Genomic DNA, 144,179 nt, shown 5'->3' with positions numbered 1-144,179 from the left:
TATTTTACCTATATGAAATGTCATGTTATGTTTAACCATTGTTCTCTTTACTTTTGCATTTAAAAGATTTTGTATTGTAATTGCAGGAATGCTTGCTCTAAGAGTAAACGTGAGTGTTCCTAGGTAACATTTTCCTTGGTGTAACTTGTTTCTCATGATGCATTTATAGATGTGTTTTCTCTCTCTCTCTGTCAGTACATTAATTGAGATACAGAGAATATTATGACAGCTGTATGATTATCTGGATTCTGTATTTTGTACTTTATGTCTCTATTCTGCGGTTTCTTTGAAGTTGCATCTTCTCATTAAACTGCCATTGTATTCTGCCTCCAATTCCATGTCTCATATGTCTGTTTTCTTCATTTTTGGAGCAAGCGTTCCTAGGCACCCCGGCTCAAATTAAGGTGCCCCTTTTGTCCCTGACTCACTCTCCTGCTCAGTTCTGTGGTGGCTCCCGGGGATCTGGGGACCGCCCCTAGCTTCCTTGACCCGTAATAGATCTTCCCTCCAACAGCCTCTCTTGCAAGTCCTGTATTGTTGGTTTGTTGCCCCTGCCCCCCTTTCCACTGCCCTCCATAGTCTGTTGTGCTTCCACGGCCCTTCCTGCCTGCTCAGTGTGGTTAAATTGTTGCCTTTGCACCCTCCTACCACCTGCCTTCAATTTTCAGAGTCCGTGCCCCTGGCCTCTGCCTCTCAACAGTATCCTAATGAACAACTAGATTGCTAACATTCTATATTTATTACAAAAGTGTGGAACGCCTGACATCATCTTGATGTAATCAAAACTGTAATACCTAGAGCATTTCCTTTAGAAATTACATATATGAGAGGGTCTTATTGGCATCAAAATTATGGTTAGTGCTCTAAAAGACTAAAATAAGGACATATTTTCTGAGTTTTCAAATAGCGACAAAGCACTTTTAAATTATTTGTTATCTTTATGTTTTTTTATCCAGTTGACCACTTGATTAAATGTTGCACTTAGGGGAGAGGATGTGGTGTTACTTCCAGAACTGCAGACTTTGCAACTGGGGAACCAGGTTGAAGTTTCTGCTTCAGCTCGACATTCTGTGATTCTGGTCAAATCACTTAGTCTCCCCATGTCTACAACCAAAATGAATTTGTTCTTGTGTGATGTAACCAATGCTCATGTAAAGCACTCCAATACCTGACAAGTCTGCACTATATAACACTGCAAAAACACAAAATAATAAGTGTTTTGCACACTTCTGTCATTGGGCTATATTTGGGCTACATCTGGGTGATTTTGTGCTACATTTGGGCTCTTTTGTCTCCGGTGGCCATCTTGGGAGATTTATTTGTTATGAAGTTTCCTAATTTCCTCATGTACTGCAGTCTCCTCAGTAGGAAATGCTTTCAGTTTTTTACTTTGATTCCATCATGAAGGTATTCAGATATGTCACACATTTGCCATAAATTCTGAATGTTAGCACTCTAGTTGCTCATTAGATCACTGTAGTAAAACTACTGTTCACCATGGAAGTCTGCTCCTGGTATTAAAAGTGCATGTTTCAGTCTGCATGTCAGAATTTTTTAATGAAATAGAAGAGGATTTGAGAAGTCACTCAAAATGTGCCCTCATTTTCTTTCTTCAGCATTAATCATAATTTCTATGGCAAAATGAACCTCCTCATTGTGTTCCTTTTTAAATTAAATGTTTTAAGTGTTACCAGTTTATTCCAATCAAGATGGCTTCAGGTGTGCCTTACTTTTGTCATAATGAAGACAGTAAGCGCTCTAGTTGTTTTTAAGAACATTCTGGGACATTCTGTTATTGGGCTATACTTGGGCTACATCTGGGTGATATTTGGGCTACATTTGGGCTCTTTTGTCTCTGGTGGCCATCTTGGGAGACTTATTTGTTATGAAGTTTCCTAATTTCCTCATTTACTGCAGTCTCCTCAGTAGGAAATACTTTCAGTTTTTTACTTTGATTCCATCAAGAAGGCATTCAGATGTGTCACACATTTGCCATAAATTCAGAATGTTAGCACTCTTTTTGCTCATTAGATCACTGTAGTAAAGCTACTGCTCACCAGGGAAAACTGCTGCTGGTATTGAAAGTGCATGTTTCAGTCTGCATGTCAGAATTTTTTAATGAAATAGAAGAGGATTTGAGAAGTCACTCAAAATGTGCCCTAATTTTTCTTTCTGCAGCACTAATCATACTTTTTATGGAAAAATGAACCCCCTCATTTTGTTCCTTTTTAAATTAAATGTTTTAAGAGTTACCACTTTAATCCAAGCAAGATGGCTTCAGGTGTGCCATACGTTTATCATAAGTAGGACTGTTAGCGCTCTAGTAGTTCTTTGGAACACTCTGGGAAGCTGCAGTAGAACACAAAGGAATCAACTGACAGTCTCTGCCCTTGTTGGATGTACATGTTTTACTGAGAATGTCAGTCTTCATTCTCACATGACTGAGAAAGATAATGTGAATTTACAGAAAATAAGCTCTCAGTTTAGCCTATAGATCACCTTCCAAACCTCTGTGGTAAAAGCATGAGAAAATATTTTTCTCTCAATCATGATATCCCAGCAGAAGGCTTTTTCACATGGTGAAATCACCTTAGAACATACCACAATTCCTAAAATGAGTATGGTACCATCAACAAATGATTTATAATGTAACTAAAGTCTTAAAACCTTCTATTAACTGCAATGCTTTTTAATGAGATGCTATCATGTATATTGGTCCCAAGATGGCTGCCAACACTTCTTGGATGAAGTGCTGACAGCCAATCAGATCTCAGGATGAGATGTGTGGTTAGGCTCCGCCCACATATATATATGCTTTTAAATGCTATTTTCTCAGGAAATACTGAACAGATTTACACCAGACCTGCAAAAGGCACTTCCTTGACCTTATGGCTACCTCTCTGCCAACTTTCAAGTAATTCTGTTGAGCCGTTCGGGCTGTAGCTGTGTCTAAAGGTCCTATGGAAAAATGCATGGGGAAAACGCGTTTTGGGACCCCCCTTTTTTCTCGGCCCCTGCTTGACGAATCCCCCCGAGACTTTCAGGGTAGGAGCGGAGCGTAGCGCCCCACCTATTTTGAAAATTTCGCGAGGATTCGTCGACCGGCGCCAAAGTTATTCCAAATAGAATGTTGCGGATTTCCTATGGAAACAGGGTCCTAACTATAACTACCTACTGGCGACCGCCAGTAGGTAATATATATATATATATATATATATATATATATATATATATATATATATATATATATATATATATAGAGTAATAGGCCAAGGGCCTCACCTTAGTAACATATCCATGTCCTTTTATAAAAAGGACCAAACTTTGGAGTAGAGCCAATCAGCTATCACCACCCTCTGGAACCTTCCTGGAAGGAGCTCTAGTACCTCAGATTTTCGTAAGCACAGTAGTTGTATCACTGAGAGACCCAAGAGAGTACTTCCAGGGGAGGTGGGTGGGTTGCATGTGAATCTATGAAAGATACCAATACTGGATAACTGCAGTTACAGGTAACGCATTCCTTATCCAGTATTAGGGTATCTTTCATAGATTCACATGCCTGAATCAGAGTAGTAAGCAATGATAAGCACATTTCAAATGGTACAGCATATATGAATTCACCAGATAACATATCAACGTGAAAATAGAAAGTATCAAAAAGCAATGAAATAGCATAGTAAGAAACACAATAGAGAAATGTGCGTATAGAAGAAAGGATGGTGGGATGAAAGGAAGGGCTCACCTCTAATGAAATAGGTGACGGAGCACCGCTTGTCCCACTGCAGCGTCTTTCATGAGTTCCGTATCCAGGCAGTAATGCTTGGTAAATGTATGCGGCGTCTTCCATGTTGCCGCTCTGCAAATGTCTTCAATTGGCACACCTGCAAAAAGTGCCATTGAGGTAGAAATTGCCCTTGTGGAATGGGCTCGAACTTTGGAATGCAGGGGATGCGCCGCTTGCTCATGACAAAAAGTAATAGCTGCGGAGATCCAGCAAGAGATACTTTGTTTAGTGAGTGGGAGACCTTTCCTAGGTCGACTGTAAGCCACAAAGAGTTGGTTGGATTTGCGGAAAGTCTTTGTCTTGTCAATGTAGAATTTTAGGCAGAGTTTAAGATCCAGAGAATGCAGGGTCATTTCTGCCACTGTTTGAGGATTTGGAAAAAAGGATCGTAACACTATAGGCTCGTTGAGATGGAAGTTGGACGGGACCTTTGGTATAAATTTCGGATTCGTGCGTAGTATATAACCCTGTCGTGTTTGAATTGAAGGAAAGGGTCTTGAATTGAGAAAGCATGAAGTTCACTCACTCGCCTTGCCAAAGTAAGGGCTAGAAGGAGCGCTGTTTTCCAGGAAAGATACTGAAGATCAGCTCTGTGTATCGGCTCAAAAGGGTGTTTCATAAGCTGAGCCAGAACTGTGTTGAGTTGCCATGAAGGAGGTAAAGTCTTTACAGGAGGGAATGTCCGAAACAGGCCTTTAAGAAATTGTTTAATCAACCTATTAGACCACAGAGAAGGGCCTGCAAAGGATCTCCTGAAACGCGATATTGCTGCCAGATGGACTTTAATGGAGGCATGAGCGAGACCAGAGTTCGCCAGATGGAGAAGGTAAGGCAGTATTTGCTCCAGAGAGGATGAAAGAGGGTGTATGTTGTTCGACTTGCACCAGATACAGTACCTCTTCCATTTTAAGGAATATGTTTGGTTAGTACCGTCTGCCCGAGCCAGAATTGCTCTACAGTCCGGCGGTATGTCTAGACCCTGGAACTCTCTGAACTCAGGAGCCAAGCTCTGTGAACCAGTATTGGTGTGGCCAAGCTGGAGCTACCAGGATGAGCGTGCAAGGTTCCGCTTTAATTTTTCTGAGAACCCTGGGAATCAGGGGAAGTGGTGGAAAAACGTATGCAAAGACGTTGCACCAAGCGATCGTAAATGCATTCCCTAGAGATCCCTTCTCGAGATGCCAGCGTGCAAAGTGTTGGCATTCTGCTTGGTAGCGAATAGGTCCAGAAGAGGGGTGCCCCATTGAGAGAATATGCGGTTGAGAGTCCGCTGATTCAATTACCATTCGTGACATGCTGTCTGTTATCTGCTCAAAGAGTCGGCCAGAACGTTGTGTGTTCCTGGAACGTACTCTGCCCAAAGAGAAATGTTGTGATGGAGCAACCAGTTCAAATTTTTTGCGACTCGTGAGAAAGTGTTAGAGAACGAGTCCCTCCCTGCTTATTTAAATAGTGCTTTGTCGTGGTATTGTCGGTCCGCACAAGCACTAGTGAATTTCTGATCCGTGGTAGGAATGCCCGAAGAGCGAGATAAACCGCCCGTAGCTCCAGGAGATTTATGTGGAGTTTTCTTTCAGAAAGAGACCATTTCCCGCTGATCTGGAGTTCTTGGAGGAAAGCTCTCCAACCTTCCAGGGACGCATCTGTTGTGATGGTATGTGGAGAAGCAGGAAGCAAGAAAGGCAAGCCTTGAGAAAGGTTCTGAGGGCAAATCCACCACCGTAGAGCCTTGATCATCTGAGGGGTCACCCGGATGACACGGTCGAATGATCCTGTACATTGGACCCATTGAGCTGATAGCGCCTCTTGAAGAGGGCACATGTGAAGGAGACAGTGTGGAACTAGTAGAATGCAGGAAGACTTCATCCTGAGCAGGGATTTGAAAAGGCACACTGTAAGAGACTTTTTGGATCGTATGCGAATCGCCAAGGAAAGAAGCTTGTCTCTTCGCTCTTGTGAGGGAAACGCTTTCTTCTGGGTCGTGTCGAGAGTAGCACCCAGGAAAGTTATACGCTGGGAAGGCCGGAGGACGGACTTGTCCTGATTGCGAGTGACCCCAAGTGATTGAAAAGCCGTAGACAGGCGTCGGAAGACCTGGACGTGCCTTCTAGAAGGTGCTTTGACGAGCCAGTCGTCCAGATATGGAAAGACCTGATGGTGGTGTTGTCTGAGATATGCGGCAACCAGAGAAAGGCATTTTGTAAAAATGCATGAAGCGGATTTGAGTCCGAACGGTAGGACACGGAATTGGTAAGGTCTGTCCGCTACTGCGAATCTCAGAACTTTCTTGTGATTCCAATGGATAGGGATGTGAAAATAGGCATCCTGAAGGTCTAAAGACACCATGTAGTCGTCCACATTGAGAAGTTGCAGTACTTCCTGGATGGTAACCATACGAAACAACTGCTTTTTAAAGAATTTTTTGAGACCTCAAGTCTAAAATTGGTCTCCATTTCTTCTCCTTTTTGCTTACCAGGAAAAAACGGGAGTAAAATCCCTTCCCCCTTTGACGAAAAGGAACTCTTTCTATAGCTCCCTTCTGGAGCATAAGTGAAAGTTCCAGGAGTAGAGCACGTAAATGTTTGTGAAGCATAGGTCGGGGAGGTGTTTGGAGAGGAATTTGAATGAACTCTAGTGAATGTCCAAATTGAACTAGTTGTAGAACCCAACGGTCCGTTGTTATTGGTCTCCAATTTTGTAGGAAGTAGGAAATTCTTCCTCCAATCTTTGAGGGCGGAGAGGAGATGGAGACCGGCGGTAGTGTAAAGTCATTGTTGCCGAGCAGCGTCTTTCTGTCGACCTCCTTAGCCATGGAAGGAGGACTTCGTGTAGGTTGATTGGTGCGGTTGACGTTGCTGATATTGTGGCCGATATTGCTGACTGGTAGAATAGGAAGATCGGTGTTGGTAATCACCTCTTGCAGATGTTGGTCCTCTTCCTCTTGAGCCCCGAAAAGGTGGGTTCTTGAATTGAAGGGTACCCAAAGGCCTAGCTGTGTCGGTATCCTTTTTTTATACCCTGAAGAGCTTCATCAATGTGTTTTCCGAAAAGAAGCTGACCATCATAGGGAATGTCCAAAACTTTTGTTTGCACTTCCGGTCGGAAGAAGGCGCCTTCAACCAACCAACCCTGGCGCCGTAGTACAGCTGCGCCAGCCAGTTGGCGAAATCCAGTAGAGGCGATATCCATCGCACAGTCTATTATCTTGGATGCAGAACGTTCGCCCTCCAGCATGATCTTTTTTGCTTCTTCCTCGGAGTCATCTGGCAAGGCCGCAAGATATGGAGCAATACCTGCCCACATCTGCCTGTTATAGCGTCCTAACAGCGGACATTGACGAGAAACGTTTTCCGATATTATCAAGCAGTCTACCCCCTTTATCCGGAGAAGCGGTCAGCAGAGCGGAAGGATTTTTCGATTTCCGCTGAGCAGCTTGTGTGATGACTGAGTCTGGTTTGGGATGTCCGGTTAGGCAAGCTGGAGCAGTATCTGGAGTTCTGCATTTTTTATCCAGACGAGGCAACACTGGGGGAACCGAGGAAGGGTTTTGCATTATTTTAACACCCTGATCCCATATATAATCTATAATAGGGATAGATCTGACTGATTTTTTAAAGGGCTCTTTAAAATCATAGAGGAAGCAATTCTGCTGGTGTGAAGGCATAGGTATTTGGAAACGCTGCGCCGCTCTTTCCACTATGTTGTGAAATCCCCCAATGTCCTCAGGAGGCGAGTCAGCTTGAGCGGGCACGGGTGAAGCTGGACAGGGGAGTACATAATCGTCCCACTCATCACGAGTAGATTGGGAATCTTGAAGTTCCCCTTCCTCAAGTGGATCCTCCTCCTCGTCTGTAGAAAGCAGAGGTGGTGAAGTGACAGGCCCAGACTGCAAATTTAAAGGTGGAGGCCGCGGTCTTGGCGGTGGAGACACAGCTGGAGGCGGAGACGTTGCAGAGGTGGGAAATCTCTGCTTATAGTCCGTAATGAGGAATTGCAGATCAGAAACTAAAGATGCAGGCAGACAAACCATGGGAGGTGGAGGCGGATGGTATTCTTCAGGATAAACTGCCTGATCCTCCTGTACTTGATCCTCATAGTCTGAACTGTCCTGATACTTGACGTGAAGTTGAGATGGGCTTGTCGCCGTCCGAAACATACTGCCATCAGAATCTTCTTCCTCCAAAAGGTGTGCTGGAGGCAAAAGCTGGACCCTACTAGGGGAAGTCAGGGCCGGCGTCAACGTACGTTTTGTGATCATCAGATGTACGTACGTACGTTTTAGATTGGAATCCGCTGTCGACGTGGCCGTTGACGGTGAAGCGTCGACGGGCACCATGGTAGACGGAGTTCACGTCGACAGAGCAGTCATAGACGGTGCCGTCGTCAACGGAGTCTTCGTCGATGATGAAGTGGATGTCGACGGGATAGTCTTCGTCGACAGTGTCGATCGCAGCGTCGACGGTAGATTGGATGTCGACGATGACTTCTTTATCTTAAGCGTCGACGAGACAGACCTACCGGCCGTCTGCGATAGAGTCGTCGTCGATAATGAAGAAGACGCGACAGAAGTTGAAACAGTCGAAGAGGTCACACACAAGGCTGTAGATGGAGATTTCCATGTCGTCGAGGCCACCGTCGACGAGGCCGTCGTCGACGGGGTGGTAGAAGGCTTTTTGAAGGTGTGAAGAACCTCCTGAGGAGAAACCTTCGCTGAAAGAGCCTTGGGATGTACCTTTGAAGACTTTTTATGCACCTTCTTTTGAGGTGGCTGCGATGAAGGGCCTGGAGAAGCCACCCTTTTCTGAGAGAACTAAGACATGGAAGAGCCCTCACTTTCCTCAGAAGACAGTACTTGTTCTTGGTCTTTAATCCTCTGCAGCCAAATTAAGAGTCATCCCTCATGATCTTTGAGGGTCTGGGAGGAAAAGGTACGACATACCCTAAAGTCCTTTGAGGAGTGATCCGGATAAAGGCAGTAGAGACAATCCTTGTGTTGTTCATCCACATGAAGTCTCTTTTTTCCACAGGAAGCACAAGACCTAAAAAGGCCTTTCTTTGGAGTATCTGCAATGAAGAACTGGAGAACTTCACCCCGAAGATGGAAATTTGAAGTAAGAAGCACTGGAAATCCAAAAATAAGGAAAGCAGAGCTCAGAGGAGACTCCCTTAGCACAACGTGCGGTATAAAATCTGAGGGACTAGAACTCCTTCCAGGAAGGTTCCAGAGGGTGGTGATAGCTGATTGGCTCTACTCCAAAGTTTGGTCCTTTTTACAAAAGGACATGGATATGTTACTAAGGTGAGGCCCTTGGCCTATTACTCTATATGTCTCATGAGACATTACTTTATTTATGTACCGGGGACTCCCATCCCGACTACTGGGAATGATTCAGGCATGTGAATCTATGAAAGATACTCTAATACTGGATAATTATCGGTTTGATGTAAGGTCACAGAATGATGAAGTGGTTTTGTAAAGTGTGAATTCCCAAAAGTGTGTCTTGATGCTGACCAATAGTAGAGGGGAAACCTGTGAAAAGAACTGAAAAATTATGTAGGGAAGAAGTTGTTCCTCAAAACTTTATTAATAGCTTGGAAATTATATTGCTTACGAAAGGAGAAAGATCAAATGCCAATGATTGGGACCCAAGTGGGAGAAGGTGTGTCTACCGCACCTGGAGTGAGGAATATTAGGAACTACAAACTGATGAAGAGTGGAGCAATTGAGTAGGTTGTAAGGACAACTTCTGCCTTGCAGATAACAAAGGCCAGTGGCATGATGACGGAGGCAGCGCGTTTGGTACCCAATGCAATCTGATCAGCAGAAGAGAGACCAGCGAGTGACAGGGCAAGCTGAATATGATAGAAAAGGACAGGTGAGTGGTATAATAAGCGTCTCGTTCCACAGGGAATCCCTGCACTGAAAGACTACATATATTCTCTTTCCAGCTATTACTAGATACAGATAAATGCATTCCACAAAAAAGGCATAGTTGCTGATCCATGAAAACATGCAATCATCTTGCCTTCAACTGAAGAAACCACTTAGCAATTCCTTAGAACTGGCAAATGGGGACATAAATACAATAATTCATTGAATCAAAAAATTCTGATACAACAACTCTGTTTTAGACCAGGCATGGAAATGGAAAGCAGAACTGCAGACAATTGGTTCCAACTCACCATTAATTGTCATCCTACTTGACCAGTCATTAACTTATGACACATTGGACCTTCTTTAATTCGGAGACCTATGACACACGGGATATGCAAAGGGGTAAGAGGACCTGGCCTGGCAGTTCGTACTCGACTGTTCCTAATGGAGTAGGGACAAAACTGATTTGCATATGGCTGGGTTCAAACTGAGGTGTCATGGTGGGCAAAAGAACTGGTCAGAATACTACCCGAGCGATTGCCAGTGGTTACACTTATTGCAAGCTTCCTCTCACCATCTTTTGTGTGTTTGAGGTATCTAACATCAACACCGGTTTCAACCACATTATTTTCATGATGTAGGAGTGCCACCTTTAACTTAACAGCACGAAAATTCAAGTAACTAATCACACTACCAGGGTTATCTGTGAGAAATCTTGGAGTATGGCTCGACAGTAAGCTCCCTTGAAATTCCCTGCATTCGTCAAATTATGATGCCAAAAAGGCTTCTTTATCTCTCCCAGGTAAGGAACCAGATCATACTTAGCAGGACACTTCTCTTGTTCCGTCAGAAATAAGTTAAAAAAAACTACAGAGGAAGCACAATTGAGCACCCAAATTCTTCTTCAACCTGAAAAGAAAAAGAATGCATCATATGAACCCATGCCCTCAACATACTATACGGAGACTGCGGCTAAGTGAAATAAGTCAAACTATTATGTACAGTTTTCAGAACACTCAGATCATTTCGCCCAAAACACTTACAGAAGCCGAAGTCATACTACACACCCAGTCGCAACCTCCGATCAAATAATGCAAATTCCTTAGAAAAACATGTGGAAGGAGGACAATCTCAGTTCTCATCCTTTGCAGACAAAACTGCACATTGGGGAAGCATAGCAAGATGGAATTTCATAAGACCAAATGCTAGTGTTGGAAAGGGACGAGCCAGTGCGATACAAACAAGGATACACCACTAATCTAGCAACAGAACCAAACACAAGCCAAGACTTGCAGGCCCACTGTCCACGTAGGTTTGTGTTCCTGCTTTATACTCTGATCTCCGCATCCAAGTAAACAGTAATAAATATTAGTATTCTAAGCATCCCTAGTCATCCTTCCATAAGAGGGATAATTATGCATATGGTTTATTTTATAAATTACTTAGTAAGAATATTTATACAGCTCACAACTAAAATGGTCTTTCCTGCAGGCGTTGATCAAGGCTGTGACAACACGCACCCATTATCAAGGCTTTTCCATCCCACAGTTTAGCTCCCGAAGGAACACTGCAGAAGATATTGTGTTTTGAAGATTAGCAGAACGGATGGGAAGACATATCCTTAAACTTAATGGTGAAAAAACTGAGGTGCTGCTTTTTGGAATACATACCTCGATATGGAATAACGTGGGATGGCCAAATTCCCTTGGCACCTTGCCTGTCCCATCTGATGAAGATAAAAATCTTGGTGATCCTGGATACCAAACATTTTCTTAATGGACAGGCCAATTGCATGGTGGCAACGTGCTTCTGGCTAAAAAGGTTAAAGAAAATCTATCCCTTCATTCCGATCTAGGCGTGTAAGAAGGTTCTGGTGTTGGCTATGTCCAGAGTCGACTATTGTAACGCTCTTTATTTTGACTCCAACAGCACGATTCAAGCAAAATTGCAAGAAAAGCACAGAATGCTCTTGCTAGGGTTATTCTTGATATTCCTAAGAGTCAGCCTGCTTCTGTGGGGCTGCTTGAGTTTCACTGGCTTCCCATCAGAAAGCGTAAATAAATTTAAGACTATTTGCATGACCCATAAGGCTCTTTACCAAGTAAGCCCGGCTGGGTTAAGGGAGATATTACATTAGTATACTCCTGGTGGATATTTGCAATCAGCCCACCATAATCAGGTCACCCTAACCATAGTCCGACTAAGTGTTTTTTTTTTTTTTGGAGGGTTGGAGGGGGTGGGCAGGGGCACAGCTTTTTCCGTTGCTGCTGCTAGACTGTGAAACTCACTCCCCCAGTATCTGACTTCAATCAAGAGGCATCTGCCTTTCAGAAATGCACAGATGACCTGGCTTTACACAGCCTAGGTAGTCCCTTTTCCTAGGGCCCTTGACCTGTGGGTTTCACAGCTAGGCTGCTGACTATAGCGCCTTGACGCCTATGGGCATTTGCTGTGCTTTATAAATTAAAATCAAATAAAGAGTTAAGGGGACCACAGGGGTATCCCACAATAACTCACATGGACAGTAGTTCCTGGACAGGTCATGCCTACATTAACAGGATAGACAGATATTTGAAGTCAATCGTCTCTTTACAATAGTTAACGAAGGACCCGCCATGCTTTCAGTTTTAACTTAATTTTTTTCCAACTTCATGTTCAGACAGGATTCCTGTGCACTACCATAAACTGGGAGTTAGGCTCGTAAAAAAAAGGAACCCAAGAAGAAAATACTGCACAACCTTATTTGGAACCAGGAACGGCTACAGCAGCACGGTGTTGTAAAGTCTAAACAAGGAGATACTAACGACAAAAGAACAGTTCAATTTTTGTGCTTTGCAATCCAAAAGCCCATACCCTTAATGCTACCGGAGCAACGCAGTTGATTCACACAACGGGGCTCAACATTACTAATTAATGATTTTACATTGCCAGTGAATTGATGGTTAACCATAATTCAAAATCAACTACTGGGCACAGCACTTTGGCCAATGTGAAATTACAATCAATGGTCCCCCCGCCCCCCCAGGGTTTTATATAGCACAAACTAGACCCGAGACATCGGGTATCAGAGCGCTTTACAAGAGCACCAGTTTCGTTACAGATGGACACATTAATTTTTAGGTCTCGGCTTTTCGAAAGCAGCGCGCATGCGCTGCTCTCGGCATCCGAGAGCTTCTTGGAATCAATACGGATTCCGAAGCTCGGAGGTGAAGCCCCGCCTATCTTTTTAATTGGCTGGCGTAAGCTTCCATGCAGAACGCTGGCTTTTGATTGTAAAGGAGGCTTCTTAGTCCCTCCTTGTTGCCACCTGGTCTCCTTTTGGCCACGCCCACCGGGATTTGATCTTTTACTGGCGGCGTGACACTCTCCCCTTCATTACTCCCTACGCACTTTTTTCTTCGCATTCGGCTTAGACAAACTCAACCGCGTGTTTACTTTCACATTGCGCTTTCACTTAAAGTGAAAGCGTGATGAGAAAATAAACACGCGGCTGCCTTTGCGGTACCGCGCTTGTTTTACTTGCTAAATAATGGCGGAGCAAGACTTATCCCACGCGACTCATCCAACTCTTTATTTACATAATAAATATTGACACCGCAACGAGGACAGCTTCGCCGAGTGCAACGTCTTCAACGAGCCGAGCCCGCCGGAGGGCTTCGCCGACCCCTCCACCATCAGGATCTGACACTAGTCTAGACAATCGTCTGTAGTATGCCAACCCAACTGCCCACTGCCAGGCATTTCCGTCCCTGCATGGCTTAATGCTAGCGCCTACTAGTGGGTGCGCTTGACTGCCGGCTTTGCCTGCCCTGGAATGGGGATCTCTGAAGTGACCGTGTCAAGTGACTGACAGACTGACTGCCTGTCAGCGCACATGTGAATGCCCACATTGAAGGCTAGCTCCTCTGTGACTTGTAAATTATTGATCGGCACTGTACAGAGGCCTTGCTCGCCCTCGCAGTGTGGTGAAGGTGAGGGTACGGACGGTGTACGGTTACACTTCCTGTGTAACCGGTTTGTCTTCATTTGTCAAGATGTCTCAGCAGGGTGGAGTAGAGGCTGAGCTGCCAGCAGCCATGAGGCTGACGTGAAAGTGGCCTCACTTCAGGTGAACTCGGCGCACTCGCGAGCTCTCACTTTGATCCGTGCACATCCCGGGCAGGGGCAGCCCTGCTGTGCCAGGAGCCTGATCTCCCGATGAGGACGTGAGGGCGGGGAGGGGAGGGGCAGGGGTGCAGCCCGCGATGTCAGCTGGTGTCAGCAGGGGGAGGGCCGAGCAGGGAGGCCGCAGCTGCACCTAGGTGTCTGCTGAACCACTCAGAGGAGGCACAAAGCGCCGGAAGTGCACGGGGCATGCGCTGCTTTTATTTTATTTCACTTTCCAGACTTATCTTATTTGTATGGATTTAAAGGAATGGAAGCGGACGCCGTCTGGACACGCGTAAACAGGTAAGCGGGCGTTGGCCGGCGTTGTGGGAGGTAGGAGGGAGCTAGCACTGTTATGGCTGTGACAGGCAGGCATGGAGCGAGCAAAGTTTTAAAGCGCTGCTGTAGAAGTGCAGAGCACTCACAGCCGATGGGCACTTCCACCACTCCCATTGTGCGGTGTCTGGGGCCACTTACTAACATCGCGCCGTGAAGCATATCTTCTAGACGTGTTTGAGTGGTGTTATCCTAGAATGCACCGATCACACTGACTTGCTTGGGGGCTCTTAATCATTTAGCGCATGCCCGTTCTGTAACATGTGAAGGACACACCAGTTGTGTGTAGACGTTCTGCGCGCCCGAATGAGTGTTTTATTTCCCTTTCTTTTTAACACCTTCAGTAAAATACCTCGGAGAAGATTTACATTCAGGGTAAGATTGCTGCCGAGACCATAGGCACTTGCAGGCAGTGTGACTTGCTCTGTAGGCCACCCGGAATAAGTAGGACTGCGTACTTGGAGGGGCCTTACACAAATTAGCTCTGCACAAAACGTGCCAAATCCATTTTCGCTATTTAGCTGCTAGTGGGCTACGGAAAGGGACAAACAGATTGTGCTCCACCTGTTTTTTTGCCCACTTCTGAAAATGCCATCATAGATAGTGAAACTAGTTTGCTCCTTATTCTGTATTCGTGTGAATTTTCTGTATTTAACAAGCCAGTGGTTTAGCACGTTTTTTGTACTAGTCCTAAATTTCTGGGATCATGTGACCAGATTGATTGTACTGCAAATCACATAGCTGAATGTTTAAGACTGAGTTAGAGAGCCGCGACCCACACTGGAGACCATCGATTCGCTAGCCTCCTGCCCTTACCCAGTGTTTAGCCAGAAGGCACCTCTCCCAGAGCGCCAGGCTCGTGGTTAGAGAATGTCAGTCGCATTTGTTAAATCACAGGCCGTTCACTATCATGTGGTGCAAAACCGTGTTAGCTGCACCCTTGACAGATCTGTCAGAGGGGAGTAAAGTTTACGCTTTGCAGTGAGCAGTGGGTCGTAAGCTCCCTCAACAGTAACGAGTAACATCCCGACAGAAGTAAATGGGTTGTCCTGAGAGTGCACATACCTAACCGCCCGCCGGGGGGCAGAAGTGCTCAGGTGTGGGAGAAGTTGCATGTAAATTGACACTTGGAAGGGCTCTTATGCGGGTTGCGTGGCTCTGTGTGGCTGCCTGGAATCAGTTTGGCACCCAAATGCATGTTTTTTAAAATCTACGGTGTTATGTTAAGCGCATTTGTGTAGCGCATTCCCATCATTTGTATGATCACGAAGCGCTTTCAGATCCTGGTTGCCTTTTACGATTCTGGGATCCTCGTTGACCAGAGTCGAGGTGGTCTGTTGACATTGTATTTGGCTTTTATTTTACAGTTTAAAGAGGAGTCGTATCGGATAGCAGCTGGCAAGGATGGAGCAGACGAAGGGATTGCCTGGTGATGGATTATATTAGATCACACTCAGCGGGATCCGGTTATAGATCTCTGTGGAGCGCTATGTCAATGCACAGTTGCCCATTGCACAGCCTCAGGTGGCTCTTCCCAGGTTTTTTACCCTTCTAGCAGCTTTGGAGCAAGTATAGGCGTATGTGAGCACAGTAGGTTTGGTTTCTTGATTGGTTGATTAATCAGATGAATTAGATGTGGGAAAGAGAGCAAGGGCTGAGCGTTTTTCTTGGGAGCCTGCTGTCCACGGCATCACATGCCAGGGTCGTCGAATACAGAGGCTACCTAGCTTTAATTCCACCTCATACCTCTTTCTTCCATCATTTCTCCTCTCTTTCTGTGTCAGGTCCTTTTTAGGTCTCGGCGGGCGTTTGCAGCGTGCATGCGCTGCTCTCAGCATTCAAGAGCTTCTTGGAATCAATACAGATTCTGAAGCTCGGAGGCGGAGTTGAAGCCCCGCCCGTCTTTTTAATTGGGTAGCGTCATTTACATGCAAAACGCTGGCTTCTGATTGTAAAGGAGGTTTCTTAGTCCCTCCTTGTTGCCGCGTTATCTCCTTTTGGTCCCGCCCACCGGGATTGGTGTGATGTCGGGACACTGACGCGATACGCTGGGGCGTACGCGTCAGGTCACGTGTGCATGTACAATAAAAGATAGGCACGCACGTACGCCAGAACGGCTGCGGCGGCGGACCAAGAAACACACCGTTGTCCCCGTGTCTCATTGTCAGGGGAGGCCTTGAGCCCGCGTTGCATAGCGCCCAGCGCTCACGGCCTGATACACCCCCAACGACACAACATAAACTGGCGACGAGGGTGGGCGTGCCCTCGCCGACGTGCTGGGAGCAGGAGTGGCGGCCGCGAGTGTCCCTTATCTCGCGGTGCTCGTGCCCTTGCGCAGCGTCGATCGCCTCCGTTGCGACCCCGGTGAGGAGCTAGAACTCGTCAGCGCTTCGTGCCCTGAGCGCGCCCACAAGCGCGGAGGTGGGGCTGCCTGCGCACACCACGTGGTCTGGGCCTGACTGCGAATCGGAGCGTTCCCATGTGCTCATTGACTGGAGCTTTGCTGCCACATGCACCGCAAATGCGGCCCTGATCTCTGGAGGCACGTGGGGGAGCGAAGAGCACCTGTCCAGCCGAGAGGCCTGTGAGTACAATCTACAAAGCGCCTGAGGCCCCGGGGGGACTACACTGTAGAAAGAGAAGGGAGGGGGAGCTCCTTGCCACCCCTCTACAATACCTCATCTGTTGTCCTAGGGAGGAGAGTGCTACGGGGAGAAACAAGCCCACATCACCATCAGGTCTCGCCTAGCGGAGGCAACACGTGGGCGCGCCATGACAAACATACCACCAATCGAACCTTTCACGGTAGAGGGGTCACCGTCGGCAGTGGCGGCTAGATGGAAAGATTGGGAGGACAGACTACGTATATTGTTTGAGGCCACCAAAGTCCAAAGGGACCAAAAACGAGCAATGATCATCCACCTAGGGGGTAAGGACATTCACAATATTGTCAAGACGCTCGCAGAAAATACCCCCAAAACTCACACCACTCTGATAGCCGCGTTAAATGAACACTTTGAACCGATGGCGAACCGCGACTATGAGCGATTCATATTCCGACAAGCACGCCAACTCCCAGAGGAGTCGCTGGACAAGTTCCACGCCCGCCTCAAGAACTTACCAACCACATGTGGTTTCCGAGACGAAATGGAAGAAATCAGAGGGCAAATAATCCAGGGGTGCGCTTCAGCCACGCTGCGAGAGCGGATACTAGAGGAATCTGGCAAACCATTGGCGGAAACACTAACAATGGGTCGGACCAAAGAACTGTCGAAAGCGCGCGCTGCGCACATGGAAGCTGCTCTTCAAGTGCCAGTGAAAGTTGAACCAGTCAACGTGGTGTCGGCAAGACCCAAGCAGAAATGGAGCAAAAAAGGGGCGGGGGCCACCGCCCCGGAACAACCTAAGGCATGCGGATACTGCGGGGGCCTACCACATGCCGCGGCGGAATGTCCGGCGCGAGGGAAGAGGTGCTCGGGGTGCGGTCGTTTCAATCACTTTGAAAAGGTATGTCGGTCGAAAAAGTACCGCAAGCCCCGCCGTAAACGCGGTTGACGAAAGAGAGCCGACGACCAGCGACATGGATGACGATGATGAGGAGAGAGTGGTGCACAAAATCCCCATGATAGGCACCGCGACGCGCAAAGCACGACGTCTTCCACAATGCAACGTCCGGGTCGGGTCGCAAGAGATCACCGCGTTTGTGGACACCGGAGCCAGTATCAACATCATGGCCGCCACACTGTACGGCACTATGCATCCGAAGCCAGTTCTAAACCAGTCGACGATAACGGTATTTGCATATGGTCAAGAGGCACCATTGAAAGTGCGAGGACATTTTAAGACAGTCATCTCTCACAGAACACGGTCGATCACGTCAAACATCTACGTCACGGAGGATGGCCAGGGCATGCTTTTGGGATGCTGGGCAGCGGAGGACCTAGGAGTAGCGACTTTCGCGTTCGCGGTGCACCAAGAATCCATGCACCACATCCTGGAGGAGTTTGAAGAGGTGTTCCAAGGGATAGGCAAGTTTCGCGGAAAGGAGATCCACCTTCACATAGACCCCACGGTCCAGCCGGTAGCCTTACGACACCGGCGGATAGCGTTCCACCTCAGGCCGTTGGTCGAGGAAGAGCTGAAGAAGCTTGAAGCGGCCGGAATAAATCGAGAAAGTGTCAGGACCCACCCCGTGGGTGTCTCCCATAGTGGTGGCGAGGAAGCCTAAACAACCAGGCGCCGTCAGGATATGTGTTGATATGCGACTCCCCAACGTCGCAATTAAGAGGGAGCGCCACATCACTCCCACCATCGACGATCTCATTGGGGAGATGGCGGGCGCCAGATTGTTCTCGAAACTGGATCTTCGATCGGGGTACCACCAGCTGGTACTAGACGAAGCCTCCCGAAATATTACAACCTTCGACACATGTAGGACTCCGGCGATACACAAGATTAAGCTTCGGAGTGTTGAGTGCCGCCGAGGTATTTCAAAACGTAATGCAGGAACTCATCGCTGGGATCCCGGGGGCAATCAATGTCAGTGATGACATTATGGTCCATGCGAAGACAGTCCAAGAACACAATGAGCGGCTACTTCAAGTACTGCGGCGGGTTCGAGAGGCCGGCCTCACGTTGCAGCGAGAAAAATGTGAGTTCCTGTGTAACAAGCTACAATTCTTTGGGTACACTTTCTCTGCGGAGGGAGTAAACCCCGATCCCGAGAAAGTGAAGGACATCAAAGAAGCGACCGCTCCCACGAACATTACCGAGGTTCGAAACTTCCTAGGAATGGTCAATTACTGTGGCAGATTCATACAGGACTTGGCCAATCTGACAGCCCCCCTGAGAGAACTGACAAAAGAGTCCACTCCGTGGACGTGGGGCAGCGAGCAAGCTTGGGCCTTCGAAACGATCAAGGAGGCGCTCTCAGAAGCGATGACACTCGCGTTCTTTGACCCTGCCAAGCTTACCTTGATCGCTGTGGATGCGGTTCCGGTAGGACTAGGCGCTGTTCTCCTACAACGGAAGACGCTTCAAGATGAATGGGCTCCGGTGGCATTCGCAAGCCGGTCGCTCACAGAGACGGAGCAAAGGTACTCCCAGATAGAGAAAGAGGCCATTGCAATTCACTGGGGCTGTCACCATTTTCATCTATACGTATATGGAAAACCATTCGTGGTAGCAACCGACCACAAGCCCTTGGTCTCACTGTTCCCGGGGACCTCTACAAAACCACCACCAAGAATTGAGAAGTGGATGCTTCAATTACAAAACTACAATTGCAAGATTGAATACCAACCTGGGGCACGGAACCCGGCGGATGACCTCTCACGCCATCCTCGGAAGGCCACTCCCCAAGAGATGGAAGAAGCCGCTGATACCGAGGAGTACGTGAGATGCGTCACTGCTCGGTCTTGTCCCATACCGGTTTCCATGGCCAGCCTCCAACAAGCCACCAGCCAGGACGAGTGTCTGCAGAGGGCCAAGCAAGCCGTCCAGAACAACAACTGGAACCGAGCAAAGGAAGAGTGGAGAAGCCTGACACCCCTGGCCCAATGGATAATGGACATCTTATACCATGTAAGGGACGAGCTGACGGAGGATAACACTGGGTGCCTGCTGAGGGGGCATAGGCTTGTAATTCCGACATCGCTGACTCAGAGGATGGTAGACTTAGCCCATGTAGGCCATCAAGGCATGGTAAAGACCAAGTCGAGACTGCGCACCAAAGTCTGGTTCCCACTTATGGATGACCTTGTAGAAGCTACTGTTCATGCCTGCCACCCATGTCAAATTACTGGGGAAGCACCCAGGCCAGCTCCCATCGTCATGGAGCCTCGGCCGCGAAGTCCGTGGTCCCAAATAAGTATTGATTTTGGCAGCCTGCCGGATGGGCGCCACACCCTAGTGGCAATTGACGATCACTCGAAATATCCGGAGGTGGAGATACTGTCGGCACTCAGCGCCAGTGAAGTGATTCCCAAGCTAGAAGAAAAAATCATGGCCACCCATGGACTAGTGCGGGAGGTCAGGATGGACAATGAGTCCCCTTTCCAAAGCCAGGAGTTCGCCACGTACCTGCAAATTTTGGGCATCCGTCATCGGCGAATCACGCCCCGCTGGGCTCAAGCGAACGGGGAAGTAGAACAGCTCATGAGGACCCTCAATAAGGTAATCCGCATAGCTCACGACAAGTCAGTCAGTCAGTGGAGCTGGCCATCTTCACCTTCCTTCGAAGCTATCGCCAGACGCCTCACTTTTATGGTTAAAATCCTTGAAATTGTCTTGGAAGAGAACTTCGAGTTTGATGGGCAGCTATACCAACAAGTGCAAGGTGTTAGCATGGGGGCAGCATGCGCACCGAGCATTGCCTGCCTATACATGGGTAACTTTGAGAAACTTAACATCTTTAATGAGGTCGCGCCATTCTTTGAGAATGTGCGACACTGGTCGCGGTACATCGATGATGTCTTTTTTATTTGGGCCGGCGACCAAGACTCCTTAGAGGAATATATTGAATGGCTGAATGCGGCTGATTGCAACATCAAGTTCACTGCCCATTTCAGCACTATGAGACTCGAGTTTCTAGATGTCTGGGTGGAACACCATGATTCCAAACTGGCGGTGTCTCTTTACACCAAACCAACTGCCAGAAACACCCTCTTGCATTTTGAAAGCTTCCACCCTAGGAGCCAGAAAGATGGGATTCCTTTCAGTCAGTTTCTGCGTCTTCGCAGAAACTGTACTTCCATCAAGGACTATCTCGCCAATGCTGAAAGCATGAAACAAAAGTTCATTGACAGAGGGTATCCTCCTAGACTAGTCAGGAACGCCATGAAACGAGCTCGTTTCTACAACCGAGAATCAATGTTCCAGAATAAAAACCAAGAACCTATGGACAAACTTGTTTGTGTTATCAAACATTCCACATTTAACAACAAGATCAGACAGATCGTCAATTCTGAGTGGCATCTCCTGAACCTGGGCGAACAACCAGCAGCCATGCCCAAACCGGTTTTTGCTTTCCGCAGGAACAAGAACCTTAGAAACCATCTGATTAGAGCTAAGATCCCTAGTCAGGGAACATGGCTACAACGGTCGATTGAGGGAACCACCCCTGTAAGAGGAAACCACAAGTGTGGCACTTGCCATGCCTGTGCTAATGCCATTGTTGGCACCTCTTTTTGTGCAAATGGTTTCACTGCTGCCCTTAAAGAAATTACCAACTGCAGAACATCGAATTGTGTCTATGCGATCCAGTGTCCCTGCCCATTGACTTATGTCGGCAAAACCTCGAGAGAGGTTAGAGTACGCATTGGTGAGCACAAGTCTAGCATCAGACGTCTCAAGCATGCTGCCCCTTTAGTAGGACATTGGGCGGAGAAGAATCACATTGAGGAAGACCTACGGTGGACAATACTGGAGAAAGTACAAGCCCAAAAGGGCACGAATCCAGACAACCTGCGTAAAAAGCGCGAAGTTTTTTGGATTTTTGTTCTTGATACTAAGAACAGAGGGCTTAATGAATCCCTTCCATGGGAAAATGCCATCATATAAGAGCTTTTTGTGTCTTTTTGTGTCTATTTGGCCTGCCTGTATATTTGAACCTCACAGCCTATCTTTTTGATGCGCTTATCTCTCACCATATATATATTTTTCTCTTATTCATATTCTGTTTTATGTTCATTTATTCTCCTTTCAAATATTTTTTGAGTGTTCCTTTTCGTCGTTTTATTCATTCATATTATGTCCCCTGGTTCTCTTCCGCTAGCTCCCTTTCTTGGCTTACCTTCTTGGTATCTGGCATTTGTACGTGGCCTCTTGGATTCCATTATATTTTCTTCTCATCCTTATTTCTGATTCGACATACATACGCCTTTCAGGACGACCTTTTTTGGCCCTTTGTTTATTGGATCCAAGCGTTTTTTACACCTCAGTTTTTATTTTTATTTTCATTAGAGAACATTGTTTTCTTGGATGGCGCCTCGGCTGTTATGTTGTTCTCTCTTTATTTCGTGTATCTGTTCACCAATTACTGCCCCCTCCCCTTTTTCTGTTATAGTTTGCCTACAGCCTCTCCTATTGGTTTATTTATTTATTCCGACGCATTCGGTTGGTCGAAACTTGTTCTGCCTCGCAAGTCGATTGGCAGATCAGCAGGGAGGTTTTGACTCGGAGAACTTAAATATCCGCTCTCCAATAGGATCTTTTCTTGTGCGATCATCCCCGCGAAAAGTTTTTTCCGCTTTGACCGCCTTTATTCAGAACGCTGACATCGGACCTATCATCTAGGTAAACCTTGAGAGATCGCTTGTGCAACGCTTTTGTATTTACTTTACTTTCGATATCTCGCTGGTTGTGTGCTGTCGTTTTGGGCGATATTTTATTATTATCTCTCCATTCCCTTTTCTTTCTACTTTTCTATGTTTCAGCGTTCCGAGCATCTTGGCATTTCTATTTTGAAAATATCTCAGTGAATCCGTTTGCATTTGGCCGTTGCAGTGTGCTCTACGAAAGGTCCTTTGGACCCAGGTGAGCTGATCTCTCTTCATTGGGTATCACCCTGTTTGATAGCGGCTTCTAATTGGAATTCTTGCAGTTTTTGATTGCTCAGTCCGTTGACTGAATACTCGGCTATGTTTTCTAATCCTGTACTGACATTACATCTCACAATGGTGCACGTAGCCTTAACGCTTTCTTTCCTTGTAGGTCCTTGATTTCTTAGGCTCCATATGAACCACCTTTGGAGTTCTTTCAGCCATGTGAACCACCTTTGGAGTTCTTTCAGCCAAAGTGTACTTGTAACAAACACGGGAGTAATTTGGCCGGATCTTTTTCTACCTAACGAATGAACGTCTTTGCCGCTGCACAGTCGACTGTCTTGGAACTTAGGTAAACTCCTTTGATAGATTCTCTACCTACCTTCTCTTCTACTAGTATACCTATGAGATGATTTTGAGCCGTTAACTCTTGAACGGAATTTTGGAACCGCCTTTTGCTGACTTTGAATAGATGTCCCTCGTTATTTTTAATTTTTATTTTTTGTTTTGCTTTTATTCTTTCCTCATCTTTTTTGCATTTGATTATAGTTTTTTTATTTGTTTATTTTTTCTTTTATTCAGATTTGGAGAGTCCTACCAAAGAGCTTTATCGCTAGGAAACTTCTGCCTTTCTTCCCTTTTTTCCTCTTTTCATATACGCAGGTAAACACATATATATATTTTTTTTTTGTTTTTTTTGTTTATTTTTTTGGCCTTGAGTCCGTATCTCTTTGACCTATTGTGTTTTTGTGTTCAGACATGGATCGTTTGTAGAAGAGTTACTAATGAGTTTTTTCGTTTTACTGGCGCATTTGGTGTATCTTTTTATATTTTGTTCCCCCTTTGTCAACATCTTCTCCCTTTGTTTTTCCTAGGTGTCCACATTTATGTAGGTTTGTATATTTGTCATTTTTAGTATAACAGTTTTTTATAAAAACAGAAAATTTACACTAAAAAATTCACAGCTTTCCTTTCCAAGGATTTTGGCACTCAGTTTGTGAACTTGTTTGTTTGTTAAATATATTATTTTGCCTTTAATCTTTATCATTATTATCATTTATTTTTATTTTCATTATTTTTTTCTTACCTCTATAGGTCCCAGCCTGTGGGGGTCTGTCTGTTACGCCCTGAGGAAGGTGGTGCTCCTGGTTAGGAGTGGTTTCACCGAAACGCGCGTCGGCGTTGTTTGTTGGGCCTGCCATTCCCGCCCCTGAAACTCTCTATATACCTTGATAAATAGTTCTTTCTTACCATCTTGACTAATTATCAGAGTCCCCTGTGATCACTTCCTTGGGAATGGGCCCTCAAAAGTCTGTTTGGTTTTTGTTGAATGATTTTTTGTGATGCTGTATGAATGCGAGCTGTTTGAAGTTGAATGCATGCTTGTTTGATTAGAAATTGTCCCCCTATTCCTTACCTTCTTTTTCCCCCCCTGCTTGGGAACCTGTTATTTGTCTACATTTGTATTATATTTATGTTTTGTACAGTCTTTTAGTATGTTTTGCATGTTATTGATGTATTGCAAAACAACATAAACAAATGCATTAAATCCCCATATCTATTTCCAAATAAAAGGAAAATATATTCTTTCTACTGTGATCGTTTTGTGTTTTGCTGCACTTGCATTTGTCTTTTTTGTCATTTTTTGTACCTTAATGTTACACCGTTCTTTTCTTTTCTGAGTGCCATACCTTTTGGAGTCAAATATATGATACTTTGTACATTCTTTAAACATAGGGGTAGAGTCTTTTGTGTTTCTTTGCCTGGTTGTTTATTCCCCTACATCTCTACCCATATTGTGTGACTTGGGGGTGCCCCTTGTTCTTTGGATACGCACGCACGTATGCCAGAATGGCTGCAGATCAAGAAACACACACCGTTGTCCCCGTGTCTCATTGTCAGGGGAGGCCTTGAGCCCGCGTTGCATAGAGCCCAGCGCTCACGGCCTGATACACCCCCAACGACACAACAGATTGGATCGTTTACTGGCGACGTGACACTCCTTCATTAGTCGGCACACACTTTTTTCTTCATTCGGCTTTGGCAAACTCAGCCGCGTGTTTATTTTCGCATCGCGCTTTGACTTAAAGTGAAAGCGGGATGCGAAAATAAACATGCGTCTGCCTTTGCGGTACCGCGCTTGTTTTACTTGCTAAATAATGGTGGCCACAAGTCTTATCGCACGCGACTCGGCCAACTCGTTTTTCTTTAATTTACATAATAAATATTGATGCCGCATCGAGGACGGCTTTGCCAAGTGCAACGTCTTCAAGGAGCAGAGCCCGCCGGAGGGCTTCGCCAACCCCTCCACCGTCAGGATCTGCCAGAATTACAATGAGGAGCCGTGCTTCGCCACACTGTACAGCACCGAGCACAAGACCCACCTGTACTCCGCCTTCAAGTTTACATAATAAATATTTACGCCGCACATCTAGTTTTCTCATGTATTTATTTTCTTGCCTTTTGTCTATGATGTCAGGGCCGCACTGCTTTGGTTTAATGTTTCGCTTTACATGTTCCCACTTTTTTTCTTTTATTGTACCAAGTATCAGCTTTGATTCATTGCCTTTGTGTGTTTATTTTCGCCTTTGCGGTACCGCGCTTGTTTTACTTGCTAAATAATGGCGGCCGCGAGTCTTATATCACGCGACTCGGCCAACTCGTGTTCATTGCATTTTTAATGCTTGTTTTGTTAGGCACGGGGAGATTAAGTGATTTGCCCAGAATCACAGGAGGTTCAGCGTCCCGCTGAGACTCGAACCCGGTTCCTCATCTTCAAGGTTGACCGCTTTAGCCGTAAGGCTAAATCCGCTCCCCTAAAGCTTTACCTCACAACCTAACTTCAGTGCAAACAACTGGATCCTGTCAAAGGAAAACAATCTAATCTGTGAAAGCTCAACCAGGAATTCTGAAAAATTAAACACCCATGTCTATGCTTAAAAGTTATAGCTCGCTTTGTAAAAATAAATGATAAACATGCATAGGCCAAAGGCTTTTCTTGGGCAGCTGTCGTCAACGCAGCTAGATACCACTTTTGTCCCATACCAAGGCTTTTTAGTCTGGATTCCGTCAAATGCCTCATCCGGTCACTGCCCTTCTCACCTCTATCTCACTCTAGCTGGTCCCATACATTCTTGCTCTCTCACTCAGTCAGTTTTCCTATCTTTCTCTTCGGCCTCTTTTCTCCCTCTTCTGTCTCTCTTGCTTTGCTTCAAAGTCTGATAATGAAAATAAGTCCTGTTGTCCAAAAAGGAGTGTCGTTGCACACTACTTGCAAATACCAGCACAAATTAAGCACCATTAAAGCTATATTATAGAGCAAATATATATTGTGAATAGGTCCTGAAACACGATGCAAACTATGGTTTACTCTTAGATTGATTTATTCAGCAGGGTGACAGAAAATAGTTTACCAGACAAATAAAAACAGGAAATATAAAGCAGTCCACATTTAATCTAAGTGCATTTCTCTGGAGGTACAGTGTTACTTATACGTCTTCATGTGCCATAAACCATCGTTTAAATAATGAATGTTTTCAATGCCGATTCCCTTATTGACTTTCTCTCTGTAGAAAAAAAGAAAATAAAGCATTTGAAACACTTCCAGCGACACCTCCACACTTGCGAATACCAGTGAAAAGTCAAGTGAGAAAAAACATTTAGATGTATTCACTTTACAGTATCAACAAAGTTTCCAGTTACTACATTTCAAGGGACAAGTAGGTAAAATAAGTACATTTGCACCACTAGGATTTAAAAAAAAAGTTAGACCCAACCTCGAATTTCTGTACCAAAAGACATTATTCAGGACTTGCCCCAAATAGCAACAAGCATTGGCATAGCCAATAGGTCTCGCCCTTGGGACCTTATAAGTGTTTAGCCATGCAACAGTTGCATAACTAAATACTTATAAGGTGCCAAAAGTGAGACCTATTGGCTATGCAAAGCGGCCATGCGGCCGTGAAAGTGATCGCGATCACACATCGAAAGCGAAAGTAATCGCGGTAAAGCGCGGCGCGCGCGCCCGAGCACTGTAGCTCTAGGCTGGCCTGGTAGCACTTTCTGGAGCCCTCTCAATAAGTCTCGCCAGACCAGCGCATGCACTGGGTCAGGCGAGACCTAAAAAAAGGACTGTTTTATGTTTCACATACTTGACAGTCAGTGGAAGTTTGGATTCCACAGACCTGAACCTACTTAATTTAGCGACCAATACAGAGCAGTGGGAATCTAACTTAGGGCCCAATTACGAATTTGTCCATCCACAGGACCACGAAGCCCGCAGAGGCGCGCGGTGGCTATCGCCACACCGGCAGTCCAACCGCCGTATTGCGACTTCGGCTTTCAGACTATCTTGGGATTGCTGTAACCACCGGGGATCCGCGATCCTTCAGCGCTGGCGTGGCAGTCTGGGGCACAAAAAGTGCTGGCAGTCTCCAACTCGGCACTGCTAAGCATATCACGGCTTTTCATGGCAGTGAGCCTGCCATGTAAAGAGTGGCGGTCAGGAAAGTTAGAGGGTCCTACAGGGCTGACTGGAGTCCCTGTGAATGGAAGTGAATGCAGGGGGTGGCACATGTGTCCCTCGTCTGTATGCACCCCTGTTCCTGCATAGCATGGACTGCACAGTCCGTGTCATGCAGGAACAGGCTTTGGCGCTCCTTCTGCGCTGCAATTCTGAGGCTCACGTAGGAGCCTAAAAACTGCACCACCACGGGCTGGCAAAGTATCCCCCGCCTGACCACGGTAATCTGGCGGCCGATGTGCAGACGGTTTTTGTGGTGTTGAAGCGGGGGCCGGTGCAGCTGCCCACTTCCACACCACCAAAGTCATAATCCGGCCTTTAGTAAGATTCTTCATCTAGATCTACTCATATATCATCTAATTCTGCCTCCTGTTCAGTAGCTAAGAGGCTGGGAGAGCAGAGGTAGCTATTTAACTTGCATGCCAAAAGCAAATGTACAATTACAAAAGAAGCACCCTACTGAGCAGCAGGTGCTTAGCCAGGAATAAACATACTGCTGCTGCATGAAATGATGGGGCGTGGGCAGAGCTAATGGTGAGAATCCCTCCCAGTGAGGGTCGCAAGGTGCTGGGGGGTGGGGTGTGGGGGTGGGGGGGCGGGGGGGAAATTAGTAGCAGCTACTGCTCGAACAGCCAGGTCTTGAGATGTCTCCTGTAGGTCAGCAGGTCCTGGGTCTGACACAGATGGGTGGGGAGGGTGTTCCACATCTTGGCGGTGAGGTACGAGAAGGATCTGCCGCAAGTGGTGGTGGTTCTGTGTATGCGTGGGACAGTGGCGAGGGCAAGGTCGGCGGAGCGAAGCTGGCGATTCGGGGGGAGATGCTTGTTGAGGTATGCTAGTCCTGCGTTGCGGAGTGCTTTGTGAGCGTGGGTCAGGAGCATGAATGTGATCCTCTTGTTGATGGGGAGCCAGTGCAGGTCCTTCAGGTGGGCTGTGATGTGGGAATGGCGGGGATTGCCGAGGGCGGGAATTGCCGAGGGTGAGGTGTGCGGAGGCGTTCAATATACGATTAAGTCTTTTCTGAAGTTTGGCCATGGCTCCAGCATAGAGGGCGTTGCCTTAGTCCAGTCTGCTGCTGACGAGGGCGTGGGTGACCGTCTTTCTGGTTCCGGTGGGGATCCATCTGTAGATCTTGCGAAGCATGCGGAGGGTGTTGAAGCAGGAAGAGGGTGGGTTTTTGTTACTGAAACCTGGGCGTCGGACTCTGCGGGTCATGATTTACGGATGGTTATCCCCGATGGCTATGCCCTGCAGAGACTCGATAGAACAAGATGCAGGGGGTGGTGGTTTGGCTATTCTATATGAAATCTCTTTGGCCTGTAGTATCAAAGCTTTGTCCCAGTCGTCTGACTCTTTTGAGGCCTTGTATTTCTGTATTTCTTGCTCCCCGTCTGTATCATTTACAGGCGTTCTTATTTACAGACCACCTGGCCCTAGATCTACTTTTACTTGTGAGCTGCTTAGAATTTTGGAACCTTACTTTGGTAAGTCTCATCTGACCATTCTTGGAGATCTACATTTTCATTTAGATGATGTGGGTTCCAATGATACACTCTACTTGGTTGACTCGCTTGACGCATGTGGTTTCAGCAAATTGGTATGCAGTTCAACCCATCGAGCGGGACATATCTTAGATGGGGTGTTCTCTAATGATCAGAGGTTGTCAGTTGCTTCCCCTGTACGGCTGATTTGGTCTGACCATTTGGCAGTGCCTTTAGATTTAGCAGTCTCCCTTGGAGAGGTGCCTAAATTGAGCCCCATTAATAGAATACCTAAAAGATGCTATAAGAACATCACCAATGAATCTCTTATTCCTTTCATTGGGGCTATCTCACATTTTGCAACTAAGGAAGTAGATGAGGCTGCACAACAGCTCGTCAACTCTATCTCTAGAGCAGTAGATGTGTTAGCTCCTGTTTCCCTTAGATATGTGGCAAAACGGAAACCTTCTGCTCCGTGGTTCTCGGAGCCATTAAGGCTCCTGAGGCAGGGCGTTAGGCGACAGGAAAGAAAATGGCGGAAATTCTGGGACCCTAGGGAAAGAGAGACATATAAACATCTGTTGCGAGATAAGGCCAGGGTGATCAAGGAAAAGCAGGAGTTTTTTTCTAACCTCACCTCATCCTTGTCGTCATCTAATGAACTCTTTAAGATCGTGGATTCCCTTTGCTCTCTTCAGGTGCCTGATCCTGTGGTAGGGTCACAAGAACTATGTAATACAATTTCAGAGTTCTTTCATAATAAAATTGAGGAAATCTATCTGGCCCTGGAATTACAGAGGAGTACTTTGGGAACTCATTCTTCCTTGGCCCTGGAAAAAATGGAGGCGTGGAATAGAGATCCTTCTAAGACCTTTACTCATTTCCCTCCGTTGTCCCTCGAAGAGTTGGAGCTTTTGTTGAAAAAGACAAAATCAGCCTCTCCTCTGGATCCTTGTCCCCTGAAGGTGCTAAAATCATGTCAGGATATGTTATTACCTCCTTTGTTGGAGGTGATGAACAATGCCATGACACAGGGAACGTTTCCAGTAGCCTGGAAAAAGGCGATAGTGAGGCCATTGCTTAAGAAGCCCACCTTAGATCCAGAAATATTGAAAAATTTCCGTCCGATATCCTTGTTACCCGCCCCAGCCAAATTGTTGGAATCCCACTTGAATTTCCATCTGTCGGCTTTTCTGGACTCGTCTGGCTATCTGGATAACTCCCAGCATGGCTTTAGAAAATGTCATAGTACGGAGTCGGCACTTATTATGGTGGTGAATAACATCCGGCTGAAGGTGGACCAAGGCCAGACTACTCTTTTGGTCCTTTTGGATCTTACGGCAGCTTTTGATACCCTGTCTCCCTCAACTTTAACATCTCGTTTGAGGGAGGCAGGAGTAGCGGGTCCGGCCCTGAGCCTTCTGTCCTCTTTTTTAGAACTAAGAGAACAGAGGGTCAAACTTGGAGAGTTCCTCTCCCCTGCTAAATCCCTGCAATGTGGGGTGCCACAGGGGTCGGCCTTGAGTCCGACCCTTTTCAACATCTATGTGGCCCCTCTTGCCAGGTTGGTGAAGTCTATGGGGTTGGAGGTGGCGTCATACGCCGATGATACCCAAATTATGGTATCCCTAGCTCATTCGGCCTGTATCACCGCGCTCAGCTTCAGGAACTGCATGCAAGCAGTTTCGGAATGGATGATTCAAAACTCCCTGAAGCTGAACGGTGAAAAAACAGAGATACTGATTTTTGGCAATACTCCGGATATCTGGTCTAATGAGTGGTGGCCTCCATCTTTGGGAACCTGCCCTATAACATCTTGTTCGGCTAGGAATCTCGGCGTTATATTTGACACCTCATTGAATATGACTCTACAAATTAATAGAACGGTGGCCACCTGCTGGGGGGTTAAGATTCTGAGGAGAATTGCCCACTACCTCTCCCCTCAGGCGCGTAAGCAAACGGTAGTTGCTTTAGTAGGCTCAAGACTGGACTACTGTAATGCCCTATATGCCGACATTAACAAGGGTCTCATCTCTCGCCTCCAGGTAGTGCAGAATGCTGCAGCAAGATTTGTGGTCGCTGCACCCTTTTTGTCCTCGGCTACCTTGGTCAGAAAGGGTTTGCATTGGCTTCCAATCCAGCAGAGGATTGTGTTTAAACTCTTGGGTTTAGTGTTTGGAGCCCTATCCTCTGGTCCTTCTAATGCATTAGGCCCTCTGTTAACCTTATATACTCCCAGCAGGAGCCTGCGTTCTTCTGAGAAGAATCTTCTGGTGGTTCCTCGGGTAAAGAAAGTCCGATGGGGTAGTAGAGCTTTTTCCAATCTGGCCCCCCGTCTTTGGAATGCCCTTCCTGTAGAAATTAAGGCCCAACCATCATTAGTCCAGTTTAAAAAAGCGCTCAAAACATGGTGTTTTATCAAGGCCTACCAGTAAGCAAGCATATCTTATTTACCTAGTTTTTTGGTTAGGCGCCTTGATGCCCAGGGGGCTGAGTTGCGCTCTATAAATCTATTTTCATTCATTCATGTAATTTATTGCAATTTATTCTCCAGTGTCATTATTTCGATTACTCTGATTCTAAGAAATCTAATTGTAGTGAAATTAATACATTGACTTTTAGAAAGGAAAAAAGTAGAGAGCAAAGAAAATACATTGAGGCATAAAGTTTGAAAGGCAAAAGCAGTGGGTTCGCAGTGGGTTCAAATTTAAAGAAATGCTAAAAGGACTGCATTAATACCTCAAATGGCAGGCAGTCCTTGAATATGAACAGTGTGAGAAATTGGGTTACTGGTTGGGGGCGGGTGGGGTGGTGGGGATTGAAACCCTGCTCAAGTAGGAACCACAATCCTGGTCAGGTTGAAGTCACAAGCAAACTCCATATTTACCTGTGCTCAACCCTCTGGTAGCTTGGCACAGAACAGTCGCTTAACTTCGAGGCAATGTGTAAAGTATTTATGCAGCACTTCAAACTCTGATAAAGAGTAAATACAACAAGAAAAGAATCCACAATTTAGAATCTAGTAAATTAAAAATAAAATCAAGACCAAAATGACAAAAATCCAATCACTAGACTGTGGTGATCGGGTCCCACCAGACTAGGACAAAGTCACAAATTTGGCCAACCACGATTGAGTAGTCAGGCTACAGAGACCCACTTTGGCCCGCTTAACACAGTGCCTTAATCCTGATAGCGAAGGGATACAGGGTCCCGTGTTGAGAATACATCACGCAGCAGAGGTTTTGTGAGGTCCGGGTGAGATGCGCCGCATAGCGGCAGTTTCCCGGTAGCTGTAGAGATGCGCTGGCTCGAATAGGCTGCCATGGGCGATGCTTAGTCCTTCCGTCTGTGAAATCCGCACAGCAGGCTATGCACCGGTTCTGCAGGAGATGCGCTGCACCGCAGAGATGCACTGGTTCTGTTGGATACACAGATGAGCTGATAAAACACCTTCAGGCCCACTTCCAAGGGTTCAGGACTGGGGTGGAACCAATTGGGAGGGCAAGACTCACAGATGGCAGAGTCTAGGTGCTGGGTTAAAGGTTGTTGGAAGCCGGTTATGTCCCTGAGGCTTTTGATAAGGAGGCCAGCCAACTAGTCCTTGAAGTCACTCTGGTTGCAGATCCAGACCTTTTCACCCAGGCAGGAGGGCAGCAGGTCAGCACAGCAGTAGTCCAGCAGAGTAGTAGTCTTCAGCAGAACAGCAGTCCTTTTACCTGGCACAGGTACACAGGTCCAGAAGTGTACCAAAGAATTGGGGTCCGAGGTCCAACTTTTATACCCGGTGCCCACTTTGACGTTGAGGAAGCTTCTAAAGGTTTCCATCCCCATCATCACTGTCTTGGCTCCAGCGTGTCTGGAGTCACAGGATGCTAGTGACAAACTCGTTGTGAAATTGCTCAGGAAGAGCCTTTGTGATGTGCAAGTGTGGTAGGTGACAGCTCCTACACGTTGTTAACTCAGAGTGACCCATCCTGCCAACATCTATTTGCCTTTGTCTCACTGTCTGGGAGCAATGCACAAAGACCAAGTGACAGTTACACCTAGTCAGGTGACCCAGGACCAGGCTGCAGGCACCAAATGGTTAGGACAAGAAAATGCCAAATTTCTTAGTGACATTTTCAAAATTGAAGCCAAAACAAAGAGGACAAGTCATAACTACAGTGGGGTGGGCTTCCTTGAGACTGAGAATATGACAGACATTAAGAAAGATCCTAGCTGTGTTAAAAAAAAATGTTTTTAATACTTTATGTATTCTACATTGTGCAAATCTAGATCAGAACAGTGAAGTACTATAAAAATAAATTTAGCCCAGAAAGGGAACCTCAAACACAAAAGGTTTGGTACACAGTCTAGCGTGGGTTAAATGGGGTCCGGTTAAACTCAGATTACAGGAAGTGGAGTGTGAAAAATCCAATGAAGAAAAAACACTGTACATAGGATTAATAACATTATACTACCCAGGTCTGATATGAAGTACATGGGAGTTGGTGGGTGTAAAGAGTCGTAGTGTTTTTGGTAATGTGCCTATTGATGTCAAGTCAAATATTGTCCACCGGCAGGTTAGAGCAGCTTACTGTTCACCAGTGCTGCAGATACCGTCATACATAACTGACTTCCGTGGTGAACGGAAGAGTAAACTTGTAGCCTGACATTGCTAACAAGTGGTCACAACAGAAAACAGAGCATGTGCCTTTCAGCAGTGTTCTGAACTCCAAGAAATAGCTCACATAGCTCCGGACTGGAAGTCTTACCTAGGCTCCTGGCCCATACCTTCTGCGGAAAGAAAACAAGTAAACTCAGATTTCAATCTGAACTGAAAACCAACTTACATATCATCTGCAGACATCTTCATGACTCCAACACACAGGGCATGTTGTTTCCCTTCAGCCATGATCGCCTAAAAACACAGCTAAGGAAAGTAGATTTTGAAAAAAAAACATAAACATCATAAGATCTGCATTTATTTTCATAATCCCAGAAATTAGACTTCACCCTCTTACGAGCACATGAATGTTTAATCTACATTTTTTTTTAAAGTTTGAAACCATGTTGAAGGTGACTCACAAAGGGAGCCATACTTACCACTAGCAAAAAAACAAACCAGAACAAATAATTGGCATTGGGGCAAAACAGAATTATGTCCAGTAACTCCTGAGGAGTCTCCAAGTTACAGCACTGACATCAACCTGTTTGTATTCCACAGCATTTAGCAGTTACGTCAAGCTTCAGGGCCCACCCTTGTGGCACCTTTGGTCTGGCAACTGTTTGCGTCCAGTGCAAACCTGAGATGAGTATGTCCTTTCCAACAACTGTTAAGGAAAAGTTGTCCTACCTACAACTTCTCACCATAGTCAAATTATTGGACTTTTGTTGGAGGAAGGCTTCTTGTTTAGAAGTTCGCTTGGGACATGAATGTGCATGGCAGAGCAAACACAGTAGACACTGACCATGGTACCTGGAGCAAAGATGTCCAAAGTTTTGTCGGACTCCCAGACCCAAACTTCTTGCTGAACATATCTTGACACCATCGGTGATAATAGAGTCCATTTTCGACAGACAGATTTAGCGGTTTCCTGTCGAAGACCTACTGTCTACAACTCAACCTTTCAGTAGCATATTGGATATCATTGATTAGCATCCTTTTCAATCTCATTTACTTGCTTCTTATTCAATGACACCTTGTGTTACCTCTTCACCTGCAGTACATCCTCTTTACGATCCTTTTAGATGGGATGACTGCTATCCTTCCACAGCTCATATCAAGGAACCACTTTTTTCTTTTGATTTCAAGACTCAATTGAGTGTATGGGTTTTCATGCTTTCTCTTCAAGATGAGCATACCAGAGAGAGGCTCTGAGGGAAACTCATCAACTGCTAAAATGAGCACCAATTAAGCATCGCGGAAGTACACAAAATTGGAAATTAAATGCAGCAAAGGCCAGTGTTACTCTCAGGTGTTAACAAGAAAAGGCACAAGGAAGGAGAAGTAAGAAAAACAGTAAGAAAAAAAATGGCTGATTGTCAGAGGGGCAATGGAGGAATGAGATGGTAGCCAGGGTGCTCTGCCTGTGGAGGGGCCTTGGCGGGTCAACCGTTGCCATTCATACAAGTGTGCCAAAGGTGCGAGTCTAGATACAATTGCTCCGGAGAGGCAAGGGAGAAGATTGCTATTGCACCATTCGCAAGAGTGCTGGGAGCGTGAGTTGACATAGCTGTGATAAGGAGAGCTCAATGGCCCGCACTACTAATACAGCAGGAGAGTGAATGGGGCAGCTTGCCACAAGGAGGTGATGCAGGAGGAATGGGATCCCTCTGGAAAAACTAAGAACACACTAGTAGAGGCAGTGGTGCTAAAACAGGCTTTTGCTCAGCTCATTTGGACTGTGGCATGTCCCTACTGTGTTGAGAGAAACAGGAGACCCCTGCGGGGCTTCAGTGATATGTTCTCTGTATGGACTCTAATTAAATGTGAAGTAGGTCTACACAAAAAGTACAATTTTAAACAGCAGCTATATTTGCTGGACAAACGCGAACAGACTGCTAAACCAATAGATAGCCAGCATACTGCAGTTTCCAGACTGAGAGACCAATACATAATCCACTGACCGTTATCTACAGTGAACATGGGAAAAACTAACAAGAAGGCGAACTGCAATTTTAGGTGAACTACCCAGGCAAAATGGCAGATATAGATGACAGACGAGCAATGACTAAGCCAGACAGGAATACTGGGCAACTGGATATTGCGTATACCATACTCTACCCGGCTCACCAGAAAACCACTCTTCAAGGTAAACCGCATATCTCTTGGATCCGCATTAGCATATCTCAAGAAGCTAAAGAACTCAGAGGTCTGCAAAGGGAACAATTAAAACAAAGGGTATCTTCTTCATGTATAAGCGGCAATGAAAACCAAACACATGGACACCTTTTCTGGATTCATTTTGATGCATGAACAGTGCTTGATATCAGGAGGTTTTGTGGGTTAATATACAGTGCAGCACAGATATTTGCTGTATTTGGAGCATTAAGTATAGTCAAAGGCCAGCCTATCCTAACTCATTCACTGGTTGGTTGGTCACTATCGCGAAATATGATGTGAAGCCATGCTGAGACCACATGCTTTTCATCCTAAGTTGTTCTCAGACTTGCATACCAGCATGCTCATTCAACAAATCTACTAGCCACCTCTGATGGTAAAGGATGAGAAGGGTCAACACAGGAAGATTCCCCAGGGATAATACCTAGTTGATTGGTTATATGTCTATTATTCATTCCCCAGTGCACCAATACAGTGGGATAACAAGGGCAAATGTTGGGGAAGTCTACAATTCACTGGTAAGTTGGGAAGACCAGTGTGGGTGAAGGGATGTCTGTGAGGGTCATACAATAATTATGGCCCAAACGTAGATCAGCTTCAATTTTCCCACTCTCTTTAGAACTGTACAATACATTTTCTACTAAGACAATACTATTGGGAGGGGACTTTAATGTTGTGCTGCAAGCGCAAGTTGACCGGACGCACACACCAAGTATGTACACAGCAGTGGCTGCAAAGGCTCTCAATGAGATAATATCAGAACACAACTTGGTAGCTATGGGGTGAATAACACAGAGGGGACCTTCAAGTCAACAGCACACAATTCAAGAATCAAATTTGATTACTGGTTCACAGCATGTGATGCAAGTTAGTGCATGACAACAACAAAAAACAACAAAAAACATTTGGTCAGAAATTTGTTGGATCATGCTCCAGTAGAGAAGAGATAATACATGCCAGAAGCTCAGAGTTACCATACAATGTTGGTTGCTAGTGGAAGTGTTAGAGGACATGATTTTTAGAGAAGAGAGCAGACAAGATTGAGGCATAGTTTGCCAATAGAGGTTCAGTCGATGACATGAGCACTGTATGGGAGGCATTTAAAAAGGTAATCTGTTGGCAATGCATTGCACACCAAGAGGGAGTACTCACATATTTGAGAGACCACATGGCAAGAATAGAGCATCAGCTTAATTAGTTGCAACGTACCACGGGAGGAGAGGGAGGCTCAACACAAGCTAAGATTAGGAACAGGGTTTCAGAGTATAATAAGGTGGCAGAGAGGGAAATCAAGTATTTGGAGAAGCAGGCAGATATGTGCATGGTGATCATCCAGGCCAAGTGTTTACCAGTCTGATTAAGAGACCCGCGGCTGCAAACGGCAAAGTATGTCCGCAGACAACCATCGATACTCCTGAACATCAGACAAACTCAATATGGTCTGTATTCATAAATTACTACACTGACTTCTACTCTTCTTAACATCATAGTACACAATGCATATTAATCAATACTTGAAGGACACAGCTATGGCCTAGATACGTGATGATACAGACTACACTTCGATCAGTCCTAATAAGAGGAGATAATTGAGCTGATAAAAGGACGACCAACTAACAAGACTCTAGGCCAGGACGGCCTACCATCCGAATGTTAGAGAATTTGCGGATCAGCTGGCCCGCACTTGCTGGCTTGAATTGAAGAGACACATACCAAGTTTGTGCTGCCACCAATTATGAGAGACGTACTCACTGCAACATTAATAAAGCCAGAGACAGCATTAGATACAGACTAGTTGGAATGTGTGCATCTATTTACTATATTCCAATGTGCAGGCTTCTCTAAATCTTTTGTGAGTTGGATTAAAATATTATATACCAATACCTCTAGGAGCCTTCGAAACAGGATTATATCTCCTAATTAGAAATATCTAAGGACATAAGATGAATGTGCCTACTCTTCTTTCTTGTTGGCTTTACCACCAGAGCCGCAGGCAGCAAAGTTGAGTCAACAACACTCAGCATGTGCCTTTAGATACAAATCAAAGCCCCTCTACATTTCACTATAAGTGGATGATATGATATTGTATAGGAGAGAAGCACAGACTAGCCTGAATCAGATTATCAGGGAATAAATAAAATTTGGGGCACTATCTGGTATGTCGACACACTGGAGTAAATCATGCACATTACCTCCTACCCCCAGTACTAGGAGATTCCCCTTGGACATTTTCTTAGACTGGAGTAAGGACTAAGTGAAGTATTCATGAATATGGGTTAACCACAACGCAGAGGTAGTGATACAGAACTGTGATTACCAAACTAGAAGAACATATAATGAGGCGTATTGGCCTGCCGTTATCGAAGGCAGGACAAAGGGATCAAGATAGTCGTGTGGCCCAAATCATTGTATCTTTTTGTAAACATTCCCATCTCCTTCACCAAGTCGTTCTTTCAAACGTTGCGGTGCCTGATGGTGAGACTGCACTAGCTGGGCTGGGCTGGTAAGCAGCCCTGTCTGGTTTGGGAGGTGCTGGCCCTGTCATTTCACCAGGGGGACTTTGCTGCCCCAAAAATGGAGCTGTACTATATATCTGAACAAGCACACTATGCCCATTATGAATTCGAATGAGGTAGTAGTGGTCCCTGTGAGAAAGTGGCTCTGTATATACTGTTCCTTAATAGGTACAGGGTGTACAGAGTCCACAGTCCCCAAGGGTTTGACAGAGGCTAAAGTTAGGTATAACCTTACTCTCTAAAGTGGTAGCTTGGTCGAGCAGAGGACAGTGTAAAGCATTTGTTGTACACACTCAGTCAGCAAATGGTCTCACACACTCAATAACTGAACTCTAGGCCAATGGTTGATCTATAAAAAAAAAAATATATGCTCGTTTTATTTTAGAACCAACACTTGGATTTAAAATATACTTTCTCAGAATTAGATGTTTCATATAAATACTTTTGCAATATGCAATTGACTTTTGTAAACAGTTATAAGTGGTTGCAATAGGCAACTCTATTTTAAACACAACAATGCATTGAGCTCAATGGAAATTTCAAGTTATTTGCAAAAGATTACTTTTGGAATTCCAGGACTGGAGCCTAGATTCAGTCCTGGGTCAGTACTCAGAATCAAGGGATGAGTCGACTTAATTACTGTAATGATTTTTCAACAATATTTAGCCATTTTAAAAGTTGACACTTAGAAAATATTTCAAAGAAAACAGTCAATGATTTCCTATGGAAGAAAATTCAAGTTGCAGGTACAGTATGTTCTTGTTACTTTTGTAATCCAGTACTGGGTGCCTAGACTCAGTACTGGGACCTTTATCCAAAACAGGTAAGTAATTACGTTTTCAGATATTATACGATTTTTGAAGAATATTTAAAGATTGCAGAAATTGACACTTAGTAGAAATTTCACAGAAAAACAGTCAATGATTTCCTATGGAAGAAAATTGGGTTACGGGTAAGTACAGTTGTAAGTATTTTTCAGAGTCAGTGCTGGGCACCAAGATCCAGCACTGGGAGCTCACCTAAGAGCAGGTGAGTAATTTCGATTCTCGGCTGATTTTTGGTGAATATTTTAAGATTTGAAAAGTCCACACTTAGAAGAAATTTCAGGAAAAAGCCAGTCAATGTTACCCTATGAGGAAAGCAGAGTTATCGGTTTAAGGGTAAGTACTCGACTGGCAGAGTTGAGGTTCTGGGCATAGACTCAGGGGTCCCCCAGGGTCAGGTAGGTACAGTTGTTTCACCCTCAGCAACTCTAGGGCGGCCGGGTGCAAAGCGAGTTAGGCCCAATGTTATCCTATGAGGGATAGGGGGGCCTTGGTTGGTGGCTGCTGACTGGCAAGCCACGCGGCTGTGGGAGCTGGGCTCCTGGTCACTTACTCAGGGCAAGTGGGGAAGTAGGTAGGTGTAGAGGTTTCACTGCCAGGGCCACTCGGACGGCTGGGTGCAGGGTGCTTTTGAGCCTTCGGGCGCTCAATTGATTTCAATGGGAAATCTCCGGTTTGGAAAAAGACTGCAAGCTCGGGGACGAGGATTCTTCAGGTGCAACCACCACTTCGAGAGGTAAGTTGGGTAGTTGGAGGGTAGGTAGGTACCCCGGGATTGGGCACAGGGGGCCGCGGGGCACCGCGTGCAGGGGTGCCTTTTGGTGTCGGGAAATCTTACCCTCTGTTGATCGCGGTTGGGGGGGCACCTTGTTCTGAGGCTGCAGGCTCCTTCAGGAGTGTCGAGGGAGGTCCTTGGGTGCCGGACTCGGGGTCACAGTCGCCGTGGGGTCGTCCTCGTGGTTTTTGTCCACTCCGGCACTGGCCAGGCTTGGCTGGTGCAGAGTGTGCTGGGTTCGCGGTTCCGGGCTGCTGCCAGGGATTAGAGGTAGGTTTTGAGTAGAGCCTCTACTCATGGGAGTCCCAGGGGCTTAGAGCCAAAAGGAAGCCAGGTCCTCCGGGGTTTGTGAGGTTGCTGGCCACAAGAGATGCCAAGTTGGAGCAGGAGCAGGTTCGAGGGTCGACAGGCCGGTAGGGCTGGGGCCAAAGCAGTTGGTGTCTTCCTCTTCTTAGCAGCTGCAGGGCAGGTCTTCTTTCTTCTTGCTCTTCTTTGTAGTTTTGAATCTGGAATCTGGGGAAGAAAGGTTCAGGGTGCCCCTAAATACTAGATTATGGGGCGTTACAGGTAGGTGAAGGGCAGGGACCAATGGGTCCCTGTCCTGGGGTGGGTACACCCTCTATCCTGCCCCTCTCCTGTGGGAGGGGGGCAGTAGCCTAGTCCTGCTAGGGTAGGGCTCCCCATCTTCAAGATGGCGAGAGCCCGGAGATGTGCTTCACCTCGCCTCCCCCACCTGAGGGGTGGGGTTGGCAGGCTGGCACATTCCCTGTCCTTATTTGGGGTTTCCGGCCAAAGCTTCCTGCCAGAGTGGGGGGTAGCAGTGGCCTGGGGAAGCTCACAGAAGCAGCATGCCTTTGAAGCTTCCCCCTGCCCATCCTGGGGGAGGAGATTTAGCACCTCGCCCAGGATGTGCATTGTTGCAGGCCCAGGAGAGCAGGGGCTCTCCTACCCAGGGTTCCAGCAACATGTCTGCTGTGTGGCAGCCTAGGCAGCCACAGAGCAGATATGGATTGTAGGTTAGGTTTAAGGGGGCATCTGTAAGATGCCCTCTGGGGTGCTTGGTACATTAAATCCCACACTGGCATCAGCGTGGGTTTAGTGTGCTGAGAAGTTTGATACCAAACTTCAGTCTTCAGTTTTGCCATTATGGTGCGGTGGAGCTCGTGTTTGACGAGCTCTCAGCACCATGTACTCTTAAATGGCAGCACTGCACTTACAGTGCCCAGGAATGGACCTGGGTACTGTAGGGGCACAGGGCTCACGCTCCTGTGCCCACACCACTGGCATAGGGCACCCAGCTAGAGGGGTGGCTGATGTATGTCATGGCAGTGTAGGTGATGGGCATGGCACACAGGGATGTGTGTCATGTCGACTTTGTTTTTGTCTTGCACCCAAACACTCAGCCTGCAAAGGCAGTGTGTGTGTGTAAGGGTACAGGGCCTCTAAGGGTGGCACAATGAGTGCTGCAGCCCTTAGAGGCCTTCCCTGGTCACAAGGCCTTGGGTACCATTTACCAGGGGCGGACATGTGGCCAGGGTTTGCCAATTTGGGTTTTGTTTGTTTTAGGGAAGGAACATAGGCCCTGGGCACCTGATTGGCAGGAGTCCAGGGCACACTCAAAGTACATTCAGCAATTCAGCAAAAAGTGGGGGCATACCATGCAAGAAAGATGGCACTTTCTCACAGTCCCCAATTGGGAAATTACCGCACTTCAAAAGCTATAATGTTGAATATAATCAAATCCTGTGTGAATAAGTAGTGAGACAACTTTCAGTTAGGTTGAGGTGCGATATAGGCTCAGTTCACCTATTACCAAAGGTGCCAATTACACATTAGGAAACGAATGTGCTAACACATATGCAAAAATAGAGCTTTGTTCAGCACCCTCATAAAGGAGTATAATTGTCCAAGATGTTATGGATAAGTTTAACAATTACAAAAATTATTTTGAGCAAGAGATTTTGCAAAATCATAGCTGGTAGTACCAAAAGAATAAACCAACTAGTTGAAAATAAATTTATTGACTCTTGCGACTACTTGTATATTTTGAGAACATATATAATTGGCCTGTTTTGAACTACTGCTTAATGAAAAAGTTGTGCTCAAAATAATTTTTGTAATTCTTAAACTTATCCATAACATCTTGGACAATTATACTCATTTATGAGGGTGCTGAACAAAGCTCTATTTTTAAACTATGCCTATTACTGTTTATCACCACTCATACATGCCAAACTTGGTAATGAAGAAGGATAATGCAGAGCATATACCCTTACACAAAATAATATGTAGGCACTGTCCTTGTTGGCCCTCATAGACATTAGATTGCAAAATGATGGCCTGGAATAAACTCAAAGCTAGAGTGAATCTAGATACAATTGTGTCACCTGTACTCGGTTTTGTATATTGGTGTTAACAAGAGAAGGTAATATGCCAATTGAAAAAGATTCAAATAAGAAACTGGTGTGACATATGCAAAAGGTACATTCATTGGGGCAGACACTAACAAATAAGGAAGCGTACATGCCACCAGACACTTTTCTATATTATATAGAATGATACATTATTATAATATATATCTATATTACATATATTATTTTTCCTATATTATAGTACACATCGTCTCTCCAATAACGCAACCACACCAATATTCTCACAAGAACCTCCTGCCTTTAAGGCTGGAACTCTTGACATCTGCTAAGTCAAAGAAACGGCCCTCTGTATCTCAATACAGGAGGCGGCTTCAAGTCCAGAGGAAGATAAGATGAGGTGTTGTAGACTTTGGTAACTGAATAGGTAAGGAAATATTGCTGTTTACAGACTGGGGTATGATGTCCAAATAGCAGGTTATGACTCACTTTCGCTACAATCGTAGAATAGATTATATTCCTTCGAGTACATGGACATGTTGCATTAAAACTCAAGAAGTGAAAGATGAGGAGATTGGGAAGCAAGTACTTTTGCATGATTGTGCTAGCAAATTTATGATTACTGGCAAAACGTGGGCAATACTATATCAAAAATAGCAGACTATTTTATCAGTTTCACACCTCAGATGGCTTTGCTAGGATGAGTAAAAGAGATACTGTTGGAAGGCGGACCCCGAGGAGTCGGCGAGACCACCAAGGGGGGCCCTCACACTGCACGAAGTAGCCGAGCGCTGCCGAGAAGTCTCCTGAGAGATCCTTCTCCTATCACGTACTAGCACAGTAACACCACCACACAGGACTCAAGGAGGTTGTCTCAAGACGAGCAATTCTTTATCAGTATTAAAAGGTTACGAGGTTAATATTTACACGAAGGGATCGAGGGATCCACCAAAAGTCTCAGTGTCTCTTTGGAAGGGTAGGGGTAGCGGGACAGTCTTTGGCAGGAGCTCGGTACGAGGGTACCTGGGGCCCAGTTCTTATCCTCAAGCTGGAGGACCTCCGGATCTCGGAGGGGTCGAGCCGCGACGGCGTCAGCAGGGCTCTGGCGTACAGTTCGTGGAGAGCCGCTATCAGATCAGCAGGGCTCTCAAGATGGTTTCTGCTCAGCTCGAGCCGCGACGTCGTCAGCAGGGCTCCGAGGGAGGTTTCAGCGAGGTTGGGCCGAGACAGCGTCAGCAGGGCCCCGATGTTCCGGGGGGCTTCAAAGTGTTCACAAGAAGGAGCCGCGACGCAGTCTGCAGGGCTCGTGATAGTTCCGACAAGAGTTCTTCTCCGTAGGGTCAGCCGCGATTCAATCAGCAGGGCTCTCGACTCCGGGATACAACTGCCGATCTGTGGCGGGGTCGCCCCAGATATAGGTCTGGAGCCCTTTGATGTCCGGACCCTGGCGCCCGGGGGGGCGGAGAGGCTGGGTGGAGGTGGCCAGACGCCCAGCAGGAGAGGCGCCAGGCCCAAGAGAGTTGCAGGGCGATCACACCTAGAGATGGGAGGACAGTTGGGGGTCTCATCGATACTGTCCTCCGCCGGGGGCGGTGAATGGTTCCTGCGGCACCCCCTGGCCAGTTCTTGGTGCCTCGATGTCGGGGCTTCGCTGGGGCCGAGGCCGGGTTGAGCGGGGTCGCGCCGGCTGGTGCACAGAGTCACGTGGATGCCAACAAGATGGCGGAGCCACGAGGGGTGTGCGGCTCGGGATGAGGGGTCTCGGTGCAGTTCGGAAGGGTGGCCCGTGAAGGCCGGGGCGGGGAACGGGCACAATCCACGGGGGTAAGGACCACGCCACGAGGCCGGGTCCAACAGGCGTCCCCCCCAGCCGAAGGCATGGAGAGTCACCCATCTCCTTGGGGATTCTCCTCGTCAAGGCGGAAGAAGCGGGACAGGCCATCGGCGTTGGCGTGGTCATTGCCGGGCCGGTGTTCGGCATCAAAGTCCATCCCTTGCAGCGAGATGGACCACCGCAGCAGCTTGGGGTTCTCGCCCCGCATTTGCATTAACCACCGCAGGGGCCGGTGGTCGGTCTGGACCCGGAAGTGGGTACCGAAGAGATAGGGCCGGAGCTTCGTAAGGGCCCACACTACAGCGAAGGCTTCACGCTCGATGGTGTTCTATCGTTGCTCCCGGGGCAGTAGCCGTCGGCTGATGAAGGCCACTGGTCGGTCGAGCCCCTTTTCATCGGCCTGGGACAGGACGGCCCCGATCCCATACTCGGAGGTGTCCGTTTGCACCACGAACTCCTTATTGTAGTCAGGGGCCTGCAGCACAGGGGCAGTACACATCGCTGTCTTTAGGGTTTCGAAGGCTGCTTGGCAGCGGGGTGTCCAGTGCACCTTCTTGGGCTGCTTCTTGGATGTGAGCTCTGTGAGGGGGGCCAACAATGCTCCCATAGTTCCGGATGAACCGCCAGTAGTATCCGGTGAGACCCAGGAAGGCCCCGGACAGCTGTCTGGGTAGGGGGGGGGGGGGGGGGGGGGGGTTCCCAGGCCTGGATGGCATCGATTTTTGGCTGGAGAGGGGCCACCTGCCTGCTTCCCACTTGATGGCCCAGGTAGGTCACGGATCCGTGGCCGATTTGGCATTTGCTGGCCTTGATCGTGAGCCCGGCCCGCTGGAGGGCGGCCAGGACGGCTTGGATGTGAAGGAGGTGCTCCGCCCAGTGGTTGCTGTACACTGCAATGTCATCTAGGTAGGCCGAGCTGAAGGCCTCGAGCCCGGCCAAAACCTTGTTTACCAGTCTTTGGAAAGTGGCCGGGGCGTTCTTCATTCCGAAGGGCATCACCCGAAAGTGGTAATGCCCATCCGGGGTAGAAAAGGCGGATCTTTCTTGGGCGCCGGGGGTGAGCTGGATCTGCCAGTACCCGGCGGTGAGGTCCAGCGTGCTCAGGTAGCGGGCAGCCCCTAAGCGGTCGATGAGTTCGTCGGCCCAGGGTATAGGATGGGCGTCCGTCTTGGTCACTGCATTCAGGGCTCGGTAGTCTACGCAGAATCGTAACTCCGGGGGGTGGCCGGGGGCTGCGGCCTTTGGTACCAGGACGACAGGACTGGCCCACGGGCTGTCGGAGGGTTCGATGACCCCCAGGGCCAGCATCTTTGCTACTTCGGCCTGGATGCATGCCCGCACTCGGTCGGGTACCCGGTAGGCTCTGTGTCGCACGGGGGGGCTCTCCCCGGTGTCGACGTCGTGGACGCACCAGTGGGTCACCCCCGGGGTGAGGGAGAAGAGGGCTGCGTAGTCCTGCAGCAGTTGTTGACAGTCGTCGCGCTGTTCCGGGGTCAGGGAAGAGGCGAGTTGGACACCTTTGATGGATCCGTCATGGACGTTGGACTGCAAGAGGTCGGGCAGGGGCTCGGAGTCGTCCTCGCCCCCCTCGACAGTCGCTAGTAGCAGGCTCAGTTCGGTCCGGGCAAAGTGGGTTTTGAGCCTGTTAGCATGTAGAACCCGGAGGGGGTTCCGGGGGGACTCCAGGTCGACTAGGTAGGTGACGGGGCTTTTCTTCTCCACTACCTTGAAGGGCCCGGTCCACTTGTCCTGGAGGGCGCCGGGTTCAACCGGGGCCATGACCCATACTCTCTGGCCTGGCTCGAATTCGATGGTAGAGGAGTTCCGATCGTACCACCGCTTCATGTCCTTCTGGCTGGCCTCGAGGTTGGCTTCGGCCATGGCTCGGAACTTGCGGGTCTGGTTTCGGAGGGTCAGGAGGTATCGGTAGACATCAGGAGGGGCGCCTTGGAGCTTCGTCTCCCAGCCCTCCTTGACCAGGCTGAGCGGTCCGCGGACCGGATGTCCGTACAATAGTTCAAACGGGCTGAACCCCAGGGACTTCTGCGGGACCTCCCGATAGGCAAACAGGAGGCACGGCAGCAGGACATCCCATCTCCGCCTGAGGGGCTCTTCCAGGCCATGGATCATTCCCTTTAATGTTCTGTTGAACCGCTCAACCAGTCCGTTCCCCTGAGGGTGATAGGGGGTTGTGAATTTGTACGTGACCCCGCACTGCTGCCACAGGGACCGCATGTATTTGGAAATAATGTTCGTGCCCCTGTCGCTCACCACTTCGCGGGGAAATCCCACTCGGGAGAAGATCCCCATCAAGGCCCGGCCTACCACGGGGGCCGTTATAGTTCTTAGCGGGACCGCCTCCGGGTACCTGGTGGCGTGGTCCACGAGGACCAGGATGAAGCGGTGGCCCAGGGCGGTCTGGGGGTCCAGGGGCCCCACGATATCTATTCCGACCCGTTCGAACGGGGTGCTGACGGCTGGAAAGGGCTGGAGGGGGGCCTTGACCCGACCCCCCCGTCTTCCCGCTGGCTTGGCAGGACCGGCGGTGGTTGTCCACGTCTCTCCGCATCCGGGGCCAGTAGAAGTGGGTCACCAGACGGCTGTAAGTTTTGTCTTGCCCCAAGTGTCCGGCGAGGGGCACGTCATGTGCCAGGTTGAGCAGGAACTCCCGGAAGCGGAGGGGGACCACCAACACTCGGCTGGCCCCGAGTTCTGCCACTGTATAACAGGCCCTCGGCCCAGTAGACCCAGTGGGTGCCGGTCTGGTCCCCGTTGGTTTGTGCGGACGCTTGTTGGCGGACCCCTTCGAGAGTGGGGCAGGACTGCTGCTCTTGCTGGAACTGCTCCCGGGTGGGGCCCCCTTCGTGTCGCCATTGTGTCAGCTCTGGTAGGGCGCACGGGGAAGCAATCTCCTCGGGGGAGGATTCACTAGGTCCAGGGTTGGTGTCCGCCTCCCCCTCGCCGCCGGCGGGGGGTGGTGCGAGCCCCTCGGGCTGGGCGGCACCGGAGGCCGAGGACGAGCGGGGGGGCCCGGGCGGTCATGGACCGGGTGATGGCGCAGGCCCAGTCGGATAGTCCCAGCATTCGGAGGTGCTCTCGTCGTTCTACTTGAGCCCAGGGGGAACTCTCCAAGTCGTTCCCCAGGAGGCAGTCTACGGGGGCGTCATCGCGGACCGTCACCTTTAGCAGGCCAGTCACCCCTCCCCACTCGAAGGGGACCAGGGCCATCTGGCACAGGCTTTCGCGGTTGTCGGCCGTCCGGACGGGGCACAGCACATTGGGTAGGATCTGTTCGGGGGTCACCAGGTGGCAGCGGACAGCGGTGACACTGGCGCCGGTGTCACGAAGGGCTTCGGCCCGTTGTCCATTGACAGTGACCTGCTGCCTGTACTTCTGGGTGTTGCTTGGGATGGGGGTGCAGGGCACCATTTCTCGGCTACCCAGGCAGACCAGGGACATGGCTGCCGGCTCCCATTCGGTGGTCCCTCGGTCGAGGGTCTCTTCTTCCTCTTCTCCCTCTCCCAGGGCGGCGGCCGCCAGCTGTCGGGGCGGGGGCCCGCCGGCCCCGCTTCTTCGGTTCAGGGGGCAGACCGGATCGCGGGCATAGTGTCCGGTTTGTTGGCAGCCGTAGCATGTTACTGGTGGCCGTGGTCCGGGTCTGGCCGGGGTCGCCCCCCTTCGGGCTAGGCTCGGGGAGAGTTGTTGCTGCGGTGGCCCTCGAGGGGGGCTCCTGGGGGCCCCGGCAGCGGGGTGCCGGTTCCTGTTCGGCCCTCCCCCTCCACCGCGTTGGCGGGGGGGTCCGGTGGGGTTCCTCTGGTACTCCCCCATTGAGTTCCGGGGGACCCGGGAGTTGACCCATCGATCGGCCTCGACGGCGAGTTTGTGGGTCGGTCATCTTGCTGTCGAGGAGGTGTTGTCTCAGTTCCACGAAGCAATTGTTGGAGAGATGTTCCCACACGATGAGGTCGACCAGCTGCCCGTAGGTGGTGACTTTGCTACCCTTGATCCACCCTTCTAGGGCCCGGCTGAAAAAGTCCACATATTCCACCCAGGTGGTACCCGGGATTTTTTTGCAGTCTCTGAACCGCTGGCGGTACATTCCCGCGGTTAGCCCGTAGCGGGTGAGCAGGGCCTCCTTCATGTGATCGTAGGAGGTCATCACCTCCTCCGGCAGCTGGAGCAGTGTGTCTCGACCCTCACTCAGGAACCGCCCCCACAGGCCGGCACCCCAGTCTTTTCGGGGCACCCGATGAGAGGTCATGGCCACCTCGTAGGCCTTGAACCATTGTTGGATGTCGTCATTCTTATAGTACTCCTTGACGACCTCTTTCGGGATATGTACCTTGGCCTCGGAAGGCGGTAGGGTGTCTCTAGTACTGGGGGTGTTGGTCCCCCCGTTCTTGGCCTTGATTTCGAGCTCCTTGAGACTGCGCTCGTGCTCAAGGGTCAGTTTCTTTTCCTCCAACTCTCGGTGCCGTCTCTTCTCTTCTATCTCCTCTTGAAGCCGTAGCTGCTCTAGGGCCAGTTTCTTTTCTGCCAGCTGGAGTTCGCCGTCCAGCCGCAGTCGTGCGAGCTCTAGTTCGTGGTTCCGGACCTTCTCCCGCTCTCGTATTTCTTCTTCGGAGAGGCCGGTTTCTAGGCTCTTTCTTCCTCCGGTTGCCGGAGTCAGTGCGGTTGATGTGGCCTCAGTCAGGGGCAAGGGACCTTCTTCTTGGGAGTGGCCCGCCTCGGCCTCCAGCCAGGTCCTCAGAGCTTTCTGCATCTCCTCTTTGGTACCTAGGCCGGTGGTTGCAATGCCTTTGTCTTTGCAGAACTGTTTTAATTCTTTGTGCGTATATTCCTCCAACCGTTCGGGCTGGAACTCCATGGTCGCGTTGTTTTCCTGGCTGCTCATGATTACTGTTCGCCTGGATGGGTAGCTAGTGGGTACTGGCTGGTACGTACTGCGTTCGGCTCGGATCCCGTCGCTGGCCACCAAATGTTGGAAGGCGGACCCCGAGGAGTCGGCGAGACCACCAAGGGGGGCCCTCACACTGCACGAAGTAGCCGAGCGCTGCCGAGAAGTCTCCTGAGAGATCCTTCTCCTATCACGTACTAGCACAGTAACACCACCACACAGGACTCAAGGAGGTTGTCTCAAGACGAGCAATTCTTTATCAGTATTAAAAGGTTACGAGGTCAATATTTACACGAAGGGATCGAGGGATCCACCAAAAGTCTCAGTGTCTCTTTGGAAGGGTAGGGGTAGCGGGACAGTCTTTGGCAGGAGCTCGGTACGAGGGTACCTGGGGCCCAGTTCTTATCCTCAAGCTGGAGGACCTCCGGATCTCGGAGGGGTCGAGCCGCGACGGCGTCAGCAGGGCTCTGGCGTACAGTTCGTGGAGAGCCGCTATCAGATCAGCAGGGCTCTCAAGATGGTTTCTGCTCAGCTCGAGCCGCGACGTCGTCAGCAGGGCTCCGAGGGAGGTTTCAGCGAGGTTGGGCCGCGACAGCGTCAGCAGGGCCCCGATGTTCCGGGGGGCTTCAAAGTGTTCACAAGAAGGAGCCGCGACGCAGTCTGCAGGGCTCGTGATAGTTCCGACAAGAGTTCTTCTCCGTAGGGTCAGCCGCGATTCAATCAGCAGGGCTCTCGACTCCGGGATACAACTGCCGATCTGTGGCGGGGTCGCCCCAGATATAGGTCTGGAGCCCTTTGATGTCCGGACCCTGGCGCCCGGGGGGGCGGAGAGGCCGGGTGGAGGTGGCCAGACGCCCAGCAGGAGAGGCGCCAGGCCCAAGAGAGTTGCAGGGCGATCACACCTAGAGATGGGAGGACAGTTGGGGGTCTCATCGATACTGTCCTCCGCCGGGGGCGGTGAATGGTTCCTGCGGCACCCCCTGGCCAGTTCTTGGTGCCTCGATGTCGGGGCTTCGCTGGGGCCGAGGCCGGGTTGAGCGGGGTCGCGCCGGCTGGTGCACAGAGTCACGTGGATGCCAACAAGATGGCGGAGCCACGAGGGGTATGCGACCTCGTGCGGCTCGGGATGAGGGGTCTCGGTGCAGTTCGGAAGGGTGGCCCGTGAAGGGCGGGGAACGGGCACAATCCACAGGGGTAAGGACCACGCCACGAGGCCGGGTCCAACAGATACCAAGCATAAACGGAAAGCTGGAGGTTCTGGCATTACTGTTGCTGGCTGAAAAGATGGGGTTGAGCATGTGTCCTGCGGTGTTGGTGGGGTTGGTGACCAGTTGCTCGAGTCCGAGGTTGGCCAGCCGTGTTGGCGTCATTGGTGCTCTATAAAGCACTGTGGGGTGGAGGAGGTGACAAGACCAAGCACACATTTTGAGACCAAGGGTACGTGGGAAGTGCAATGTTGGACACGACCATTTGGAAAATGGAGTAATATGTTAAGATATACAGAAAAAAAGGTCAAGTAATGCTACATTTAGATGCACACAATTAATAGTTATACCCCTAGTATGATACATAGAATTTATCACACCCCATCCATAAAAAAGCCCAATGTGCCATGAGAAGACGGCAGACTGGATACACCACATATGGGCTTGTGACAGCATCTGGGTTCTTTGGGTCACTGATGACTAGACTTCAGACAGCAGTGAGAAATAAATGTTAAATTTAGATATTAAACAAGTCTAAGATAGATTTTAAACACTGCAAATTTGAACTGCAGCTGTGCCAATGACCAATTGTCTCATTCAGTCTTACTGTATTGGGGCTGCTATTAGAAAAAAAAAAGACAATCGCATTACAAGGGAAACAGACATAGTCGGCATTTAACCTATGGTATAAAGCTTTCAAGTATAGATGATAGTTGAGGAATTCCTAATGTCAGTGGTAGATGCCCTACGTTGGGAGGGGAATTTAGACTGTGTAACAAAATTAAGGGTGAAGCAAGTTACTCACACTAAATAAATACACTGCAATAACCCAATGATCTGTTGTGTAGGAATAGTTATTTTGGGAAAGTCCCATGAAGTAATGATGCACGCAATAAGTCTTTATTTAGTTTCCAATAAACAAAATAAAGAAGAAATATATCGCATGTAAATGGCAGTTCTTCGAACAAGTTTGGCTGTGCATATATGTGCACTGAGTTGAACAAGGAGCATATCTGTTATAAGCAACACTAAGCTGGAGGCTATCACATGGGACGTCTCATTTTATCCAGTCGACAGCTGATATGAAACCATCCAAAGTTTTGCCCAGCTTACCATGCACTCCTTTGCAAAGTAAAGGTTTTCCAGCAGACATCAGTCCCACAAATTCAATGAGGAGTAAGAATGGTCACATGCTTCAAGGAAACGCCATAAACTACACATGCCCAGATCCTAAAAATCTCCTTTTGTAGGCCTAAATAAGCATAGACCTATGCTTAACAAAAGTTATAGCACTGCAAGCCCATGCGTGGAAGGCACATAAAGTATAGTTGCAGAGACACGTACACTGCATCAGCACAGTAAATCCAGTCCTATGGGCTTTGCCAATGCTTGTTTTTGTCCAGCACTGTTCTATATATAAAACGGATGGCCCCTAAACTTCTGAGAACTACAATGTTGTCACAAGTGTGAGAACATCTCACACTCCAAACTAGTCTCTGCAGTACCATGGCACTACAGTACTGGTGTATGTAGCACATTTATTTTAACTAACTTCTGACACAAAAATACACACGTAACATTTGCAATTATATCAATGTCACAAGACAGCTTTCCCTTTGCACATACATTAATACCTAAAGCTCTTGGTAATCAGTCTCTCAATGCTAAGGTTATGCTCCGGTCAATTCTCCACATTATGAACCATCTTCAACAGTTTGAAGGACCTGAAATTTAACATCAGTAACTATCATATCAACCCTCCGCTTCTACTTCTACTTCCACCCAGTCTGTCACCAACATCACAGCAAAAGTCATCGAGAAAGCCATCAACAGCCAACTCGCCACATTCATCGAAGAGCACAACATCCTCGACTCCTCCCAATCTGGCTTCATAAAAAACCACAGTACGGAAACTGCCCTCATCGCCGCTACAGACGACATCTGCACCCTACTGGAAAAAGGAGAAACAGCAGCCCTCATCCTCCTCGACCTCTCAGCGGCGTTCGACACAGTCTCTCACGCACCCTAATACGCAGACTCCACGACGCAGGGATCCAGGACAAGGCCCTCGACTGGATCCGCTCCTTCCTCTCCGACAGAATGCAGCGGGTCAGACTCCCCTCTTTCCTCTCGGACCCTACACCAACCACCTGTAGAGCCCCCCCAGGGGTCCTCCCTCAGCCCTACGCTCTTCAACGTCTACATGGCTCCGCTCGCCCCCATCGTCAGAACCTACGGACTCAACATTGCTTCATACGCAGACGACACTCAACTCATCCTATCCAACGAACCCAACACCGCCAGACACAAGTTTCAAGAAAGCATGGAAGCCGTCGCCAAATGGATGAAAAACAGCTGCCTACAACTGAACACCAACAGAAGTACTCATCATGGACCCAAACCCCGACGCTTGGAATGACACCTGGTGGCCCCACTGCCCTCGGAAGCCCGCCCACCCCCACAGACCACGCACGCAACTTGGGAATCATCCTGGACTCAGAGCTCAAAATGGTCCACCAGATCAACTCAGTCTCGTCCTCCTGCTTCTACACCCTCCGCCTCCCACGTAAGACCTTCAAATGGATCCCCCTCGAACACAGAAAGACCATCACTCACGTCCTGGTCACCAGCAGACTCTACTACGGCAACGCACTCTACGCCGGAATAAACAAAAACCTCACCCGCAAGCTACAGAACATCCAGAACTCCGCCGCAAGACTGGTCCTCAACCTGCCAAGACACTGCCACATCTCCCAGCACCTGCGCACACTCCACTGGCTCCCCATCGAGGCTAGAGTCACCTTCAAGGTGCTCACCCACGCACACAAGGCCCTCCACGACACCAGACCAGCACACCTGAACAGCTGACTCAAATTCCACGCACCGCAAAGGACCCTACGATCAGCCCAGCTCTCCTACGCTGTGGTCCCCCGCACCAGAAAGACCAGATCGGGAGACCGCTCCTTCTCCTTCCTCGTGGCCAGAGCCTTGAACGCCCTTCTGCTCCACCTCAGACATCGCTCCCCATCTCCGCAAGAAACCTCAAAACCTGGCTCTTTGACAGACACATGGACTGGAACCTGTTCATCTGCAACGCTCAACTGTGGTTACCTCACTGATTGAATGAAAGAAAAAATTACCCCTAGAGGCATCCTGCTGCTTGGATTAGGATTATCAAACGAAAGGAGATATTAAGCACAGGAGGAGCTGAACAGCTTGGTTTTCAGGTGCTTTCTGAAAGTGAAGAATTGTTGCAGACTACGAGAGCTAAAAAGAGAGTAGCCATGCTTTGCTGCTAAAAAAGAATTTAACACACCGGCAAAACGTTCTTATCTTCCAAATGAAAGATGCTGGCCAGACAGGCAGCGGAAGAGCTTAACTACGCTAGTAGAGTACAAGTGGAATATCTATTGGAGAAAAGAAAAAAAAAAAAAAAAAAAAAGAAAGCGCTCTGCAGGTGTGGGCTCTACGGCAGATGCGTATAGCAATAAAGGTGCCTCTTCAGACCAGGGTGTCGTTAAAGGAGATGCTGGTTTTAGATGGATGCTTGGGCCAGTAGGACCCAGGGAAGCCTAGCTGCTGAGCATTATATGAGATGAAGCTGCTGAAGAGTGTTTGGGCAGTTCTAAATAAAGAGTTGACATCAACTATGGACAAGATCGGATAATAGTTTTGCTGCAATCTGTGGGAATCAGAGGGGAACTTTAAAGAGGAGTCAGATATTAACAGGACGAGCGTACCTCTTGTATTGGGTAAACAAGAAGAGCAGTTGGCAGAGATTTTCAGCTTTGATCACAGGAGCGTCTCACACAACTCTTAGGGCCACCAGTCAGGATTCACAGAAAATGACAACCTCAGTCTTTTCTTCATAAAGCTTCAGGTGATGGGCTTGCTTCCAGACTGTTAGCCTTAAGAACACCTAGATCATCATCATTGAAATATACTTTCAGGAAAAAACAAAAAAAAGCTTAATTATGGATAGCAAGTGAGAGACAAAAGTTGGGGAGGTGCTAAAGAAGACTTTTGTGGAACTCTGCATATGACCTATATGGGAGAAGAGCCAAGTGGGGGAGCGAGAGCCATGAGTTCTCTCTTTCAGCAAGAAAGAAAGACAACTGAAAATGCCTAAAAAGTGATGTCAGTGGGGAAGAACTGTGTAGAATATGGTTTTAAAAGACACTCCGAACAAGCACCCTAAGCAAGGAAGAAGCAAAGATAATCTATGACGTGGAGTACGGCTACTTTTGTCCGGTGAAGGGGAGAAGCCAGCTTGGGTAGGTTCAAGCAAGAAATTATACTCTGTAAATGTAGGAAGTTTTCTAATTTCCACTTCTAAGATCTTGTTGGGTAAAGTTAACAGCAAATGGGTCAGAAGTTACCAGGAACTGAGGGATGCGCAGAGGGTTTCTTCTATAACAGAAGAAGCTGTATGTTTTTTTCCAGGCATGGGGCATAGTGACTTCACAAGTAGATAAAGTGTAGCTCGAACAGGAGCAATAAGCATAAAGATCAAGCAATGATCAAGGAGATGACCAGATTTGGTGGAATCCAGGAAAGAAACTTGTCTAATGAGAGAAGCTCCAGGAAGGGTAGAGAGGGCTGTTAACTAAGGGTGGTAATTCGCACCACAACAGGTCTATAGTGTACCTAGGTAACGAGTTAAGTGTAGAAGCAAGGTGGTACTCCAGTCGAAACCTAAAATCTTGCTTCACCCAGCAATCTATTGCTACAAACAAAGGATCACCAATAATACCAGTTTTCCACGTGCCTTCCTTCCCTGCCTCGATCAAGAGATCAAACCACTAACTTAATCCACATCCATTGACGCCACCATTTAATATCTTTGCACCCAAAAAATTGAGATAAAGTGTCCCCTTTCCCAGCACTAAAACTTGATTAGTATGCACTCCTTGACATTCAACATAAAACACGTAGGTCTGCAATATCCAACTCAGCAGCCATCTCCCCCTTGATATTGGGCAATAACCTTGATTTGCTCACACACAGAAAAATGGTTCACAGTCTTGAATAAAACTCCCCTTCACCACCTTCTGCCACCGAGAGAAGTGCTAAAACAGATTGGGAGATATTGTTTGTATAGAATCATTATCATGCACAGTGATAACTTCCCATCTCAGTTAAAACCTTCAATTCTTACTCTTGATATTAATACTACCATGCCAATTAGCGCTAGAAAAAATAAAAAATGTCACCCCTTTGACAGAAATAACCTGCTTGACCATTTATGGACTTCATGAAAAGTCGGCTACTATCAACCTGCAAGAACTTCTTTCGCAGAGATTTTAACCTCCCTTGGAACAAACTGCCAGACACACACACACACACACACACTGAGCAACTCCATTCTTTCCTCTAAAAGGATGCGTAAACAAAACACTGCCACTCCCATGCCCAAAAAAAAGGAGGCTACCTCTTAATTTAATTATTCTTAAACCTGGCTACAACAGTATGGACAAACACATACATGTCGACTGGTCAGACCGCTCGTCATATTTGACAATCTTGATCTATCCCTGCCACGCTACGTGCAAAAGGCAATCAATCATAACAATTTAGATTCATACATGCTCACACTGGCTAGCCCTTCCTCTACTGACCTCACCGAAATAACTGAATACAATGATAAAATATCCATCATTTTTAATAATCATTCTCCCCAACGAAGTACAAAAAGGCCAAAAACACAGCTCAGTGGTCTCATGTGTCAATGAGGGGAGATGGAAAAATCCTCTTCAAACTCACATAAGGGTACAAGAAAAGAAAAACTTTAAAAAAAGCTTTTTTAGTCAAGGTTCTCTTTTTTTCATCCTTAAGCTTCAATCATGCATGACCCTTTGCTGCCCAGGCAGACCTATTTACCTCTAGTCGAGGCTCTAATTCTTTCTCGCTTGGACTACTGTCATGTGTTGTACATAGACTCCCCACCAAATCAGTGGAAAGAAAGGGTACAAAACTGGGTGGCAAAGCTTTTAACTGGAAGAGGGAATTATGGCCGTCTCTGCTGCTATAAAAGAACTACATCGACATTCAGCAAGTCGGAGAGCTTTTTAAAACTGCTTGTTTGGCCCAGCAAGCATTCTACCAAATGGGACCAGTAAGTATTCCTGAGAAGTTAAAAAGATGTATACCATTGAGGGCACTAAGACTAGGTGAAGCCTTAATCCTAACAATTCTGTGGGTAGCTCCTTCTCTGTTCTGGTACTAAAGCTGTGGAAAAGTATCCCAGACAACCTTGGGGTAGAAAAAATAAAACCATTGAAAGTTTCTACCCCCCCCCGCATGCGCCTAAACACCCTCAGTGATTAGCCGCGATTTATAATCCCAGATTGATTGACTTATTCCAGTAGGTACAACTTGGTTCAATTGGATTAGAGCATGGATACCCTTTTAGGGTAATCGATTTGCATTTTAGAAAGATCACCATTTGATTTGACTTGATTTTATAAAGCGTGCACAAATACCCTGTGGCGTCTCAGCACTAAACAACAAGGAAACATAATGAACCATGCGCATGAAGCCACGACACACAACCTCAAGATCCTAACTGCAATGACCTAGCTGAAGAACAAAAAGAATTAAGATAGAGGATACTGACAGCCCTGCACCCCAACAAGAACCTGAACAAAGTCCTTTCACCAGAAAAACACCATCAGCGTCAAGCTCTACCTCAAGTCCCATTTCAGAAATGGACTTGAAAAAAAGAACCATTGGAAGCACCAAGCCTTTGTCTTACTCAGCTGATCCTCTGCTATCCTCCCTTGCCAAGGCATGTGTTGATGTCCTCCTGCTCCTATGGCTTGAAATCCAACTACATTCTTGTGAAAGGCATTTTTCCAGATGAGATAAAAAGGGGCCAAGTTCTCATTCTACTACAAAAATCTAACACCGACTGTGTCAAATTTGAAGACTACAAACAAATTAGAGCGCTAGTTTTCCTGTTTAAAGCAATAGAGAGATGTGTAACTACCTATATGGAGATCGAAACATCAGAAAAACAGTTGCTGCATCCATCGGGTTTTCAGTCTGGTCGAAATAGGGAAACCTCCATTGTCAAGATTACAGATGACTCCTACTACTATTTGATCTATCAGCAGTTTCAATCCCATCGACCGCAATAGTCTCATTTAAACTTAATGCAACAGTATACATGCTACTTGTAGGAAAGGGCTCTTTTTTGACATGGTCACCTCTACTTTTTGTCTGGTACATGATGTGATTCTGACTAGAAGTGCACTGGGTTCCAGCTAACCAGATCCCCAGTGCCGGATCTCTTTCCCAAAACGCATCCAGACACATTTCTATGTGCCAGGCCCCCGCCAACACTGTATGTAGTACTTGTAAGTCACCTTACAGCCCTAAGGCAGGGTGCTTGGTATTACTTGTGAGGAAACACATGCATTCCCTTTACTGCCAGTGCAAGTGGACAGCAAAGCCATTTTAGAACAGGTGCTGGACACAGGGGAAAATGAGTTCCCCAGCTTCATGATGGCTTCACTGAAAACAGGGACGTTTGGTATCACACATCTCGTATTGATAAACCCACACCGATTCCAGTGTTGGATTTACCAATACAAGCACACAAAGGTGCCCCTGAAAACCTACCAGCCTCTGGTGTGCTCGCCGACTGATTTCAGCCAGCCGGAAACCCGAGACACTGTTCCGAACTCCTAGGGTGAGAGCCTCTGTCCTTAGGAGAACAAGAACAAAAGCCTGTCTGAGAAGAGGGCGTTACATTCCCTCCCAGTGGATGACCTGCTGATTAGCCTTCCTAGGCCACAAAGCTTCAAAAAGCTGTTGCCTTTGAAATGCAAATATGGATCCCCTCACAGAAGAGGAAGCCAACCACCCTTTATTCAGAGCCCCTTTGGCATCTGGACAGGTGGAAAAATGAGCTAGACAGGTAGGCTTGCCACCCTCAGGCTACACCCACCCCTAAGGTGGACACGACATCTTTGTGATGGCATACTTAGGAATTTTGAGACCGGGTTATGCCCACTTCCTATAGGAAGTGGTCATACAGGGGGCTGTTGTGACCCCAAGGGTCAGTAGCCCATTGGCTACTACCGTACACTCCCGTAACGCCCCTGAATTCAGTATTTAGGGGAGCCCCTAGCACCAGAAGAACAGAGCCTGCCGATCTGAAAGACAAAGGAGGACAAGAAGAGTTGCATCCTGCAAAAACAGAAGATCCAGCAAATGACTTACCGCCAACCCTGCCTGCTGCCTTCGCCCAATTGCACCACGTCAACTGTCCTGCAGCTGCTGAGTCCCCAAAGCCCAGGAGACCTGCCAGTACCTCACTCATGAACCAAGACCTCCAGAGAAGCAGCAGATTTGCTTTCCCGTATCCTGCAGGCCACAAAACCCCCCTGGAAGGACTCTGAACACAGAAACTAGACGCCTTAAGACACCACTGCACCCGTCGCTCCAAGACTGAGTTGAAGTGCGCCAACGGTGTTAGTATTGTCCCTCTAGAGAGTCCAATGTGGTGAGACCTCTTGTGGACTCCACGGCATCCCCTGCAGCCTCTTCACGTAGGCCCCCTATACCGTGACCACTCCCGGTAAGAAAACCGGATGCTTTAAAACACCTCTGCACCAGTCACCCCTGGGCTCTGGAGAAGGGGACCAACGGTGTCCCCATGTCCCAGAGCATTTTGAGGCCTAAGCCCATGCGTCCCCCTCCTCCCCCGGTGGTTCAGTCAGACTGCCCCCCCCAGTCAAAGCCTGCATCTTCTTTTTACCGCAGCCGTTCTCCATAGATTAACATTGGACACTCTATGCAGTTTTGCTCCCGGCCATCCTAGTGCCGCTGGTGCAGCCTTGGACCTTGCTCATCACTCACCTGAACTCCTGGAAAAGAGTCCCGCAAGTTGCTGTACTATAATAAATTCCGCATTTACTTTTCCTCCTATAGGACGTCATTGCAGCCCTGGGAAATTGCACTAAGTGTCGCCCTTTTTTTAAAAAGAATTCATATTTAATAACGTACTTACCTGAATGATTTTCTTCTGATGCCTTTTTATAAATTGGAGTGGATCTCGGAGTCGTGTCTCATTTATGGACCATTGTGTACTTTCAGATGTCTTGCACGCCTCTGTAATATGTCTAAGGCTGCTCGACCACACTACCCCCTAGCAGAGCACATTGGGATTGCCATAGCAAACCCCATCCACTCCTAAGGGAACCCCTGGACTCTTTACACAATCTATCTAATTTCGATATATCATGTAAAGAGACACCTTCCTACACTACTAAACTGCGCCAACGCATACATGTGAAGACCATGCATTAAAACAGGAGATTCACCATTTTCTCCGACACCCGCTCTTTAAGACTACTCCAGGGATCTGTCTTTGTTCCTCTGTTATTCACTAGTATGTTGAGCTGCAGAGCAAGATATTCTTGAAGACCGGTTTTAAATTTCACCTATGAGTAGACAATACAGAGCAGTGCCTCAAAACAGCTAGAACATATGATATGGATACTCTAGCTAAGCGCCTAGCTGACATTAGTTCATGGATGTACCAAATTGGTTACGCTCAACCGTCTAGAGACTAAATGCCTTCTATTATCACCCAACAGCTCTACGGTTCTCCCTCCCGACTGATCACCAAGCTAAAGGCCCTAAACAACTTCTCCAAGATAGTGAAATCAGGCAAGTCCACTTGTGTCATGCTGAATCGCTCCCTCAATCTTGGTCTCCATATCAGTGAAAATACTAGAGTTGAACTGAAGCTGCTCCAAAGCATCCATAAACATGACTGCAAAGCCACTGTAGAGGCACTGGTGATCTTACATAGAATAAGGAACGCTCTACTAACCAGACTACGCAAGTCCTGCCATATCCTCTCCAGCCATCCTCCACTCATAGTGCGACTGATCATTCACAAGAAACGTTTTACAGAATTACTTTGGTTCTAAACTCACTTAAGTAGTTTACACTAGAATCTCGTTCCACCATGAAGATTCAAGTGAACGCCATGTATCAATCACACCCTCACATAGTCCTCTTTAACACTATTGCTACTTATAAAAATGTATGCATCTTACATACTTTACTATTCTGATACTTTCTCTATATAGTTTAAAATAATAGACAATTACTAATGTAATATATGTTAAACGTCCTGGGATTACATGCCAACCGTAAACATCCACAGGGCTCACTTGTCTCACTAATGTACTTGTTATCGGATTTATCTTCCGCTTACAGATGTAGCGCAAGTTCTTATCCTACTAATCTTTGTTGCAAAGCATTCTGTCACTCTTCAGGGTTTAACAGTGCAACATCAAAAACTACAAAAAAGAATAAGACAAATATGAGAGAAACACATGTTTTTGCCATGCAAGTCTGTTACTGGCCTTTAGAAACAAAGAGATAGCATTCTCAGTTTTATAAGCCTGAATCTTTGAACTTTCCTCTTAGTCTGACAAGATCACAACAGAGGCATCGAGGTAAAATGCAGAAACCATCAGCAAACCAGGATGCTTGCAAATGAAATCATCACTAGCTACCCCACAACACCCGTCACAGAATGAGAGTTCGTTTTGTGCAATACTTGGTGATACCCGCTCTCCAGATCAACAAAAAAAACCAACCTTATGAGCAAGGTCAAAACTACAGGCATATTTCAAACAAACTTTACTTTAGCAGAAAATAGTCTCAAATTACAAACGCCAAACTCGCATCTACCACCCAAAATATCCAATGGACTCATAAAACCCATTATTATTATTTCCAAGATCATTCCTGTAGTATAGTGCATGACTGGGCTCCTGATCACCCTTGTAAAGTGTGTTTGGGTACACAAAAGATAGGATAGCTTTGCATGAGTCTCCCATGGTTTTATGAAGCACATAAGGTTGTTGGTTGCTCCAGTGTTTACTGTTAATCAGAACTCCTGGCTCCCGCTCTCCCTCCATATCTCACTCAACTCCTCAGAGTCAGTTCCCTGCAACACTGAGCAACCGTTCCTAATATGACATGGATACCCAGTTGAAGCTCCAGTGCTCCACCACCCACATGGTTACTACAAACTTCTCCCTGCAAGCAGCAGAGTAGACTGTCAAGATCCGCACACTCCCAACGGCAACCCCCCCAGACCTCCTCTGAAACTGCTCCTCTCCTCCATTTTAGTTGGCAGCCCCAGACTCTGTGATAAACGGATTACACTGTCCAACCAACGTGGCATTTATGCACCCTTGTAAAAAGACGATTTAACAGAAGTGAGTTGGGTACGGACTTGTGCCAGCAATAATGCTCCACTTAACTATATAATGGGGTGTAGCGCTTACATTATCTACTGCCGACCTAAAAGTGGAACAAGCGGTGTTCTCTGGAGCCCTGAAGTTACCAAGCAGTCGCCACTCTATGCTCACTACTAAAGTTCAAGATAGCACCAATCAGTTCTTTGGAAGACAGTAGTCAGAAGACCCGGTCAGTGTTGGCAAAAGAGGCAGCTGGGGAAAACAGGTTGGCAACATTACTTTTCGATGTGCATTGTTATGCACCGGTGCCTGCAGCCTCACATGCCTGGGTCTTCTGCTGTGGCTGTAATGGCAGGGTATTTTCCTCAACAAGCTGGCAAGACACAGCAAGGAGCCCCTACTCAGGATAAGAACTTGAAATTAAAGGTTCAGATAATCTGCCCACCATGGGGTGCACAGCGCATTTTGGTCGAGTGTGCATCCCCAGATGCACACTATTTTCTATAATGCGACAGGAGAGAAAGTCATCCAGAACCAAGTGGCAAGAGCAAACACTCAGGTTTATTTGCCCCAGATTAACTGGTCTCACAGGCGATCATACCTCTTCACGCGAGACTGGTTTGGGGAAGTAATTTGTCCATAAGAGGCTCTATGAACGACTGCCCCAAAGGAAAGGTGACATGTGCAAGAAAAGAAAATGAAGAAACTGTAGGGCAGCCTGGTGATGGCAGAGCAGCAACTCCAACAAATGAGGGATTTTGTAACAATTTCTCAGGCTTCGTAATTAGGCAGATAGAAAAATCCCAGGACTGTGCATCTAACTTGGTCTTTCAACTGGAGGTATAAGTGGAGCACCTAGAGAACAATGCAAACCCTAATCCTGGCCCCATGATACAGGGCCGTAAAAAAAATGTTTCCAGAGATTACTTTTTGATTTGTGTTTTGGGATCATTAGAGAAGTAATTTAGCTTGGGTAGACACTGCTGAACCAGGCTGAAATTTTCCAGACGACATTTTACAAAAAATGGCAGATGTGTTGCCATGATGAAGTAATATTTCCAGGAACTGTGAGACCTATATACTTCATGTCAAAGCATAGGATTTGGGGATCACGCAGAAACAGAAAATAACTCCCTTAGAGCAACCCTTCCATAATTTTCCAAAATGGCGGCTATAATCAAGGAATAAAAGATTGATACACACCAAACAATGTTTATGTTCTGAATTATGAAAAAAAAAAAATATGCTCATCACTCCTGTTTGATAGTTCACTTTATTTGTTTCAGCAATCGCTTGTGGTGCATTTGCAGAATGTTGAACATTTGATTAGAGTCTATCGACAGGGATATCTTGTGGTGTAGCACAGGTTTTGCAAGTGCATGTATGTGTTAGTTCTGTGGGTAGAGGCTTTAGAAATGTCATATGTTTTAGCACCCCCATCAATCCAATCAATATCTTTCCAACCAAATTCATATGGCTCTTCTCTACATATGCATGATCCAAACATATTTACGAATCTTCTGACCAAGTTGAATGCGCTTTTAATGTGCCCACGCACAGAATATGGCATCGGTGGAAGGTCACTTAGCAGGATTGATCTCTTGAACTCACTATACCAAAGATCGTCAAATGTGCGACAGTCAGAACTTGTTTTCCACACATGCCCAGGGTATTTTTCTACATCTTTAAAGTCACATTCTTCTTCTGCCTCATCAAATCCTTATAGCAACTTCACAGGTTAAGCAGTTAAAGCTCCAAGCTTTGTTCTAATTTTGCTCATAGTGTCATCACTCGTAAGAACACTGGGCATCTCTGGGTCAAGTTTCTTGTACATAATATGAAGCAGGATTAGGTGTCTTCTCGCCTGTTCCATAACATAACCCTAACTCTGACAATCCTTAACTTACAAACAATCTAAGTAGCACAATAATAACATATGTGTCATCTGACAGTACAATGACTCGATTGGAACCATTTCAAACAGCCCACTCAACATGTGGCACAACACGAAGGTCAGCTTCCTCCAATTTGCTGTTAAGTTCTTGAACAATAGGTCCTGTTCCTTTTGAATATATATCTGCAGTCACCAACTCCTCATTGACAATCATTCCACTTGCAATAACTGGAAATTCAGTGTTCACTGAAGCATCAGCAATGTTTTGACGAGTTAACATCTCAAAGTTAATCTTTTTCAATGTTGATGACCAGAATTTATCAAGTTGCACAGGTATAAAGGTAGAATTTTTGATGCAGGCAAGCTCAACTGTTCCACTTGTAAACATTTGTCTGATTCTCTCATTTTCCTTGACGGATAAATCAAGATAACTGTCCAAGATAATGTGCAGTTCTTGCAAGGTGCACACTGACTTGGATACCTGTAGAACGACCGCTCTGAAGATTTGCATGGACGAAATCTTGACCATTCGCAATTGTGACAGAAAGACCACAACAACAGCTGTTTTAAATAAGGAAACCTTTTTGAATTAAAATTCTTCAGGTTAAAGTTTTTTTCTGAGCTCTTGTACGAGTTTGTGCTTTACTGGTTTGGTTGCAGCATCTCCATCAAATAGTGCATTGGTTAGAAGATCATGAGACCGAATGTCCTTTCTTTTGCTACATCCATCTCTCTATGTGCTTGCGAAAGTTGTTTTTATAAAACCGGTTTTGTAGTGGCTGTTTGGAAAAACTCTTACTATGGTAATCGAAGTGTGGAAGCTTAGCTTTAGTGATTATGCCAAACATCTTTTTCAATACAAATATCTTCCGCTTCAGTTCCGCATATAGTTTTGATCCATGTTCCAGGATATTTAGTAGACATGTCTTTGTAACGTTATCCACATTGTTTGGTCATGAAGTGGTGTAGTCGCGCAGGCTCAGTCATTTCAAAGGAGTTTCCTTGCTGCTGCATGATCTGAAGAAGACGGTCAACATGTTTATTACAACGTTCCCCTTTCTTTCCCACAAGTTCATGGTGAGGAACAGTTTCACAATGGTCCATTCATTTTTAAATCTGACATCTCTCTGAAAACATTGCAAATAGAAAGGACTTCATGGTAAACCCGTTCCCATTGAGAAACATTCACTTTTACGTGTTCTCTGGATCGTCTGTTCCAGTTTCATATCTGGAGACAGCATTGAACCTTCCCTTTCGGTCTTCACAACACAATTTCTGAGGGTGAATTTTCTATAAAGGTATGGTTTTTCCACCTCTAGCTTCTTCAGTATTATACCAGGGCCCATATCTCAGGTTGCTTATGCAATCGAATTCACAAAACACAGTAAACAGTGACTCTGCAGTCTTCACGTGCAGCTCCCAATCACCTTCCCGATCAGCATGACCACATTTTTTTTACTAGAGCTATCATATGTAAATCATTTCCTCAGTACTTACAAAATTTCTTCACTTTCTTTGACAAACTCTTTGAACTAGGTATTCAGGTTTTCGGATTTGAACTGAGTATTTAATATTGCCTGGCTTTGCAGTAAGTCTTTTGAATTAAGTGCACCCTGTGCCTTGTTCACTTCTGGGATAAGATATGCATAACCTAATTTGTCATTCTTGTTCCAGAAAGCATTCCAGCGCAATATTTCTATAGCCTTAGATATGATCAGCATACCTTGTAACGGATAAGCATGAGTTCCACTAAATACTGACTGGACAGTTTTGATTCCAAAGATTTCAGCCTCAATAAGTGCACAGTCCTCAGACCTGGAATGTAGCCTGGACCAAGAATACACGGATCTAATACAGAGCCTGGCTCAGGCTATTGACCAGATAGCGCCAGTAAAATCACAGTTGATAAGGGGACCAGGTAAGGGGGCCCCCTGGTTTACGCCATCATTAAGGGAGCATAAAAAAGCTCAGAGCCTTGGAAAGAGGCTGGAGGAAAACCAAGCAAGACACAGCTAGGAATATCTATAAAGCCTCCCTCAATCTATATAAAAAGCTCATTGTCTTAGCTAAAGCAGAATATTATGAGTCCCTCCTGAGTAAGGCAGTCAATATCCAGAAAGAGACGTTTAAAATCTTGTCAGAGTTAAGTAAAAAACCTGAAAATTCCTAGTCCCTTATAAATTTTAACTCCTTTCAGGAGTACTTTTTAGAAAAAGTAAAGGCCATTATCACGGAAATAAAGAGTGGGATGGCAAATGGAACCGCCATAACTTCGGCCCAGCATAATCCAGCTGATTGCACTATTACAGCATTTCCAGAGCTGGATGAGCTGAGTCTGGAGAAACTGATGGGAAAAATTAAATCTGGCTCTCCAGCAGGTCCGTGCCCACCCAGCGTTTTTCGTGCAGCTCGTCCCTTATTGGAGAAATGTATCATTTCCCTCCTCAATAGATCTCTGGAAACAGGGTATCTACCGGTGGAATTTAAGGAGGCACGGGTAAGACCCCCATTGAAGAAACCCGGTGCAGATCCTGCAGTGCTAAAGAACTACAGGCCCATTTCCCAATTGCCTTTCCTCTCTAAAATACTGGAACAACATGTATTAAAATCCCTGTCCCTGTATCTGGAGTCTCACCATCTACTCCATGAGTGGCAGGCAGGATTCCGAGCTCATCACAGCACCGAGTTGGTGATGCTCTCGGTGCTGGATGAATTAAGAGGCATGGCTGACTGCAAGAAACCGAGCGCCCTGATCCTGTTAGATCTATCAGCGGCGTTCGATACGGTCAGTCATGCCTTACTCTTGGAGAGACTGAATGACTTTGGGATTAAAGGCCTGGCCTTTAAGTGGTTGCAATCCTTCCTCCCGGGAAGAACACAAAGGATACAACTGGGGGATCAAACATCTGAGGTGGGGACCTTGGAATGTGGGGTGCCACAGGGTTCAGCCCTGTCCCCATTGCTATTTAATCTCTACTTACAACCTTTGATTGCATCACTGGCCAGCAGAGGCTGTAGAGTCTTTAACTATGCGGACGATACACAGCTCCTGCTGAGTGTTGACAATTCAAGGACCGCGCAACTCAATGCTCAGGACATCTTGAGGTACACTGTACAATGGATGACTGGAAATCTATTGAAGATTAATCCAGATAAGACCGAGGTATTGGTGATCCCTTCCAATGCCTCACCTTGTAGTGACCTCTATTGGCCAGCGGAGTTGGGCCCTGCTCCAAAACCAAGTATGAATGTAAAAAGTTTGGGGATTAAACTGGATTGTGATCTATCAATGTCCAGTCAAATTTCCTCTGTGGTGGGTAGGTGTACAAATATCATCCGACAGTTGCGGAAGCTAACCCCTGTCCTCTCCCAATCAATGATGCGCTCAATCGTAGCAGCAACCGTCATCTCAAGGATAGATTACGGAAACGCTCTCTATCTTGGCCTACCTAAAACTCTCACTAACAGATTGCAGGTCGTGATGAATGATGCTGCACGACTAATTTTTAGACTCCCAAGGAGAACCAAGGCCTCTCCTTTGCTCCACAGTCTGCACTGGCTCCCCATCAAAGAGCGAGTGGAATTTAAGAACTTATGCACGGCTCATAAGGCAATTTACGGTCAGGCACCAGCTTACATCACAGATCGTTTGGAGGTGTACAGCCCAGTGAGAACACTTAGATCCTCAGATTCTCAGTTATTGGCCTGCCCCCGTTACAAACTTGTAACTAAGGGAGGAAGAGCCTTCTCTGTATTAGTCCCTCAACTATGGAACACGCTGCCTGAGGTGCTGCGCAGGGAGGGGCACCTCCTGCGGTTTAGAAGGATACTAAAAACACTGCTGTTTAAAAGAACCCTGGGTGTAAACTAGACCAGGAAGTGCCTTTCATTCTGTGTTTGCCTAGTTTATTGTTGTTACCACAGATTTCCGAGCGCCTAGAGACCTGTAGGTGATTGGGCGCGATAGAAATCTAATATAACAATAACAATAATATAACAATTGTCTATGCTACATCCACTGAGATAACTTACTGCACACAGCAACTAAACTTTTGTCCTGTGGAAAACAGCCATCACTGGATAAAGATAATCGAATTCTACAAAAGTGCTCTTACAAATGTCAGCTACAATACAGAAAAACACCTTCATTCAGAAAATTGGCAGGAAAGACTGATCTACAAGCTGAACTACACACATTTTGAAAAGGTTTTAGAGCTTTGTATACTGTTGCGCAGTTTGTGACTGGAGATGGTATTACTAGGAAAAACTCAACCTTCTTCAGTGAGACGGTATTCTGGGAGATCAGATAAGAATTCCAGCCCACTGAGGAATTTTTTCTTCATCCTTCAGTCCGCAACAAATAAGCAATTGAATGAATTCAGTTAAATCAGCTTTGTGTACCGCAGCATTAGGTTGAAGATCCATGCCCTCAGTCAGTTTGAAACTTTCTGGTAGACTGGGAATGGGTTAATGGCTTGTAGTGATTTTGCATACGTTTGCAAAGCAGTTGGGTTTTAAGTTTGGAGCTTGGTTTGTTTATGCCTTCAGCCGACACAGCTTGTTTTCCAATAGCTCCTTCATTGGTACAGTCTCAAAAAAGCACCATGGCAGTATCATGTGTGCTGAATTTCCAGACAAAAAAAGCAGTCTCCAAAATGAAAATTATCAAGAGCAGCAGTTTAAAATCCTTTCCTGGTAATGCGTCAGATTCACAAGATTTAACAGCATGAGCTGCTAACAAGTTCCTGCTCCATACTATGTCATTATAATTTGTTAAAACACACATCTTATTCACTGAAGGGATTAGCTCTCTACTTTTGCTAGTCATAGATTGCGTGGGCAGTCATGTGTAGCGGAGTTTTCTTTTTGCCATTATATAATTCATAAAACATGATTTGGAAAAGATAGAACATTTGCAAAGCATAAGCCTGTTGGTTCATGGGATTGTCTTTCACTTTTTCGCTTATATCTTCAAAGCCGTCATGAATGTGGTCTGCATTTGTTCCGAACTCAAGAACTTTAGTTCAGAACAACTATGCTTGCTGATATTAAACAATGATGAAAAAAATGTTATGACAACATCAGGCATTCTTGACTACCATCGTTTGCGGAGCTCTGGGGCATCACAAAATTTGGAATCAAGTCCAAAATCTAAATCTTGCAGGACGTTTCATAAAATGGTTTCAGCCGATTTTACTGTATGCTGTGATTTTATTTTGGCAGCAAGAACTTCAGGAGTCAAATCAGCCGAGAACACCATAAGTGGCTCATTCTTTTTGCTAGACTGACACAAACTAATTCGGTCATTGTACATTCTCACCTGAAAAATCTTCGTTATGTATCAATAGAGTTTCATCAATGCTGATCATTATTTCTCTGATCTTACGGAGTGAACCCGTAGCCAGCACTCAAGTGTGGATTTAAAATTAACTTGCTATTTCAAATAGTGCCAACTTAACTGAAGGCTGGCGGTTACGTTGCTGCTGGGAGCTCATTGTACATTCATATTTTCTAATGTATGCGCGTATGCAGTTAGGGGAGGTATACACATTTGCTGCAAGTACATTCACCTCTATGTTTAGATCAGCTACTTGGCTGAAAACAACCTTTGAAGAAACCAGCTGCAGATAAAAGCAGGTTTGCCCCTGGAGACTCAAACTCTGAACTTTGTTCTTTCGTAAATCCCTTTGGCCCTTGTTGTGGCTAAACCACAGATAACACATTAAGATGCTTTGCTTTCTGCTCAGTTGTTGGAGGTGGACGAGGGGGTAGCCATCGATCTTCTAAGTGGATGAGCATCGATATACAAAAAACAAGAGGCAACAAGAATTATAGAAGAACATATTTAGTATACACAGATGATCATAAGTCTTGAGGTGGTGCAGAATTTTCCTTTAATATATATTTCCAATAAAGTGCAGCCAATGCATTTCACCTTTAAAAAAAAAAAAGGGCCAATGACGGCATTGGGATCGATTGTCGTTGCTTTCTCAGAAGACTCAGATTCTTGATGCGATTCACTGGTCTCTTCTATTTTTTAACCATTTTTCCATTGTATACGACTAGTAGCACTTGTTACAGTGATAAAATATTTGATCCTCTTCACCCATAAGTTTCAATCTTTTGTGAACTTAGTGTTTCCGTATTTCTGCAGCTTCTTGAACTCTCTTCTGTCAGGCTGCAGTTGAGGTTAGCTTTTCTTTTGCATTAGTTTGGCACATTTTTCTTTGTTGAAGGAGTCCTCAGATTTTATAGTTAGCAACACTGTCAGGAGGTACGGATCCTCTGCTACCACAGGCTTCACTCAGGTTTATGAATTTGAGTCAATGGAAAGCCGAAACAAAAACGATATTAAAATAAATTACCAATATGATAGCTGAAACACATCATTACAGGAACGCCATTTTGGAAAATGGCAGAAGGGTTGCTCTGAGGAGGTATTTTCTGTCTCTATATGACTACTTACCCCCCAAAACCTATGTTCTGACACCAAAATGAAGTTTGTCTTATGGTTCCGGATAAATTTCATCATCACTGCAACACATTCTCCATTTATTAAAATGTCGTCCAGAAAATAAATAAATCGGCCCTAATTAGCAATGTCTACCCAAGCTAAATTACTTCTCTGATGATACAAAAAACACAAATCAAAAATGAAAGTCTCTGGACAACAATTTGAGTGACCACTCGCAAGGTTTTCCACCTGCTTACATGAGGTCCGTCTGGGGGAGTCTCATTACAAAGGAGGCGTCTACTGTTGCTGAAATTGGATCCAGTGGTGGTTAGAATGGAAGTTTCCTCCAGATAGTACATTTGGAGAGTCCGTACTGATACCTAACTTTTCAGAGGAGGCAGCTGCCATAGAGTTCAGATTCTAAAAAAGATTTTGGAAAAAAATGGCAATGCGTCTATAATCCTGCTTTACTTGGTACAAAGTCAACTCCCAGAGATTGCTTTGCAATTACGTGCACCTCCATTCCTTAGATGGTATCCTTAGTCAAGCCTCAGTTCAGTTTATGGCTTTCAGTGTTCCAATTTCCATGCTGTACTTCTGCACCGTGCCAAAAGTGTAGTAACTCCCAGCATTGTACCCATTTAAACTGCTCATGACACTGCAACAACCAAACATTTTCGTCAAAGGATGATCAAATCAAGCTTGTTTCTCTTAGTCCACACATGCAGAAATTCCTCTCTAACAAAGTTACTGAATGAAAAATGTATATGAATTAACATTGTGAACATTCAGCCAGATGATGAATGTAATAGAATTTAAATGAATCTCTTACGGAAAAATCTCCCATTTAGAAGGCAGAGAATCAATTTGGCATTTCAGATATGCCCTCAATAAAACTTAGAATTACCCAAAAGAAAAAGAGCTGACCAGAGATATCTGAGCTTTCCAGTCAACTAGCATCCATACTTCAAATCGTTGTGCTTTTTTTTTTTTTGCTAAATCCTAAAACACTCCTAGCAGGTCAAATTATCTAATTCAAGTCCTAAGATATTGACTTGTATAGGTATAAACCTTACCATCAAGTTCTAGCAAATAAGTCACACAAAAAAAGGATACAACTACTGTGTCGGAGGCAGCAGGATATAATTTTGCACCGGGAGACGTCAGTCCTGGACACATGATATTAGCACCACTAAGGACAAACTTAATGGCTCCTTTGTCAACTTGCTGATGTGGTAAAATAAATGGGACTGAGACAGAAGAACAACATTAATGCAGGAGACAGATTGTCATTCGGAAATTAAATGCTAATCAAACATTATTAACATACAGTTCATTTAGAAGATCTTCTCCATGGCATAGCAATGCATTAATAAGAACGTCTGTCTGTGTATGTAAATTAAGCACATTACTCATATTGAACATACATGACTTGAGAAGAACATTTAATATATTCACTTCAAGGCGGCATTTGAAATGCTAGCATTTAAATCATACAAAAATAATTATTGATGACTTTTACAAACCAGAGATATCTTAGGCACATGCACTGTGCTTCAAAAGAAAACAAAAGTTGGGTAATTTGGGCTAAAACAAAAACTATAACAAAAGCAGTGAAGTAACAAGCTATCCAACTGTTATAATCAATGGCTGTTACAACTGGTAGAGGTTCTGCCGACTCGTTTTTGAAGGGCTGGTAATGTTGAGCTTCAACATTTGAGCCTGCACGCGCACACACACACACACTATGCCCTTCCCTTCACCCACTGAGAAACTGGTGTACCTTGTAAGTCAGTCTATGAACTCCCAAACCCTTTTAGTACAGGGTCCCCCTGAACCAACCCCTCCATTGTTTCCCTAATAACGTTCTAGATGAAGGCCAACACTTGAAACACCTCTTTGAACCCAAACAACTTTGTGGAAGCGAGGAAACGAAGTCCCAAAATAAAGTCGGCAACAGCAGAAAAAAGGTTCTCTCGGGACTGGAGTGGCTATGGAACTTTAAAAACAGCACTCAGATTAGATATGGCAATATACCTTTGGCCAACAGGGGAGGAAAGTATTGGCCCCTTCAAATAGTATTTGTCTTAGTCAACCGGACATTGATGAGGCTAGTAGCCATGTACAAGAAAGGAAGAATGTTTGAATAGTAGTGCAGCCTCTGCATGGTTGCATTCTCCCTTCAGAAAAGGTAAACGAATCCGGGCAGTGTCTCCCTCATATACATATTACTAGTAAGCAGCATCCCGGACTCCTTCCTTCCAGATGCTACTAGAGCGATGGGAGGATGACCTGTAGGGGGGGGGGGGGGGGGGGGGGGGGGGGGGGAGATGGACGAGGGAGAGCAGGTGGCTGCACGTACAAGTCCCAGATAGGCTGCCATACCTGCTGACTTTTACGTTGCATATACTTAACAGACAGTGACACATGCAGAGCACAGATAATGAATATGCTACTTACCAGTATGCATCTGTTCTTGGCATGTAGGGCTGCTGACATTCTTATCTGTGCATAGATCGCCGCCTAGTGTTGGGTCCGGATGTTTGCACGTTGTTGTCCTGGAAGAGTCTTCGAAGTATCACGAGATAGGTGACTCCTCCCCTGGACTACAGTGCGCATGGGCATCCTCTCCATCCTTAGATTGTTTTTCGCCATTGTGGCAGTGATGGAGTAGATACAGTAAGTGATGACCATGCTATACAGTAATTCTGAGGGCTGCAGCTGCTACAGGCGCCGGGGAGGAGGGTGGGAGATATGAATGTCAGCAGCCCTACATGCCAAGAACTGATGCATACTGGTAAGTAGCATATTCAGTTCGAGGCATGTGGGCTGCTGAATTCATATCTGTGCATAGAATACATAGCAGTACCTCCTATTAGCGGCGGCTACCAGTGCCAGCTGCAGCAGTCTGAAAAAGAGTTTTGAGAACAGCCTGTCCTACAGCTGCCTGCTGTTTTGAGTGTACATCTACACAGTAGTGTTTGGTAAATGTATGTATAGTGGACAATGTGGCTGCTCTACATATTTCCTGTAAAGAAATGTTTCCCAGGAAAGCCATGGATGCCCCTAACTTTCGTGTTGAGTGGGCTCGTGGGGGAATCGTTAGTGTGCGTTTAGCTTTTTGATAGCAAATTTGAATACATTTAACGATCCATCTGGCTATACCTGCTTTGGAAATGGCGTTGCCCTTGTGTTGTGGAGAAAAGGCAACGAAAAGTTGTTTTGTCTTCCTAAAGTCCTTAGTTCTGTCTATATAGTACATGAGGGCCCTGTTGGAAGGCGGACCCCGAGGAGTCGGCGAGACCACCAAGGGGGGCCCTCACACTGTACAAAGTAGCCGAGCGCTGCCGAGAAGTCTCCTGAGAGATCCTTCTCCTATCACGTACTGGCACAGTAACACCACCACATCGGACTCAAGGAGGTTGTCTCAAGACAAGCAATTCTTTATCAGCAATAAAAAGGTTACGAGGTCAATATTTACACGAAGGGATCGAGGGATCCACCAAAAGTCTCAGTGTCTCTTTGGAAGGGTAGGGGTAGCGGGACAGTCTTTGGCAGGAGCTCGGTACGAGGGTACCTGGGGCCCAGTTCTTATCCTCAAGCTGGAGGACCTCCGGATCTCGGAGGGGTCGAGCCGCGACGGCGTCAGCAGGGCTCTGGCGTACAGTTCGGGGAGAGCCGCGATCCAATCAGCAGGGCTCTCAAGATGGTTTCTGCTCAGCTCGAGCCGCGACGTCGTCAGCAGGGCTCCGAGGGAGGTTTCAGCGAGGTTGGGCCGCGACGCAGTCAGCAGGGCTCATGATGGTTCCGACAAGAGTTCTTCTCCGTAGGGTCAGCCGCGATTCAATCAGCAGGGCTCTCGACTCCGGGATACAACTGCCGATCTGTGGCGGGGTCGCCCCAGATATAGGTCTGGAGCCCTTTGATGTCCGGACCCAGGCGCCCGGTGGGGGCGGAGAGGCCGGGTGGAGGTGGCCAGACGCCCAGCAGGAGATGCGCCAGGCCCAAGGGAGTTGCAGGGCGATCACACCTCGAGAGGGGAGGACAGTTGGGGGTCCCATCGATACTGTCCTCCGCCGGGGGCGATGAATGGTTCCTGCGGCACCCCCTGGCCAGTTTGTGGTGCCTCGATGTCGGGGCTTCGCTGGGGTCGAGGCCGGGTTGAGCGGTGTCGCGCTGACTGGTACACGGAGTCACGTGGGTGCCAACAAGATGGCGGAGCCACGAGGGGTATGCGACCTCGTGCAGCCCAGGATGAAGGGCCTCGGTGCAGTTCAGAAGGGTGGCCCGTGAAGGCCGGGGCGGGGAACGGGCACAATCCACGGGGGTAAGGACCATGCCACGAGGCCGGGTCCAACAGGCCCTCTTTACATCTAGTGTATGGAGCATTCTCTCTGCGACATTTTGTGGATTTTGAAAGAAAACAGGCAATTCAATAGTTTGATTCATGTGGAACTGCGATATTACTTTAGGCATTAAGTTGGGGTTGGTACGTAGTACGACCCTGTTTGTGTGAACCTGTATGAATGGCTCTTGAATGGTTAGTGCCTGGAGTTCACTAACTCTTCTTAACGAAGTGATTGCTACTAGGAAAGCTACTTTCCAGGTGAGGAATTGAATCTCACATGAGTGGAGAGGTTCGAAGGGTGGACCCATTAGTCTGGTGAGGACCAAGTTGAGGTTCCACACCGGTGCTGGTGGGTGCCTTGGAGGAATCACTCGTGTAAGTCCTTCCAAGAAGGCTTTGATGGCAGGCACTCTGAATAAGGAGAGGTGCTGCCTGTTTGAGATAGGCTGCTATTGCGGTTAAATGGATACGGATTGAGGTGTATGCCAGATTGCATCGGTATAGGTGTAAGAGATTATGTTTTGAATGGATGCGTCTAGCGGGTTAATGTCATTGTTGGTGCAGTAAATGACAAACCTCTTCCATTTAGCTGCATAGCAAGCTCTGGTAGTGGGTCTCCTGGCCTCCTTGATGATCTCCATACAGTCAGGTGGCTGGTTTAGGTAGCCAAACTCTAAGACTTCAGGAGCCAGATTGCCAGGTTCAGCTGTTGCGGATCTGGGTGCTGAATTTCGCCATGGCTCTGCGTTAGGAGTGCAGGTTTTATCCGCAGCCTTTGATGCGGCACCACGGAAAGTTCCAGAAAGGTGGTGTACCATGGCTGGCGCGCCCACGTTGGAGCAACTAGGATGAGTGTCAGTGAGTGCTGTCGCAGTTAGCGTGCCACCAGCGGTATTAATGGCGCTGGGGGAAAAGCGTACGCAAATCTGCCGGACCAGTTCATCCATATCGCATTGCCCTGCGATTGTGGATGTGGGAACCTGGCGGCAAAGCTTTGGCATTTTGCGTTTTCGTTTGTGGCGAATAGGTCTATCTCTGGATGACCCCACTGTTGGAAGTACGGTTGGAGCACTGATGGGTGTAGCTCCCACTCGTGCATCTAGTGGCTGTGTCTGCTGAGCAGATCCGCCATCTGGTTGTCCTTGCCGGGGAGGTGTTCCGCCATGAGGAATATGTTCCTCTAAATGGCCCACTTCCACATGCTCTGAGCCAGGTGAGACAACTGTGGAGAGTGTGTTCCTCCCTGCTTTTGTATGTAGTACATGGCAGTTATGTTGTCCGTCCGGATCAACACGACTTTGTTGCACAAGTGTAATTTGAATGCCTTCATGGCTAGGAAGATTGCCATCAGTTCCAGAATGTTGATGTGCATCTTCTTTTGCTGTGTCGTCCATAGTCCCTGCACTGTGTAACTGAGTACATGAGCTCCCCATCCCTGGAGAGAGGCGTCCGCTGTCAGTATTATTTGTGGAATAGGCTCTTGGAATGGTCGGCCCTTGCAAAGGTTTTGTGGATTCCACCAATGCAGAGAGTTGTATGCCCGACCGCTCACCAACACTAGGTCTTTTAATTGCCCGTGAGCCTGATTCCATTGACGTGCCAAGCACTCCTGAAGCGGGCGCATATGTAGTCTTGCGTGCGGGACTATGAAAATGCAGGAGGCCATCATGCCTATCAACTGCATGAACACTCGCGCAGGAAGGGAGTGTTGAGGTTTGAACTTTGAGATCAGCAGTTGCATGCTGTTGATCCTCACTAAATTTGGCTGAGCTGTGGCTGCCAGAGTGTCTATGGTCGCGCCCAGGTACTGTCGTACGTGTGCGGGTTGGAGATGTGATTTTGGGTAATTTAGTGAGAATCCCAGACTGTGAAGAAGGTGAATGGTGAGGGACATGTGGCTGGCACATTGCTGGGCTGACTTTGCCTGAACAAGCCAGTCGTCCAGGTAAGGGTAGACGTGAATGTGCTGTCTCCGTGAATGTGCTGTCTCCGTAGATGTGCAGCCACTGTAGCTAGGCACTTGGTAAAAACCCTGGGTGCTGTTTCACGCCGAAGGGGAGGACTTTGAAGTGATAGTGCTGTCCCTGAATAGTGAACCTGAGATATTTCCTGTGTGACGGGTGTATGGGTATGTGGAAGTACGCATCTTTGAGGTCTAGTGTGGCTAGGAAGTCTCCCTGGCTGAGCAGCGGGAGAACCTGCTGTAGGGTGAGCATATGGAAATGCTCTGACAGAATGTAGTGGTTGAGGGGTCTCAGGTCTAGTATAGGTCTGAGCGACCCGTCCTTTTTTGGGAAGTACAGAGAGTACACCCCTGTCCCCTGCTGGTTGACGGGCACGACCTCTATTGCACCTTTTTGCAGCACACTTAGCACTTCCTGCTGCAATAATGCTAAGTGCTCTGCGGACATAGGACGGTGCTTTGGCGGTATTGTGGGTGGAGTGGAGGTTAATTCGAGACAGTAACCGTGCTGGATAATATCCCTGACCCACCTGTCTGTGGTGATGGTTTTCCACGTGGACAGGAACCGCTGGAGTCTCCCCCCGACAGGTGTTATGTGGTCGGGGGGGGAAGAGAGAGGGCGTCACCGTTTGTTCTTGGGTGAGGACCTGGTGTTGCCGTAACCGCAACCTCTGCCCTTGGTGCTGGAGCCACGATATCCACCTCTGTTGGTTTTATCGTAGGTACTCTGTGTGCCCCCTTTAGTGTATTGCTGCTGTGACCCCTGGCCTCTAGCTGTTCCCCTATTCCCGGGGCGACAAAAGGAGCCACTACGAAATGTCTGCGTTTGCAGAGCCCCCATTGACTTCGCAGTGTCAGTGTCCTTTATTTTTTCTAAGGTGGTGTCAACTTCTGGGCCGAATAAGTAGTCGGGGTTGACTGGCTGATTCAGGATGTTGTTTTGAATCTCTGGTTTGAGTCCGGAGATTCTCAACCAAGCGTGTCGTCATAACATGACGCTGGTGTTTATCGCCCTTGCAGCTGTGTCGGCAGCATCTAGTGCGCACTTAATGGAGAGTTGGTAAGAAGTTGTCCCTCTCTGATGAGGAGCTCCGCTGCCTCTTTGTATTCGTCTGGCAGATGCTGGAGTAGTGACTCTAGCGTGTCGTAGTGTGAACGATCATAGCGAGCCAGGAGGGCCTGTGTATTGGCAATGCGCCAGATGTTTGCTGCTTGAGCTGCAATTCTCTTGCCTGAGGTCTCCAGCACTTTGGACTCCTTGTCTGGGGGAGGAGCATCACCTGTTTGCGAGTGGGCTTGTTTGCGAGCGTTAGCAACCACCATGGAGTCCAGAGGTAACTGACCTCTAATGTACATAGGGTCCCCGGGCGCAGGTTTGTATTTTTTTTTTTTAATCCTGGGGTTTAGCACCCGTGCCCTGGTTGTTTCCTTGAAAATGTCCTTTGCAGGCTTGAGAACACCTTTCAACATGGGCAAAGTTTTGACAGTTCTCTGAGGAGGCGAAAGTGTCCACTAAGAAGTCTTCCTCAACTGTGTCAGAGTGGAGTTGTACTCCATGATTGGCTGCAGCACGTTCTATGAGGGCATTGAAAGCAGCAGTGTCCTCTGTGGGAGAGGTTTTTGCGCCGTAAAGCTGCGTGTCCTGGGTATCTGTTGCGGCACCCTGGTCTGTAGGGTCATCCCAAGCTTGATCTGGGTCCTGCTGCTCTTCAGGATCGATATCCCTAGGGTAGGTGGTATCATCACCTTTGTAATCCTCCATTGCGTCCGTGTCGGAGGGCATAGGAGAAAAGGACTGGGGATCCTGATAGGGGGTGTGCAAGCGTTCGTATAGAACCGGTTCCGACTCTGCTGGCAGTTTCTGCTTCAGAGGGATTCTGTAGGAGTCCAAGGCCTGCTCTGGCGTGACCTTCCGTTTTCGGAGTATGAGTCTGCCAGTGTCGGCGTCGATGAATTGAGACTGTGAAGGCTCAGTAGGAGAGTGTCCAGTAGATGGGGACTTTGTCTGGCGGACACGTGTTCGGATCTCGAACATCTTCGGCGCCGTGGATGGCGGCAAACCAAAAGTGATGTTGGTTAGTGCCGAGGGTGCCTTTGGAGCCTTGTTCGGGTCGGGGCCCGACGTTGACCGGAGTGGTTCCGTAGAGGTAGGCGTCGACTGCTTCGGAGCCACAGGGTCATCGATCCGAGGAGAGGTATCAGCGGTCGTCGGAGCCGATGACTTGACGCGTGTCGCTGTCTTCGAAGTGGACTCAGATGGAGCGGCCATTTTGACTTTGGTGGTCGGGCCGACTTCTTCGGTGCCAGGGGCCGAGGCGCTTTTGTGGGACCGATGGCCTTCCTTTTCGGGTCGGTACCGATATCTGCTGCAGCGAGTTCGGCGCCGAAATCCCTCTTAGTGCGTTCGGAGCCGATGGTCTGTGCTGGCGTCGAAGGAGTGGAGGTCTTCGAGCCGACCACTGCCAGTTTCACTTTTGGTTTCGGTGGAACTGGTGCGACGATGGTTTCGGTTTCATTGAAGGGAAACCAGTCTTTTTCGGTAATAATGGCTCGTGCTGGATGTTCGAGGCCGGGCCCGAAGGCGGGGCCGAAGAACTTTGGGATTGATCTCGGGTAAGGCCCGGAGGCGATCCCTTGACCGGAGCCGTAGAATGACGCACTTTGATGGCCTCCGTTTCGACGGGTAGGCCCAGCTCTTCACCAGAGCTATCTTCTTCGGCCCCAAAGGCCTCATCGTAGTCTCCTAACTCGTCGACGGCTTCTTCCCTGTGAAAAAGCGCTTCATCAGCGTCTTCCGATCAGGAATCGTGTTCGGAAGCGGGGCTGGAGTTTACTTCTTCCACGCTTTCAACATCTTCGTCCTCGGTGCTGAAGATGTTGGCCGGGGCCGGTGCCGATTGCTGCGCTTCTAATCTCGCTGCCCGTCGATTCCGGAGAGTCTTCTTGGATCGGAATCGGGCACAGGCCATACATTTCGATTCGTCATGATCCGGCGAGAGACATTTGTTGCATACCGGGTGGACGTCGATGTGTGGGTATTTGGCGTGGCATACAGGACACCGTTTGAATGGGGTCCTCGATTCCATCGTCGATGTAAGGTCGATGTTCGGATTAGATGGATCCGAAAAACTAGAAGAAGTTTCTAAACTAAGCAAGAAAGCAGTCGATACCGAGCGGGAACAGTACCGACGAAAACTAAAGGCCTTTTGGCCTTAAACTAAATTTTCCTAACTTGAGCTAAGATAAGCACATCCGAACCCAATGGCGGAAAAAAACAATCCAAGGATGGAGAGGATGCCCATGCGCACTGTAGTCCAGGGAAGGAGTCACCTATCTCGTGATACTTCGAAGACTCTTCCAGGACAACAACGTGCAAACATCCGGACCCAACACTAGGCGGCAATCTATGCACAGATATGAATTCAGCAGCCCACATGCCTCGAACCCAGTCATATTTACGATGTGGGATGGTTGAGGGGTGAGAAAGGAGACTTCCTTCATACTGTCTGGGACTGTGCAATGCTTCACCCATACTGGAGCTTTAGTGAGTCCTCACTAGGACGGACCCTTAACTGTCCTCTGTCACACCAAAGATGGTATTCCTACATATCCTGGGTGATGAGGGATTCACACACGCTAAGCGAACATTCCTTTTTTTTTTTTTTAAACAATTTTTTTTCCAACAAAATAATATTGGTACAGAGCAATGTCAAAGCAAAAGCCGGGCCCATAATACATGACTCCACATTCATTACAATAACAGGACTATGATCACAGGTTCCGTCAATTCACTGAATCAGAGTATTGTCCAACCACCCGGGTGACGAATCATTAAGCAAGAGAGTCATACCTATCAATAAAATACAAACGTAATAAGGACACGCGGATATAACAACCTTAGGGATGCAGAGGTGGGTGCCCATCATTATCAGTTATGTGAGCTATCAAAGAGTGTCTTTCACGCCGTAGTTCAATGGTAGGCGAGATGCTGATATCCCCCTCTATATTTTTTCCATCTCCCCATTTGTGGTCCCATTTCGTGGGGCACCCTCTACTCTTGAACACAGCCTTCTCTGCAATCATTGCTCTATCCATGTCCTTGGCCCATTCGCGCAAATTTGGGCTCGTATTCACCCCCTATTTCTGTGCGATATTTCGTTTTGCAATGGCCCAACCCATCGATGCCCACGCCTGCTGTGCCTGGGGAAGGTCAGTAGACTCCCAGATATTGAGAAGACAGAGCTGGCTTTAGGGATTTGCCGCATGTCCTTTCCATTTGTTTCGTGACTTTATCCCAATAGTGCTTGATTTGTGGGCAGTCCAATAGTATGTGAAAGAAGGTGCCAGTCTGGTTGCAATGTCGTAGACAAAGGGGATCAGGATGTCTACCCAATCTGAAACGGAGTTTAGCATCAAAATAAACGGTGTGAAGGATTTTCAGCTGGATGAGACGTCTCATGGGGATGGCCACTTCCTTAGGGGAGGCCAGTGCGTCACGCCAGTCTTCATCGTCGATTCTTCCCAGGTCTGACTCCCATCCCTCACACAATAGCTGCATCGGGTCGGTCCGATTATTTACCAGCTTTTTATAAGTGAGGGATATGGCCTTTTGGATCATTGGGTCAAGTATCAATCTGTCCTCGGGGGAGGAGAGAGAGAGTGGGGGGAGGTTAAGACTCTCAGGTTATACACCGCCACACTTTCATCTACACTAATTAGGCCCCTCACCCAAACGGCACCAAACGGCATTTGGAATAAAAGATCTCCACCAAAGAGTCCCTCATAGGGAGCCTGACAGGTATTGTAGCGCCGACCTGACGAGGAGCAGCCCATATGATGAAGCATGACACCTTGCCGGGTGTGTGAGGGCCCTATATTCCACGAGGAGGAATCCTCATCCTTCTACATTTCATGACCACATAAAACCAGTTTTCACTTGTCTCGATATTAGGAACAGCATACCTTTTGTGTCTTCATTATTTTTAGGGCATGTATGCTGGACCCATCTAAAAAGCACTCAGTCCCTCCTTTGTGATTGACTTCAGCCATGATGCAGCTTCTTGCCTAACAGACTTTGCATTTGCTGATTTACTTTGTATTGCTCTGCATCATTTGTTTCGGATTAGCCAGCTTCAATTTATTTGGATTGGCATGTTTTTTGTAGCGCAGACGCCGAGACTCAAACCCAGTTACCCAGGCACAAGGTCGGCAGCTCTGTAAGCTATGCCACCTAAGTAACTTCAAAAGAAAACTTGACCGAATCTTTGTGATGGCAGCGCGCCATGCGCTCTCAGAGTGGCTGCCACACCACACAGCACTCGCAGGACACCAGCAATGGCGGCCGCTTCTTTCAATTAGCAGCGCGCTGTGAAAGCTTTTACTTTTACAAAGGGTGCTTGCTGCCGCTCACAGCACTCATGGGACGCCGGAACTTGTCCCTGGTAAGCACTCATGTTTTTACAACCATGGCCTTCTTTATCTTTTCTCTGTCAGATTCTAATAGTTTATTTTTTTTAGCTAAACTTGAGCCTCCATCTTATTTCTTTCATCACCGTTTTGTTTTCTGTGATGCATTTGGAAGTAATATCCTCCTTTAACCCCTTGCATGCCCGCCCCTTTCCCCGCCCAGTGCCGCGCTTTGTATTAGCGGGCGGAGTTCATGACGAGCTGGACTCGTCATGGGCACAGCGCCACCGCAGCCCATGACGAGTCCAGCTCGTCATGGGCACTGAAGGGGTTAAGAGTCCAATGCTTACGCCTATCGCGAGTCTTTCCGCTCGCTTTGTGTTGTATGTACATCACGTGCTAGATGCCTACCTTAAAAGGGTGTCTTAGTACACTACTAACTTAACGTTGGTTCCGAGGCTCACTTTTCATTTACAGGGGCTTTAGATTGCATTTTATTGGCAGGTTGTCAATTTAAAAATATCATGTGGCTAATTGAGAAATATAAAACATACATTTCTCTTGTGTTGTAGATCTCTCTCCCTTTAAGGAGAGTTGGTTCTCCTACCCTTTGGAGGGGTGGGGGTTGTATGTATTCACTCCCCTTTAAGGGATGTTGCGATTCTCCTCCTTTTTAAGAGAAGTTTGTGTGACGTCAGCATGAGTGCGGTGGGAGGTCTCTTGAACCCAATCCTGCTTGCTGTGTAGCATTGCTTGCTCTTTACCGGTGCGATGACTACAGGACTGGTACTGGCGGGTGATTTCTTATTTGTCCGGCTCATTCTCCTAACTTCCGTGTGGGAATAACTACTTGTGTCTTGCGCAGCAGCATCTTATTAGGCAGTCTCTCGCTTTTACCTATAAAGCGTTTCTCGAGTATCCAGCTGCAATAAAAGGCTTTCCTTTTAACACTCCCAGTTATGATTTTGCTTAATCTTTCACCAGCCAGGGAAACATCACTGCTGCGTAACCTAGTCTTTTATTACCGATGTTTTCGAGCCCAGTTCATCATAAATATTCTTCTGTGGTGTGGGACTTCCTTTTGACTGTATTCTGCATTTCCTGCGATGAAGTTACATTGTTTGCAAATTGCATGTGTGAACCACAACCTAGTCAGTAATCCTTGCTGTCCAATATACACACACTTCTTTCCCCTGGTGTATTGCACCTGTACATCTTAAAAGAAGCCAGTGTTTTGAGAAGGGCGTGGGAGTGCGTGGTTTACAGGTGCAGCAGTAAAACACCCAACACGCACATCAATAGTTGACAGGTCTTGCTCGTGCACAGGAAAACTATTTTATTCTGCTTGAATCGCACCCCAGATGCATGCTGGACCGATGTCTGTGTCTAGTGCTTGTACAACATGACACCGCTACTCAGCCGAGTGAAAGGGCCATCCCTGCAGTTGGCTTTGAAATCCATGCCTTGAGACATTCGAGATAAATAAAGGAATCGGGTCAGTGCCAATTTGGTAATAAAAAAAATAAAAGTGCTAGTGCACAGAGCACTGCCTAGAAGACCGCAGTATAAGCATTGGTACACCTCATACCAACACAAGTAACTTGAAATAAAACCAGCATTTGCCAGAGTTTGAGCTATTGGCATTGTAAATGGCAATGCCTTTTATTTGTTTTTCAGAACCGGCAAGCGGTGCAGAAAACATGCACTTTGTGCTTACAGTCGTTGCTTCCAAGAAGCACAGCTGGCAGTAACTGCACTTTTTTTACAGCCTGCCTTGCTTCTCGTAAGCAAAGACTACAAGTACAATGTGTGTTTGCACACTGCTTGCAGGTTTTTTTTTTTTTTAACATGGTTATTTACAATGCCAATAGCTCAAACTCGCGCAAATGCGAGACCGATTGCATTGCTTGTTTTTTATTGCTCGTGGGAGTGATGGCAGAGTGGGAGGCAACAAAGAGGGAGGGCATACAATGAAAGGCGTGGGGGGGAAAAGCACTATGATGCTGCCATTTTGTTTTGCTATGGCAGGTGGCAAAGTCAACAATGACAACTGAGGTTGGGGAGGGGACAGGGGCAACACTGACAATGTAGGGAGGGCAGGTGCAACATTGAATGGGGGACTGGAAGTGGAAATGCAGGACGGAAAACGGAAGGACGGAGGGCCATGGAAGAGCAACAAGGACAAGGAAGGGGAGTGGGCAACATGGACAACTGAAGGTTCAACACAGATAATGGAGGAAGGACCGGTGTAAGACAGACTAGAGACAACTGATAAAGACGCACTTTGGTAGAGTGCTTAAACACAAAAAAAAAGTAGGGCCCAAAAATGAACAGTGGAAGAACACAAGCAATGAGTCCACGCTTCAAGGAAGGGCCATATTTTTTAGACAAACAAGGGAACCCAATAATGGTCAGGGTCCTTGGGTATGAACTGTTCCAAGGAAGGGCCAAGCACAAAAAAGAGAAAGGAAGCCTATGGCAGCTGACCAATATGGAACAAGCAAGAGTGGCAAATAAATCTGCCAATGGTAAGCAATCAACCCAATTTTAGAAAAAATAATGTCTCTCAAGAGCCAACACAAACAGTCTTAGGCGAGATCTAAAAATAGCTCTCCCATCAGCATCACTTTCTCCTCATTTCATCAGCAGGATGGCTACACTGCCGTCATAAGTGAGGTCATCAATTATACAAATGGTTAGTTGAGGTTTTGTGTCACCAGTCAAGTGATCAAGAATGTTATCTGTACCTTTAGGAGTGCAGTAACGAGCAGTGCACTGGGGTGGGGGGGGGGGGGGGGGGGAAGAGGAGGAGTTTGGAGAGTTATGGTCATAGAATAAGCATAACCAGCTAATTTCAGTGGCTTTTTGGGTTCGTTTCTTACTCATAACATGGGGAATTAGAGTTTTTTTTTTAAACTTCCATTAATGTTTTATGTGAATAAAAAACATAAACTTACCATTAAGAAAGGTGTATAGTTAGTTTCTTTTTTATATATGATGCATCCAACGATCATGCTCTTATATTCCATTCTGAAATCTAAATAAGAATAAATCCACACCCTGCCCCCAGAATGCATGAACCGTGGCCTAGCACAGAACTATTTGGCCACTCTCCCTCCAATCCGAACGCACATGGCGTTTTGGGTATGGTTTGGTTATAGGTCACATGCAGTAAGCTGTGACTACAAAATCTGTGCTTCAGCACTGCATCCTGCAATTTTGCAGGAGTTGCTCATTTGCTGCCAGAAAGAATTAGAGGATCCACAGATCTGGATTTAAGTCTCCAAATCAGATATTATAATAAAAAAAATAAAAAAAGTATTATATATATTCCATAGGTGGATCTGGGAATCACATGGAAAAAAAGAATCTTTTATTTTTAACAGGGTCTGCCACTTTGGGATGTTATTTTACAGCATATTTATAAAGAGCACGTACACCAAAAAGGTTTCATGGTGCTAGAAGAGCACGGAGGCAATGTAGACTCAAAAACGTACCAGTACGCATGTTTGTAGAGCGAGGTTTTTAATAAAGATCTAAAGCTCGTATAGGAGGTTGTGGCTCTGATGTTGGGGGAGGGGGGGGGGGGGGGGGGGGGGGGAAGGGAGGGAATTCCAGACACCAGGAGCAAGCATGGCAAAACCTGGTTCAACCCTGTCACTTCTTGTGAAATTTAGGGACCTTAAATAGGTTTTGGCAGGCAGACCGAAGATTGCGCTTTGGGATACAATTCCAGATGTGACAAAAGTTGGGCTTTTACCGTCTAGAGTTGTGAAAAGGGTTGTCTGAGCAACAGGGAGCCCAATGTAATTTTACCAACAGAGGTTTGGTGTGGCAAAATCTAAGACGACACCAGACTAATCTAGCTCCTTAGCTTTAGATCAGCTGGAGCCTCTAACTCAAGCCCTTGGGAAGGCCCAGACAGAGTTAGCATGGTCAATTCAGGACATGACCAGGGCAATAATGAGCTAAATGATAGCCTAGATGGAGAATTCTCATTTTCTTTCTCTTTCTCCTTTTCGAAGTTTGGGGTGGGGGGGGGGGGGGGGGGGGGGGGGGGGGAAAGAGAGGGGGAAGGAACAAGTCATTGCACCTATCTGGGGCTTCAATGAAAGGTCTTCATAGACTAGAATCCAACTGCTTAGGAGGGGAACTCATCTCCAATGACCAGAGAGGGAATCCAACTATGCAATTTATTTTTGGTCCGCAATCTCAGTTTCATAGGAGTTCAGCTTCAGCTGATGACAGTTCACCCAGTCACGGATGTAGGGCATAGTGCTTTAAAAAGGATAGATATATATATAGATATATATTCCTGCGAGAAATCTATGTCAAAAAGTGGCTGCATGTTGTTTGAGTTCTATACTTTCACCCTACGCCTCTGTAGAGTTTGTACCAATGGGCGGGTGGAAAGACTGAATAATATGGGGGACAAAGAGGAGCCCTGGGGTACTCCACAGTCAAGTCTGATCTTGGATGAACAAAAAGGGAGTAGGCAAACCGACAGAAATCGGTCTGAGAGGAAGGATTTCATCCACTCTAGTGCTGATCCCTGCAGAAGTGCGGCCTCGACACAGTCGATTAAGATGTCATGAGCCACTGTGTCAAAGGTCCAGAAGGACTAATGCATTTTGTCAGCTTCCTCTCTCATATCATCCACTACAGATAGTATTACAGGTTCTGTAGAATGAGTGGGTCGAAAACCCACCTGGTGAGAGTCAAGGAAGGTACAGTATTCTAGAAAAGAGCAAAAATATTAGGCGGTGAGTTTTCAGCATCTTGGCTAGGTAAGGAACCAAGGAGACGGGCGGTAGTTCTTCAAAACAGATTAATCTTCCCTAGGTTTTTTTCAGTAGTGGGACGACTACCGCTTCCGTAAAGGTATAAAGGGACCTTGCTCTGACTTAAGGATAGATTGAGCAAGGAGATCACGGGGTCAGGGAAATCCAAGAAGACAATTGTTTGGATCCAAGGGGGCAGATATCATTAGGGGAGCAGGATTTTTTCTTTTTAATTATGTTTTTTTTTCAAATTTCCTTATATATCTTATACACAAATGTGTCAAAGTGGTACATTGATCAAAAGAAATACACATAACCTTTGTCACTAACATGCATTGTCATACAATGTGGCTCATTCGCATAGGTAGTTGAAACGGTTACAGTAGCAATTTTAAATCAGGTCAGACCCACCTGCCCTCCCTCCCCAACTCCACAAGCCGCAAGGGCCACCCATACCTAGACCTTGTTCTAGCAGGATAAAAAAATAAAATAAAAAAAAAAGGTTACAAAAGAAGCCTATAAGTTAGGGGACACCCTAACAAGTACCACAGAGGAAAAAAAAATTGAAATATAACAAACATTTAGATATCCATACATTCACCCCACTCCCTCTGGTACTATCCCATTTTCAACCTGGGAAGCAGATTTTAGACGCTCACGTTCAATATATGCTTTGTAAGGGCCCATATGTCCTTGGGGCACGACGAACTCGGCATTAAGGAAGAATATAAATCACAATTAATATTACAATAGGCCATACTACGTAGCGATCGCTGAAGAGTAGGTACAGTGCATTGGCCCAATAGCAACGCCATTTCCCGTTTAGCTAATAACCCTAGTGCTGCAAATCTCCTGACCTTTTTGGGGAAATTGTGTAGCCCATTAATGCAATTTCCGGAGTGGGAATAAGTGCTAGCCCTATCGTATCTCCTAATGTATTATGAATTTACTCTCAGTATGTTTGTATTTGGGGGCATATCCATGTAAGGTGGGCAAAGTCCGCGTGTGGTGCGGAACATTTCCAACAGTGATGGGGTCTGCTGGGATCAATTGTATGCACCATGGCAGGCGTGTGATACAGGCGGCTGAGAAATTTAAAGTGGATAAGTTTGTGGTTGTTATTTAGGGATACTTCTCTTGTTACCTTGCAGCACTTTTCCCATTGAGGGTCTGTAATAGGGCGGCCTAGATCCTGTTCCCATTCAATGCGTATTTTAACATCGGTCACTGGTCGCAGACTGGAGCATGACCTATACATTTTGGAAATTAAGTGCGTGCCCGCATCACTCTCAATAATCAAGGTCAACGGGGCCATGGAGTCAGGTGCAATCAGATAAGTGCGTAGCGCTGTTCTCAATGCAGAACGGATGCGTTGTAACACAAAGGAATCCATAAAAGATCTATCTTGAAATCTGGTCTCTTCTGACATGGAGAAAACGTGACCGTCAGGGTATAGATCCCCTACTTTTGTAATGTTAAACTTGGTTAAGGTGCGCTGTACCAGTGCATCGTCTGATAGGGAGCCAGAGGGGATTAGGAAGCGGCAGAGCCGGCGAATACATTATGGTAAACCCTAGGAGCCTCCGCAATCTGTCCCACGGCCAGCTAGTAGTAGAAACGGTTTGTATGTCACGTGGGTCTCTGGGTATGCCTTTTGGCAACACCGAGTGCAGTTTCCAGGGGGGGGGGGGGGGGGGGGGGGGTACAAAGTCGGTCACCGGTTTCAGAAATGGAATGCGGGCATCTGGATGATACCACGCATAGGCATAGCTGCACTGGGCCACCAAATATAGGTAAGGATCAGGAACTCCGTAACCCCCTCTGTCACTTGGAAGAGTAAGTACCTGCCAACGGACACAAAGCCTCTTTCCTCCCCAAACCAATCTTATCAGATGTGTGCGCAGTTGTATAAAGAAAACCTTAGTAAGAGGAATAGGAATGTTATTAAATAAGTACAAAAATTTGGGAAGAACTCTCATTTTAATTATGGCGAACCTGCCTGCCATTGATAGCGGAAAGTGCAGCCAGCGTTCCACCTGTGCCTCCAAGCTGTGTACTGCCTGTCCAAAAGTCGTGGCACCACTGCAAAGGAAACCCGCAGTCCCCAGGGAGAGGTGCTCTCCGTTAGTGGGAAAATAACAGATGTGCCATTCGATGTCTAGTCCTGAGAAGCGTCCAAACCGTAGAATTTCCCTTAAAATTGGTTCTAGATTGTCTTGTGGGTGACGAACGTACAAAATGGTGTCATCTGCATACAGTGAGACCAACAGAGGTCCTGTTTTAAATTGTAGACCTCGTTGTAAAGGTCTTTGTTGAAAATGCCTGATCGGTGGGTCCATAGCTAATATAAATAAAAGAGGGGAGAGAGGACAGCCCTGTCTTGTGCCGCGCGATAAAGAAAAGGGGGGGGGGGGGGGGGGGCAATATCGTACCATTTATACGGAGTCTAGCCGTTGGGTTGGTATACAACAGAGCGGTAATAGCCACGAATCCCAGTGGCATCCCCATACGACGCATCACTGAAAGAAAAAAGGGCCACTCTAAAGAGTCAAAGGCCTTTTCGGCATCCAATAGGACAGCCGCGGCCGGGACCTTTGGATCAATTCTGTGAAGGACCGTGAAGAGGGTCCAAAGATTGTGAGAAGTGGAACGGTGAGGGACAAATCCAGACTGTGCCGGGAATATAATGAATTCCATTAGTTGAGAGAGCCTACTGGCCAGGATCTAAAACCAATATTTTGTAATCTAAGTTCAATAACGAAAGGGGTCTATAGGAGCTGCAGAGTGAGGGGTCCTTGCCAGGCTTGGGAAGAAGAATGACGGCCTCCCGAAGCGTGGGAGGAAGTACCTGTCTCTCCAGAGCCTCTGCATACACTTCGATCAACTGGGGTGCCAGGATATCTTTGTACGCTTTATAAAAGTCACCTGTAAATCCGTCCAACCCAGGGGCAGAGGAGCCGCGGAGTGCTTCTATTGCCCCCATCACATCTGCCTCGGATATGGGCTCGGCCAAGAATTTTCCTGATCCTCAAGGTCTTGTCCAATCTTGGAACTGTACGACGTATTAAAATAAGCAACAAAAGTGTCTTGGATTTCGGATGTGGAGGTCACCGGCTGACCGGAAGGGAGGGGGGAGGGGGGCATCTACCGTGGCATTCAGGAGTAATTCAGAATCCACTGCAGAGATATCCCGTTCAATTCGGGCCAGCGTGTTGCGCAAATCTTTTAGGACGCCAGCACTTTTAGCAAAGCAGATACCTTCCCATAGGACCGCACGAGTATCTACAGATCCAGTATTTATAGTAAAATAATCCTCAATGGCCTCTCGGACCTCCTCATTGAAGACCTCTTCCTGCACCGCCCTACCTGGAAACCACCACTGCCGCTCAAAACCCTCCGGACGGGGAACCGACAAATGAAGAATTACCAGGGAATGGTCTGAATATGTCCGTGGTAAGGTCTCAAGGTTTCTAAACCAGCAGACTATTCCCGGAGAGACCAACCTATAATCTATTCTAGTCCAGGTATTATGGTAGCCAGAATAATGAGTGTAGGACGTATCAGTAGGATTGTGCTTCCGCCAAATGTCTATCAATGAAAGCGGTGTACAAATCTCTTGCAGCGCGCATCTGGATCGTGGTTTGGAGTCAGGGGACATGGAGCTACCGTCTAATCTAGGATCCAATAATAAATTGAAGTCCCCACCCATGACAGAGTAGGTTCAAGCTTAATCAACTGTGTATGTAGCGAGTGAAAAAAATCTGGAGCATCAACGTTCGGGCCATATACGCCCACTAAAGCAATGAAATGACCCACGAGCATGCCCGTGACAATAAGGAACCGGCCCGCACCGCCACTTAACCAGGGCTAAAGGGGAGCCTTTTGCAAATGAGAAGAGCAACGCCCCCAGCGCAACTGCTATAGTTCCGTTGAACTTGTGGCGTGCATCCTGCACCATAACAGTGAAGTCTAGAAAGAAAGAGTATGGAGCCTTGCCAAATGTCACCGCGTTCCCGGGCCAGACGCAAAATTGAATCTCGGTCTCTGAAATTCATGACCATCGCAATTATGGGCCTCGGTGGCAAGCCAGGATTGAGTCTAGGCCCAAGGGATCTGTGCGCACACTCAATTACAAATTCTGGGGTGAAGGCCTCCCTTACGAACAAATCCGATGGCAATTGTTCCACAAAAATATCCATTCTGCCCACCGTAGCAGTCTCCGGTACGCCCAAAATGTGAATGTTGTTGCGCTGACTTCGCGCCTCCAAATCCTCGTTCTTATTTGGGACCTCCTTCAGGATTCGTTCCATTCTGTCCAGGCGCTTCAGAGACTGCGCCGAGCTATCCTCAATGTCTGATACGCAGGCCTCCACTACATCTAAAGTAGATACCAAAGGGGATGATGGACGGAGCGTTTGAGCAAATCAAACACTCAAACACCAGTCAACCGATCTGGGTTTAATCCATCATCATTCTTTAGCTCACTCCACCACCCCAGTTCAGACATGGCCATATGCAAATCAGTCTGACCCTGTGCCTCATGGGAACAGTCCCGCCCGAACTGCCAAGGCAGGTCTTCCCTGGACCGGAAACAAGCATCCTGGGACTGGTTTCGGGTATCATGAATCCAGTGGCAAAGTGAGCAAGGGACCCACGTCTGGGCATACCCTGCCAACTTAGGGCAAACAAAGCGATACCAAAGGGGATGATGGACGGAGCGTTTGAGACGCGGGCCCAGACGTGGGTCCCTTGCTCACTTTGTCACTGGATTCAAGATAGCCTGGCTGATGAGGGTTATGAACCCGAAACCGGTCCCAGGATGCAAATGAGTCGAGAAACCACCAGTTCTTAAAGGCCACAATGGCTCTAGTGTCCTTTACCCAGAGACTCGGAAAGAGATCCCCGAAAGAAATCCTGGAAATTTACCGCCCAAAATGTATCACAACTGCCATCTATGGTGCGGGTATCTGGGGTCATGCCCGAGTAGATTCCATCCAAAAAACAGAAAACTCCTTTATAAGATATTTACTATCACTCCCCCATTCCTCACCTACCTACGCCTGCCACCAAGAACTTGGAATGCCATTCATCACCGACCTCATCCGACTACAACCAATTCTCCTGTGGCACCGCATCTGGACCTCAGACAAGACGTCTTTAACCAAAGAAATCATTACTGATTGTCAAAAGTTGGACCATTCTGAAAAACTTCCCTGGCTAAATTACGTCCGCAACTTCCTCAATGACTTGGGTTACCCTAATTTCTACTCTGCACCACATGACATGCTAAGACTTTCCCGCAAATCACTCAAGGCGGAATGTCTAAAACATCTTGATAATCTCCGGTTAACAACAGAAGCAAACAAACCTTCTGTTCAGCATTCCATATTAATCCAAACTTCTTTTAAAATTGAGCCTTATTTGTCCTCTTGTTTTCCAATTTACGATGTTTTCCTACTTACCAGATTCAGATTTAACAACTTCCACCGATTAATTAACTTTCCCAACCCAAATGACTGGTCAAGGGTTCTTCCCACATGTCCCTGTGACGATCTTTCTCTACAGTCCCTTTTGCATGTTACTTTTTTTTGTAAATATTTTACTGAACCTAGAAAACGGTGGCTGAAACCTGTTTTGAATCAACTGTTAATGCGCGAATGCCGTCCAGCATTATTGGCTCTTCAAATGCTGGAGTCTCCTGCAATTTGTTTTAATATTGCTAGGTTCTTAAAACTTTGTATAAGGCACAGATCAAATCTTTAAGCACTAAACATCCAGTCGTTCTGACTGCTAGTTATATGTCAACAAATCTCATAAAACACAAATATCAATGTTTTATAACTACCTTTCATATTTTATCTACAAATTTTGCTGACAATCAAGTTCCCACTTACTTCGGACCTGCTCAGCTTTCCCTGTGATCAATCATTTTTATCCCGAAAGGGACTGGCTCGTTAGATTTTTGTAGGCAACGTCATTACATGAACTTTATTAACTTGCTGTATTTGTTGTATTTGTACCTTGCTTTTATGGATGTGCCTTGCTTCCGAATAAAGCTTTTATTGAATTGACTGCGCTCCCCCCCTGTAGCGACGATGGTGAAGGCCCAGACGAGGCAGCAGGAACCTGTTACTCAAGCCAATCGTGCTGTAGTGGCGGTAGCTCAAGTGCCCCGGAAGGCCCCTCAAGATGGGAGAGAGAGAGGGGGCAGCTGGGCAGTCAGCCAAGGCAATCCAAGGAAGCGGGAAACCGGGACGCCCCCCCTCAGCGCGCTCTCGCACCCACCCTCAGCAGCGCTGTAGGCAGACCGATGGGCCCTGTCCCTGATACGGTCTCACAGCGGAGCTCATCTCACACAACGCCCAGGGAAACGCCTCACAGCTCGCCACGGCTGTCTGACATCTCCGCTGAATATCAGGAACGCCGGCTCCGTATCTTCTCAAAGTTGGAGCGATCGGTGCAAGGTCCCCCCCCCTACGTACTAGTGCGGCACAAACAGGTCTGGACAGCTGGGCATTTCAGGGGTAATGCCGGAGTCGTTGCTTCAGCAGCAAGCGGCCATATCGGAAGCTTGCGTGGCCACGCCTCCCCTCCCCCCTAGTCATCAGCTTCAGAGACCATTTTTTGTGGCTGCCAGAAGTGCTGTGAGTTTTATTACTTCCATATCTTCCGAGGGGCTAGCACTGGTAAGAAGGCCAACCGGGATACAATTTTTTATCATCTGAATTTTCGATGAAGAAAGCGTTCAACTCATTGCATAGTTGGAGTTTAAATCTGAGTTTGTATGCATGTATATATCTTCAGATGTAAATTTAGATATACAAAATACACACAAAGTCAGATTTACACATTTTAAGCCAACACTGTAACCCAAAAATGTCTTTTCTGTAGAACGAGAGCATTAAACATTCCACACTTTCTTCCAGTTTAATCTCTTGTGTTCTTATCCTTCAATACATCCCTCCAGGCCAACAAAACTTACATTTGTGTAGTAATCTCAGTGTTGGATAAAACGGCCCTTCCCTTTGTCTGAAGAAAAGCAACTCTCCATTTACTGTTAATATCTCAATATGTTCATGACTGGAAAAAAAATGCAAAAGACAAAGAAAAAAAAGTGTTAAATTATACCCGTTTAGGTCTTAATACAAAAAGCGAATACAAAAAGGCTACATGCCGAAGAATAGAACTTCAATGTTTATTACTCAGAAATCTTAGACAGACTGAATTAAAGTTACTACCAACTCAAACATGCACAAGATTAGCAGCAACAGAGGATACAAATGGAACTTACCATCTCACTATTTTAACAGGGTCCTTCTTTGGCATAATTTGGTTAAGCCATGGGTCAATTCCTTTAAACTGATCTATAAGTTGATTCTTTATGCCCTTTATGACGGACGTTTTCAACTGAATGCAGTTGGACACATTTTCTTTTTCATCAAATCTGCAACAAAAAAATAAGTTAAGCTTGAGATTATCAAAAGCAATAGCTATACAGCACTATTGACCTGTGGATAATATAAACTCTTTACGCTAATTATCATAGACATGGCTGTGCCAAGATTCAAGGAACCATCTTGGTTCCTTTATCGAAATGCTAGTAAATTTACAAATTCATGATTTTTTAGCTGAAGATGGCACGCAGCACTGCACAAAGGATAAAGGCCAGAATCCTCATGAGCCTCAGGCGTCATTAGCAAATGTTATCAGACAGTCAATGTATGATTAGAGAAGAGCAAGCATTGGGTAATAAGGTATTTTCAACACATGGCATACCCACCCCCTTTTTAATAAGATTAAACAAGTGTTGAGGGTCATTTATGTGGGCCCCCACAGTCTCATGTAATTATTAATAAAAGGCAGTAAGACTGTGGTACTTTTACATAAGTTCAATGTTACCAGAAACTTGGTCACAGAGGCAACACGTATTTGTAATGAGGCCGGTTACTTTTTCCATCATTCGAATTTAATAAGTAATTAATGCTGCCTCATAATTTATGAAGTTCCTTGATTTATACTTTGCTCTCCTTTTTCAAACAGATGTGCTTAATAAAATAAAAATGTACTTCAAGCTTCAAAAAAAGGAACCTTAAGTGTGCTGCAAGAAAAAACCTCAACGTGAGAAAAAAAAAAAAACTTTCAATCATTGCTATGTAACGCATTTCTTTCCCAAATGTTTAAGAAAATCGCATTTATTGGACACCAGCCATTTGCCATCTTCTGCATCTGTAATTTGATTAGTAGAATCTTGTTTACTAATGACTGACAAAAACATGTAGCAATAGTTCTAGACATGCTGGGTCATATGTGGACGCTTAATGCATAGACTCATACAAAATGTATACACGCATAATGTGACAAGTAAAACCACAAGCACCAGATTCCAGGCAGTTCCTAATTTGCGCCGGTGGTTAGTCAAAACCGGCACTCATGACAGTCTGCCACATGGTGGCACTGATTTTAGGACGAGCCTAGCGGCAGCGCGCATGCACTACTCGCTTTGCGAGGCAAGCTGTAGTACAGTATGCACTGGATCTTTTACTGGTGGTGTTACACGGTCTGCTTTATCTTGTCTGTAAGCACTATTTTGTTTAATTTTTATTTGCAGCGCGGTCCGCTTTCACTTTAGCAGCGGCGCTTGTTTAATTCATTTGCAGCGTGGCCTGCTTACTTTAGCGGCCGTGCTTGTTTATTTAATTAATTTGCAGCGTGGTCCACTCACTTTAGCAGCAGCGATTGTGTAAGGGAGTCTTTGAGCCGGAGCGCCCAGCAAAGATAGAGCGCTGAATTGCAAGACTAGAGTTTTGCAAGCATCCGATGTCACGGTGGTTTCACGGCTACTTATTGGCCATCTCCTAACTACCCTTAGCAATAGACGTAGCCAACCCCCACATGTGCAGTTGCGGCCAGGTTTAAGAAGGGCTGTGAGCGCCATTATCCCAAAACGAATCATTCTCCAGCTGGGCATGATTTGTTTACATGCAACTGAGGAACACAGCAAGACTATCAAACCTGCCTTAAGAGAAAAGACAGGCTGAGTTTTGCGCATAGATTGAACCCGTATAAAAGTATGACAGCTTTTCTTTTTTTGTGTGCAAATAACCACATTAAGGTGTTGCAATGCAATAGGTCTCACTTTTATGCAAGTTTAAGCTATTGGCATTGTAAATGACAATGCCTCTTATTTATATTTTAAAAACAAAAATAAAAAGGCATTGTCATTTAAAATGTCAATAACTCAAACTCGAGTAAATGCGAGACCTATTGCATTGCAAATGCTTGTTCTGATAACAGTTTATTAATACAATGTATATTAAAAATAGCTAATAACTGCCGCCCAGGCTATTCTTATATCTTTGGGGGCCTGGAGTAGTTCGGATTGTCACACGTGTAGGAGGAGTGTGATGGTTAGTCGTGTTGATATTGTCAAGGGCAGCACTTGCAGAGGCAATGGGTGGTGCAAGCTGCAGTAGCCTTCTGACAAGGGCTGTGCCACTTTGTTTCTTACAAATTAAGCACCGATTGCAGGCATTGTAGTGTAGTTCCTATTTCCCTTATAGGCTCTGCACATTGGAATAATATACACTATAGTTTTTGCATAGGAGTAAGGTCAGTATGCTCCTATCGAGTACATTAAACTTAATTACTTGTGTGTGCCAGCTAACTCAGAGGTCACTAGAAACTTCTCGAATAAACAAGAAGGGATTAGTTTCCGACAACCGCATAAACAGGACAACTTTGTTTCCCTTAGAATCGGAATGCGTCGAAATCGTGGAAACAATAGATAACAGTTTCACTCAGTCAATCGTGCATGTTTCGTTTCTTCAGAGTTACAATAAAAGGGATTTATTGAACAGTCTTGTTTCTCGTGTAAGAGATACGAGTTGTTACAATCAGACAGTAAGCAAGATATAATACGCACAGCGTAAGAAGTAAGAAGAAATAATACTGCAATAGCATGGTCTCTTAGCTATGACATATATACATACATAACACAGGCTAAAAAGTGAGTACTCGTCTGATGCTTCTAAATAGTTCTACCCCAGTGTACCTAACCTAAGTGTAGTACGAGGTAAGAAGTAGGTGCGGTTTTCTATAGTATGGTATATACACTAAGTTTGTATGCCAAGAGTCACTTGAGGTTCTAGTCTACTCCATACCTTAGAATGAGAGGGGTAGAAATCTCTTTCCGGGTCTCAAACTCTAACACCCCGCGAAGGGAGTCAGAACACTGGAAGCTGGATTCTCTGCGAGCAGGATGACAGCATCTGGTCAGTGCGTCAGGCCAGGATATGGTCTCTTCCGAACTTGCCGTGGCGAACCGTGCAGTCAAGTCGTGCCGTGGTTTGCCAAGGTAAGGGAATGTATATTTATACCTGGAAGGTGCTTAGGAATGCTAGCATTGACGTAAAGGAAGACATCATGGATGAACCCCTAAGGAATAGCAGTTCTTGAGAGAAATCAATAATCCTAGCTAGGGAAAGTCCCGATGGCTTACGGGTCTGGTTTCTAAGAACTCGTGACGTGGGATGGAAGGATGTAGGAGACCATGACTGTATTTGGTTAGCATGACTAATGCCTAAATAAGGACTGGAACTCTATGCCTAAATAAGGGCAATGCGAATTTTGCCTATATAAGGACACGATTCAGGGAAACCTATGTACGGGCATCTAAATCGAAACACAACAGCATAGTATTATTTATAAAAAGATACTTGTATGAGCAGGTGTAAGAAGAGGTGGACACCAAATGTACTGTAATGGGACAGGTCTGATCCTCAAAGTAGGTATATCTTAAGGTATCAAAATGTGTTACCCCACTTACTTTACTGTTTGACCTCTAATATATGGTGCTGTTGTTTCTAGGAGTGCTGCAAACACTGAGTAAATTTTGCGGCAGTAGTCATAAGAAACTTCTAACAGTAGTTCGGATTGAATTTGGTTAGAGATGATTTTGATTTATTAAAATCTTATGCTCAATATTTTGAAAATGTTCTGCACTCAAACTATGCACTTTATAGAAGTGCATTCTTCTGTGCTTTGTTAATTAGCCCCCAAAGTAGGTCCTGAATTAATCTTGGTTTTCAATGCAGCCATATTTTCATTTCTCATTCTGACACCACACGAAGAAAAAATCTGCATGGATGCTTTGTGAGGATATGCTATTCTTGGTGAGCCACGGAGGAAGTTGACCGTAACTCGCAACTTTCCAAAGTCTCTTGTTGCTCAACACCGCAAGTCTTATTGTTTCAGGCAACTAGATTAGTACTTCCACATCCGATGACATTAGGCCAGGACAGGGAAAATAAATATTTATTAAGGGATAGTGCTTAGATGGCATTAGAAGACGCTGTAAAATCGTGCATTGTAGTTTGTTAAACCTCTGCTACATTTTCCGACTGTGCGATTTCCATTAGTTTTTATTATTGGTTTATCCATTTTTCTGTAAAAGATCATGTATCTGGAGGAGAGCCGTCTTCGGCTCAGATCTAGAGCCCAGACCTTTGTCAGTCTGTCGTTTAGAATATTTTTGGCAGAATTTTGTCTCAAGCCTTTATGGATGTAGCCCGATTTCTTCGCATATCGAATGGCTTCATATTTTGACTAGACTATTTTGCAGATTTTGCTCATGCTGCATCTACTCCCTCAAATGCTACTTGCTCATGCTGCACCTTCACCCTTAAATTCTACTGGCATTTAAGGCAATTGATTTCTGCACTTCATTCTAATTCCCTATGACAGATTTATTATGCATTTTAACTGATATTGAGATGAATCATATTTGTCTTCAGTTCTGTAATATCCTTAAACTTTTATAAACCTACATGATTTACATTTTGCTGCTGGCGCCAGAGCCCCTATTTCATGAAACTCAAATTATTTCACTTGTGTTTGGGTGTGATTGGGGACACATTACCTCATATGTTCTTGAGGTCCAACATGGTCCCAGATCCTGCATACCAGTTTCATTTCATATTGATCAACCCATCAGTTCCCTTAGTGAACCCAAATAATGGTTTAGGCATGTAGGAGAGAGATCATTCCAGTGCAGTTTATTTCTTTTCTTAAGATCTAGTGCATCAAGGTTAGTTTCATCTCGCTGGGGTAGTGAAGACAGTGTTCATGGGGCACACAAAGGTAACTTTGTTAGTCCTCCACACTACACATTTTCATTTGGTGAAAAGGAAACCCCTGCTAGCTGAACTAATGCCCTATGATCTGAAGCGCTAGTAGACTATTGGTAAAGAGGTGCAGACCTAATCTGGCAACGGCCACCTACAAGGTTCACGTTTTTAGAATTCAAAGTGGCTAGAGGCGAGGTTGCTCAACATCTAGTTTAGGTTACGGCTCTTGCTCCAAAGTTAAGAAAGCAAATGGGTAAATTGTGTTCTGGGGCTTGTAGTACGAGAACCCACCCCCCTTCGTCATGATCCCAACCTTTTGGGGTCCAGATTGCCTGGGGTCTATCACAGTTATTTAGCAATAATCATCTTGGGGCGGGTATTATTGGAAGGGCATGTTACTTGCATAGTCATTGAAAGGTCCTTCAGCCCATGGAAGATATGAGGGAGTGAAGCCTCCCAGAAGCTGTAGTCAAAAGGTTTCTAACCATTCCCATAGCACAGATGGATGATGTGAGCGCGCGCACACACACAACTTTTACAATCACAGAAACCAATCATGTAACCAATTTTGTCCACTTGAGTAACTGGACGTAAAACACCGATGCAATGGGTATTCTCCTAGTGGTGCTAGAACAGAACCTCTAAATCCTAGAATTACTGATGCAACAGCGAAGATGTGGCCATAGCATATCTCACACCAAAGTGGTTTAAGTGCCTCAAAATAAATCAACAATACCAACAAAAAATAATTCCAATATACTCAAAAAGAAGATACCACACTACTTCTGGGAATGGTGGCATGATTAGAATGTTTTAAATTTCATTCCATTTAAAGGGCCTGTTGGTAAACGGCCCTCTCTGAAGGGTCATCCCAAACCTTTTGCCTTCTTCGGAACGAGATTTTGTTGGCTTTAGGACTCTGAACTCTTTACCACTGCTATCCAGTGCTAAAATGCATGTGCCCTCTTCTCTAAACATGGTTTGATTGACACAACCACCTGTTTGCCACATTTAAATTTACCTACAAGCCCCTAGCAGAGTGCACTACATGTGCCCAGGGCCTGTAAATTAAATGCTACTAGTAGGCCTGCAGCACTGATTCTGCCACCCACACATGTAGCACTTTAAACATGTCTCAGTCCCGCCACTGCATTACCCGTGTGTGCAGTTTACACTGCCATGTCGACCTTGACATTTAAAACCCCTTGCCAAGCCTTAAACTCTCCTTTTGTTACAGAGGTCACAAGGTAGGCCCGCTGTAGCCCAGATAGGGGAGAGTGCTGTGTATTCAAAAAGGTAGGACATGTACTTTTAAGTTTTCCAAGACATGGTAGAAAAAAAAAGACCAAATTCGTTTTTCACTACTGTGAGGCCTACCCCTCTCATAGGTTAACAGGGGAATTCCTTATTACATGTAAAAGCTGTAATTGCTGATTGAGAATGAGTAGCTCAGTTATGTTTCACATAATTGGAACAGAAATGATAAATCCTCTTTACTGCTAAAGATGAATCTATCACTATCCTTTTAAAAATACCACTTTTCTAAAGATGGCATTTTTCTGCTCTTAGCCCTGTGTGCCTGCAGCCTGCCTCTAATGCACGTCTGGGGTGGGCGATAGGGGACTTTGTGCGTTCCTTCTACACAGCCACACACAAAGGGAGTTTAGATTTGAATGGGTGGCCAACCACAGCCTGTGCAGGACGGGAGGGATGAGCTGACACTTAGACCTGAATAGGCGTTCTCAAGTCCCCACACAAAGGGCTGCTTAACCTCCTGGAGTGAGTTTGGAGCCAGAGCTGGATGGAAGGAACTGTGTACTACAAAAGCTCTTCTTTGAAGTCCCTCCCCCACTTCAAAGGCACCAGTAGGTATAAGAACTGGGACGTCTGACCATATCACTTCAGACACTACTGGACCTATGAAGAACTCTGCCAGATGGAAGGACTGATGTGCTGCTGCAAAACCTGCCATTCTGCTGGACTACTGCGCTGGAAGAGCTGCTTCTCTGCTGCCCTCCTGTCTGCTACCTTTTGCCCTGCTGAGAAAGAACTGGACTAACTTACTTGAGCCCAGGGTGATCTCCATGGGTATGCAGGCTTGCCTCCTGTTTTGAGACTCAGGGATATTAAAGTCTTACCGCCTGCTCCTGTGCCTGGTCCACTGGAAGTAGATCAAGGTGCTTGCTTGAGTGGAACTGACGCATCCTCTGCTGCGTGAGCAGAATCAACGCTTTTGCGGGCACAGAACCAGTGCATTACCATCAGAATTGATGCATTGGAGCCATTGCATTGCCACCACTGGAGCCATTGCATTGCCACCACTGAAGAGGCGATTGACGCATCCCCTTCTTTGCATGGAGAAACCCGGCTTATCTGCTTTGGAACCAACGCATCTCAGAACCGGCGCATTGCCATCATTGCGTGGAGAAAATAGACATCACCTCGACTGAGGGATAGACACCAACTCATCGTCCGCTGCACCCCGCATCTTGCTGTCGCGTCCAGTATCAAGGTACTTTTGCTCGATGGGCCTTGCGTGGCTCCTGCATTTAGTCCATGCTCCATCGCGGTCAGCCTGAACTCTTGACAGTGCCCCGGTCCACTACGACCACATAACCCCATAGGTGATTACTGCTTCTAAGTGCCATTTCTCACTTTTAATCTGTCAAATTTCATATGTTAAATTCTACTTAATGGATTTTTGTTGCTTAGGTCTTATTTTATTTATAAACTCATACACCATTTTTCTAAACTGGTGTGGAGTCTTTTTGTGGTGTTTTCACTAGGTTACTGTTTGAAGTGTTGCACAAATACTTTACAAATCACCTCTCAAGTGAAGCCTGCCAACTCTGTAGCAAGTAACCACAAAGTGAGTACTGGTTAATTTATGGTGTGTATCTGACTTATCCCAACTAGCATTGTGGTTCCTGCTTGGATAGGGTGCATTCCTCTGCCAACCAGAAACACAATTTCTAACAGGGTCCCTTACTGACTTCCCTAAACCTGAAAAAATTAAAAGTAACACAAGTCACTACATTATAGTACAGAAGCTGTTTAACCTGTGGCATATTTAATCCTTTGTCTTCCCTTTACTCAAGTGTTGAAATAGTCAATTATTCCTTCTAAACGAAGTGCCATATATGAACTGAACAAGCTACAGTAAAAGTGCCAACAGTTTAGGTGGACATAAAGAAAACTGGCTTAAGTCGCCATCCTCGTGTGCGGAATACAACAACAAAGCCATAACCCAACGGTCACTTTACATTTGGATTATATTTTAGACACATTCATATTTAATTTGGCAGACAGGTGGAATGAATTATGCCTAGCTCTGACTTAACCATCATGTATTACAACAATCCAGGAAATCAGCTCTGTACAACTTCCACGTTTACTGTGTGTTCGATCGCCAAAACTTACATACAGTGACAAGTAGACACTCCTCTGTGGGAAAAATCTAATTTGGACCCTCTTAGCTATTTAAAATCACGTATTCATGGTAAAACAGAGTACAAGGAACAAGTCCACTGTAGAGCAACCTGAAACACATTCTCTTATTTTACCAACAATTTAGATTTGGTCCAGTACAGGAATGGTTACAGCACTACCAAATACTAATTATTTCTGCCTTTAGGAGAAATAATGGTCTAAAAGATGCTTATTTGAAACCTAGTGAAAAAAGGCAGAAACCTTTGAAGGCCTACACCATTATCAAATCCTTCCTCACTAGTTACCACAAAATAGTGATAAGTATGCACAAAAAAGGTGCTTCTATGTCTAAGTGTGATGTATTATTTACCCTTCAGCTTGAATACGATGAAGGCTAGGACTACTTGGTGTACAATATTAGATAGAGGGAGCAACATCAGTAATAAACCGGAAAGTAGTCACCTTAGTGATAGCCTTTAGGAAAGCAAAGAACACAACGGTCACACGCACACACGGTCACACACACACACACACACACACACACACTTTCTTGCCCATAAAGTAGGTTCACAAGAGCAACTCAGATTTCAAAATTATACCATAACACATTGGAGACAACGAAACCTTAAGACATCTATGAACTCTTAATGGTTGACGTGAAACGTTACTTCAAGACATGACCCATTTCTTGACGAAGAGAATGTGAACAAGACCAGGTAATTCATAGTATGAAGTCGGAATGGGGGAGGTTGGGAACTGTGTTGTCAGACAACAGACACCAAAAGGAGAGGTATGGGTGAAGAGACAGAATACTTTACACCATACCATAAAAATTGTTTATATCATATTTACGATCAGCGAGCAATTATTCCAACTCTATTCACCTCCCTCCCATCACCAATGAAGTCAGATATGTGATCCGGTATTAAAACATCACTGAGTCAAAAGAAGCTATAATTTCTCATTCTGCTAGCACCAAAGATTCTTCCACAGGCAGCTTCATTCCCCAGTTGTACAAGATGTTCAAAAACAAAACTGAAAGCTCATCTAGCAAACTGTTAAATGAGATCCAGCAAACAGAAACTATTTCTCCTACATAGAATCCAGGAACCCTCTAACTCTCAGAAACCATGGGAATGATTCACTGGACGGTTACTTCTAAAGTCCAAACGCTTTTTTTTTTTTTATTACGACACTACAATATACTTGAAGGTACAAGACAATTGGCCTGATAGAGTCCTGCCTTCATTAGTTAACCCCGATCAGAAAGTATCAGCAGTTAACTTGGAAATAACCCCTATAAACTGAGCGGTGAACATGACACCAAGACAGAACAAATTATTGTACCACATATTTAGAAATACGATGAACATAATGGTTGCCAAAAACGCGATTGTCAGAATGAATGCAAAAATACATGTCCCAATGCTACTTCTTAAGTTTTCACCTGCCTAGGTTATGCCCACTCTCGAGAGGCATACAATTGGCTCTAGCTTGATGATGAAAATATGATTAACATTATTGTACACACACGATTCTAGCCAAATGGCCTCATCCACAAGATAATGAGCCTGACTGTGTAAGCATGGTGTTAAATCTGACGAGCTAATCAATTGTCATTATTCAACTCAGAAGTTAATATACATTTAGAAATTGCATTACCGGGTACAGAAAAACAGCAATTCTTAAATTTTAGTGAGTCACTGTAGACCTTCTTGACTCCAGTCATAGGAAGAAACCCTCACAATTAAGGCACAGCATTCCAGCTGCATCAGCAATTCTTTTTCTTTGAACCACCATATAGTCGAGCCCTAGACATTTTAAAGCTACTGCAGCCTGGCCAATGTGTTTTTGAAACTATAATAATCCATAGCACGTTTTCAGTACAACAGTTAAAAAGATACCACTTGACGTCACAGATTTTAAGCTCAATAGCACATAACGTGCTAGGTATACAGCAAAAGGAATAACTGATGGACTGAATGCTGAACAATGCAAACATTCACCCCCAGTTACAAATATCTGAGTTTAATCCATCGCTCTTTTACTCGCCACCCCAGTTTGGACCCAGCCATATGCAAATCAGGCTTGACCCTGTTCCTCACCTTCCCCGAACATTCAAGCCAGATCTTCCCAGGAACGGAAATAATTATCCTGGGACCGGTTTCGAGCATCACCCCTTATCAGCCAGGATAACTTGAAACCATTGGTGCATTGATCTTCAAAGCAGAATGTAATGTATAATCTTGTAATCAGAAAACCTAATTATTTGCTCTTCTGATCCAAATGCAGATCAATGTAGAGATAAATATCATTTAACATTAAAGAGAGGAAAAGTTGTTCCTTACTCTGCTACCAAGATATCTCAGCATCCAAGATGATTTCACCACCATACATTTCAATTCAAATGCTAGGAATCATAACTCATTCTAAAACATGTTGGCCTTTTGTACGAATGGACCCCCACTCAAAGAGGGTAGAAAGTTAAGAGAACAACATTAACCCTTTTGTGGAAGCCAGTTTTTTGTTTACTAAATTTACCCTTGGTAGCCACAACATTCTGGTCTATTTTAAAGGTTTGCGTTATTTTATTGTGTAAGCTTCAATGCACAGAGTGCACACAAAGAAGACCAGAGCCTACCATAAGAGGCGGTATCTCAGTGGAGGTCTAGCACCTTTCCCTCACAATTGCTTTAAGAGGGTGTGATAATTCCCAAACCAATTGAAAACAAACCTGAATGCACTCTAAACCGGGAATACACCTTGCAGATTCAAATGACACCTACCTTCATTGGTGGTAGGCAAACATCTCACAACTTTGTTATGGTATTACTTCAGCAGCAGGGAGTGCACATGCTGAACTGTACCGCTGCTATTTCTGAAGGAAAGTTAAGGCAGATATATTTCCTAATGTGAGGCATATGCACATAGGAGATGCAGCACATGCAAAAAAGGAGACTTAGGGAAGGGAAAACGAAGCAACCAACAATCTACAAGACTACAATTACATGAAATCACAGTAAAAACCTAAGTGGAAGAGTAACATCTCCTCTAGGACTACAAGCACTGACTGAGAGCTTCAGGACGAGCTGGCCTGGCGTCAGTGACCTGATCAGATACTCCTTGTACCAAAAACAGGTGAAACAACTTAAAGTGCTTGATAATAAACGAACAAGTAGTGACAGCTGCTTTGATCAAGGGACTTTCAACACTGCTTCTTCCAATAGAAGAGTATGCCCTACTTATCTTTTTTTAAGTTTGAGCCTGCGAGGTCATGCACTAGCGCATGCGCCTCGTTTGCGAGACACTGCAGTCTGCATAAAGTGCTTGGAGCCTGCTCATTGCTTATCATTTGTGCGCCTTCCAGTCACTTCTTGCCAGCATCTATATATGGCTTGTCCAGCCTATAAGTCACTTCCGATGCTTGCTGTGGAGCAGGGACCAAGCACAGACTGATTCAAGTTAATCAGTGCCCATCCGCTGCTCCCGATGAGACTGAGGTACTATTTCTCCACCACCTCTCACTGTTTTTGTACTCTAACTGAATCTCCGAACCAATCCCAGCAGGTCATGGTGTTATCTGAGAAAGAGCAACACTGGGAAAAAAACTGGCTGGATGGCAGGGTAAAATAGCACGCACCTGACAGAAAAGACTGGGCCGATGCCCCACGCAACATCCTGTGCTTTGGCTGGTGAATAGAAGCTGTCAACTCAGACTACACCAGTGACATGGTGGCAGTTGCACCACAAAATCTTTACAGCTAAACGCTTAAAGAAAAATTCACTTTGAAGGATTAGTTCCTCACAAACATTTGGTGTGAAACCTGAATTTAACAGGACAATTGGATATGCCAACTCCCCAAATACTGGATAATAGTGAGACCTAATCGCTTATACAGTGTTCAGCTTTTGGCTCCCTTTTTGACACCTGAAAGAAAAACAGAAGATACAGAATCCGTCCAGTCTGCCTATAAAAGGTTAGGAGTAAATCCCCCGGACTGGGGAGAAGATTAAAGCTGAAGAAGAAGAGTTAGACATGCCTTTCAACACTGGATCGTGAAATCCAGTGTGCCCGTGAAGCAATAAGGTGTATAACCCTGCTAAGGGCAACTGAGATCATCACTGATGTTTGATAGTGTACTCTGGCACAAAGTTAACACCCAAAAAGCCCATTCATAGATACAGACTGAGAGTGACCCTATGAAATGGACAGTCACAGTTCTGAGACCCTACTTTCTGAGGAAGTTGAAGGTTTATTTGAAGTCGAATCCCAGATGGTGTCTCAACAAACCTATGGACCCTCTTGAATTTGGCTTTAAGCAATAAATGTGAGCTGGCACCCATTGAGTGATAACTGCCAACCTGACAGAACACAAAATATTTCACCAAACAACTGCAACCATTCACAACGTCTGTGTGATTCCAAATGCAGGAATCGTCGACGCCCGCAACCCCTGGCACAGCTACTTCAGTACACATGCATGCTTGCACTGCCTCTGGCAGACCTGACCCCACTCTGGCCCACTGTTTACTGCTCAAAAACATTGTGCCACCTTGGCTATGGCAGCCTCCCCTCACTCAGTGTGAGTCCCAACACCAGAGACCTTAAAAGCCTATAGAGCTCCTGAACTCCCACAAGAGACTACAAATATTTTTAAAAGGCACACGCCCACACTAATGCACCAGCAGAAAACAAGGAAGAGTCGTTGGTTAATTAAAGGTTAAGTTTGGATAACTAGCTATGAATGCACTGTCTCAGCTTAACAACAAAGTAGGATTATTGGATTTACTCAGAATTCCTTACATAGCTTGATGCCACAGAAGTCCTTTAAGCTATTGCACGTTTACTTTTTATAATAAAACTATTACTTTAATAAAATAAATGGACAATACTTTTACTTTGAATGATCCTTCAAACCAGTTTCAAGCCGCTCCTAAACTGAATTTAGCACTTACTAAATAGTGTAAACCAGAGTTAACCTATGGGAGAGCTGTCAGGAAATGTAAGACTTAAACACACGTCCTACCTGTACAATATAGTGCATCCTGTCCTATAGTCTTTAAGACCTACCATAGGGTGTGACTTGTAAGTATTAAAAAAGGTGGGTTTAGGACAGGCAACAGGCTTATTTTGCCAGGTCAAAATGGAAGTTTAAAACTTAACACCCAGGCTGCAGCGGCAGGCTTGGAGACAAGTTCTGTAGTGATACTGTAGTGGGTGGCACAACATGTGCTGTAGTCCACTAGTAGCATTTAATTTACAGGCCCTACGTACAGGTGTTACCATATACTAGGGACTCACAAGTAAATAAAATCCGCCAATCAGGTGTATACCAATGTTAAATATGGTTAATTTGAAATGCACAAAGGCTATACCACTGGTTAGCAGTGGTAAAGTGCACAGAGTTCTACAACGAACAAAATTAGGTTTCATATACTAGGGACTTACAAGTAAATAAAATCCGCCAATCAGGTGTATACCAATGTTAAATATGGTTAATTTGAAATGCACAAAGGCTATACCACTGGTTAGCAGTGGTAAAGTGCACAGAGTTCTACAACGAACAAAATTAGGTTTCAATAAAAAAGGTATAAAATCCTAGGTGACCCTGAAGAAAAAACAAATATCCAACACATGGGCAAGTTGGACCCAAGTCCAATACGAGCTGGGGTTCCCTTCCAACCTATAGACACAATAATAGACACAGAAAGCAGATATATAGCAGTGAGAGGCCAACTAGAGGGTAAGGAGATCACCCTGATAAATTGACCAAAATGTATTCTTTGCGACACCATCGCAACGCTTAGCCCCCCCTACTGATGGAAAAGACATTAATATGGGAGGGGGTGGGGGCTTTAATTTGGTTGCTGACACCATACCACCTTTCGGCGTCTCTACCCTTTGTTTATTGAGGTGATTTGGCAGAGTTTTACAATTTACCACAGTTTGAAAGTGACTTGAAATTGTTTTTCTAATCTTCTCCCTGAGGACAAGATTAAGGTCTACAGCAATTCATCCAATCAAAGACTTTTTTCAAAATGGATTTGTCACTGGTCAGCCTGACTTTTTTTCCAATTTCTATTGGCAAAGTAGAGTCTGTACATGGAATTAACAAGATGACCATGGCTACCTTACTACAGCTTCTGATTGGTTTCTGGGTCTGTGATTCAATCAATGTAGGGTTGGGGCTAGGGTTAGGATTTCTATTGGGAGTAGGGACTAGGGCTTCCTGTGTTATTGGATGTTGGGACTAGGGCTAAGCCTTTAATTAAATTGGAAGTAGCGATTAGGGCTTCTGGTGTTATTGGTTGCTGGACTAGGTGTGGGACTAAGAGTAGGGTTAGGATTTCTATTGGAAGTAGGGACTAGGGCTTCCTGTGCCATTGGTTGCTTGGGCTAGAGTTGGGGCTACTGGTAGTGCTAGCGCCTCTATTGGACGTAGAGATCAGGGTTTTTGAAACTGAACGAGTGCTTGGACTAGGGCTAAGATTGGCTGTGAGGGCCTGGTCTATTAGTTCTAGATTTTAGGGCTAGTGTTGTGATTGGATAGTGTTAGGGCTAGGGCTAATATATATCTATCTTTGGTCTACATGTACTTGCTTCCATTGTGCATCTATGTACCTCCATGTACTTGGATCTGTGGGTCTTACTTTTCTCGTGAAAAAGCATATCCAATGCACTACCCCATTTCTCATCCCGTACCTCTATCAATATCTTTAATCTGCATATACTTACCTCCTTTATGCATCTATATACTCTCAATGTACTTGTGGATCTATACATTTATCACTTTCTTCCAATTTAGCTTTTCCAATGCACTACCCTATTTCCCAGCCTATACTTCTCTCAATATATCTTCTAGCCCAACTTTGACTCATTACAAACTTCTTTCTACTACTCTTTCCAATGCACTACCCTATCTCTCACCCTATACATCTATAATTACATCCTCTACACGCACTCTGATTTATCCCAAACCCCATACCACTACTATGTTCCCCAAAATAACCCTTTCTTTACTCTCTCCTACTCTACCCCTCCTTGGATCATCGGACACTTCTTTTACTATACCGATCCCCCTCAACAAACCTTTCTAAACTCTTCCCTCTGACTCCTGCCCTCCAAAAACCCTTTTTACTCATCCAAAAGACTCCTCCTACTGCTATGACCAAAAAAAAAAAGAAATCCTTCACTCTTCTATCCCTCCTCTATCCTTTTCAATCTAAATAACAGACTAACATGTTAACTTCTCCAATTCCATATTCCACTATACTAATTCACCACTAATCCTCAATGGGTTCCAGAGTAGCGTGCTACTCGCCAACAAAGCATTTTTAACACCTCACCGGGGTTACAAGCGCTATATAAATGCAAACCTTTCTCCCTTTTTTACCCCTCCCCAACCCTTCTCAATCCAAATAACTGACCAACATATCCACCACTCAAATTACTTCAAATTTCACTATACTAATTTTCAACACTAATCCTAGATGTGTTCAGGAATAGCCTGCTACTCGCCAGAAAATCGCTTCAACACCCCATCAGGGGTAACAGGCGCTATATGAATGCAAACCTTTCTTTCCCTTCTATCCCCCTGCTATCCTTCTCACTCCAAATAACTGAATAAAATTACTTTCATATTTTCACCATACTAATTCACCACTAATCCTTTATGGGCTTCCGGAGTAGAGTGCTACTCGCCAAAAAAAGCTCTTCCAACACCCCATCGGGGGTAAGTAGTGCTATATAAATACAAACCTTTTTCCCTCTTCTATCCTTCTGCTATCGTTTCGCATCCAAATAACTGACTAACATATCCACCACTTAAAATTTACTTGCATGTTTCACTATATTAATTCACCACTAATCCTCTATGGGCCCCGGAGTAGCGTGCTACTCGCCGAAAAGTGCTTGGACGCCTCGTCAGGGGTAATAAGCGCTATACAAATGCAAGTACAATACAATATTAGACAGGTCACATCCTCCCATATGGGACTCCCAGTTCACCCGCTTGGCCAAAATGTTTACTAATTGGCAGCAGCAGTGGGGGCTGAGACTCCTGGAGGTGACTAAACCCACAGAGCCGGAATTATTCCTTTTTTTGGGTCTCCACGAGGTCCATGTTAAACTAGTTCCCCCTCCTCATGAGATGTGCACGGCGCGGTCAGCGCAATTGAATATTTACCCCGAACTATCTCAGACCATAACCCAGTGCTACTGCAGCTGAGATGAGCGCTCTTTAGGTCCTCGATACCAACATGGAAGCTTAGGCCCGACGCATTGGAGGTCCAGGTCTTCCGGGAAACAATCAGAATTAAAATCACTCAATATTTTGCAGATAATGCCGGGACAGATTCAACTCCCAAAAACGGAATGGGACGTCTTCAAGGGTTACTGTATTGCTGAATCCAAAGGGATTAGACAAACCCTACTGATGGATGTTGAAAAAGCAGAGGGGTGCCTTCAGAACAGAGCTCAGGCAACCAGATTGCCCAGAAGTTCAGCGGCTAAGGATGAGGTGGCGACGCAGGTGGAGAGGCTGCGCTGTTTTGACTAAGAATTAATAGGTAAAACGCATGCCGAAAGAGAGAGATCGGGGTCTTTGCTGGCATGGCTGGCTAACCCAGCTAAAAGAGCCCCCCCACATACTGAAGTTAGAAACTGAGGACGGCAGTAGGGTTTGTACACAGACCCTGCTGGAGGGATTTGGGGCTGTTTCAGTGCTTGAGGTGAGCTGGCTAAAGTCTCAACCCTTCCTGGTGACGCAGACGGGGCGCCCACCGGGGGACCTCCGAAGCCTGCAATGGGAACCTAGCTGTCTGCCATATCTGGGAGTTCACATTTATCATACTTGGGCAGATCTTTATGAGGGCAATATAGGGAGGGCCGTACGGGGCATAAGGACATCCGTAGACTTAAAGCGGACCTTGGCGCTCTCTGCGGATGGCAGAATTGTGCAACGCAAAATGAAGGCACCCCCCCCCCCGCCTGTTATACTTCAACACACTACCACTGTGTATTCCCACTGCTTTTTTTTTTTTTTTAAGGACCTGAACTTCCAGAGGTAGGCTTTTATCTGGGGTTCGGGGCGCATGAGTTGCCCTTGCAACAATGTAACGGTGTCCCCTGATTTTGAGCTCTACTATATAGCGGCACAACTACAGTGGTTAGTACAAAACATAGCTCGAGAGAGGCGACAGGTGGACCAGTTAGGACTACATGGCCCGGCATCGCGCTATTACAAACATTTCTCAGGATGAGTAGGCTCACTGGGAAAGGCCCCCAGGCGCTTAGAATACAGGCTAGATGCTGATGTCGGGGACTACAAAAAAAAAAAAAATAGGAGAGAGGATCCAATACTCACCAGATATCCCATTAGATATGCTGCATTCACTCCGGCATGGGGGTAGCTGAAGGGCCCTAGGAGACTGGATAGAAGCTGGGGTGACAAAGATGGGAGACCTCTACCGAGATAATGAGCGCCTACCATTCGATGAGTTCTGCACAGAGTTTGGGTTACCACAGGGGCATTTCCTATTGCATAGAGCGCTCACAGCAGCAATACGTAAACACCGAAAGTTGGGCTCTACAGAACCCCCAGCCCAACAGACCTGTTACTACATAGCCTTGTCCGCGGGCACCATTAAATCGGTGTCCTGTCTCACAACTTGGAGATGGCTTGCGCCCACTGGAGGCGCTCCATCTCCAGTGGGAGGAGGATCTGGGCACTCCTTAAATGCAAAGGACTGGGACAATATACCGATGGGGATATCTAAAGTATCCAGAAATGCACAATTTAAACTGATAAATTATTACGTCCTTTGTAGGGTTTACTTGACCCCCCGAACACATAAGCAGATACTTTCAAGTAAGTAAGGGCTTATAAAGCACACATATGCCGAGGGATCTGGGCGCTGGAGAAAGCAAGAACGGAACAGAAGTCAGGAGTGACTTGATCGCTATTGGGTAGGGAAAAGTCAGGTTTTAACCTGGCTCCTAAACTGGGATCTGGACGATAAAAGCCTAATATGGAGTGGAAATTCATTCCAGAGCTTGGATGACAAGAAAGAGAAACATCTGCCTCCCCATCTGGTCTTAACTCTAGGGACGTGGACCAGGGCTTTATTGGCAGATCTTAGCATCCTGCGGGGGGCATGCCATTGGAATAATGTATGGTAATCATGGGGGCCCACCCCCATAAAGGGCTTTATGAACCAGGCACAGCACCTTAAAGTAGGGGGAGCCACTTGCCCCTGCTGCAGAGAAGTACAAGTGCATGTACTACACATGCTATGGGCATGCTTGCACCTGTGGGAATACTGATAAGGAGTGACAAGCATAGAGGGAGGGGTCATTGACAAGGAGATACCCTGCTCCCCAGCTCATGGTCTACTGGGGTGGGTCCCCCATACAGTAAAAAACAAGGGAAGCCAAGAGGGGGCTGAGACATATTGACATAGTTCATGTAGAAGGGTCTCCCAGACCCAGGCTAACACATCTAGACTGGGAGAATCAGGAAGCGGAGGAGGAAGATCGTTAGAACAGGATATCATTCCACGGACCCAATGATAATACTGGGGTTACCCCTATAGCTACTACTAGGTCTAAATCACATATACAGAGATACCGACCCATTACTATATAACCCTCTACATTGCACACTAGCTGGAAATATATGTAGGCCTACATGTCCTGTACACACTCAGCAATGTGGCTGTGAAACCTCGCAGTGTAGGAGGGGGGGGGGGGGGGGAAGTTGGGTGTTATAATTTTATAGAATTAACGAACACCTTGGATGATACTTACAGTGCATAATCCTGCAGATCTTACATCAGCAGATTAGACTTGTATTGTTGAATTGTACTTATTATTATAAATGCTCAATAAAATGTTTTTTTAAATCAGTGTTTTATACCACACATAGATTATACAGAGACAATGAATCATAAAAATAAACAATGTACAGAAATTATTATTTAAGACTACAAGGGTTGCAAGGAGTCACGTCAGCCATACTGGTAGCATTCTGTGTTAAGAATGACTGGTCTGGAGAAACACAAAGTCAGGATTTAGAACATAACAGTGGTTGGCAGGGTCTGTATTTAATAAGGCTTATATACTTATCAAAGTAACCCTCTTTAGTAACCTTAGAATAATGAAAGGTATAGAAAAACTATAGGGTTCAAAACCTATGTTTTGTTGTTTGCAAGGAGCTCCTTGATGCCGGTACATTGCACACTAGGCTATATTAGAAGAACTGTAACTTATAAACTCACATGACAGAAATATCTGACAAAAGCAGTAAACCACTGAGCTATCTACATAAAATACAAATTTGTGATCTGCATGCCAAATGTGCTGTGCAGTAGACACATTTACACTATGTTACATTATGATAAGTTAAAACTGTGACTCAACAAAGCACAAAGCTCTCCATCAAGTGCATTACCACTAGAGTTCGGCACACAAAGATCTCAGCACAGGTGCCTTAAACCTGTATGATGCTTTTAAAACACAGCAGGTTTGTGACCTATTAAGTAAGCCAGAACAGATTTACTGTTACATTTGACCTTGTCGCCAAATTCTTTACAGCGGAGTTCAAAAATAATAAGTATATATATATATACACACACACACATACACACACACTGTCATACTACACTTTTCATGATTCTCGAGACTCCACCCCCTTTCTGCTGTCAAAACTTGCCCCCTAATTTATGAATTATTGAAAAACATTTCCAGCACTGGCCTAGGCACTAAAAAAAAACATACCAACCCTTAGGACTTGTGCGTTAAAATTAACCAATCACAGGGCCAGTGAATTAAAATCCGGTGAATGGCTATATTTTTCAAAATTGTTTTTATTTTTGCAGTTGTTGTCGTTCTCACCTCAAAAAATCCATACCCGAACACAGTCAATGAGAAAATGTACGCTCTATTTCGGACATCTAATCTTCGGCTTTGAGAATGTAAAACGTTGACTGGTATGCACTAAACAGCCAACGCACTAAACACACTATTCTTCTTCTAGTATCCAGACGTCCAAACATATGTGGATTATCAAATAGGCCAATGCCCACCAATGTTAGAAAAGCGCACTTTTCCGTAACGTTAAATGACAAGCCAGACTGCATGCACTATATATACATAGAAGACGTAATAGGGAAGAACAGTATATCACGTGAAGTACACACGTATACGATTGTAGGAGTAGACTTACTTCTTAAACATACTGGCGGCCGCGAAATGGCCAAGAGTGCTGAGGGGCGGGGAGCGCCCGACTCAGTTGGGCTGCGGGGCAAAGAACGAGTGTGCAGCAATTGAATCGCAGTGATGAACCCACCCCCACTCCCTTCACAAGCACATGAGGCGTCTGCTCTTTTAACAAGCCGGATGTCACCCGCTTTACGGCAGTCTTCAGCAAAAAGCAAGTGCCGACACTGGAGGCCACACCATGCCGCAAAAGCCGCCGGTGGCTGGTAGGAAGTCCAATGACCAAAGATAGACATCGGGTGACGGCCATCTTGGATTGGGGTATATCCGTTCAAATTATAAAGAGTCTGGTACAAAAGAGCAGGGAGAAGCGACTAAGTGTCACGTCCGTCAGTGAATCAGTCGGTTTTACGTAAGTCACGTCCGTCAGTGAATCAGTCGGTTTTACGTAAGCGAGCATACTTGTGTTAAAGCCTAGCCATTGAGACAGCTTTAGTTGACGCTCCTTTTAACCCCTCACAAACACCCACAAAATGAATACATGATACATATATATAGAGAGAGAGACAGAGACAGAGAGACAGAGAGAGAGAGAGAGAGTTTAGTCAGTGGGCCTCATCCATTGGTTTGTTACATTGTCCTTACCTTAACATTTTACTTCCACCCACCTATGCATTGGCCGATTGGATCAATCCACTTTACCCATTGGACCAACTGTACATTGTTCAGGTCCACCTAAAATAGTTCCTTTTGCTTCATTGACAACGCTGTAAGCTCTTATTTTATTTATTTTCTATTAACTTTAATGCTTCATTGACAAAGCTGAGAGCTCTTATTTTAGTTATTTTACGTTAGCTTTAAATAACGGTTATTTTATTTAGCTTTCACAACGGGTACCCAATTAGATGTGATTTATTTTCTATCCATCTGTCTATTATAAAGTTTTCAAGTGACATAGTAACATTGTAGCTACCTGCAATTTGAGTGCTTGGTTAGATGGTGATTTATTCTTGTCTCCTGCCTAAAGAATAATCATAATAATAATAATATGGATCAAAACGAATCCTTTCATCTAATCCTCCTCAACCTCTCATCTGCATACATGCCAATATTTTAGAAGAGGAAAGTGGGAGATTTTTAAAAACCACCGGGAGAATGTATTTCTCCCATTGACTTCTATTGAGGGCGAGGCCTTTATCGGGTCTATTGTCATGTATGGGACTTGCAATGTAAAATATCAGAAAACCAAAAATATATATTTTTTCTTACCTGTCAGGAGTACAGAGAAAGTGCTATAGCTGGCAGAGAGAGCGTGACAAAAACGTTGTGCCCCAGTCTGTGGGAACAGGATCTGACAGTGCATACTTCAAGTCACGGAAGGCCTACCTTGTCGGTAGAAGCCCACGGAGAACAGGATTTTGAATGCAGGAATTGGAAGGTGGGAGACAATGCTTGAAATCGGTAGTCTCCCGCCTGAATCGGAAAGGTTGGCATGTATACGTCTGCTTTTGATACTGCCAAACATGACAACCTCCTTGACATCCTGGAAACCAAGATGGGACTATCTGGGTCATTGTTAAATTGGTTCACTTTGTTTCTCCACAACAGAACACAAAGAATTAAGGCCAATCAGTCCCTTTCCAATTCCTCCCCAATCACACTAGGGATCCCATAGGGCTCCTCGCTCTCATCCACGCTCTTCAACCTCTTCATGGAGTCTTCAATTGAAATTCTCAAAAATCTTACATCCACTATCACATGTATGCTGACGACACCCAATTGTACCTGAAACTCTCTTCCTCTGAGGATATCCGGTCATTTAACACAATGCTACCCAAAACCCAAAACTGGATACCCTCCAACCATCTCAAGCTAAACTCCCTCAAAACTAAATTGCTTCTAATCTCTCCTCTCATGCAATCTTCAACTAACAGCTCTAAACTGCATATCACACATCATAGATTCCACAAGATCACTGGGAATAATACTAGATAAGAACTTGATCACGCAGGCGCATGTCAGCGCAGCTACCAAAGGAGTGAACTTCCAAATGAGCATTCTAAGGAAAATAAAACCCTTTCTCCCCCTGATGACTTCAAGTCTGTTGTTCAAGCCTTAGCCATTTCTTACTGGATTATGGTAGTGCAACCTTTGCTGTCTACTTAGCTACAAATTGGCATGCTAAGGGCCTCTCTTAACTCGGCTGCAAGGCTCATCGCAGGATGCAAAAGGAACAACCACATCTCTCTTGATTTGAAATCCCTAAACTTGTTTCCATATGAGGCCAGGGTGTAATAATCTCACCTGAGTTTCCGCAGGAACGTCATGGAATTCGAAGTAAGGTCCACAACTTCTCCCAATCACCTACTGCGCCTGACTCCGTCTAGGCGACAATGGTAATCCGGGGAAGAAGGGAGACAAAACAAGGAAAGAAAGGGGAGAAATCCCTCGTCGCGACTGCACAAGGCCACAGGTTTCAACAGGGTACAACAAAAGGCTGTAGGTAGAAGGAAATAAATAAACACATTTAGGCAAAATAGTGGCACCCTATCTATTCTAATACTCTTGTTCTTCTCTTTTCTCTCTACCTTAAATCTCTCTTCATCATGTGCTGAGTAGAGAAGTAGAAGATGAGGAATAGAATGAATATCTGGTGCTGAAAGAAACAAACAGGCAACAGCATTGAAAGGGGTTGCTACCACAAATAAGGAACTGTTTATGTGCCCACCTGTTAACCAAATGTAGCCAGTAGAAATCTTTCCTTGACTGTAAAATTAGTACTAAACAACCAATATAGAACCTTGAATTCAGGTAACTGAACCTCGCTTTCCTTTTGGTACCCTAGAGAATGCAGGAGCGGATTCCCACAGCGCCAAGAGCACCAGATCAGGTAAGTATTAGGCTCCAGCAACAATAATAGCAAAGGGAAAATAAAAAGAGCAGCGCAAAAGCGTTGTTACTGTAGCCCGATACTGTAGGTTTAGAGTATTTTTCTTCTTTACACAGGAGCTGGGAAACGAAGTACGACGGGGCGCCGAGGAGAAGATGACTTCTTCTTTATGCAGGAGCTGGGTAACGAAGTACGACGGGGCGCCGAGGAAAAGACGACCCACCAGGAATGCACGCCGGACCACCGCCGAATCAGGAGTGAGGAGCGCGACGCACCGGAAGTGATTAGGGGAAACGAAACGAAAGCAGGAACCGGAATGTGAAGCGCTGTTGTTTGGGGATGGCTGGGTTTTAACGTGTGTGACCCGTCTTCGCGCATGCGCGTCCTTGGCTGGTGGCCATATTTGTAGTTCCGTGATTCCGGCAGTCCTGACACAAGGTTCAATTAAAAATTGCTTGCATGACCCAAAACGACCTACACTTCAACACCCTTCTGTACTTCACATAAAACCTGGAACTATCTCGGGGTTGCAGATCTTCCAAGTGCTCCAGCACCTTATTGCTGAAACCACAAAAATGTCATAGAAAGAAAGACTTATAACCGTGCCTTCTCGGATATTTCCCCAAGAATTTGGAACTCACTGACTCCTGAAATCAGACCGAATCCCTCAACTGCCCCTTTAAAAAAAGAAGTGACAGTACTACTGATAAATACTTTTTTGAAGTACAATTACATGAACTCCACGCTTGGGCCCATGTGATGATGCATCCTCTACACACATGTTTGTTCAGTTTGGCGATTTGATATCCTGTGGTCATACCTGAACATATTGTTGTATTCCCCAACCATGTTTTTTTAAATTTTCTATGAATGCTCTTGTATATAGTCTAACGGCTCCTCTATGTATCGGTCCTCCTCCACCAGCTCGGCGTTGTGACTTCCTGTATCTCTCATGATCATGTTGTTGTTTTACCGTACTTGTTTCCCTCTCATTTGTTCCTGACTATTTGTAAAGCGCTCTGATACCCTTTTGGGTCATGTTCGCACTATATAAAACTCTATAAATAAATAATAATAATAACATGAATGGCACAACTGAAAAACGTATTTAAAAAACATCACTGGTAGAATGACCTTATCAGGGATTGCTTTTGAATTTAAATTGTTTTTATTGCAAGCATTTATCACATACGTTTAGATGACTGCATAGCTGCCAAGGTTTCAGATTGCGTATGTGTGACATTTTCATAGTTTCAATGTACTTATGAGTGACATTCAATGTCTAAATGTGTGACACTTAGAGTGACACTTTCTCGCAAGCAAAATAAAGCAGTAAAGTTCAGGGAAACAAATAAATATCAGAAATTACACCCATTTGAGCAATGAGAAATTCTAAGAAAATCTTGAAACTGCTGCCAAGCGTAGAAATGGAAGGTCGCTATCATGAGTTAAAACTGTCACTAGACAAAAAGATGATCTTGCTCCAGCAGGAACATTATTCACCAGAGTTATCTTGAAATTTTAATTGTTGCATGAAAACTCCTGGACACACAATGAATTCAACACCACCACCAGGTAGTTTAAACCTATGTTATTTACACGAAGCACCCTCCACCCCTTCAGCTCAGTGCCAGGTGCAGTGTGGCACAGGTTCCACAAGTAAACAAAAGGATCTCTGTGAGAAAAGTAGTAAATCACTCCTATCCTCATAAAATACGGTTTTGCAAATATGTGTCGTACATGTTTTTTGCAACAGGGATGTTAATCTTCAGAGCTCATACATGGCAAGTAAAAACTGCCAGTGCACAAAACTCCCACCTTTGAGCAGGAACATTATAATCACCAAAGTTAATTTTTGACTAACTTACCAAAAATCTCTGAGTCGCAGTAGTGCTACAGTTGGGAAAATAAAGCCTGCTGCCTTTGTTGCTGTAGCTGATGTGTCTGTGGAGTCACACTCACTGGCTGCAGAGAGCGGCAGTAGATAACTGAAGTCTGTCACGGTGAGAGGAGCTCATCATTGTGGCACCACTGTCTTGAGAGTCATGCTGGGTGCCTTCTAAAGCCACTCAGCATCTGCTCTAAGACTCAGGCTCACCAAGACCGGACACAACCCCCAGCTACAAAACGGGGCAGCAGCACTTGTTGAAGTCAGGTAGGACACACACGTCTTGACCTATAATTTAACTCCAGTGTCAGGCAGCAGCAGCATTTCCTGGAGACCTAGGCCGGGAATTAAAAGCATCCTGCCACAGGGTCTGCCGACCGAACCCTCCCCGGTATCATGATAGTGAAAGTCAGTCTGTCCTATTCATGTGGGACCAACCCGAAAGAGGTGCCAGCGGCCCCACTCTGGTGCTGGGGGTCAAAGATAGAAAAGCAGTGGTGATCATGCCCATGCATGGCCTCCATCAGAATGCCTAAAGCCGCCAAAATGAAAGGTCACTGTCAGTGGAACTACCCCCGGATAATTCACTTATCTGTCTAAGGGAAACAACCATTACAATGCAGTCATTACAATGCACTACCTTTACAACGCAGTCATTACAACGCAACATCCTTTACATCGCATGTCATTACAACGCAGCCATTACAACACGTCATCACAACGTATGCCATTACAACGCATGCCACTACAACCCATGCCATTACAACGTATTATAAGGTAAATAATGGGAGATAGTAATTTTTACCCCTACACTATCCAACACTTACCCTACTGTTTCACTCACTGGAGTGGGAATAGTAATTTTTACTCCTATACTATCCAACACTTACCCTACTGTTGCACTCACTGGAGTGGGAATAGTAATTTTTACCCCTACACTATCCAACACTTACCCTACTGTTGCACTCACTGGAGTTGGAATAGTAATTTTTACCCCTACACTATCCAACACTTACACTAGTGTTGCCCTAAAAGTATTATGCATTGTAATGGTATGCATTGTATTGGTATGTGTTGTAATAGTATGCGTTGTAAGTGTAGTTTCTAAAAATGGGTTGTGATGGCATGCGTTTTAAAATTATGCGTTGTAATGGATTTTGCGATGTAAAAACTGCGTTGTAAAGGCATGTGTTGTAAAAGTTTGCGTTGTAACATGTCCTATTCCTGTCTACGGCTTACCAGCACAGGACTGAAGGAACTACAGGCCTCGTGACAATGGCACCGCCTCTGAGGCAGCCGTGGCTAGGTCTCAGCTATTTACAATACAGTCAGGTCAGCCCAGCCCGCCACCTGAGGTGAGAGCAGTTCTGAGTTGCAAGCTGCTAAAATAAATTATATTTATGTTGTATAATCAATGTGTCAGTCAATTTATATTAACAAACAGACCTGATTGAGCAGCCAGTATGAGTCTTGGAGCACTGTCTGCATAGCACTGCTGTAAATGCAGCTGCGACAGTCCTGGTCACTACCAGCTTTTCCCTCACAGCACGCAAGTGGTGTCAAGGCACTAAAAATGAGGGACTAATGAATTTGAGTGAAGTGATGTGGACCACCACACTAAAATGCGTTAGTCTAACACCTGATGCCTGGTACTAGGCATGGCTCTGACTGCACATTTTCTTTTCATTTTGCTGCATACCCCTGCAATAAAAAAAACACAGAAGGTTGCAAAGGCTATAGATTTTGGCTTTCTAGTGCTTGTTATAAAAAGGTGTTGCTCTGATAAGCTTTTTTTTTCGAAATGAAAGGGCCTCTAATTCCTCTCAGCCTATGTCTACAATGCCCGTTGTTTGTCAGTGAGAGCAGGTAGAGACCCAGCTCCTATTAAAAAGATGTTGCTCTAATAAGGTTTAGGATTATTAGGAATAAAGTTGCCTCTACGTGTTCTAAACTTGTATCTATGATACCTATCTGTGAGAGCAGGAAGAGTCGCCCCTTCTATAGCTGCCATCACTGATTATTGTTACATGGATCTTGAAGATAGACTTCCTACAGTTGCCACATTTTTCAGAGACAAATACTGGTCATTTGTACATGTTTCAAGATTCTGAAACGTCCAGAAGATAGTACTTAAAAACACAGCTTATGTGAAATCTACTGCATAGTTTTTGAACACAGTAAATCAGTCTCTATTTGTTTTAGAAACATCTACAAATAGTTTAGACTACTCCAGAATACCACTATTTTCCTGATTTTGTTTGACCTGTCTTAGCTTGAAAATACCCGATACTGGGCAGGTGACAAATAGCATTATATTGCCGGACAGGAAAAAAGATCCACAAAATCTTCAAAATCCAGTACTCTTTCCTGTTTGAAATATAATTTTTCTCTGTGAAAGATGACAACCCTGCATACTCTTCATCTTGCAGCAGCCTCACTGTGCCCTGATGGGTATCTGTAAACTCAACACAAAAGGGCCCAAAAGGAAGCATTTAGAGACTCAACCTATGTCGCAACACGAAAATGGTATGGGGAGCCTGCCTTCAGCAACAAACTGATTTGTTGTGCTTCCAAATTAAAGGTCTCTTTGAAAAGAACAGAAGCAGTAAGGAACAAAAAGTATTTTGTGTTCAGGCCAGAAATCCTCACCCACACTTAGGTGGCATGCTTCATCAGTAAACCTCTAGCAAGCTTGATAGTGGTATGGGCTACAACTCCAACACAAAGTACAGGAGCGCTTGAAGTGGGTGTGTCAGAGGTAAGACCAATCCAATGTGAGCTGTCTGGTTGTCTGGTTGTACTGAAGGGGGACAGACTGTAAGTGAAAGGAAAGTGAAGGGAATTTTAAAATGCCTCACAGTGGACACTTGCAGGCACACGCATCAAAATGAGAATTTGCGAGTCCTTATTTGCGAATTTCAAGGAATCGCAAATAAAGACTCGCAAAACACGATGCACCAAAAAAAATGCGAGAAAATTGCGATTCGCAAATAATCGCTAATTAAATTGCGATTTCGGCATTTGTGAACTCGCTATTAGCGATTTCGCAATTAGCGTAATCGCAAATTCCGAAGTCGCATTTTGATGCATCCTGATGACATCACAACCAGGAAGTGAGCAGCACCAGCCTCATTTCCAGTGCACAATCTCAGGGAGAGGAGGGAGCTGGCTCTGGGAGCTGAACAGGAGTGTGACAGAGACAGTAGAACAACTTTTTCTAACAAATGGAAGCCTCACAAACAGCAGAGGAGAGCCAAACAGGCAGGAAACGCAAAATTAAATTTGCTGAAAAAGAAATTGACACCCTCATTGAGGGAGTAGTCCACAGCCATGATAAGCTGTTTGGAAAGGCATCATTGAAAGTGGCAGAGCAGGAGAAAAGGAAAATCTGGCTCCGGATCCAAAACAGGGTCAATGCCATTGGGGTGACACACCGCACCATTGAAGAACTCAAAAAACGATGGTACGACTTGCGCAGTCGGGCTAAGGTGCGCATTGCTGACCGGCTCAAGGAGGCAAAGAAGACAGGAGGGGGAACACCAACAGACACTGGGAACACTCCCATGGAGGACTTGGTTGAATCCACCATCCAGCCAGAAGCTGTTGTTGGTGTGACCCAGCTGGACACGTCCGGAGCAGCAAACACATCTGAAGGTAAGATGAATGTATGTTACCTTATTTTGTAAAATGTAAAGGTAGAACATGACCACAGTACAGCCCAAGTGCAGACTTTGAACATCCACTACACAGATGTATTCAGTAGGTGAGGGGCATTATGGGAGATGTAGTCAGGTCAAGCAGTTACAATGTCAAATCACAGAGTAACAACCCAAAAAAGCTTAATAGTGTATAAAATCATTAACATAGGCAAAAATTTATTACTGTGACATTTTCATCACAGACATTAAATAATGCAGTTTTGCACTGTTTCACCTCACAGATGCTCAACGTGTAGAAGATGTGGATAGCGATTCCCCAGACATGCAGGACACCAGCGCAGGTGAACAGATGGACACACCCGTGGTGCAAATAAATCCCTCACGTCCAACAAAGTCACGCAGGGCTACTGTTCCATCCCTAGTCACCATGGAGTGTGATGATGAGGCTGATGCAACACCAGGTGGCAGCCATGGCCAGACAACTTCCATCCCACAACCACAACCACAGGTCCCCAGAACCAATCACAGAGTCCGGCGTAGGAGAGGAAGAGCACTCAGGACACAGCAGGAGGAGCAACCAAGTGATGTCTGGGGTGGTCTTGAGGGACAGATGCTCCGTATGCAGCGCCTGCAGACAAAAAACACACGATTAGTACAATTGCAAATTGGCAAGATGGCTAGCAACATAGCAGTACTGTCTGAAAGTGTGCAGCAACTGAGCAAGGTGATGCATGAGGGAAATGTATCCCAGAAGAGACAGCATCGTCAACTAATGCTGCACCTGAAAATGTTTGCTAAATCAAACAATAGGTTGGCCACGACAACTGCACTGCTGGCACGTAGGTCTGTGACCATGCAAACTGAAATGTGCCATTGGAGCGGGGATGTGGTTAAAGCACTGGACCAGGTCACCAATGCAGTTGATTTGCTTAATGCTTCCACAATTGCGGCCAACAATTCCACGCCCGAAGAGGGTAGTGAGGGTGGCTCAAGCCTAAGTAGTTTGGCAGTTCCAGTCCGCACTGCAGAAGGACGCAACACACGCAGCAGTACCCCAGCCGCTTCCAACATTACGGATGACAATGCTGGGTCTGACAGGCGTCTGGGTGTTCGTGGGAAAAAGCGCTAGACTGGCATGTACAAGTACATTCCACTATGGTGACGTAACCATTTATTTGGATTTGACTTTTCACAGACTGACAAGTAAAATTACATTTGCAAACCACTTATGTCCATTGCACTGGTCAGATTACAAGTGTGCTTGAACACTCATGACATTTTTATTTAATTAAAGAATACTTTGATAGCAATATTTAGTTTCTGTGTCATCATTACTCACCTCAGAAATAATTTTGTGTGATGTCAAATCTTCTCCTACGCCCTTCTGCTGCGCTTGCCCCTTGTGCTGCATGGTGGTGTGGCACTTGCTGGTTCCCATCCTCCGATTCGCTGTCAGACACCTCGATGTCCATTCCTCCCCTTGTCGCTATATTGTGCAGCATGGCACATGCTGCTACTATCTTGCAGCATTGTTCAGGGTTGTACTTCAGTGCTCCACCGGTCTTATGTAGACATCTGAATCGGCTCTTCAGCAGCCCAAATGTGCGCTCTATGATGTTCCTTGTCGAAATATGTGCTGCATTGTACCTCTGTTGATTGGCAGTTGTGGGATTGAGGTAAGGCGTCATAAGGTAATTACGCAAGGCGTATGCGCTGTCACCTACATGTAATGGAGCAAAGAGTCAGTGGCAGCTTCACATTGACATACGTACAATGACAGTGATAATCTATTACAACTATTTACCAAGCAGATGTCCCTCTCCAAATTCTCCCCAGACAAGACGGGTGTGTATGCCACTTTGCCTGAAGATATAAGAGTCATGTGCACTCCCTGGAAATTGCGCAACAATGTCAGTGATAATGTTTTTGGCATTGCAAACAACCTGAATGTTGAGGGAATGGTAACATTTCCTATTTCTATATAAATATTCCTGTGTTGCAGGGGGACATATTGCCACGTGGGTGCAATCAATACAACCCAATACATGTGGGAAACGAGCTATCTGGTAAAACTCCTGTTTGGTTTTTGCAAGGTCAAGGGCGGTGGTAGGGAACTTGATGTGAGACCCGATCACGGCCATCATGGCATCAAGGAATGCTTTCAATATTCGTGAAAGTGCGCTTTGTGACACACCTCCCGCAACAGCAATGACCCCCTGAAAACTGCCTGACGCCAGGAGGTGTAGGCAACATAGGACCTGCACATGCGTTGGGATGGCATTGGTCCTACGTGTCTGTCGTTGCATTATGGGGTCCAATTCATTGATTAGGTCATGGATCATTGCTGCATTGAGCCTATACTTGTCGTATATCTCATCCTCTTGCTGGCCTAGCAAAGTTATGCGGACTCTGAAGATGCGCTCATTTATTCGCCTCCGTCTCTGTGCGGCAGCCTGCAGCCTCATCCTCCTCGCCATCAGGTAAATCCCTGCCATTGTGAACAGTGCTGGCTCATTCTGGCTGTGTTTAAATGGGTTTCAGTTGGTTTTCACCTGTCTGTGATTTGCACTCATGATTACCACCTGGTTGTGATCCTTCTTATTTAGCGATCGCAAAATGGCGATTTTCATGGAAATCGCTATTTGCGATTTTTCATGCATCCATTTAGCGATTCTTTGTTTGCGATTCCCTATTTGGGAGACGCTAATACCGATTCGCTATTTGATTCGCAGAATGTTTTGCGATTCCTTATATTTGCGAAAAATTGGTTTTTCGCAAATATTCAGTTGATGCATTTCTACACTGACTTTTGCGATCGCAAACGGCCAATTTTTGCGATTCGCACCGTTTGCGATCGCAAAAAGGTTTGATGCATGTGCCTGTAAGACTCAATTTTTAATGTATGTCCTCATGGAGCACTTTAAAACCAGCAAGGGGGAGTGTGAAACTTCACCCTGTAAGTGATAATGGGGATACAGTCTTTCTACCAATTTTGCTACAAGGAGGTGTGTGACATTCCTCAGGACCTAATAGCTATATCCTCTCACGCTGTGAGTAAAGTAAGTGTAAGACAGCATAAAAAGAGAAAAAATAGTTTTATAAAATTTCAATGGTACGGACGCTGGCCCACAATCAATGTGTCTTTTGCTGATCGTTGTCAGCATCTGTGAAACAATCAAGAGACCAGTAAATAATACATGAAATCATTTGGCAATCTGGAGATTTTTTGAGAATTCTCACATATGTCCATATCTATTAGATATAACGACAGGGCCATAAAAATCGAAGTACAACCATAAGACCCCAAACAGTGGACCATAGTAAACAGACACACAACTGTGGTGTCACAGTATTTCAACAAGCTTACCCGTTAAGGTATGGTGTATTGGCTCCAACTCGCCAAAACCTTAGACAGACCAGGGCAAGGCTGTGGATAGTATATTGGAAAACTACAAGTCCGCGTATTGTAAATCCTTAAAATGAAAAATGGACTAATCACAGTCTGCGAAACGAAACAGATATGCATCAGAGAAAAATGATGTTTTAAACATAGATCAAGCTCTTGTTCTTAAAGTATGCTGGTCCAATGTCTATAGCCCCTCTCAAAAAAGTAAAGTAGTGTACCAATCAACCAACAAGGCTCGAGCCAACTGCTCAAAATAGGGGAAGACATGCACTCAAGAGCGGGTTCAGCAAAGTATGTTCAATGGCCCAAAACTGCAAAAGAAACTGAAGACAGAGGAAGTGTACCTGCAGAGAGTCCGTTGCCGGTGGAGAAAGTGTGTCCAGGGTGAGTAGCACAGAGAACTCAAAGACAGGTGATGGAGCAGGTAAAGCAAAATTTTGTATACCACCTCTCTTTTGCATGTAAATACTAATTATATAACCTTCTTATATTATAATTTGACTAACGGTTTGCTGTGATATATTAACCAACTATTTGTACCATTATTAAACATCAATTACACGTGGGACTTATTGCTATTTGCATGGCAGAATAACTCTAATAACTAAATTATGTATGCAAATTAATAGTAGTACGTGTGGTAATAGGATATCGCATGATTTATGTTACTTTTGTGATGTTTGCGTTCCCGTTTTGGACCGTACGGGTGAGTTATATTGCTTTAAATGTCGCTAAAAGCTAGGAAAATACTAATACATAAAGGGATTAGTGAGGGTTTAACATTAGAATCTTCATTTCTTTGTATTAATTACTCTTTTGTGTTTGTTTCGCTTAAGTTGGCATTTGGGCCTACCAAAATATGGCATCCGAAATGGAGTTCAGAAGTGGCCACCGTTTCGTGAGCGCGATGCCTACTGCGCAGACTCAGATGGCTCCGTAGACCTCCAGGCGCACTCAAGGCACAGTGTTCCTGGTCACGGATAGGAACATGGAGGACTGCCAAACTTCAGTCAGTAAAATCAGGTCTAAATGAACAATTGGGACATACAAGCACAACTTTTACATTGTTGCATAAGGGCAACATGGACAGAGGAAGTGAACCAGCAAAATCCATGAGAACCTCAAGTAATGTGAAAATCGGACGTTTCAAATGAGCCAATCATCGGCCTTCTTAGCCTAAGAATGTTTCATGTTATCCCGAATTTTATTATAAAAAGGGTAGTAGAATAGGGATTCTGGCATTCTGCGGTTTTCGATGACTGCACACCCTTATCGACCCCACAGGCGACGACAGATGCTTGCATGATTTCTGGTCCTTTGGAGATCTTTGGGACTATAACGTTCTGAGCAAAGAACTTTCGGACTTTAAGCTTTGGCCTGCTTTATTTGGACAATTTAACAGCTAAAATTCGGTTATGCAGAGCCAAATGAGTTAGGAAAAATCCAGATAGCAAGAATAGGTAAATATAAATGTCATGCGATTTGTGCTGATTGAACAAAATCTAAACTTTGATTGACCAAAATGCTAATATTAATTGCAACCAATATTTATATAAGCAAAAACTTGATTAACGGAGCTGCAATGGCGGACGCGAGTTAGCTGAGCTCCGTCCAGCCGCGGCAATATCCTCACATATCCTGGTCCCCCCGGCCACACATTGGGTCGGAAGGGGGTGTAGGGGCATCTCCCCCCCCCCGCACAGCTGACCGACGGAGCTCTGGGTGCCCGGGTGCGCTACCGGCGGTGGAGTCACGCCGCGCGTGGCCCGGGCCTAGAGACGCTGCTGCAGCCGGGGACTCGAGTGCTGCATCCGGACGGCCCCTGGCAGCGGCGGATCGCGGTGTGCCCGGCCCTGATCGGCGGCGAGTGACGCTGGTGGCCTGAGATCCGCAGTGGAGGAGGTGACGGGGCCGATCGCACCACTGGGGGTCGGGTGCTCAGCTGATTGGGATCGGCCCGACGACAAGAGAGTGGTGGCCGTAGCAGAGGGCCCGATGGAGGGGACTAGCGGAGAAGAAGCGCTAAGAGTCATCACGGCCACCAACGCGGGTCCCACTGGCTGAGAGTTGGAGTAGTGGAGAGACGGCCTGGAGTAACGGTGGTGAGGGCCCCCTGGACGTGGTGGGCCACGGAGACGCTGCCTGACTGGGTTCTGATCCTCACCCGCGTGCAGGAGGCTATCCACGCGTGGACGGATACTCGCGGCAGACTAGAGGCGAGGGCCTACCTCTGGAGGCGAGTGACGGCTTAGGCGGAGCGGCGATCGATTTTGCGGCGGCCAGACCGGGCCGCGGAGGTAAGCAGGGAGGAGGAGTGACGCTTGCGATGGATCGGAGGGCTGCCCCTAGACGGAGGAGCGGAGTGTGATGATATCGGGGCGCCCGACACGTACGTGGCAGCGCCTGGGACCCTGCCGACTGCCATAGCGGTGCGCCATTGCTGGTGAGATCGGCCGAGTTGCGTTGGTGCATTGTGGCCCTGGGCCTGGGGGACGGCTTCGTTGAGGGCGACCGGTCTGGAGGCTCCTGGTCGATCGTTGTCCGGAGCGCTCGGGGAGGCCGCCCAACATCTGGCAGGACTGTACTGAGTCTGTGAACCTACCTCCGCGTGGGTCCGTGAAGCTAGGCCCCCTGGAGGGAACTTCTTGAGCCTGGGGTGGCTGTTCTGACGTTCGGCCCTGCTCTGACTGATCTGGTTGGGGATCCCCGGAGAAAGACATGCCGAGGGATAAAGGTGGTGGCTCCACGCGCCATGGCCCAATTGATAAATTTACCGGTCCCGGGGCGGTGGCTGGCGCGACCGGGGGTCCATCGTAGACTATCCCGGATAACGCGGCCCTAATGGCGGCCATAACTCAATCCAGAGATATGTTAGATGCCAAGATCGGGGCGGTTGGGTCGGATGTTACATTGCTGCGCCAAGATCTGCGCAATGCAGTGTCTCGCATCACAGAGGCGGAGACCAGGATCTCAGGGGTTGAGGATGATGTTACCACGCTGAAGCAAAAAATGGCATCCATGGAAAAGATTCAGCGGGGATTGGCGCTTCGGGTGGAAGACGCAGAAGGACGGGCCCGGCGGAACAACCTGAGATTTGTGGGCTTTCCGGAGGGATGCGAGGCGGGTAATATGGAACGCTTCCTTACACACTGGCTGGAGGGTTGGCTCCCGCCAGACGCGCTGTCACGCTGCTTCGTGGTGGAGCGGGCCCACTGGGCGTTAGTGCAGAAGCCGCCGCCGGGGGCGCGATCGAGACCTGTGATAGCGAGATTCCTGAACTATATGGACCGGGATGCCATTCTGAAACAGGCCCGGGCTAAAGAGCCACTGCAATATGAAAATGCACGCATCTCGATATTCCCTGATTATACCCGTCTGGTGCAGCAGCAGCGTCAGTCCTTCATGGCCGCGAAGGCCCGCCTGAGAGACCTTAAGCTGCCATATGCTCTGCTGTTTCCGGCTGGCCTGCGGGTAGTGTATCAGTCCCATACTCACTTCTTTGATACTCCGGAGGAGGTCATCAAGTGGGCTGACGAGACTATGCGGATACGAGTGCATACGAACTGCAATTTCGATGGGGATACTTTAAGTCCTCCATCTGCCAAATGATTCAACAGTGATTGATTTGTGTCATGCTTTCTTTTCCCTTCCGTTGTACTCTGACACCCAACAGATTTTTGCGTTCCGGTTTGGTGAACGAACTTTGGCATGGTGCCAAATCCCACTGGGGTATACAGAGAGTCCCTCGATATTCAATCAGATTCTGAAAAAGTCTCTAGAAGATTTAAAAATGCCCACAACTTTGGTATTGGTCCAATATATTGATGACCTACTTGTGGCATCGAGAACTCGAGAAGCTTGTGTAGTGGATACAATTGCATTGTTGAATCATTTGGCAGATGGAGGACTTAAAGTATCCCCATCGAAATAGCAATTCTGTCAGAAAGAAGTACAATATTTGGGCCATAAAATTGAAAAAGGACTAAGAAAAGTAACTGCAGATAGAATCAGGATAATAAAAGGAATGCGAGCCCCAATGACTCAGAGAGAAGTGAGAATGTTTCTTGAAATGGTTGGATATTGCCGTCAGTGGATTAGTAAATTTTCATTGATTGCAAAACCTCTGGTACGATTGACAAGGAGTGATGTAAAAGATCCAGTTGAATTAAATAAAAAAGAGTTGAAGGCTTTTAAACAATTGAGAGATGGTTTGTGTGAAGCCCCAGCGCTTGGCATGCTTGACTATGAGAAAGAATTTGAACTCTATTGCAGCGAAAGAAATGGATGTGCACTTTCTGTGTTAATACAGAAACGCGGAAAGTTGAGGAGACCAATTGCATATTTTTCAGCTATGTTAGACCCTGTAGCTGTAGCCTTGCCTGTTTGTTTGAAAGCTTTAGCTGCTACTTGTAAGAGTCTGGAACAGAGTGAAGGAATTACGATGGGATATCCTGTGAGAGTGTTTGTTCCTCATGATGTGGCAATCCTTTTAACAAGGAGCCGCACTCAGTTCATGAAGCATAGTCGTCTGACTAAATATGAGAAAGTCATCTTAGGTGCAATGAATGTGAGCCTTGTGAGATGTCTGAATGTGAACCCTTCAACACTGTTACCTGATGCTGAGAATGTGGAAGTCAGAGATGATGTGGATCATGACTGTTTGGAAGTGCTTGATATTTGTACCAAACCACGTCCTGATATAAAAGATGTACCTTTGAAAGAAAGTGATTACGTGATGTTCGTGGATAGATCATGCCTGAGAACGGATGAGGGAATTTTGAGTGCAGCGTATGCAGTATGTACGGTAGCAGCTGTACTGGAAGCATCTTATCTGAAAGGAGTAAAATCAGCCCAGGTTGCTGAACTTTTTGCATTAACAAGAGCATGCAAGTTGGGAAAGAATGTGAGAGTGACTGTGATAACTGATAGTCAGTACGGCTTTGGTGTGGTGCATGACTTTGGACAGATTTGGTCCCAAAGAGGGTTTTTGACATCGAGTGGAACTCCTATAAGGAATGCTGAAGTGGTTGGAAAATTGCTTAAGGCGATATAGCTGCCTAAGCAGTTAGCAGTGGTGAAATGTGCTGCACACTCAAAGTCTGCTGATTACATTTCAGCTGGGAATCAGTTTGCCAACGACATAGCTCAGTATTGTGCACGAAATCAGAACTCTGTAAATCGAGGAAGGGAAAAAGAAATGAATTCATGTCCCTTGCTGTTTACTAACACTGTGAATACATGGGAAGAAGTGAGGCAGTTACAGGAAGAAGCGGGAGATGAGGAAAGGAGACAGTGGGTAAAAGCAGGATGTGCACCACGGGAGACAGATCATGTGTGGGTTTATCGGGATGGAAGACCAGTCATGCCTGATAGCATGGTTTCTACCATGGCAAGGATGTATCATGGACAAGCACATGTAGGAAGAGATGCTATGATCAGACTTTTCAAACAGACATGGTATAATGCAAAATTCAGACTTATAGCTGAAAGCCTTTGTCAAAGATGCCTTATATGTCAGCAATACAATCCTGGAAGAAAAACAGTGGTAAGTTTGGGAACGATAGGACAAGAAGGAAGGCCTTTCACAAGAATGCAGATTGACTTCATCAAAATGCCCCCCTGCAACAGGTTGAGGTATGTTCTAGTGATAGTTTGCCTGTTCTCTCGATGGGTGGAAGCATACCCAACTAGAAGGAGTGATGGAATTACAGTAGCAAAGCTACTATTGAGAGAGTTCATTCCCAGATTTGGTTTTCCAGTCACGATCGAGTCAGATAGAGAAAAACATTTTCATAATGAAATCATGAAATTAATTTGTGAAGCATTGAATGTACAACAGAAACTACATTGTGCCTATCACCGGAGGCTTCTGGTGTGGAGGAGCAAGTAAATGGCACCATTAAAAATAGATTGGGAAAAATGTGTTTAGCCACAGGTTTGAAATGGCCTGATGTCTTGCCTCTGGTACTCATGACTATTAGATCTATTCCGGATAGGAATACTGGCTTGTGTCCTCATGAAATTGTGATGGGGAGAGCTATGAGACATGTTTTCATACCTGTCAACAAGCTATTACCTATATCTGATGACTTGGTGTTGGATTATTGCAAGGGGTTGGCTGATTCCATTCATTCTGTGTTTCATCAGGTTGGATCGGATGCAACCACTCTTGAAAAGAAGCCAGCTCATGATCTGAGCCCAGGTGACTGGGTGAGAATAAAAGTGCATAGAAGAAGAAATTGTTTGGTCCCAAGGTGGGGTAAACCACGTCAGGTGATCCTGACCACCATGACAGCTGTAAAATGTGCAGGAGTGAAGAACTGGATTCATGCTAGTCATACCTTGCGAATTCCAAATCCAGTAGATAACAGAGAAGAAGAATACTTTGAAGAATCTGATACAATTTCCGAATCAGATACAGAAGAAATACGAGCAAGACCAACTCCTGAAAGGGGGGAGTCAGAACCAAGTTCAGCTATAGCACCAGAGAATCTACCATTAAGAAGAAAATTGCAAATTTCTGACACCAGCTCAGAATCAGACATTGAACCAGAACAAGCACACAAGAGTGTAAATAAAAACAGTGAAGAGACTGTCACAGAAATTCTTGATAAAGAAGTTCTGTATGAAAAGTCAAGAAAAATGCCACCTGAAATAACAGAAGTAGATGGTAAGGTACCAGATACAGAGAGAGAGGGAAAGATTGTAGCGGAAGACCCCCGAGGAGATGTAGGGAAACCATACATCCAGGTAGAAGAAGGGACAGTTAGTCAGCAGGAAGATTGTGTGGAAGAATCACGAGGAGGGACAGAAGTAGATAAGAAAAAGGAAGTGGTGGAAAGAAGGACTACTGAAAGTAAGAGTCAAGTTGGAACTAAATCTGAGGACAGTGGCGAAGAAGTACCAGAAGGTCGAGTCCTGAGGAAAAGAACATGCAGAACTGAAAGAAATGAAAAGGGAAATAAGTTAAAGAGGCCAGCAAAAGATGAAATTTGGCCAAACAAGATAAAGAGATTGAGATACAGATTGACACGAGTAAAATCATCCAGAGCTGAACAAGTGAATGAGGTGTCTAGCCAAGAGAAATCAGAAGACGTTGAACAGACACCATCAGAGGAAAACAAAAGGACTAGATAACCTAACCAGAAGTATAAGTCACCAGAAAGGTCGTAAGTGGCACTTCCTGAAGTACAAGAAGAGGTAGACAGCCAAGGAGATCTAGAGGTGACTATCTCAGAAGTGGTTGAGGACGACGAAGAATCGGAAATCCTGAGAGTTATCTTGTCCGACATCGGGGAAGAGACGGATGTTCAGGAAATTCTGAATCAAGATTGTGAAAGAAAAGTGAAAGACGATCAAATTCCAAACTGAAGAGACAAAAGTACTCTCAAAGGAGAATTTTGAAAATTACTAAATAAAAGACATAACAGAAAAGAGCCAAGTAGTTGCTTAGAGCCTTGGGTTTAGACAAAACTAGTTGTGAAATATACAAGGCTAAGTCAAAAGACACTGATCATTTTCCGAAATGGCAAACACAGAAAGTAGAAAATCTACATGTGTGTTCCTTCGAAGATGGTGCAAAATGTGTTGTTGTTGTACAAGATTACTAATGCTTTTGTGGAGTTTGCTGGCTTTAATGGTCTCATTTAAGGTTACATTAGAAACAATAGAAGGTCATAGTGAGAATAAGACTGATGTAGAAAAGATTCAGAAGATTTATCCGACTAAAATAGATAGAAATTATTTACCTAAAGATATGTCCATAACTGATTTTTCTAACAATGTTTTCTCTAAATTATTATATGAATACGTAAAAACAATGGATGTGATAGACTGCTATGTATGCATGCAGTTGCCTGCATCAGTGTCTTAGGGAGTGAAGTGCCATCACCTTCCAGTGACATATGGAATAACATGTAGCGTATTAGCAAGTTTGTTTTACAAAATAGGGAAACTAGAATATTATTTTTCAGATGTAGATAACATATTTTCACAAGTACCTGAAGTCCATAAACTGAATAAAGTAAAACCTGGTAAAGTGTTAGGTGAATTTTTCATAGAAACTATAGAATTAACATTAGAGTCAGTATTCAAAAATAATCTAACTTGTAGTCTGAAAAGAGAGGAGAAGACTTTCTTAGATATGGTAGAAGAAAGGAGAATAAAAATGCAAAAGAAGGTACCTTAGGAAAAAGAAGAAAAGACAGTTTGGGATGTTAAAAGAGAAAAACATTTGAAAGGAGAAGCTAGTCCAGCAATGGCTCTGGATTGGCCTCAGAAAGGGAAATTGTGTATTAGAAGAAATCAAACTGCATATGATAACTATTTCATAGGTGCAAGTGATTGCCATGATACTTATAGAATCATGGGTGGATGGGGATTTAAAGGAGGAAATGATCCGGTATTTCCTGGATTATATTTTATCTGCGGGAACAAAGCTTATTATCGATTACCTGACCATTGGTATAGCACATGTTATCTAGGCCTGGTTTTCCCAAAGATATTTCATGTGGGAAGAGGAAAAGATGGTGCACACGAGATAGGTAGACAACTAACACGTAAAAGAAGAGAATCTTGGTCAGAAATTGTAGGAGACATTTTTGGAGCGTTGATACCAGCAGTTGGAATATCTCTGAATGCACATAAAATTTGAAAATTATCAACAGTAGTGGATCGCTCATCAACAAGCACTGCTGGAGGATTTTTATTGGTAAATACCGAAATGGTTGCCATGAGAGCCATGGTGATGCAAAATCGACTTGCCCTTGATATAATTTTGGCAAAAGAGGGTGGAGTCTGTGGAATGCTGAAGGTTCAACCTTGTTGTACTTATATTCCTGACGAAAGTCAAGATTTAAAGATGTACATAAAGAATATAACTGATTTGCATGAGGACATTGTTCCACTGGAGGTTGAAGGAATTTGGGAAAAGATCGGAAAAAGGTTTTCTACTATTAAAGACTTTTTATTAAAATTAGGTAGTACCTTTATTGATAAGATTTTATTTCCAGTAACATGTGTGATTATTCTAGTATTAATTCTGTAGCAAAAGAAGAAAAATACGAAATAACATAAAAAGAGAAACTGTAAAGAAAAGAGAGAAAGAAAGAAAAGAAAGAGAATTTGAAGAGGTAGAATTAGAAGAATGGAAAGAGAATATGTATAAAAAGACAAGAGAAGAAGAGACAGGGGAAACAATCATGTGATCTAACAAAAATTTTAAGAGAACTGAATTCATTTCTATTTACAAATTTTATCAAAAATGTAGGGATTTGTGATGATATTAAAAATCACCAAAGGGGGGATTGATGGAGCAGGTAAAGCAAAATTTTGTATACCTCCTCTATTGTGCATGAAAATACTAATTATATAACCTACTTATATTATAATTTGACTAACGGTTTGCTGTGTTATATTAACCAACTATTTGCAACTTTATTTAACATCAATTACACGTGAGACTTATTGCTATTCGCATGGCAGAATAACTCTAATAACTAAATTATGTACGCATATTAATAGTAGTACGTGTGGTAATAGGATATCGCATGATTTATGTTGCTTTTGTGATGTTTGCGTTCCCGTTTTGGACCGTAAGGGTGAGTTATATTGCTTTAAATGTCGCTAAAAGCTAGGAAAATACTAATACATAAAGGGATTATTGAGGGTTTAACATTAGAATCTTCATTTATTTGTATTAATTACTCTTTTGTGTTTGTTTCGCTTAAGTTGGCATTTGGGCCTACCAAAATATGGCGTCTGAAATGGAGTTCAGAAGTGGCCACCGTCTCGTGAGCACGATGCCTACTGCGCAGACTCAGATGGCTCCGTAGACCTCCAGGCGACCTCAAGGCACAGTGTTCCTGGTCAAGGAAAGGAACATGGAGGACTGCCAAACTTCAGTCAGTAAAATCTGGTCTAAATGAACATTTGGGACATACAAGCAAAACTTTTACATTGTTGCATAAGGGCAACATGGACAGAGGAAGTGAACCAGCAAAATCCATGAGAACCTCAAGTAATGTGAATATCGGACGTTTCAAATGAGCCAATCATCGGCCTTCTTAGCCTAAGAATGTTTCATGTTATCCCGAATTTTATTATAAAAAGGGTAGTAGAATAGGGAGGGGTTTAGATTGGAGATTCTGGCATTCTGCGGTTTTCGATGACTGCATTCCCTTATCGCCCCACAGGCGATGACAGATGCTTGCACAATTTCTGGTCCTTTGGAGATCTTTGGGACTATAACGTGCTGAGCAAAGAACTTTCGGACTTTGAGCTTTGGCCTGCTTTATTTGGACAATTAGCGGCTAAAATTCGGCTATCCAGAGCCAAATGAATTAGGAAAACTCCAGATAGCAAGAATAGGTAAATATAAATGTCATGCGATTTGTGCTGATTGAACAAAATCTAAACTTTGATTGACCAAAATGCTAATATTAATTGCAAACAATATTTAGATAAACCAAAACTTGATTAACAGAAATTATGAGTTTGTGGTTTTTCAATGAAGAGAGTAGAGGATTCTGAGTCTTAAATGTGTTTTAGCTGGTTCTAAATCATCATCAACCAGTCCAACTAATTGGTCCGTCGACCAAGTGGTGGAGTGCCTTGATGTTTAAGGTTAGAATCCTATAGGGGTGATGCTGATGTATATTCTGTAAATAACTTTTCTTCCCCATAGGTAATAAGGTACTCCCCCACATGTCCAGCGCATCCCTCCTCCTCATGTGTGCAGACCTGTGAGAGAAATGTGCGAGTGTTGGTGTTATGGGCCCCACCAATGACTACGTGTGTGAATGAGTTAGTGTGACGTCGGGTCTGCGACGTAGGTAGGATAGATGTAAATTTTGCCCTTTTTTCTCCCTGGTTTCGCGCTGGATCACACGCACCTCAAGTACAGTCTCTAACCAGTTGCTTGGGACATCACTGAAACACAACCTGGGAAATGTAGTCCCTGACCTCCTTTCCATAAGCATTACCAGGTGTAATGTCCTGCTTACTTACCGGTAATCCTCATTACTCATAGTCCTTGTGGGAGGGACGAGCAGAAACAGAAGTGAGGAGGCCATATCGGTGTAATATTGGGGTGGTCTTTTATTCCAGATAATAACTTAACGTACAACAGTAGTAGTTCTTTTCCAATAAAGGCTTATCTAAATAGGAGTTCTTTCGGGTAATTTTCTCTTCTTTGGTTCCTTCTAGGTGTTCCGGTATTCTGGAGGGGGATCCCAAGAGGCTTGCAAGGAAAGCAGAACAACAACAATAAAACGGTAAGTATGACCGGGGCGGTTGGGCATTTCAACTTTTCACCACATCACAAGTGAGGAATTTGTGCAGAGCAGAAAAAAACAAACATATTTTATAGGCAGTCCAGCCTTGTATGCCCCATTTTCAGACTCTTGTCATGTCTTTGAGTAGTCCCCTTAGATTTACTCCCATGTGCTTTAAAGAAAAGGGGGAGGGGTACAAGTGAGGGGAAGTAAAGGATAGAAGTGGATCACAAAAGAAAACGAAGCCCCTAAAAGGAAATAGAGACGTTACAACCTCTCGACCTCCCTGCCTTTACCCCCTTTTATGTCACGTGCGGCCTCTTGCCACAACGCTCCTGTGCGTCCTCCGGGGACCACCACACCTCGCTCCACACATCTGGAGATCCCTCGGCTTCGGCATCTTCTGTGGTGGTGTCCTCCTCACTGGTGTCTTCCCCGGTGGTCTCCTTCGCAGTGACTGCCTCCTCAATGGCCTCTCTTTCGACGGCGCCATTCCCGAGGACTTCACTCCCATCGGCGTCTTCCCCAAAGGTATTCTCTGTCTGTTTCCTCCTCTCCTTTTCTCCACCTACTGTGTTTGCTGATTGGGCCTTCTGCTGCACGCCACCGCTGTTTGATTGGTTTTTTTGTTGTATTGAGTAGTTTCTGCCTAGTGGAAATGAAGAATAATCCTTTCTTATTGTTTGGTTATTTCTTTTCCAGACCTCGTTGTCGTCATCAGGACCTGGGAGGAATGGAGACCGTGGCGACGAGTGGAGAGGTAAGTTGTGGGTTGGTGTGGGGGTTTGAGGTGCTTTCTCACAGTCCTACTCATCCTCAACCCAGTCTTAACACATGAGGTAATATTCACTGACAGGAAACAAAACAGGAAATGCTTGCTAACTCCACCCACCCTCCTGCCAGGGGATGTAATACTATAGCTGGAGCATATCACTTCCTGACATAACAAGCACAACAAAGGCTTGACACAGGGAGGGTGGGTGGAAAAGATAACTGGGTCAAGGACGATTAGGACTAAGAGTAATGAGGATTACCGGTAAGTAATCAGGACAATACCTCCACATCCCTTGTCCTTGACCCAGTCATAACACATGAGGTATACCAAAGCCCACACCTCCAAGGTGAAGGCCTTTGGCACACCGGCAAAAAAAACCAGACAACACACAGAAGAGAAGTGCACCACAGTGAACTTTAATGGCATGAAAACAACTCAAGTGAGGAGCATCAGGCTACACAGCATGCAAAACACTACACCCAATATTCAAATGGTCTCCCAGAGTTCAATTCAACCTATAATGTTGAATAAAAGTGGACTCAGAAGCTCCAGACCCAGCACAGCCGATCTCATCCAAAGCCACCCCATTAAAGGTGGCCCGGGAAGCCGGGACCCCCTTAGTGCATTGGGCCTGGACCCCTGAAGGACAGGGCAAACCAGAGCCCTGAAAAACCAAAGAAAAGGCGCACTTAATCCAATGACCCAGGGTCAGCCGAGAGGCAGCCTTCCCACGGCCTGCCAGACCAAAAGTCACAAACAGACTGTCAGAAGCATAAAAGACAGAAGACCTGTCCACATACACAGGAAAAGCACGCTTCACACCCAGAGAGTGCAACAAGTGTTCCTCAGGAGAAGAAAGTGAACGGTAGAAAGAAGGCAACACCAACTCCTGAGACATATGAAACTTAGAGCGAATTTTAGGAAGAAAACCAGGATCCAAACGTAAAATCAAAGCATCCTCCATAAACCTCAAATAAGGGGGAGAACAATGTAAAGCTGAAAGTTCCCTAACCTCCGAGCCGAAGTGATGGCCACCAGGAAAGCCACTTTAAAAGACAAGAACTTGACATCCACAGTCAACAAAAGTTCAAAAGGAGAGGACTGAAGAGCATGCAGGACCAGAGAAAGAGCCCAGGTAGACATCGAAGACCGGACAGCAGAGGAGGACAGAGAAAAGCTCCGGAACAGCCGAGACACCAACAGACCGTATGCAGAGGACAAAGAAGCCGGACCCTGGAAATCCCGGACAGCCGCCCACTGGCCCTTCAGGGTAGAGAGTGCAAAACCTTTATGGAACCCGTCCAAAAAGAACTGCAGAATGTCAGAGAGAGAACAAGAAGTAGAGGTCAGACCATGAAGAGTAGACCATCTGTTAAACGAAGACCAATGGTTAGAAAAAGAAGACAAAGTGGACATACTGCGAAAACCCTTCATCGACGAAACAATATGGTCAGGCAAACCCCGCCCCCCTAGCGACAGCTGCTCAATCTCCAGACTGCTAAGGTGAGCGGGACCAGCCGGGGAGGAGAGGAAGACCTCAGAGGAGATGGATGCCACGGCAAGATCCAAGCAGGGCCCACCGCCAGACACACCAACAGTGGGAAACAAGAACTCTGGGGCCAGTGAGGTAACAGACAACACATGCGCACCCTATCCACTGGACCTTCAACGGGAATGCAGGAATGAGGGTAAAGGGATAAAGGCACACAGCAGCCAAGGAGGTCACGTGACGGACAAGGCCTCCACACCCCATGCTCCCTGCTCGGGAACCCGGGAACAAAAGAGAGGCAGGAGAGCATTAGTCCTGGAAGAAAACAAGTCCATACTGGGAGTCCCGAACCTCCACCAAACCAAGCGGAACACCCTGGGAGACAGACACTGCAGCAGACAGGAAGGAAACCTGCAACTCAGGGCATCTGCCACTACATTGTCCGTGCTCCTACATTGTCCGTGCTCCTGAAGTGTTGAGCCGAAATGGCCTGGAGATGCTGCTCCACCCAACCCGCTATAGCACAGGCCACAAGATTCAAAGAACGACTGTGAGTACTGCCCTAATGATTCACGTAAGCCACAGTCACAGTGTTGGTGGACCGCTCCAGAACATTGCAACCCAACAGATGACCCTGTAAGTACCAAAGGGCCCTCTCCACAGCCAACAGATCCTTCCAGTTGGAAGAGCGCCTGGTTTCCGACCCTAGCCAATGAGCCTGTACGGTCCACTGACCCAGAGTCGCACCCCATCCCAGGGCACTGGCATTCGTCGTCAGAATAGGTATTGTTTATTTATTTAATTATACCTAGTCTGTCGCCTTCCCCCTGACGTACCCTGCCCTACCCCACCCCCACACTGCACTTAGCTGATCTGGCCGCCGCTGTTAGTCTTCAGAACCAGCGGTGACGCAGGACGCAACCACATGCCCAAAGAGAGGTTGGAAGCATCCATCCACCACTGCAGGCTGGGCACCACATCCGGAGGGACCGGGACTAACAAGGACAAATCCTGAACAGGAAAATGAACAAAGTGCTGAAGATGCTAGCAAAGGGCGAAGTTGCAACCTGGCCCACGGCGCTGTGAACTCTGAGGCCACCATGTGCCCCTGAACCGCCATTCAATGAAGCAGCGGGACCAAGGGCTGAGATAACAGAGACCCCAACAAAGCCTGCAGATGCAGGTTCCGGGAGGGAAGCAGGAACACTTTGCCCAGAACAGAGTCGAAGACCGCCCCTATAAAAGACCTCCTGGTGGCAGGCAGAAATTGGCACTTTGGAAAATTCAGAAGGAAGCCTTGACTCTGGAGCGTATGGTTGGTCAAAGACAGATGATGAGACATCACCAGGGCAGAGGAGGCCTGCACCAGTCAGTTTTCCAGGTATGGAAACACAGAGACCTCCTGGAGATGCAGGTGAGCCACCAGGGGAGCCACCACCTTTACAGGCGGACGTTGGCTATATTGCCTCCTTTACACCTCATCTCGGGCCCTACACATCATATCTATAGTTTCTATTTATTTTATGCATCATTAACCAAACAAGTTATATATCTTAAATAGCTCATGGCTACTGCGCATATTATCTCATCTGGCATACATCCTTTAGCGTAAGTACAGTATTTAGAACTTGCTTACAGTGATCACTGCTGGATAAAATGTCTGTGTGCTCCAATTCATCTAATCTGTGGGTCTCCATAGCCAGAGGTGTTCCAGCAAGGATTTATTTTTCCCTTTCCCTCTGGTTCTCTAAAGTTTCTCTCTTAATGTTCTTTTCTCTCATAGTTTCTCTTGAACTTGTGTTGGGTCTATGACATGCGTCTCTTCCCTTCGATGGGACAGTGCACCATTCTTCTGTCCACTCCCATGCCTCCTCAGGTGTCAATAAGTGCCATATCTTTCCCTCCATGATAACCTTCAAGTATGCCAGGAACATCATCATCTATTGAAGTTCTTTTTCTCATATTGTCCTCTTGAATGCGTCAGAAATTGTTCTCTGCTTCTGGACCACTAACGTAACGCCTGGGAACAGAGATTCAGAACCATACCATGTTTACTTGCTCCCTGTGTCACTGCACCCTATCCCTGTAATTCAGGAGGTGGGCTTGATGGCCTTTTGAGGGTTGGAAGTCCCAGTCTCCCACGTGCTCTCTCAACTGAAAAGAAGGGCAGTTATTTAGGTTTTAACTCATTCACAATCCAGTGTTCTACAAATAATTTAGTGCCAGGGCCTTCACTCCATTCCAATATTTCAACAATCTTTATATTGTTTCTCCTCGCTGTGCATCTTCTGCTCTGGCCATCAGTAATCTGAATTTGCTTTACCTTAATTTGTAATGTCTTTATTGCCCCTCTGTTGTCTCTAGCCGATTGTTCCACAGACCCCACTTTATTCAATATTTTCTTGAGATCTTAGTAAATTTACTTCTATTGGCGACACGTCAATTGTCTGCTCCAATGCCTACCTAGATCTTTTCCTGCAGGAAGTACTTCTGCCAACCTTGGCTCAAAGCATACAGTTTGGACAGTAGCCCCTCCATTGTGCTTTCTGGATTTGGCAGGAAGGCATATTTTACAAGTTTACATTGCTGAGGCTGCCCGTTACCCCTGTCATGATCCATTTATGTCTATGCTCCCATGGTCTGTGCAACCAGGCATCGTATTCTGAGGCCGCCTCACTTCCCCATTGGGTGGTGATCACTTGCTTAGTGGCGCAGAGGGTCAGCAATATTGCTCCACCTTGTGTGGACTGTAGGGGGTATGTTTGTTTATTAGGGAGGCTGAGGAGGATTTATGCAGGGAATTGGGGTATATTCGTACAAAAGATCGTGCCGATATCATTCTCGTTTGGGGCATCGACATAGCACGTGAGTCAGGATGCCCTCGCTCCGTACTTCCTCAGGAAATGGGATGGCTGTGTTGGGTTCAATTTATTGATATAGAAGGGGGTGTAGTTCAGTATTGTGTGGTTTTTAACATGGCCTCTTTGAAAGAGACACTAATTGCAGAAGTGCAAGTTCTAAAGTGTATGCTAGATCTCTCCTCCTCGGAGAGAGTATGTTCTACTTCTGCTTTCCACCTCATTTGCATGGCAGATTTCCTGGTGGGTGTTGTGGACAAGCGGCATTTCAGAGAAACTGGACGGAATGTGTTTGACATTTGGTTTTGTGATGACCCATTTTTCAAAGGGAGTAAGTGTCTATTTATGAGTGGTTTAATGGAGGGGTGAGTTACCCAGTATCTGATTCTTGAGGATTCCAAAGTCAGCATTTAGCTGTGCAAATGAATGAATTCCTTCAGCGCTGTAAAAATGTCCTTTCCTTTATCGGGGACAGTTCTATTCCATTCTATGGTATACCTGATGTGGGCTGCTAGGTATTAATTCATGAGGTTGGGGTTCTCAGACCTCCTGCCTCTAGGGATAGGTAGGCATGTTTCTTTCCCAATTGTGGCTTTTTACCTTCTCAGATAAAGCTTTGTATTGGGTCTGTAGTGGTATCGTTTGCATGAAATATAAGATTTTAGACAGAAGTGGCATTTTAATTGCCACAATCCTATCCAGCCATGACAGACCGCCCAGTTGCCAGGACTGTAGGTCCCTTTGGATGGATGTAATTAAATCAGAGACGCTTTGGGATGCTATTCTATTGATGGTAGGACATACCTTGACCCTTGAGTATTTTACATGGTCTTTAGCCCACATTAGTGGGATGAGGCTCTCAAGGTAAAAGAGTCTTGGGTGCCCTGTGAGATACTGAGGTTCAAAACCTGGGATTTCTAGATGTTTATTCTGAAGCCCGATACCCATCTGAACGCTTCCAAGTCAATGAGCAAGGTGGGGATCAAGCTCATGGGTTTAGGCAAGGTCACCGGTGCATCAACGGGCAATTTGTGTTTGTGGTTGTCAATTTGTATCTGCATAAAGCTGGCTCCTAATGTGATATACCAGTTATTGGTTATATAGTGTAAAGAGTCCAGGGATTCCCTCAGATGTGTACAGGGCTCAGTGTAAACCCAAACTGCTCTATTTATGATAGTGTGGTTGAGCAGCCTTAGGCCTAACACAGAGGAGTGTAAGACTTATGTTATACACATAGTGACTAATAAATGGCACATGGCACAGGAGATCCACACCAACTTTATTAAAGTAAGTTTCTTTCAAGATTTATTTTAAGACCAAGATGTACGCTAAAAGATGAGTATGTATTTCAATAAAAATACTTTTCACTTTAAAAAGTGGACACTGCAATTTTTCAGTTCAGCAATGTTAACCTATTGGAGGAAAACAAGAATGCAATTTGGAAGGTAAGTACACGACTTACAAATCTAGTTTTCCGAGTTTCAGGTCAACACCAGGCAAGGTTCAAATTATTACAAAGAGTGTACCACCAGCCGCACTGGTGCAGCGGGGTGCAAAGGTCAAATTAGGGGTTGAGCACCGAATGTTAACCAATAGTGGATGGGGGTGATCGAAGTTGCGCTGCTCACAGGTAAGTAAAGCAGTGTCAGGGCTCAATCTCTGGGGTTTCAGATAAGCACAGAGTGGGCCACAAGGCAGCACCAAACTTGTATTGTGTTGTATTGTCTTGTATTATATTTATAAAGCGCAGCAATTGCTCCGAAGGAACATCATGGCGCTAAGCAGAAATCTAGCTAGGTTTCAGGGGACTTGAATAGCCAGATCGGATTAATCAAAAGTGAAGAGCACAGCGAAACAGGGGCTGCAAAAATCTAGGTTTTTAATAGTTTCCTGAAAAGGGGTTCTGATTGTGTGGATCTCAGATGACTAGGTAGGAGGTTCCAGGCTTTGGACCCGAGAGCAGCCAAAGATTTGCCACCTTTTGTCTTGCCATGTAAACAATATAGAGAGTGAAGAGGTATTGCTCCAAGAGCACTACAAGGTGGATACGTGCTCCTCAAGTCAGTATATAAGAAACAAAAAGGAACCACCCCAGAATGTATAAACGTGTTCTCCCAGATCCAGTGTGTTTCGTACAGTGGTGGGAAGCACACAGTTTTGTTA

The 144,179-nt window shown here is 45.8% G+C and overlaps 1 protein-coding gene and 1 long non-coding RNA gene across 4 annotated transcripts; one reads left to right on the top strand and one right to left on the bottom strand.

Moving 5' to 3' along the window:
• Nucleotides 1-26,049: 26,049 nt before the first annotated feature.
• MCTS1 (MCTS1 re-initiation and release factor) lies at nt 26,050-114,038 on the bottom strand. Of its 3 annotated transcripts, XM_085608107.1 has the most exons (6): nt 113,786-114,038; nt 93,299-93,451; nt 92,990-93,087; nt 70,626-70,759; nt 33,520-33,587; nt 26,050-26,250 (listed from the first exon to the last, which is right to left on the bottom strand). In XM_085608107.1, the coding sequence occupies exons 1-6, from the start codon at nt 113,794-113,796 to the stop codon at nt 26,169-26,171; spliced, it is 546 nt and encodes a 181-aa protein (XP_085464233.1). In that variant the 5' UTR covers nt 113,797-114,038; the 3' UTR covers nt 26,050-26,168. The 3 variants fall into 3 exon arrangements, with proteins under 3 accessions (XP_085464233.1, XP_085464234.1, XP_085464235.1); XM_085608108.1 differs by lacking the exons at nt 26,050-26,250; nt 33,520-33,587 and adding an exon at nt 64,029-64,072 and having other exon boundaries at nt 70,586-70,759; nt 113,786-113,990; XM_085608109.1 differs by lacking the exons at nt 26,050-26,250; nt 33,520-33,587 and adding an exon at nt 69,100-70,167 and having other exon boundaries at nt 70,586-70,759; nt 113,786-113,989.
• On the top strand, nt 114,038-117,760 carry LOC146829420 (uncharacterized). Its single transcript, XR_014962242.1, has 3 exons — nt 114,038-114,190; nt 116,624-116,668; nt 116,785-117,760. It is a non-coding gene; the product is annotated as an uncharacterized LOC146829420 (long non-coding RNA).
• The last annotated feature ends 26,419 nt before the right edge of the window (nt 117,761-144,179 follow it).

Source organism: Triturus cristatus, chromosome 5_2, assembly GCF_964204655.1.
Source record: "Triturus cristatus chromosome 5_2, aTriCri1.1, whole genome shotgun sequence".
NCBI classification, from domain to species: Eukaryota; Metazoa; Chordata; class Amphibia; order Caudata; family Salamandridae; genus Triturus; species Triturus cristatus.
Note: the sequence above shows the minus strand (reverse complement) of the source record. Positions and strands in the feature narration are given on the sequence as shown.

Excerpts from the sequence above, each read along its gene's own strand:
- MCTS1 (XM_085608107.1), bottom strand. Across the intron at positions 93,088-93,298 it reads CCTGTTAAAATAGTGAGATG|TCATGAACATATTGAGATAT; the intron begins GTAAGTTCCATT and ends TTTTTTTTCCAG. Across the intron at positions 70,760-92,989 it reads ACTGAGATTACTACACAAAT|TCCCATTTATTTTACCACAT; the intron begins GTAAGTTTTGTT and ends CTTCTGTCTCAG.